At 51.5% G+C, this 130,775-nt stretch overlaps 3 protein-coding genes across 5 annotated transcripts; 2 read left to right on the top strand and 1 right to left on the bottom strand.

Moving 5' to 3' along the window:
* Window positions 1–24,427: 24,427 nt before the first annotated feature.
* RLIM (ring finger protein, LIM domain interacting) lies at window positions 24,428–39,146 on the top strand. Of its 2 annotated transcripts, XM_069867846.1 has the most exons (4): window positions 24,428–24,567; window positions 35,026–35,214; window positions 36,066–36,149; window positions 36,971–39,146. In XM_069867846.1, the coding sequence occupies exons 2-4, from the start codon at window positions 35,046–35,048 to the stop codon at window positions 38,503–38,505; spliced, it is 1,788 nt and encodes a 595-aa protein (XP_069723947.1). In that variant the 5' UTR covers window positions 24,428–24,567; window positions 35,026–35,045; the 3' UTR covers window positions 38,506–39,146. The 2 variants fall into 2 exon arrangements, with proteins under 2 accessions (XP_069723947.1, XP_069723948.1); XM_069867847.1 differs by lacking the exon at window positions 36,066–36,149.
* Window positions 39,147–54,715: 15,569 nt separating this feature from the next.
* On the bottom strand, window positions 54,716–106,158 carry SLC16A2 (solute carrier family 16 member 2). Its single transcript, XM_069868026.1, has 7 exons — window positions 105,967–106,158; window positions 94,014–94,374; window positions 62,493–62,637; window positions 57,959–58,421; window positions 57,401–57,544; window positions 56,365–56,593; window positions 54,716–55,358 (listed from the first exon to the last, which is right to left on the bottom strand). Exons 1-7 carry the CDS (start codon window positions 106,156–106,158, stop codon window positions 55,138–55,140), a joined length of 1,755 nt encoding a protein of 584 aa, XP_069724127.1. The 3' UTR covers window positions 54,716–55,137.
* Window positions 106,063–127,252, top strand: LOC138726261 (actin-binding protein WASF3-like). 2 transcript variants are annotated; one of them, XM_069867864.1, is made up of 9 exons: window positions 106,063–106,080; window positions 119,254–119,412; window positions 121,712–121,846; window positions 121,986–122,139; window positions 122,871–122,988; window positions 123,132–123,247; window positions 124,117–124,383; window positions 125,095–125,477; window positions 126,294–127,252. In XM_069867864.1, exons 2-9 carry the CDS (start codon window positions 119,280–119,282, stop codon window positions 126,449–126,451), a joined length of 1,464 nt encoding a protein of 487 aa, XP_069723965.1. In that variant the 5' UTR covers window positions 106,063–106,080; window positions 119,254–119,279; the 3' UTR covers window positions 126,452–127,252. The 2 variants fall into 2 exon arrangements, with proteins under 2 accessions (XP_069723965.1, XP_069723966.1); XM_069867865.1 differs by lacking the exon at window positions 106,063–106,080 and adding an exon at window positions 119,030–119,094.
* The last annotated feature ends 3,523 nt before the right edge of the window (window positions 127,253–130,775 follow it).

Genomic DNA, 130,775 nt, shown 5'->3' with positions numbered 1-130,775 from the left:
CAGATATCGTGGAGAGTGGCTTGGCAACCATGTTCCCTTAGGATTCTGGGATGCACTTCATCACGTCCCAAAGGCTTATGTGTGTTCAGGTTCCTCAGGTGGTCACAAACCTGATCTTCTCTTACAGTGGGAGGGACTTCGCTCCCACCTGTCCCTGCCTTGCAGTCCATCCACTCCAGAGGTTTGGGAAGAGAGGTTGCCAGGGAAGATTGATGCAAAAAACTTGTTGAGTACCTCAGCCTTCTCCTTGTCCGGGTTGCCAGTCACGTTCATAAGGGGGTTTTGCTTTCTCTGACCTCCTTTTTCTGGCTGACAGACCTGTAGAAACCCTTCATGTTATTCTTTGCATCCCTTGCCAAGTTCAACTGCAACTGCGCCTTGGCCTTCCAACTCCATCCCTACAAGACTGGGCAGCATCCCTATACTCTTCCCAGGATTTCTCTCCCTGCTTCCACTGCCTATGCAGTTCCCTTTGGTTTGACCAGCAGGTCTCATCACAGCCATGCTGATCTCTTACCTTCTTTGCCTGATCTCTTGTACCTGGGGATTGAGAGCTCTTGTTCTCTGTGGAAAGCATCCTTAAAGCTCTTCCAGCTTGCTTCTGCTCCCGTGTCCCCCAGGGCAGTTTCCCAGGGGTTCCTATCGAGTAACCCCTTGAAGAGCTGGAGGCTTGCTTTCCTAAAGCCCATCTCCACCTGCCTATCACTACCTCAAGGTTCTCACTTCCCACCTTTGCGTCATTCCTTGCCAGTCGAGCTCACTTTTTCCACTTGCCCTTCTTGTCAGTATTGATGAATGTTTGTTTTTCATGGTGCTGCTTCCAGCTGGGGGAGGAGACGTTGGTCCCATCCATCCATGCCCACCATCCACGCACCCTGGGGCTCCCCGCACCTCCCTGCGTTGGCTCCATCTTGGCTCATCTTCTTGCCCAGTCGCTGTGAACTTCCAGCCTCTTCTCACATCTTCTATTTGGGATCCTGGGGTGTGTAATCCAAGCCACAGGAAAGACATTTATTCTGCAGCATCCTTTAAAACGTCTTTTCTCCTTTATCTTTTTCAACTCCTACTCCAGCGGCATCCCCCCCCACGCCTTCTGAGGGGACCAGTGTTGGTGATGCTGCTTTCCTAAGTTGTCCCACGCTGCCGTTTGGGCAACTCACAATCAGCAGCCAAAAGCAGGAAAGCAGAAGCCAACTCCTTGTGAAGGAAGGTCATAAAATCCACCCAAGAGCAGACCAGCACGGGGCAGAGCAGGGCAGGGCAGCACTGCTGGTCTCCTGCGGCATGGAGGAAGATTTCATTTCCCTGCAGCAACTGTGCTGCGTGGAGGATGTCCTGCAGAAAGAAACCCTACAGAGACCTAGAAGGGGACAGCCCGCTCCCCGTGGCCACGGTTTGCTGGAGGTCCTTGCATACAGAGGTTTTGTAAATAGAAAAATATCAGTGATGGGGATCCAAGTAATCTTTTTTTTTAAAAAAAAAAAACCAACAAACAGGTTTACATCGCGCTTTTCTTTTTTTGAAGCGTAAGAGAGGTGGGGTGGGTTTTTTTGTAAAAATGGCTTGAGAATCATGACTTGCAGACCAGCTTTAGCCAGGTGTCTTGGGAGGAGGAGGTCAGCATTGGCGTGAGGGCTGTGCAGAGGGAAAAGCCAAGGCTGGAGTCAGCCTGCAGTGGTTGCTTTGCCAAGCTTTTTTAAACAGGATCGCTGTTGTTTTTTTCCAGCACTACGGCTCCAATGAGCCACAAACCAAAATCAAGATGTTTTAAGCATTTTCATCCCTTGCCTGTGGAACTCTTCTTTCCCTAAGACCCTGATCTAGCAAAGCACTTAGGTGGGGGCTCACTCGTGGGGCTCTGGCTGGCTGGGTGCTTTCCTAGGTGGCAGCGAGCCGCTGGCATTAGGGCAGGAGAAAAGTCCCTTGAAGTCAATGTAAGGGAGAAGGGCTTCAGGTGTGTGGACTTCAGTTGGTGCAGGATCAGGCCCTCGGTCTTACTTTCTCAACTCGGTGTGTTGTATTTTGCCTGTGCAGCTCCCAGGGGGTCAGGTGGAAGTTGCATGGTTCAAGCCGCTGACATCTGTTTGAGAATGTGCCTCTTTAGCTCTTCAGCACGTGAAATAATGCAAAAAAAAAAAAAAAAAGAAGAAAAAAAAAGAAAAATAATAAAAGAAAAGAAAAATATAAAATAATCAAAGTACGATGTCTGTGGTAGAAGCAAGGCTTTTCAAATCTGTTTCTCAGGTAAACAAGTGACACTAATGACAGTGGAGTAACAGCCATCTAAGGGATTGGGATGTAAGGCAGGAGGATGCCCTCCATCCCGCAGGATGCTTGGGTTGCCAGACACGTTTACTGAGCCTTTGAACACTCGGTGCAACAGGAAACAAGAAATGAGATTGGTATTCGCCACTACCCTCCACTAGGTAGACAAACGTCCAATTCAAAAGCACAAAGGGAAGACTTTAACGTAGACTGAACCCCACATGCAGACAGGTACCACTTAAACTCCTTTGGTCTCTTACTCCCAGTGGGAAGCAGGGTAGAAATCCAAGGAGCTGCTCTGTTCCGCTGCCCGCGGCGCCGGCCGGGGCGTTCCGACTGCTGCCTCCAGAGATGTGAATGTACTGCTCCTTGAGTTCCCTTCCATAGAACTAGAGGCACCTTGCTAGGAAGTTGCTCCTGTTTTATGGTGCTAAAGAAAACTTTTATCCCCCCTTGAGCATTGAAGAACTATGAAATGGCCCTTTTTATGAATGTAACATATCCATTTCTGTTCCACATTTTACACTGCGATTTTAACATGTTTGGAAATGATTTGCCTTTTTTCTTTTAGAATAAGCTTTATAAATATTCTGTAGAGTCAATTGAAGTATAATTCTTAAGGATCACTCTAAGACGCCTACAAAATCTTGTATATTTTTAAGTGTGCCAATTTGTAAAATATTTTGTAAGTGTATATTTTTCTTAGAAAAGTGCTGTGAAGTGTTTGTATGTGTGAGGTTTCCCTTTTTTTGCACCTCCGGGTGTTAATAAAAGGATGTATACTTAAAAGTTTCTGGTTTTAAAAACCAAAATACAAAGAAAAAAATTAAACTTTTGTTGGGAATTTTGTAATAAAAAGAAATGTTGTGAAAGAGTGTAGTGATATTGTGTAAAGGAACCTGGAAAATTTGTGAGCGCTTTGCTGTTTTATAGATCCTCTTGTAAATTATTCTTGTAATATTTTGGGTTTTGTTGTTCTTGTTGCAAAGGTTTTAAATATTTGTGACTGACTCTGTATGGTGAACACGTCATCTTGTTAACTTGCTGAGTTTTGTTATATTGTTTATGGAATAAATAAAAAAATTTAAAATCTCATTTTAAGATCATGTATGAAGAAGAAGAAATTAAAACTGCCATTTATTGAACAGTAGGAATCGTTTCTTTAAACAAATCACTGCTACAGGTGAGGCTCAGGCTGGTTAATGCCCTCCTAGCCCATTTTAATTGGGCTGATGCTCGTTTAATGGGGCTGATGCTCGTTCCCAGGAGGCGACTTTGGAGAGCAAGAAGCAATGGGATCCCTTCTGCTGCAACAAAGCGTGGGAGTTTGTAACTGGGAAATGGGGATTTCACCAAATGGGCAGAGGAGGAGTCACCAGGTGGCCCTGAGAAGGCGTGGAGATGGGGCTGAGCGGAGGTTCTGCTCATCCCAGGCTGGATGGGCCGTTGGCAGCCTGATCTAGTGGGATGTCCCTGCCCATGGCAGGGGTGGAACTGGATGGGCTTTAAGGTCCTTTCCAACCCAAACTATTCTGTGATCCATGTCCACATCCCAGCAGTGCTGGACAGGCTGGACCGCTGGGCTGAGTCAAATGGCATGAGGTTTAACAAGGCCAAATGCCGGGTCCTGCACTGGGGGCACAACAACCCTGTGCAGTGCTACAGACTAGGAGAAGTCTGTCTGGAAAGCTGCCTGGAGGGGAGGGACCTGGGGGTGTTGGTTGACAGCGACTGAACATGAGCCAGCAGGGGCCCAGGTGGCCAAGAAGGCCAATGGCATCTTGGCTTGGATCAGAAACGGCGTGACCAGCAGGTCCAGGGAGGTTCTTCTCCCTCTGTACTCGGCACTGGGGAGACCGCTCCTCGAATCCTGTGTTCTGTTCTGGGCCCCTCACCACAAGAAGGATGTTGAGGCTCTGGAGCGAGTCCAGAGAAGAGCAACAAAGCTGGTGAAGGGGCTGGAGAACAGGCCTTATGAGGAACGGCTGAGAGAGCTGGGGGTGTTTAGCCCGGAGAAGAGGAGCCTGAGGGGTGACCTCATTGCTCTCTCCAACTACCTGAAAGGAGGTTGTGGAGAGGAGGGTGCTGGGCTCTTCTCCCAAGTGACAGGGGACAGGACGAGAGGGAATGGCCTCAAGCTCCACCAGAGGAGATTTAGGCTGGACATTAGGAAAAAATTCTTTACAGAAAGGGTCATTGGGCACTGGAACAGGCTGCCCAGGGAGGTGGTTGAGTCACCTTCCCTGGAGGGGTTTAAGGCATGGGTGGATGAGGTGCTGAGGGACATGGTTTAGTGTTTGATAGGAATGGTTGGACTCGATGATCCGGTGGGTCTCTTCCAACCTGGTTATTCTGTGATTCTGTGATTCCAGCCCCCTCACCAGCTTCGTTGCTCTTCTCTGGACCGCAATGCCCCACGGTTCCAAGTGCTAGTATCTTCCTGTGGAAAACGCCTTGAATTTATTTTTAAAAGTACCGTTCCTTTCATTAGTGCCCATCTAGGGACTTCCCAGGTCAGTGGTTTCTTACCAGACTGAGCAGAGCCACAGATCTCCTCGTACATCCATGGAGCGAGCTGCCCCCAGCTGCTCCTGAGCAGCCAGGGGGGAAATTCTTCATCTTGGGTTTTTCAAACAAGCCCCAGCTCTGGGAGCTCATGCGCTGCTGTCCTGTAGGAAAGCACTACAGGAATCCTCCTCGTTTCCAATAAACTTCCAATTGTTTACAAAGGCTTGTGGTGATAGGATGAGGGGCAATGGGGATAAACTGGAGAGGGGCAGGTTCAGACTGGACGTGAGGAGGAATTTCTTCACAATGAGGGTGGGGAGGCCCAGCAATGGGAGATGCTGCAGCCTGAGCTCTGCTGAGTTTTTTTGTGTATATGCCATCCTGGTTGAATTCCTTACCGGCCATTTCTAAAAGAAAAGAGCCTGGGTGGGCACTGCAGCAACCGCTCCTTCTCCAGAACCTTTCCCTGAGTTGGTAACGTTGCATCTTGAGGACTCAAAACTCATTTTCCCCCAAGCCCGTGCCTGCGGGCTGGTGTTTGTCTCACTAATGAAGCCTCCCCCGCTGCACGGCCAGCCAGGCCACCAGCCTGGGGCACATGTGCTGCTGGCCCTCCTGGGTTCATTAGCTAAAGTGATTAGCACAAGGTGGGAATATTCTCATAAAATGGGCTTGTGCTGAGATGCCTGCAGGCCGGAGGCCTCTAGAGGGTGTCAAGTAATGAGTTTAAATTGCAGATGTATTTTTCTCTCTTTGTGCAAAAAAAAAGGAAACATAAAAACTGAGAAGTGCTTTGTGTCAGGGATTTGTAAGTGTTTCTCGTAAATATATTTCAAACTTGGAAGTGACAGTGTTCCTGGGAACAATGGATCAGGAGTCTGCCTGTTGTGGTGCAGGGAGGGTGCTGGGGCTTTGCAGCAGCTCTTCGATCAGCAGCACATGATGCAAACACAGCCACCCTTCCACCCCAGGACACGCCGGGAGAGTTGGGGTTCTTCAGCCTGGAGAAGAGGAGGCTCCGGTGAGACTTTAGAGCAGCTTCCAGTCCTGAAAGGGGCTCCAGGAAAGCTGGGGAGGGGCTCTGGATCAGGGAGCGTAGGGTTAGGATGAGGAGGGAATGGCTTTTAGCTGAAAGAGGGGAGATTGAGATGAGATCTCAGGAAGAAATGTTTTTCTGTGAGGGTGAGGAGGCCCTGGCCCAGGTTGCCCAGAGCAGGGGTGGCTGCCCCATCCCTGGAGGGGTTCAAGGCCAGGTTGGATGGAGTTTTGATCACCCTGATCCCGTGGGAGGTGTCCCTGCCCATGGCAAGGGGGGTGGAACAGTATGATCTTTAAGGTCCCTTCCAACCCAAACTATTCTACGATTCTATGATCTTTGGAGCTGGGTTTGGCTAGCAGGCAGTATATAAAGCTCCAAGCCACACACCAGCCACGAGGTTGCACCAAAACAGCAGAGAGCTGCTCACCCGCTGGGCAGCACCCGCTCTGGGCCCTGGATAGCGCTGGGCTCTGCGGCAGGAGCAGCTCATACCATGGTAATTGCAACTCATTATGTTCTTCTAACACCGTTTCTGGCAGGAATGAGGGATATTTGCAGAGTCTTGCTGGCATGTTTGACCACAGGCCAGTTCTAGCAGAGCCCAGTCTGCAGGGAAAGGACTTGGCTGTGGCCTGAGGACGTGTCTGGCTCCTCTTTGGCCCAGGACTGATCTTACCTGGGCTGCTGCTGTCTGCCTGGACGCCGGGTAGGTGCCAGGCCTGGCTGTGGACTGAGGACAGTCAGGGGGAGGAGATCTGGGGGATCCGACTCCTCTTTCCTTATTCGCTGAAAAACAAAACTACGTTTCCTGGAGAACTGGCTTTATGAGGAGCGGCTGAGAGAGCTGGGGGTGTTTAGCCTGGAGAAGAGGGGGCTGAGGGGAGACCTCATTGCTCTCTCCAACCACCTGAAAGGAGGTTGTGGAGAGGAGGGAGCTGGGCTCTTCTCCCAAGTGACAGGGGACAGGACGAGAGGGAATGGCCTTAAGCTCCGCCAGGGGAGGTTCAGGCTGAACATTAGGAAAAAATTCTTCATGGAAAGGGTCATTGGGCACTGGCAGAGGCTGCCCAGGGAGGGGGTTGAGTCACCTTCCCTGGAGGGGTTTAAGGGACGGGTAGACGAGGCGCTGAGGGACATGGTTTAGTGTTTGATGGGGATGGTTGGACTCGATGATCTGGTGGGTCTTTTCCAACCTGGTGATTCTATGATTCTATGATTCCTCCTTTCCTTTCCTGCTTCCAGCTGCTGCCTGGCACTGTGGGGCCAGGTGAAGAGCCAGGCCTCCCAGCCCATGTCCTGCCAGAGCTCTGACGGAGCCGTGGGGACAAATGTCAGATCTCCTTGGACCCCTCCTGGAGCAGATCCCAGCCACTGGCACAGGGGTTACTGGCAGCTTTTCTGGTGGGGAGGAGGTTCAGGTGTGCTCAGAGCATCAGGTCTCCTCCTGGCCCCGGTCATCAACCAAAGATACTCAACCTTAAGCTTATCAAAGCTCACTTTTAAACCCAACCTAACCTAATTTCAATAGCAGTGAGCTGGCAGACCCCTGCCCTGAAAAAAGAGCCATTTCATACTAAAATCAACCAGCACCTCCACCTTGCGAGCCTTTGCAGAAAAAGCAGGTCAACTCTTCAGCTCGTCCTGTTCAGAAACCCTTTCAGGGAGCCCAACCCTTCCGTCTCAGATCCAGAAGTCAGCCCTGAAAGTGTCTCCAAAGGCTGTCTCTTCTCCTGCCCCATAAATATCCCTTCCCACCGCAGTGTCCTGCTGTTCAGTGTAGTAGAGGAGCGCTTCTTTCTGCTTCCCACCCCTAAAGTCAACACAGAGACCAAACCCAGCCAGGACTCCAAGTTGGGACCATCCTTTCTCCAAACCATGGATGCTGCTGTTCACGCTGCCACGATCCCAGCACAGCTGGTTGTGTTCCCTTCACATCCAAATGATTTTTTTGACTCATCATGAAATCCCAGGTACGAACCCAATGGGCAATGTGTGGTTTATGTTGATAAACATACACAGGCTTCCTCCTGTGCTGGGGCTTGTGGGATGCGCCCAGAGCAGCTTTGGCTTCACAAATACACTTTCTGGTGCAGCAAAAGCACTGGTTCAATAAAGCACTTACTTAAACACATACTTTATCTTAAGCACATTGGAGATTATATCCCTCTTTAGCAAAGCATTTAAGTATGTGCTTAATTTAAGGATTTAATTAAGGATTTTAATTGTAGACTTCAGTGTGTGCTTACCTGTTTGGCTGAATATGGGTGAGATTACTGCATGCTGAAGATTCCTACATAAAGTAAATGACTAATTTGGTCTGACTGAAGATGCGATGTTATTCTGCACAATGCAGTTAAAATACAAATAGGAAGAAGGCAAGAGGCAGTTAACTCAATTCCTCTGGCTGAAAGTAGCAGCCACAACAAAATCTTGAGTTGATTAAAATCTAATATTATTAGTTATAACCTCAAAAGCTACATTAAAGATCAATAGAAAGGGGCACCTTAAAAATGAGCCTCCAGCTCATGAACTTTAATTATGAGCAAGGGAAGATTCAGACATCGTCTCTCTGCCACTGGAGACAGGGACCTTGAAATGGAAATAGCCACCAAATAATGGTCTGTGAGGCCATTTCTTTAGTTATTAGGGGTTTTAAGCCAATTTCCTATGGAAAGTGAGCTTCTGCAGTTGCATCATCAGCCTGTATTCTGGCACATGTCCATAAGTTTTGAACTCTGTTATTAATTTAAACTAATTGGGGAAAAGAAATTATTAAAGATACCAAGTTCCAAGAAGTTTAATACAAACAAGTGACTGGTTTTCTGTTTCTCCAGCAGCCTTTGCAGTCACTGGAGAGCTTCCTCCACCCCAGTCCTGCGACAGAGGCAGGACTGCTGCTGGCATTTGAAGCTGGGTGGTGTCCATCTCGCTGTGGGACTGACACTTGGCTCCTGTATTTTCTACCCTGCTGATACCTTGTGATGCTCTGAAGCTCAGAAGCAAGAGAAACTTATGGCATTTTAAAAGCAGAAATTGAAAAGATGCCTGCAGATGTGGTACCAAAGCCATGATGCCCGAGATCTTTCATATCTTATGCTGTGCAACACATTTGGATCATGAAAGCCTTTATTTGGATTGCAGGGCTCGATTGACATGCTCTTGTACCAATGTACTCCCAGTACAGACAGAAGAAAATCTCTTCCAGTTCTGAGCAGCAGAAGGTACATGACCTATAGATGAATTAACCTCATCATACCCTGTAGTGAGCGCTGGAACACCTGTACAATGAACAACACATTATCACATCCTTCGCGTGACGATCTCAATATAATGCAGTTAGTCCCCACAGCCTTCGGTACATCAGGCTATTTATTCTTTCATCCAGTGTATTTGGAGCAACTCGCTAGCAAGATGCAACCCTATTTATCCTTCTAAGGACAACAATAGCAGGAAGAAATGTTAAACTAAAGGAAAGCATGAAAAAAAAAATAGCAGCTCTATTTGTGCTATGCCAAAATGCATTTCTTGGCAGCCCCAGAGATTCAACAGTCTGGTATTTATCACGAGGAAATGCAGAAATGTCTGATGATTACACGAAGGAAAATAGACTGAGCATAAACTGCAGACTGAGAGATAAGGGTGCATTTTTATGGCAGGCAGCTGCTAAAGCGGCAGTATGTCAAGTCAGCCTGGAGCTGCAGCAGAGGACAATGCACAGGACAGGGCAGGGAGGGGGGCAGAGCTGATATCGATGATAAACAGGATGGTTTAATACCAAGAAGAATCAGGCAGCCTAATTAATCACATTCTTTAAGACTATGTAGATTATTTTTAAGGAATTCATCTCTCCTTTATCTCCCAGCAGATAATGCTGCGATGACTATTCAAGATCTTCCAGATTGAAGCGAGCCCTTGGCATGTTGTCCGGCCAAAGGGGTCAGCCCAACAGCACCCAGAGCCACATCAGACAGCTAGCATCAACCCGATATCTCAAGGGCACAGCCTGCCCCTGGTTACGACGTGGGTCCTGCCCTTGAGGCGCACGCTGGATTTGGCCCTGGCTCTGTTTGAAGGTGGGTGTTGGGTACGATCGGTCCACACTGGGCCCTGATGCCATGGGGGCAGGTTCAGCCCTTACAGACTCCCCTGCAGCTCCCTGAAAGGAGGTCGGAGCCAGGCGGTGTTTGGCTCTTCCAAGTAACAAGTGGTAGGGTGAGAGGAAATGGCCTCAAGTTGCACCAGGGGAGGTTTACCTTGGATAGTAGAAAAAATTTCTTCGTAGAAAGGGTTGTCAAGCATTGGCAGAGGCTGCCCAGGGACGTGGTAGAGTCCTCATTGCTGGAGGGATTTAAAAGCCGTGTGGCTGCGGTGCGTGGGGACATGGGTTAGTGGAAGTCTAAGGTTAAGAGTTGGACTTGATGGTCTTCAAGGTCTTTTCCAACCTAAATGATTCTGTGATTCTATGAATGGGCTTAACCTCCTCAGGGTTTTTTGGGGGCAGAGTGGAGGAGAGTTTCTTGGAGGGTGGGAAGCTTCCAGTCTCTGTGGGGATTATGATACCAGGATTACTGAAGCCAAGAGCTGAAGAGTAAGTTTTATTACTGAATCTGAAAGGCCCAAGGAGCTCAGGGAGCTCCTGGTCCAAGTGAGACCATCACTATACAGCTTTCATCAAGGTTGCTTGAAGTTTAATGGTTGGACTCAATGATCCAATGGGTCTTTTCCAACCTGGTGATTCTATGGTGATTCTAAGTTAGGGCTAGGATTTGAGAACAGAAAGTTACAAATCTCTCAGTTTCCAATCTCCAAGTCTGTAAAGTCTGCTGACCTACGGGAAACAGGAGATGGAGGTTCGTGTTGGTCACAGCAAATGCTGCTGTGTTTTTGAGCATGGAGTGATCAACAGCTTAACTTTAGGGCTATGGTTACAAACTGGATTAAGATTTCAGTTCAAAAAAATTTTTTTTCAGTTCAAAAAAAATTTTTTTCGGTTCAAAAAAAATTTCAGTTCAAAAAAGATTTCAGTTCAGTGCCATTGCCTGGGCTGTTCTGGACATCGCACAGGCCACATTCTTGGCTGAGGGATGAAGGATGATGATGAAATTCATTATTCTCTGCAGAGATGCTCCTGTTTTTTAACAGTTGCATCCCAGTGGTAGAAGTCCTCAATTTCCCTGACACAAGCACAGAGACTAAATAACCCATGAACCTTCTGTTTCGGCTTCATTTAAAACTTTTAGAGTACAGTATATTTGATGTAAGATTTAAGGGAACGATGAATTTCATGCGAGAGCTGGCATTTCCTAAGGACAATTCATAAAAACATCAGGACATGCTGCATATGATAAAGATCTTAAATTCTTTGTAGGGTTAACACAGGGAGTAGCACAAGTCTTTGCCTGGCAAATTCTTCTGGCAGATATTTTCCTCATCCTCTCTGCCCCAAATGAAACCACCAGCCTTTTAGGATCAATACTCTCCTCTCGTGAAGGTGAGGAGATCACTGAGTTACCCCGGCAGCCTCCTGTGCTGGAGTGCAGACCTGTCCCTCCCCATTGTCAAGGGCACCAGAAGCAAATAAAGAAAAATGAGAATTGATTTGAAGAATGTAATAATAATTCATCCAGCTAGGGAAAAAGGGGGATTTTATTATTGATGTACTAGAAAGAGTAACATTGACTCTCTGATAAGCACTATGGCACCCACAGAAGTAAGCCTGAAACCTCAAGGACTTGGATTGTAGATTATTTAATTCTAAAGAACAAGAAAACAATAACATTGCAAAACAACCCAAGAGGCTAAGAAGACTAGAAATGGGAGGAGAAGGGTTTTTTTGGCTCCAGCCTTGGCAATTATCTCCCTGGACCCCATGCTTTGCTTTCCAGAGTAATTTTGCTTCCCAGCTTATCACGCTCAGCTTGTTTTTGTAATCAGTCTGGTAGCTACTCTAGGAAACACATGGATGTTTACCCTTCATGGCTCTCACGCGTCCCGTCCTTTTGAGGTCGATGTGCTCGTCACAGGGTAAAATGGAGATGGTGAGCTCTGGATAAAGAGGACAGAAAACCAGAGAGGGACAAAGCAGGGTGGTTTGAAGGGAGAAACTGGAAACTGCCATAGCCTGGAAGCATCTCTGCCTGTGCTTTAGTGGCTGCCCTTGGACAGGCACTTGTGTTGCTCTGTGCTCAGCTCCTCGTTGCTCTAACAAGGGAAAAGGAGCTTCATTGATCTTTATAAAGCATTCAGTAAGTGCCACGTTTTCCTTTCATGTTCTGGATGTCCCCGCTACAGAACACATACATCAAACTCCACTCGTAAAGGCATAATTAAAGAGCAGTGCTGAAGGGATGCCATAGGATGGGACTGATTACAGCTCACCCAGAAACATCTTCCCATGTCCCAGCCCCTTTGACGTGATTCTCCCCCCACCTCTGAATTTCTTTCTGCATTAATTTCAGCAAATCCTGGGATTATTTGGAAAAGGGCCCTGGGGGGCTTGTTCAAAGACACTGCCACTACGGGTGACTTTGCTTCTTGAACTGAAGCATTTCACTCCTATCTGTCTGGACGTATGAACTGATCGCACTGCTTCATTAGGCGAGTTATTTTTAAATGCCCAGAAAGAGGAAAACATTGAGAGAGGAATTAGCATTTGCCGTTGAAACAGCTGCTAAAAAAAATTAAGAGAGAGAGCCCACTCCTGGCTGCCCCTGCGAGCACTGTGGGTAACCAGATGCAGGACCCAAAATCACCAACACACACTCAGGCTGCACGTGAGATGTTAGAAGATAAGGATTGGTGAGCAACCATCAGACTGTGGTTTGGATGTGAATAAAAAGGTGACCATCAACACTGAACATGAAAACGTCTTTGAAAGCTCTCTCCTCCCTTCTACCCCATCCCACGTTTCCCACTTTCTTCTTCCCCCATTCTTCTCTTAAGGACTTTGACACTTTAAACACCTTCATTCTGCTTTCTCAACATGAGTGAAATGTTAAAGCTTGCCCAGCATCCTCGCTTCCCCTAACCCATAACTAAAACCCAGTGGGCAGCCAATGCTTTCACAATGCCAATGACAGCAATAAAGCTGACATTATTCGGCAGTATTCTCACCTGGTAACATCTTTAAGTTTCCCAGTGGCTAAAACTGCTCTTCCAGCACAGTGTTAAAGCACAAGGCAAGGCAATAAAACTGTTAGAGGCACGTTTCGGTAGCTATGTCTCTCTGCAAATGCTGGTTGCCCTGTGGGTTGTGCCACTCAGGGCAGCCCTGGCTCACATTGATAACCTTCTGCAGGTGAAAAGAAAGTGTTGGGAAGCTGTAGCTGTTATGGATACAGCCTAAACCTGAAAAAAGGAGGAGAGAGGACTCCAAGGAGTAGTGCAGCTAAGTCAGCAAGCGACTGCTTGGCTGCTTGCATCACCACGTCCCTTCACCCCTGCGTGCAGTCACGCCACTTGTGCATTTATCCAGACGAAATCTAGCAGGAGCTGTTCTCATAACCTGCTCCCAATTCCAGCCTCATGAAGGCTGACAGAGTCCTCTGAATTAATTGTTGTTCAAAATTGAGTGTTTCCTTTGCGGGGGGGGGAAAAAAAAAGCCCATTAAGTCAGCTTTCCCCACTGCTAAGGCCATACAGCAACCTAAGTCCACCACCAAACACCACTTTACCAGATAAAGAACCCATTAGTGTTAAAACTGCCCTGTGCTTTCCTAGCAACTGCATTTAATGTGTCCCTTCTAACCTTTTATTTCTTAATCAGCTGTGTTCCTTGGGTGCTTCTCGTGAAGGTGTGTCCTCTAGCTCTCCACTCCTGGAGGAAGTCTTCCTGGCGCCCACAACAGAGGTAATAAACCCTCTCTCATCTTCCTTGGTGTCTCCCTTTTTGGTTCCATGGAAGCATTAGCTTGGCAGAGCGTCTCATTAGGAGCTCATGTTCAGCTGATTATTCCTCTCCCGAATCACTGTTTTCTATGACTCTGTCACCCACCCCGCAGTCCAGCTGCCGCTCTATTCTTAGGCTGACGATTTTGCATCTGGTGGCGCAGAAAAACATGTTGTTTACTTAAGCTGAGCTCATTAAGGGATCCACATCGGGTTTGGTACCATGCCCTGCCCCTACCCTCGTGCCCCTGTAGCTCACCAGTAATGACTTCACATTTTCTTGTAGGTCATCCCTCCCACGTTAAGCGTCGTGGGGTCAAGAACCGACAGCAGAGCCGTGCCTGTTTCAGGAACGCTTCTGCTTACAATTACACTTGGGACCTATCAGCTGGTTTTCACTCCAATTAGTATTTGCCAAATTGACTGACATTGCTCCTCTTTCTCAAACAAAATATCACTCAAGACAAGCTCAGATGTCTTACTGCAGGTTTATTCTATCAGCACTGCTACTTGAAACCATGACATTAAGAGAAGTGTCTGCCTAACTTGACAAAGCCTACTTTCCATAATGTTACAGTGTCTTCTTGAAATGATTTATTAGCGAGGCCTCTTACCTACATTATCCTGCATTATTTTGCTCGACATTGCTGTCAGCATAAGAGAGAAAGCCCATCTTTGCTCCATGCTTTCCCCCACGCTCATTTTTGAGGAGAGGCAAGGGAATAAGGTCTACAAGACCGCTGTAGAAAAATATGCATTGGAAAAAAACTGATGGAGAGCAACAAAGGAGGAGGGATTTGGGAGCCCAACTGCTCGGTTTTAGCTGCCAAAATTGTCCGGGTCAGGGCAAAACCATGACAATTTAAAGGAAAATCTCTATCTTGCAGGAGCTTTGACTAGGGTTTTTTTGCTGCTTTAGGTGAAACAGTCAGGAATGTATCAGACTCTGCTAGAGTACAGGTTAGTCAGCCCGTCCCAGCAGGGACACAAAGCGAATCACCAGGGCTCACCTGTGGGTGTGAGAAAGACTCAAGCATCGAGATTTGATACGGAAGAGGCGCTGAGGGGCATGGTTTTGTATTTGATAGGAATGGTTGGACTCGATGATCCAGTGCGTCTTTTCCAACCTGGTGATTCTGCAATTCTATATTTGTTTTTTTATTTTTTTAAAATAACGCAATGAGAAAAGACTCAAACAGTATTTTTTGCACGCTCTTAAAAGACATTTTTTGATTAATATTATAATCCTAAAAGTAAACTGTTTTAAAATAAAATACAGTCAACACTACGAAACCAAACCCTTGTAAGCATGGTCAGGAGTTTGTCAGGATGAAGTAACTTCCAGCCTGAGATTTAATTCTAGTTCTACACGTGGAACTCTTAATTGCCATTTTACTATTTTTTATGAGCTTTCTTGCCTCGGGGCTTTAATAAAATCCACTGACTCCAGTGCCTAGAACCTGGCAGAGCTGGCTGTTTCAGAGCAAAGCTGAGTTCCTCAATGAGGCCAAAGTTTTCTACAGTTCATACCTGCTGGGGGATGATTTTCCAGTGGGAAACGAGAGGATCAGCATTCTGTCACACCCCAGCATTCACACGGACACTCTCAGGTGGCCTAGGACAAGTTCTTCAACCAGGGGAAGAAAAAGAATCTCCCTTTTCCTCTCTTAGGTGCCAGTACCACTGTCATTGAGACTGCTGAAGAAATTTTTCACAGAAAGGGTCATTGGGCACTGGAACAGGCTGCCCAGGGAGGGGGTTGAGTCACCTTCCCTGGAGGGGTTTAAGGGACGGGTGGATGAGGTGTTGAGGGACATGGTTTAATGTTTGATGGGGATGGTTGGACTCGATGATCCAGTGGGTCTCTTCCAACCTGGTTATTCTATGATTCTATGATTCTGTGGGACATGGCATGGAACCAAGTGCCATCACCTCGCTCAGCCTGTTCTCCACACCGCACGGTGAGCCGAGAGGGGTGGCAGTGCAAGCACGGGCACGTTCAACGAGGAAGAGTTACATCAGTCCTGCGCTTCAGGCCATGGTGCAGAGCTGTTCCTCTGCAAACAGCAGCAGCAGCTTCGCTTTGCTAAGCATAGAGGGGGAGTCTGGTTCCTTTGTTTGTTTGTTTGTTTTCCTGGCTGAAATGTCAAACTGTGAGTGAACAGTGAGGTGTTTGGTGTGGGCAGAAAGGAAAAAGCCTGTTACACCTCATAGCAAAACTGCAAATGGTAAAGAATTTCTAAAAGCAGGAATCTGCCACGCTGCCGGGTACGCAAAATCATAGAATCATAGAATGGTTTGGGTTGAAAGTGACCTTTAAACCCATCCAATTCCAACCCCTCCACCATGGGCAGGGACACCTCCCACTGGATCAGGGTAATCAAAGCCCCATCCAACCTGGCCTTGAACACCTCCAGGGACAGGGCAGCCACAGCTTCCCTGGGCAACCTGTGGGGAGTGCGTGTGTGGTAAAGAAAAGCACAAATGAGAACCCCCAAAAAGCAATCCACTAAATTCAGGGAGTTGTTTCTCATAGACAGTCAGCTAAGGCAGGCATGTGAAGCAGAGATGGAAGAATAGAGCCTGACTTCCCTAGGGAATTCTGTTAATCATGATTCAGTGGATGGTGCTGCAATGCAGCTGCAGGGCTGCAGTCAGGATTGCCTTTGCCCCCTCTCAAAAGATGACGAATCAATCATCCAGGAATTCCCAGAGATCACCACCTTAACTACAGTTCATCCTGCTGCACCAACACACTTGAGACAGAAGTATTTTGGAACAGACTAACACTCTCGGAGCAAACAGATATGAATGCACATCGCAAGACAGTTTTTTCTATGTTTGATTATTGAGGACACGTTCAAAACTATTTGGCCAAGAGTAGAATTCTTCAGTTTGGCTTCGTTCTGGTCAGTCACTGCCTGAGCATCGAGCCAGGCACAGGAACCAAGCACTCAGTCCCTGCAGCGTCAAGCACTGCAATTCTGGGGCTGTATAAACTGCTACCCTCTCTGCTTTAACTTATTTATTCTTCTACAGCCTTCTGGGTGCTGCTGGATTTACAGCACTAAATTAGGGAGAGACACCATGAGAGAAATCCTTTGGGCCTGTTCCACAGTGCATCACACAGATCTGTCCTATGGGGTGCACCGGTGGAAGTGGAATGGATTTCTCCCGTGACAGAGCTACTTGCATGTTAAAAAACCTACCCACACCAGTTGAATACTTTCTCTCTTCTGTTCCCTGCAGCAGTGACTACAGTCAGCCTGAGAAATTCCTACTTTCCAGTGCATTTACTTAGCACATTCGACAGAACTTTACGCATCCTGCACTCACCACAGTCTTAGTTTGCAACTCTCCTTCAGAAATTAAGAGTGAAAAAGGTCAATTTAAAAAGTAAATGATGGCCCAGCTTTAAATCTGCAGGCAGTGTGGGTGCAGACACAACTACTGCTTTTACACTGCTCAGACCTCGAGCTAATGGCCTTTTCAAGGCCAGAAATACTGAGTGGAAAAGTTGTACTCTCCTTAGCAAGGCATCTGCAGTGACACTTGCAGCATCAGCTGCAATAACACACCAAGCAGGAAGACCAGCAGCAGCACTTTGAGGAACATAGAGTCTCCCCACAGGGATCTGACTGCTCATTTGCATGCCGCCTTGAAGAACACGGACACATCGTGTCTTCAGCAAATGCCTTGCTGATGCTGGATTCCTTGGCACCCACCTTCCACTCAGCTTTAATCACGGGATGCAGAGAAACCTGCTTGACAATTCCATGGCACAGGAACGCAGCACAAATAGGACAGATGCCAGGTGCAGCGTGAGGATATCTCCTCTAAGTGAGCAGAATAGAACAAAATGGAGCTCTTGCAACATATTGTAGAACAAACACAATTTTTACATTTGTTTCGTAGAACCATAGAATCATAGAACATCCAGAGTTGGAAGGGACCCACAAGGGTCATTGAGTCAGATGTGCCAAGATTGATCTGAAGTGGTTCTGAAGCTATCCAAGTGTTCCTACCTGGACAAGAGTAGTGACCAAGTGAGGCTGAGATTCTTTTAAGCAATGGGAAAAAAATCAGCTGTAACTGATGACATGAAAAACTACTGAACAAGACCAAATGCCCTGGAAACCTCTGGAGCTGTTTGTAAATCTAAGCTGGATAGCCAAGCTCTCATAAAGACACCTGGTTTCATAACAATTAGAAGACAAGAACTGATTTGATGTCTGAGCTAATGAACCGTAGTTCAGGTAGGCAGCAGGCAGAGATGCTGCCTGCAGGTCCTATCTGGAGCTCTGCTGCTGGGCAGAGGAACGACCTGGACAAATGAAGAGCTGTACACCCAACCAAAGCAGAAAGGATACAGGAACCTGCTCAGCAAACTCTGTCCATCCCCCACGGCTTCAGACACAGCTCAGCATTCCTGTCTTAGCAATTCACTTCAGCTGACAGAAGGTAACAGAGTCACCATATGCTCTCCCTGTTTCTGTACATGAGGAATTTTGAGTTTTAAAAGGCACAAACAGCACCTCTTGGTGCAAAATTCCTGCACGTTCTGTATCGTGTTTAGCTGCCAGCTTCCTCTCGAGGTCACCCTTCAAAACACACCTTCCCAGAAATGAGGTGATTCATTCCACTGCCACCCACCCTCACACACAGCTCAAGGTCCACCACAAGATTTACATGAGAAGTGCAGGTTTAGATTGAAGGGCCTGGAGCATGTTCAGAGAATGAGAACAGAGCTGGGAAAGGGTCTGGAGCACAGGAGCTGTGGGAGCAGTGGAGGGACCTGGGGCTGTTCAGCCTGGAGAAGAGGAACCTGAGGGCAGATGTCAGTGCTCTCTGCAGCTCCCAGAAAGGGGGTTGTAGCGAGGTGGGTAAGCAATAGGACAAGAGGAAATGGCCCCAAGTTGCGACAGGGGGAGGTTTAGATTGGGTATTGGGAAAAATTTCTTTGTGGAAAGAGTTTTCAAGGATTGGAATGGGCTGCCCAGGGCAGTGGTGCAGTCACCATCCCTAGAGGGATTGGAAAGCAGTGTCGATGTGGTGATTGGGGACAGCATTTAGTGGTGGACTTGGCAGTGAGACGTTTATGGTTGGGCTCAACCATAAAGTCCTTTCCAACCCACACGATTCTGTGATTCTATGACTCTGCCTGCTCCCCAAACAGGCTGGGAATTTACAAGCTTGGATGTGGAGTATGACATGTATGGGATGGTACCTGCATGTGGAAGTTCTCTCGAGAGCGCAGCACTGCCAGACAAACAAGACCGAGATCAGAATTTAGCAAACTACCGAACGGTACTAAAAATGCATCTGCAAGATACAAAATTCTCCAGCTCTTTAAAACTCTAGCAAGCCAGACCTGCTGATTTAAAAATAACCAGCTGGAATAACCTCCTGAGATGCTGTCTGAATGGAAAATACGTTGTATATGACATAAATATGGGCTTCTCCCCCCACCAGAAGAGAAGAGGCCCTCTGCCTGCCTGCCTATCAGAGGAGAGAGCCCATCACCAGCATGGACAGCAGTGCAGGCAGACTGCTGACACAGAGAAGAGAGCAAAGCTAGACTAGTAGGAATTGTTATAGCCTTCGGTTTCCTCTCAAGTTTGCTCAGGGCTGGTACACTCATGTAAATTGGATTCATTTGCCTGCTCAGTACCTGGCTCCTCTAACACTTCGAGTATATAAGGATTTGAGTTTGTTAGGGGTTTTGTTCTGCTTCAGGTTTAGAAGCTCCCAAGAGATTCTGATTTTTCTCACCTCGCTGCAGTTGGATTATCACTGATCTATATTGTGAATAAATTATTTTCATATCTTTTTAGAATAAAACCCACCAACATTTTTCTCATCTATTGCTGCATACCAACTAACCAGGTTTTAACACCCTGGGGGATTTAAAGCAAATTTATTTACCCTCATTGAAGAAAACGACATTAAGCTTACCATGGAAAAGTGTTGTAATTCTCGTTCGCTATACATACAGCAGCAAATTGAAAACACTTAAGCATGAATTACACCACACTTTTGCTACAGATTTTAGATTTTTTCTCTATGCAAATATATCCTCCCCTACAAGCTTTTAGAAATACACTGCTACACCTATCCTGATGTTTTCAAAGCCGTTAAGAAGATCGGTGTGCAGAAGCCATTAATTGTTATTAACATCAACTAGGTACTGAAATCCACTAAGTGGTGTGGAAAAAAACAGAGCTAATTCTACACCTGATCGACCCTATGAAGGCAGCTGCCAACCAAGTTCACCAGATCACACTGAGGGAGGAACTTTTTCTTGACTCCCCTGCACCTCAGCTACTATTTTTAACCCCTGAAGAGAGGTGTGAATTGGCAGAGCCCAGCGGGCATCTCTGTGCAGCGCTGGCTGCTCAGATCCCAGTAAACTGGCAAATATCCGCTGGAAGAGTCTGAACTCACCAGCAGAGGTAAAGAAAAACATCTTCTAAAGAATAAAACATCTTTTATCCCTCTGTTGCTTGCCATTTGATGATCTTCACGACTTTTGGTAAGATGTAAGTGAACCCCCACCTGGAGCCCTACGTTCAGTTCTGGAGTCCTCAGCACAGGAAGAACATGGAGCTGTTGGAGCAAGTCCAGAGAAGGGCATGGAGATGATCCAAGGACTGGAACCTCCTGTGCTGAAAGAGTTGAGTTTGAGTTTGTTCAGCCTGGAGAAGTCCCTGGGAAGACCTTAGAGCAACTTCCAGTACTGAAAGGGGCTCCAGGAAAGCTGGGGACGGGCACTGGATCAGGCAGGGCAGAGACAGGATGAGGGAAATGGTTTTCAGCTGCAAGAGGGGAGATTGAGATGAGATCTTAGGGAGAAATGTTTTTCAGTGAGAGTGCGGGAGGCCTTGGCCAAGGCTGCCCAGAGCAGTGGTGGCTGCCCCATCCCTGGAGGTGTTCAAGGCCAGGTTGGATGGGGCTTGGAGCCCCTGATCCAGTGGGAGGTGTCCCTGCCCATGGCAGGAGGTTGGAACGGGATGGGCTTTAAGGTCCCTTCCAACCCAAACCATTCCATGATTCTACGATTATTCACTTAAAAGTATTTTATTGAGGGGAAAAGAAAGAGACAAACAAACACAATTATTTGTCAAATGTCATAAAAACCTCAGAGGCTGTTCTGGGAGCACAAATTATCACCGTATCCTTCTGTTCAAAGAACAGAATATGCTCCACCTCCCATTTGCTCAATAATCCCTAACATTTTGCTGCTTAGGTTACTGGTGTAGAACGAAGCCACTTTTATCCTGCTCTGTCCTTGCCTGGTATTCAGTCAGGATTCACTTTCATGCATAAATCGTTCTGTCACAGTCACATCACCTCCTGTTACTTCAGCTCTTTGGGGTCTGCTGTTGGAGCACTCTGGTGGGTGTCCTGCTGATTTACTAATTGCCAATACTCACACTCGGTGGCTGTATTATCAATTGTCAGCACAAGGCTTTCCATGACAGAACGGATCAATCTGTCTCCTGATTTATCAACGTTTGACAGGAAAATTTATTTTCTGCCTGCTTCAAGTGTGCGAACACACTCAGCCACAGGGTCTCTCTCGTCGGTGGATGCAGCTTCTCCAACCACTGGAATCTGTCAGAGGTAGGAGCACTGTGTCATGGTTTAGCCACGGCCCAGCTAATTTCGGCAGCTAAAACCAAGCAGTTGGGCTCCCAAATCCCTTCTCCCCTGCCCCTGGGGAAAGGAGAAAGGAAAATGAGAGGAAAAAGACTTAGGGGTTGGAAACTAAACTACAGTTTTAATGAAACAATAATAATGATGATGAAAATAACAAGAAAGTAATAAAATATATACAAATATATGAAACCCCTCGATGACCATATGGCACCACAAATACTGTAGAGCAGACACAAGGGAATGAGTCCAAGGCTGGGAGAGAGGAACTGGATTCAGAAATGCACAAATCCAGGATCAGGAGGCGCCATACAGATGAGGCTCTCTGTGGACATTTGCCATCGCAGAAGAGGGGAGAAACCCTCGTTATCTCTCAGTTTATACCGAGTCTAACACGTATGGGATGGAATCCTCTGCTGGTCAGTCTGGGGTCACCTGCCCTGTCTGCCCCTCCCTGCAGGTGAAGCCTTTTTTTCACCAGCTCCAGGATGGCCTTGGTTACTGTAGGAGCAAGAATAAGCAGTGGCCTCTCTGCATACCAGTGTCCTGTGTTATCACTGCTAGGGAGAAGACTGTCTAAAAACCATGCTGTCCGCTTTCAGAAAATGAAGTTACTTAGAGGAAACTTAGCTGAAGTTAGAAACTGACTCTAATTTAGCTCAAACCACAACACGCTGTCAGGACACACACAGGACACAACGCACTGAGTCAGGAAGAAGGCAAGTTTTCCCAATGGCAAATATGTTGGTTCACTAAAGCCAAAAAAGTGCTTTATGACGTTAAATCTCACCTTCCCAATTTCTTACTGCTATTATAATAAACTGCCAAAAGGGGAAACAAAGATCTCTTGGGAGCTCCCTGAAGCCATACGAATTCTCAGAAACATGTTTTTATGTTCAGGTATCTAAATTTCTTGGAAGTCATCTCTATTTTACTTTCCTTAAAGTCCTTTTCAAGAGAGACTGTTCAGGCTCTACAATGGGATCTTTCCACACTGAGGCAATCCCTTCTGTTCTCTATGAAAGACAAGTCTGCAGAGCCTTAACCTTTCCCTCCCCTTAAACCAGCACTGACACTCCCTAAGGCAGTAGCCCCCTTGGGTTCAAAACCAAGATGAGTTTTTTCTCTCGTGGTTCTCTCCTAACTATTTCTTCCCAGCCACGGTTTTCTTCCCACTATGCCTTATCAATTCCCAATTACACTTCTCTGACAGGATGCCATGAGGGAGGACAGGCTGACCCAGGAGGTAACACAGCTCCAATTTATAGCTTCAATGAGAGGCTAAGAACTGCAGAAAAATCATAGAGTCATTTAGTTGGAAAAGACCTTTGAGATCATTGAGTCTAACCGTACCTGTCCACTACTAAACCAGATCCCTGAGCACCTCGTCTGCCCATCTTTTAAAGCCCTCCAGGGATGGGGACTCCACCATTGCCCTGGGCAATGGTTCCAGTGCTTGAGAACACTTTCAGCAAAGAATTTTTTCCTGATATCCAATCTAAACCTCCCCTGGTGCAACTTGAGGCCATTTCCTTTCATCCTATTATTTGTTACTTGGGAGAAGAGATCCGTTCCCACCTTGCTACGACCTCCTTTCTGGGAGTTGTAGACAATGATAAAGTTCCCCCTCAGCCTTCTTTTCTCTAGGCTAAACAACTACAGTTCCCTCAGCCACCTCTCACAACCCTTGTTCCCCAGACTCTTCCCCAGCTCTGTTTCCCTTCTCTGAACGTACTCCAGCCCCTCAATGTCTTTCTTGGAGCGAGGGGCCCAAAACTGAACCCAGGATTTGAGTTTCAGCATCACCAGCGATGAGTCCAGGGGGACGATCCCTTCCCTACTCCTGGCCACCCCATGGCTGATCCAAGCCAGGATGCTGTTGGCTTTCTTGGCCACCTAAGCCACTGCTGGTCAGATTCGGCCATTGTTGACCAACACCCCCAGGTCCTTGTTAGAGAATATGGGGAGTCTGGTGTTCAATTAATGCTTGCGTTGGAAAACAAGGAGCATCTCAGCAGCTGAGAATGCCCAGTGTGAGGTGAGGGGAAGCGCTGCCACAGCTAAAGGGTGGGGAGAGAGCATGTCTGTGCTGGCAAACACAGCTCCTCGATGGCCGTTTTCTTCTCAGCCTGTGGAAGTGTTGGCACTGCCAGCCCCAAGCTCTAGCTCCTCTGCCGAGAACTGGGTGCAATTTTGGGCGCCACAGGATAAAAAGGATCTAAAATTACTGGAGTGTGTCCAAAGGAGGGCATGGACTTGGGGAAAGATTTAGAGGGGAAGAGTGTGAGAAGTGGCTGATGGCACTTGGTCTGTTCAGCTGGGAGGAGATTGAAGGGGGATCTCTTCATGCTCTGTAGCTTCCTCACCAGGGGAGGAGAAGCAGGTGCTGAGCTTTTCTCTCTGGCCACCGATGACAGGACTCGGGGTACAGCAGGAAGATCCCAGGGGAGGGTGAGGTTGGACATTAGGAAAAGGTGTTTCATGCAGAGGGTAGTGGAGCCCTGGAACAGCTTCACAGGAAGAAGTCACAGCACTGAGTCTGACAGTGCTCCTCAATATACGGTGGCGGCCCCATCCCTGGAGGCGTTTAAAAGACACTCAGATGAGGTGCTCAAGGATCTAGTTTAGCAGTGGACAGGGACAGCTGCACTCGACGATCTCAAAGGTCTTTTCCAGCCGGTTCTACGATTTCAGCAGCATTTAGCCAAGGCCCTCAGCCCCACGGTGCGAAGGCTGGGTGTCCCGTGCAGGGACAGGAGTGATCCTTGCGAGTCCCTCCCAGCCCAGCTCGCTCTGTGGAACCGAAAGACAGGGACATGGGCCGGGGCGCCTCAGGGGGACGCAGGGGGAGCACGGAGAGCCTCAGAGGCTGTGGGAAGAGGACACGGAGGTACACGGGGAGCCCTAGGGGCTGGAACAGGGACACAGTCCCCCCGCTACACCTCAGCCTCCGCCCCGCACCAAAATGGCGACCCCGGCGCTGAAGGCGGGGGGGGGGGGGGCAAGGGGCGTGGCCTGCGCGGGGCGCGCGCACCTCACTTCCGGCTGCCGGCGGCCACTTCCGGCCCCGTTCCCTGGTAACAATGGAGCAGAAAATGGCCGCCTGAGCGGGGAGGCGGCGCGGCGCGGCGGCGGGCGGAGCGGGGCGAGCGGCACCGGGCCCCCCAGCAGCGGGCACAGCGGCGGAGAGGGAGCCGGGACGGCGGCGGGTGGTGAGTGCCGGGGCGGCGGCGCTCCCGGAAGGCGGGGGGAGGCCCCGTCCCGCGGCGGCGGCCCCGCCCGGGGTTGGTGGGGGGGGGCGGTGCGGCGGGGAGCCCGGGCCTGGGCGTGCGGCCTGATGGCTCCGCGGGGCCTCGGCCTCCCGGCCCCTCCGCCACGGGAGCACGGGGGGTGCTCGCTGCCCCCGAGGGGCCCTCCTCGCCTTGCGGGGCCCGGTAGGGCTGGGGGGAGTAGTCAGAACCAGCCCTTGGTGGTGGGGTGGGAGGAGTTGGAGCCGCCGCCTCGGGCCTTGCTTGCAGCCCAGGGGTTGATTGGAGCGGCGGGGGGAACCCTTCGTGCCTGCCGTGATCCGCCCGGGGCCCGTTTCGGCCGGTGATACTTGCTGTTTCTGCCCTATTAGTTTCTCTCCAGTTAATCACGTCATCTTTGCTCCGTCACCTTCGCTTCCTGTGCAAGTTCTTCCGTTCTTTTTCATAGCGTTTGTTGGCATTTAAGGTTTCTCTTTGCCGTGTTTCAAAACCTTTGGCCCATGCGGTTAGAATTGTGGGTTACTTTACTTTCTGAGAGCTGCCTTAATGGGGGGGCAATCACGTTGTATATAATTGTACATACGTATATGTTGTGGTTATTAAGGTTTGTAGTGTGCCTCAATTTTAGTGTGTGGCAGAAAGAGCCCTGACAAAAGGTTTCTCAGCCAAAAATACGGGTTCTTTTTTTTTTTTTTTTACACTAATCTTGTTTTTCTCACCGTTTTTCAGGAAGAGAGCGCCTTTTTAAGAGACTTTATAAACAAGAATGCACACTCGTTTGCACCCAATAGTCCAATCATACACCTGATTTATTTTCCCTGTCCACATTGGCGGCGCTGCTCAATTTCAAGTTGTAAGTTGTTAGCAAGTGCCAAAGAAGTTCCGACATAGACTTGTCCGTGAATTTTAATTGCAGTGAGTTGTCAAGTCTCTCCCCCCCCCCCCCCCAAGAAAAAAATAACAACCCAACAACCCCACATACTTGTCTGTTTGTTGTGAAGTTAATTATATTAATTGCAAGTCAGGTGCTTAGTTCTGTGGTAGTAGTCACCTAGCTCTTAATGAATTCCCTCTACAGGTTTCCCATTTTGCAATTAAACGAATGATAGCTTGGAATTATGTCTTGCCTTCTCCTGGCAAGAGGAGAATGCACCACACTATAAAACTAAGGGCTTCTGGTTCTGTTGGACAACTAAAGCCTAATGACTGCGGTGTTCTCTTCATCAGCAGTTCTGGCTACATACATGTTTGTCACTGAAATAACCACACCAGCATTTCTCAGGCACATAGTGGTTGTCGTCTGTAGCCTGTTTGTTTCCCGTGTTACTGAGTTCACGGGCGTGCCAGGATGTGCTGGAAAGCAGCGTTAGAGTGTGTGGGCTCCACAACCTGGTCTGTTTTTTTGTTGTGTGCTTTTATTTTACTGGTATGTTTGGGGAGTGGGGAGTGTAATCCCAAAATGGAAATATTTTTAATATACCTGCATATTAATACTGCTGCCTTGCTTGTTCCCTTATTCCTCTTCCCTATGGGAATATGTCAAAATAAATCCCTTGATCCTGGCAGAATGCTTCTCATCACAGTGGAGAGGTTGTGGGTTGTTTTACAGCTATAGTATAATGTTGCGACTTTGTGTACTTGAGCCTCAGGGTTGTCCTGAAGTGTGTTTAAATAGAGCTCAACATGTTACTAGATGGTTCTGAAGGTTTTTGTAGAGAATTCAGTTTCGATGTGTGGAAACGCCTGAATCCAAAAAGGTTATTCACTATTTGTCCCAAGTTTTTTGTGACTTAATATCAGGCTTGATGAAAGCTTATCAGCTCTTGAGCTTGCAGAAGTTTATCTTGAAGGGATAAAGCCAAACGTGAACACCTCTGTCCTCAAAGCATTTTGAGGGTCTTGTGTGTCTCAAACCCACTACTTTTGAGCAGTGTGAAAGTGTGGTGACTTGGAGTCAAGACCTTTGTGTGGTGAGCCGAGATGGCCAGGAGCATTGCAGAGATTCCAGTTTGCTCTGGCACAGGTCCCTGGCTACAGGTCAGGTCATGAGAAGCGCATGAGCTTGTGTCTCTTTCAAACTGTTCCAATTTTTATTAACAAAGTACTTGTAACATTGTGTTGATGTGCAGTGCTGGAGCTCAGCTTTTTACTCTATAGCCTTGCAGAGTTGTACCGTCTCTAAAACCATCTAACGATAATTGAATATGTAGGAAAAGTCAACACACATTTTCTCTTAGTTTAGTAACTGTAAAAAATTTTGCTTCGAGCACAGTTAACTTCAGTATGCGAGACGTATGTGTATGATATCTTATTAAAATGCTTGAGCTTTCCGGCTGTGGCACATAATCAGAAATGGAGTTCTTGTCTTACAGATATCTATTTAAATTCTAATCAGTTGTACTTCATTTTGTTTTCTACTTCTGTACGTGTTAGGCACCAGACATCAACAACAAACTGTGTGTGGGAATTCCTGTGGGGGTTGTGGTTGTGGAGATTGTCACTGGGTTATCGGCCTTCAGCAGTAGCTGTGTTGGCAGCAGTTCTGTGGAGATGAGGAGGTTCGGTTGTGAGTGTAAAGAAGTAGTTTTCTTTTTTTAATTGCTCTTTGGTGAGTTATGATTGGCTTAATGCTTTCAACGATGAGAAGTTCGGTTTCTTCTGAAATCACAGCAGTATGTGATGGTCATCCAAGCTTCCTTGAATGTCAGTCCTGTTCCATCCCACTATCTTTCAGTGTCAGCACTGGTTACTTGCATACAATGTTACTTCTTCCTTTGAGCTGCAGAGTGGGCCTTGGGCTCGCTGGCCTTGTGGGAAGCTGCATGACGAGGAGAAGAGCATCACTCCATGGGATTCCAGTGCTGGAAACTTCTTACACCTTATAGACACTAAGCTCTCTCTTCTGTTATATGATCTGAATTCGAGGGCAGAAGACATTACTGTCTTAATTGTATTTTTAACTTGTATGTGAAAAGTACAGGTGATAAACCACGGAGCCCTGCATTTTGGCAGTTCTTACTGCGTTTTATTTCCAGAACTCGGTCTTTGTTCCATGTGCTTTCAGGGCTCTAGAGTTGCTAAGCTCTGCCCTTTCCTGCCGAAGACAAGATTGGGAAACTTCAACAAGGTTTGTTTCTTTCCTGACTGTATCTATGCTTTGGGAATTGACACAGCCAGATCAGTTTTTCTGCCTTGGTGACTGTTGGAGACTGTGAGGGTTCTCTGCCCCAATTTCACTTCTCTGACTTGTCAATATTTTATAATACAGTGAAGAATGGTTCTCTTCTACATCCCAGCAGGTGGTTCTGTTGAAATGTTGTCTTGTCTTTTTTTTTTTTCTTTTATTCTGTGGAATTTTCTGCAGAAATGTCCATCTGCTTTGTTGTTTGAAACGTCTGTTCGGAATGACAGCTTGTTCTATGGCCTTTGGTTTGATACATACTGGGGCAGTGAAATAGCTGAATCGATGTTCAATGCTCCTTGTTAAGACTGCATTCAAATTTTATAGTACTTTACACAGAGTACTTCATAGAAGACAAAATTCCTTTCCAGCTTTCCAGCACATTCCATGATATTTTTGAGAGAAAGATGACATAGGGAGTTTGTGAGTGTTTGAAATTGTGGTAAGTTTAATACAAATCAAGTATGAGCCTAGATCTGTTGTTTGTCATTGTCACCAGAAAGCCAGGGGAAGAATACCAGGGGAAAAAAATTGTATCCAAAATTCATGATGCAACTTTTGAAACTAGAAAAGTCTGTTACTTGTTACTGTGTCTAAGATGTAGATGAGTGAATTTTACCTGTGCTATCAAAGCCTTTGGTGTGATTGCAAGAGGAAACCTGTGCACCAGCAGGAGAAGAAAACCCCAAACTTGGCATAATGAAGCTCCATGTATAACACAGATAGAGAGCTATTTCATCACACTGCTTTGTGGTATCTGTTTCCTTTAATGATGGGATGCGCTGACAGTCAGACTTTGCTCCTGCTTTTGAACTTGCAGACTTGAATGATGAAATATTTAAGGTGAAAATGTAGTTTATATTATGTCCTTTTTTGCTGTTAGTTTTGAGTGTTGAGAAGTTGGATCCTGACTGGCGTGGAAACTGTTTTTCAACTTTTGATTCTTCTAGGAAAATCCAGTAGTAGGGAGGCAGGGTGGATTGGATGAACCCTGCACATGAAGTTGGCTCTCTTTGTGCTTAAAGAACCCTGGGTAACAGGACTGCCTGTTCCAGCCACTGTTCCTGTCACTTGAGAAATGGAACTGGAACGGTGAGCCTGCCAAACAGGGGGTGTGTTTTGTAGCTGCTGAGGTCAGAGCTCTAAACGCTGAGCTTGGTTTACTTCCGCTCTGGAGCTAAACTGGCTTTGAGGTGTGTTCCGTGAAAGCAGGGAAGGAAAAAATGTATCTTCTGTAGCAACCCAGCACAGAAATCGGTATTTCTGGCTTCCTCTACTGATTCACCTCCTTTAGTCAAAGGGTTTGATAATCTCTGCAGGCTGGAAGAAAGCAAGGTGCTCTACCAGTTAAGGTACCTAACTAAGATGAGATTATGAGTCATAAATGAGAAACTAGTCTTCTGCTGAGCACATCTATGAAACACTTAGTCATATTTCTATCGTCTTTTTTTGTTTATACAATGTTATTAATTATATTGACGTGAGGCAATTCTGAAAACGTTCCTAACATCCAGAAGACTACACATTTTCTTGTAATGTTCCAATCCTGGTAACACCCAGGTGGGGGGAGTTTTAGAGAAAATTCTCTTTGCACTGCTACCCTGTGAACATCTGAGTTGTTTCTGCAGTTTCTCCAATTCCTTGCCTTTCTCCTGTTACAGTTTGAGAGTTGTCCCATAAATCTAATGAAGCTTATAGCTTTTTAGGGCGTTGCTTTTCCTTTGAACCCTGCAAATGAACGATTCCTGAATTTGTCAGACCTTCTCGGTTTTCCCTCATTAGTTTAATGAGAGTTCTGATGGTTTATGTGGTATTTTTTAAATATCAAAAATGAATTCAGGCAAAGATAGTGCCTTGGTATTCAGTACAGATACCTAATGTCAGGAGAGATGGCATGTTTCTGAAGAAGAGCTGTGTTTTTTTTTCTCTGTGCCTTACAGTCCATTAGTGCTTCTGGGAAGAATTCTGTGGTCAAGGGCTACACAATATGGAGATACAGTGTTATTGTTGCAAGCAGATAGACAAAGCAACTATTTTATCACTGCTTGCTCTTCAGCTAGGTTGCTTTTCAGCAGAAGTAAATTCCTGACTGATTGGATTTAGTTTACATAAAGGAAATAAAATATTTGTTGTACTGTAAGGATGATAACTGTACAGCTGAATGGCTGCTTAGTACTTGTGAGTTGTTCCTATGCAAAAGAGCATGATACTGCTTGCTCTTGCATAAAAGACTGTACCAAACAGTATCTCTTGTGGGTCTGCTGTTTTGCTCCTGCAGTCTCTGCAGCGGAGGAGAGACAGCCTGTCACTCCTGTTATGAGATCTCAGAGATGGCTGAAGCGTAACTGCAGGGAAGGTGCTTGCTGCCGTGTGGAAGGATGGGAATGCCAATTAAGAATTCACTGTGGTTAATGTGTCTGGATGTTCAGCTGCTGAAGAATTTCCCTTGATTTCTTTTTTTTTTTTTTTTTAAAGGAGCAGGTCATAGAATCATAGAATCACCAGGTTGGAAAAGACCCACCGGATCATCGAGTCCAACCATTCCTATCAATCACTAAACCATGCCCCTTAGCACCTCGTCCACCTGTGCCTTAAACCCCTCCAGGGAAGGTGACTCAACCCCCTCCCTGGGCAGCCTGTTCCAGTGGCCAATGACCCTTTCTGTGAAAAATTTTTTCCTAATGTCCAGCCTAAACCGCCCCTGTCGGAGCTTGAGGCCATTCCCTCTTGTCCCGTCCGCTGTCACTTGGGAGAAGAGCCCAGCACCCTCCTCTCCACAACCTCCTTTCAGGTAGTTGTGGAGAGCAATGAGGTCTCCCCTCAGCCTCCTCTTCTCCAGGCTAAACAACCCCAGCTCTCTCAGCCGCTCCTCGTAAGACCTGCTCTCCAGCCCCCTCACCAGCTTTGTTGCTCTTCTCTGGACTCGCTCTAGAGCCTCAACATCCTTCTTGTGGTGAGGGGCCCAGAACTGAACACAGGATTCGAGGAGCGGTCTCACCAGTGCCGAGTACAGAGGGAGAAGAACCTCCCTGGACCTGCTGGTCATGCCGTTTCTGATCCAAGCCAAGATGCCATTGGTCTTCTTGGCCACCTGGGCCACTGCTGGCTCATGTTCAGTCTCTGTCAACCAACACCCCCAGGTCCCTCTCCTCCAGGCAGCTTTCTAGACAGACTTCTCCTAGTCTGTAGCACTGCACAGGGTTGTTGTGCCCCAAGTGCAGGACCCGGCATTTGGCCTTGTTAAACCTCATGCCGTTGGACTCAAAGGTGGTTGATTCTCACTGTGATTCCATTGTGTTGTGCAACCTTTAGGTGGTTCTCACCCCCTTTTTCCCATGAGGAGATTTTCATTTCTGGATGTCCTGGCTAAACTTGGCAGTAATCAACAGATCTGAACTTCCTGCTCACCGATGTGACCTTCCCCACCCTTTGTCAACTCCATGCTGATGAGGGAGGACACTGAAGAAGGAAATTCTGAATCTGATAAGAACAAAGTGTCACTTTGAGTTGAAGTGGACCCCTGGAAGGAAGAGAAACAGAGCTGAAGTGGACCTGCTTATTAGATAACCAAATGTTGGTTATTTGTAACCTCGTGGTATACCTATCAGTTTTCCCTCATCAGGGTTCCCCGCGTTTCTGGAGTTAGCTTTCTTAATCCAGTCTTAATTGTCTGCGGTATAGGAGCTGAGAGCAGAGTCTTGACTGAGGGGCAGGCTTTAGAGTGACTTCTGCAGTGCTCTCCCATGCTGGAATGGGAGCGAGGTGAGGTAGTGACTGCCACTGTGGAAATCCTGCTGTACTGCCAGATGGGCCCTAGAAGTCATGCTGAGACAGGAGTCTGGAGAGTCCTAGTGAGCTCAGTCTGGTCAGGTCATGCTATGTAGGGAGGTGGTGCTTACGATGGACAATATGGACTGTGAGCTGGGTGGACAGGGGAGGGATTAAGACTAGCAGAAACTCTGGGGTAGAAATCCTGTTCTTCATTTCCTGGTTACCATATCAGAGCTGTAGTTTGAAGAGTATCATCCCATTTGCTGTCAGCAGTAAAGGAAGGGAGAATGTCTGTCTGGATGTGCATTTATGTATTTCTCTGCCATCTGTATTTCTGTCAATATAAACATCCTATGTAGATTTGTGGCTTCTCAAGGACATTGAAGCTAAAAAGTATGAAACTGGAGTGCAGTGGGCTAGTATAGTCTAGGAAAAGACAATGACTTTGTCACTAGCAGAAACAGTCCTGATGTAAATGAAATTCCTAGTTCAACATCCCATCTCTGAAGCTTTTTCTTTAGCCATAGCATCTTTTCACTCTTGACTGATGGCTGATTTTGTGGTTTAGGAAGGGAGATAGGAGATGATGGAGGAGAAAAGAGGAGGAAACCTGCAAATAAGCAAGACTGACTGACTTATTCTGAGTATTTCTGGAAGGACTGCTAATCAGTTTGTTGGTGAGCAAGAGATTGTTTTGTTTTGTCCCACTTCACTTGTTTTGACTTTCTCTTTTTCCCTGGCAAGGAACGGTGCTCCTTGATCTTCAGAAGTGGGATTGGCAAATCTGTTTGAATCAATCAGGTGTTGTATAGCCAAGGTGCCTGCCAGCCCTGGCATCTGCCCTTAAAAGGACAATTCCAAAGCATAAGCAGTAAACAAATGTTGTGCTATATATGCATGGTGTGGTTTTCTTTTTTAAAATCTTTTGTAGGGTTAGTCTAATGCTTACAAATTTGTTAATATTGCCATCTTTATGGAGACATTCTTGAAGTCTGTAAATACCAAGGTGGCTGTGATTTTGGGGCAAAGGACTTTACGAAGCCTTTTGCTGCTCCTGTCCTTCAGCACCTTACTACATCCCCTTATTTTCTTAATCTTTTAAGATTGTCAGCTTTTACTGTTGCCCTAAAAAGGGGTATGCTGGTTAGAGTTCTGATGTGTATCCCAGAGAACTAACGCATATTCCAAGGTTTTATTTTGGGTGCAAGTCGCTTGTTCTCTTGTTCTATCTGAGGCATTATTCGGATGTTTCTATTAAAAGCAGCTGTCTTTGTGTTCTGGTATCATCTCTAGAATGACTGTGTCTTTAAGCGAAGTTACTTGGAGTCACAACTCTGCTGCAGAAGGCTTGTAAAAAGTTGTCTCAAGCTATGTTTTCATTAGAAATACGTCTGAGGTTGGAAGGGCGTACGGATTTCATAGCTGAGCCTGGTCCAGGTGGAACAAACCTGCTGTAGGCATTGCACGGCTTTCACCATGAGCAGGCTTGTTAATTGGCATATTGGCAGTGCCACTGCAAGGCTTCAGGTGGCTTCAAATTAGAGTCATGGTTTCAGTTGGAAGGGACCTTAAAACTCATCCAGTTCCACCCCCTTGCCATGGGCAGGGACACCTTCCACTGGATCAGATTGCTTAAATCCCCATCCAGCCCGGCCTTGAACACCTCCAGGAATGGGGCAGCCACAGCTTCTCTGGGCAACCTGGGTAGGGCCTCACCATCCTCACAGGAAAACTTCCTGATACCTTCCTGATACCTTTTCTAAATCTCCCCTCTTTCAGCTTCAATTTGCAGTGTAGCGGTGCAGAGGAGGCTGGTTGGCCTCCATTTGCAGTGGTGGTAACTTTAGTGATGGCTGCTTGCTGAGGGAAGGGTGGGAAATAACCTTGATTTCTTTGGTAAAATGGCAGGGACTCCCAGAACCAAATACCAGATGCTACTGAGTGGCAACAAGTAATTTGTGCCTTAATACAACTAACATAAAACCAAGTCTACTGTGTCAGAATTCTAGACAAAGAGGGTTGGAGTCACTGTTTTATCTGCAAGTCTGTACCACTGGGGTGTCTCATCCTGTGCATTTTCTACTGGTACAGACTGAGGCTGTCGGTGCACTTTAGTTTTCACAGCAGCAGCTGAAATAAACTACCCCAGTGATGATGCAGTGCTGCTCTTCTGTGGAGAAGCACTAATGTAAACTGTGGGCAGTTGTGACTTGACAGCTGTGCTGACAAACCAGAAAAAGATGCTTTTTACACTCGACAGATGTCCAAGTGTTGGAAAATTTCCAGCGAGAAGCAGAAAAGCTTTATTCTTCCAGTATTTTCCTGTCACATGAAGTATGGTTTAAATGAAAGGAATGTTTTCTGATGGGGAATGTTATTGCAGAGCTTTTTAGCATGCGGAGGATTAGATTGCTAATCACCTCTCTGAGTAGATTCTACCAGTTGTACAGGAACATTCTTGGTGTTGTGAATAGTGAGGCGTAGTGATTAAGGAAACTGGTTATTTTTTTAACTTCATTTGATATCTTTGCATGGCGTGAGCAGGGCTCCATATGCATTGGTTTTGTTATAATATTTATCAAGTATAGGCAAGGCAGTCATTGTTAACTTTTTTTTGACACACTGTTGTCAGGGATCTCATCCATATGAAAAACAATATGAGGAGAAGATGATGTTGATAAATACCCAGTACAGAAGGCAGCTCTTCCTAGCAGAAGTTATACCTGGTGTACACTGTGGAGTTTGTCCAGGAAATCACAGCCTTCGACACTAGTAACTCAGTAAAGCTGAAACTTGCAAGCAAATTTCTTTTCATGACATAAAGCTGGTTTTACAAATCCCTTTCGTTTTTGAGGAAACTAATAGTCCAAGTTCTGTTTTTTTGCATGCGTGGCGTTCCATGGCATCTCCCATCTTCTCTATTTGAATCCTTCATCCAGTTAAAACTTGGATGTTAAAGAGGGTATTTCTCATAGCAGGCAGTAAGGTAGGTTGATTCCTGCTTCCCTCATGGTAGCACCAGGCAGGAGGAAGTGCTGGACACTGAATCCTGGGCCTGTTTAGAGTTAGCATGATCACAGATGGCTTGTGCCTTGTCCTGCACAGGTGGGTTGTGTTGAGATTTTGTGAGTTGGACAGTCATGGAAGGATGGTCAGTTGTGTAAGGAAGGACTGAGGGTTATGGCTGGTATAACATGTGTTCGTCTTTGCTGCTTTGAGTAGTTGATATTGATGGGCACAGATTTTGTTTGTACTTCATGCATGAGGTTCGTGCTTTGAGCATTATTTCATTGGGGGGCCCCTGTGGTTGTGCAGCTTATCTTAACTGAAGCCTCATATGAGCAAACTTCCTGCTCCCCAAATTTAAGGATAACAGTGACGGATGTAGTACAGGTTTGACACCCTTAAATTTTGTGCTGTGTTCACTTCACTGGATGAAGGTGTTTTGTTGGTTTTTCTTCCCTTTTTAGGTACTCTGCCACTCATCAAGATGGAAGGGTCAGATTCTAGTGATAAAGGAAGTATTGATCAATCAGAAGCACAACGCCAAAGCCAGCTAGATCGGTTAGATCGAGAAGAGGCTTTTTATCAGTTTGTGAACAACCTGAGTGAAGAGGACTACAGGCTTATGAGAGATAACAATTTGCTAGGAACCCCAGGTAGGTCATGCTTGTGTGTGTGCATCACTCTAGAATTGCTTGTAGGCAATGTGTGTCATCCTGTTCTCCTAAAGCGGTTTCACCTGCTTAGTTGTGTGCTGCAGTTGTGTTCCATGGAAGGAAGTATCTCCTTGCTGATTTGCACATACTCAAATCTGAGTGGTCCTCTGCCTGGCAGAGAGGCAGTTAGGATGATGTGGGTTCATCAGAGACAGGAGTCTGGTGTTTACGCAACTGGGTGGGGACACTGGCCCAGTTCCCGCTATGGACCCTGAGAGGGTTTTGATTGAAAACTCATCTCCCTTAAGCATCTGTGTAAAAATGCTATGCTGGTGAGGTTAAGAGTTTGTCATGAGGCTCGGCGGTCTGGGGTGAGACTCTGCACAGACTCTTCTTTCAGGTTTTAATTGAATTATTACTTCAAATTGACTTTTTACAGAATGATACTTAGTTCAAACCCGTTCTAATTTAAAACATGACTTAACTAATTTAAACCTTTTTTCTTGCTTGTGAAGGTGTTACCTTAAATATTTTACTCTGGACAGCCATTTAATTTGTACAGGATAACAAAAATTGCTGATAAATAGAGGTTCCAAAACAGGATGCACACATGATCTGTCTTGATTAGGTTGAAGCTGTTGGGTCTTTCAGTTTCAGCAAGACTCTCGTGGGACAATGGTGCTGAAATGTCAGAACTTTCCCTTAAGAAACTGTTCGGCAGTCTCATTATGGCAGGATTTTATTAGGAAAAAAGCTAAGCAGTGGCTCGTCCCTTCTTTAGAAGCGTTTGATGATGCTTGCCATACGTGTGATTTGGAAATATTTTTGGAAAATTTTGCTTATTTTCTAAGGTGAAATTACTGAAGAAGAGTTGCTGAGAAGGCTACACCAAGTTAAAGAAGGTCCGCCACAGCAAAACAGTGATGAGCATAGAGGTATATACAGTATTTGTGAAAACCCTTAACTTTAGTACCCCATACGGACCTTAACATGAGTGCAGGAGTGGAACAAGTTAAGCCTAGGCAGGTGCAAGGTGAGCTTTGTTTCAAAACTAAGTGCACATTGTGTCTGGTATCTGCTGCAGAGGTCAGTTTGGGACAGATTTCATGCATAATGCTCCTGTTATTTGCATCAAGAGAGATGAATTTAGTTGTTTGCATTTTTTTACTCAAGATTGCCTTCCTGTCTGCTCCTTTCAGGAATGGGTTTTGGCAATTCCTCTTTTTTATCCACCATTCTTCTCTTCTAAAGATGCTCTATTACTTCAGTTACCACCTCTCTATTGAGATTGGTGGAGGGCGCTTGGAGCTTACCACTGGAGTTCATTCTTTAGTGAGAGATTTGCTATAAAACTATTTGTCACGCAAAAGGTCAGGGCAAACTTATTTCTCTATTTAGCGGTCAATAGATCACTCAGTTGTTTGGAAAGGAAAACACAGATTATTGATGTGTTATGATACCTGAAATGTGACTTTCCATTTACTTAATGATAAACAATACACGTTACTATGATGACTTGTTTGCTACTTGATAGCTGCAGCCTCTCTCTATGTATTAGAAGCATCCACTCCTGCTCCCTTCCAAGAGCACTGGTAGATGAGAATCACGATGCTGTGTGTGAAACCACAATAGCACTTGATAGGATTAAGCACTTCTGAGTTGTCACTTGTTAAACTAAGCAATTATGTTCTTGGAAAAGATCACTCCAAAATTAGCTCAGTACTCTAATTTTGGTAGTTCCCTGTCTCTTTCGCAGGTGCAGAGTCCGCAGAAGATGTTTCAAATGGAGATTCTATAATAGACTGGCTTAATTCAGTCCGACAGACGGGAAATACAACACGAAGTGGGCAACGAGGAAACCAGTCTTGGAGAGCAGTGAGCCGGACTAATCCAAATAGCGGTGACTTCAGATTCAGTTTGGAAATAAATGTCAACCGTAATAATGGGAATGCAAATCCAGAAACTGAGAATGAGCCATCTGTAGAGCCTTCCAGTGGGGAGGATTTGGAAAACAGCCAAAGTGACTCTGAAATTCAAAGGTCTGAATCGCCATCTGTAAGGCAGCCTGGATCAGAAAGGAGCACTTCGGAGGAGCTGACAACTGAGGAAGCTTCCCCTCCTAGAGGGCAGAGGCGAGCAAGAAGTAGGAGTCCAGAACAGCGGAGAACACGGGCTAGAACTGATAGAAGTAGGTCACCTATTAACCCAGTGAGTGAGACTCCTCGCAGGTCTCGTCACAATACATCATCTCAAACACTTGACCCCTCCTCAGGGAATGAAGCTGAGGGAAGCTCTAGAACTAGGCAGCATGTGACCTTAAGACAGCACACAGTGGGGACTGAGATGCCGAGTGAAAATGCAGTTCTCTTTTCAACCCCTGAAACAAGACCTGTTCCTCAAGCAGCAGGCTCTTCAGAAACTAACAGCACCGGTGAGTCTGCAGCTCCTGGGCAGAGGCCTCCTACCATAGTGCTTGATCTTCAGGTGCGAAGAGTTCGTCCAGGAGAATACCGGCAAAGGGACAGCATAGCCAACAGGACTCGGTCCAGGTCCCAGACACCCAACAACACAGTCACTTATGAGAGCGAACGGGGAGGGTTTAGGCGCACATTTTCACGTTCAGAACGTGCTGGAGTGAGAACTTACGTCAGTACCATTAGGATTCCTATCCGTAGGATCTTAAACACAGGCTTGAGCGAGACTACATCAGTTGCTATTCAGACTATGCTAAGGCAGATCATGACAGGCTTTGGAGAGCTGAGTTACTTCATGTATAGTGATAGTGATGCGGATCCTAGTGGCCCAACTCCAAATCAGAACGTGGATGCTTCAGAGGCACAGAATGGCACTGGTGGTACTTCAAGCAATGAAAGCACAGATGTTAGCTCAGGGGAGGTGTATGAAGGCGGTAATGAAGGTGGTTCGACATCTGGTGCCAGGCGTGAAGGTCGGAATACAAGGGGATCGGTCACATTTGAAGAAAGCGGTTCTCTACCATTCCTTAGCCTAGCACAATTTTTCCTGCTAAACGAAGATGATGATGACCAACCCAGAGGACTCACCAAAGAACAAATTGACAACCTGGCCATGAGGAATTTTGGTGAGAGCGACGCTCTGAAAACCTGTAGTGTGTGTATTACTGAGTACACGGAAGGCAACAAGCTCCGTAAATTGCCTTGTTCGCACGAATATCATGTCCACTGTATCGATCGCTGGTTATCGGAAAATTCTACTTGTCCCATTTGTCGCAGAGCAGTCTTAGCTTCTGGTAACAGAGAGAGCATTGTCTAAACGAGATCTGCATCTATGGCCAAGCAGTGGGTGTGATAGTGATGGGCAAAGAAGTCACTTCCTTTATGGCCACTTTTTGAGTGGTACCTCAATGTATAGTAGTGACTTGGAGCGAATCTTCCCTCGTGAACGCATTTTCTCTGAATTCAAGCTTTTAAAATCAGAAAATTTCTTTAATTGGGGTTTTCAAGATTGAGTCAGTTTGGGTGTTAAATGCCACTCGTCCAAAGACATCTGCCCACTTGCAAGTATTTTTTATTTTTTTCCTTGAAGAGTGTTAAGTTTTTCTTCCCCACACAGCCCCTGCCATCCCAGTCCAATAAAATTTTGTCCTCAAGATTGTGCGTTTGAGGAGTTCTTTGAGGAGTCGGCCCAGCTAAACATACAGGAGTCGCAGAGGAGTTATTGCAAGAAACCCAACTATCAGAAAAGATCTGAACTTAATTGCACACTCGAACATACTTTTGATTTTCGTACTGGGTTCCTATTGGCCGTGTCTGTAAATAACACTAACGGTAGCCCTTTCCCCATCACTATGGCACGCTGTAGGAGGAGCTGGTAGCTTAATTGGGATATTTATCTTGTTGTGGAAATATAAGAATTGCCTATGCTTGTTTAAATAAAAGAAATCTGTTTTAAAATTGTAAAGCTTTTTTGTAGGAGCTCAGTACTTTTCCAAGGCGCTGTTGTACTAACGCAGTAAGAATTAAAATTGTACCGTGCTTAGAAATCAAGAATGCTTTTCATACAAACCCCACCAAAAAGAGAGCAAACTCGGTACGAGAGCCGCTTCTGTAACCGTGTACCTGTCGGGAGCAGTACATGCCTGTACTATTGATGTGAACAGCTGCTGTAACAGAACAACAGTTGCATCAGACATCTGAATTGCATTAAAAACTTGAAATTAGATGTTATAGTTGCAGTGTTTTGGCTCAGTAATGGCACCAAGAAAGATGATAAAAATTAGAACCTATTCTAATGGCTGGTTATTTCTTGGTGTGGTTGCTAGTGTGTAAGAACACAACCCGTGCTGCTTCCTTCAGTGAGGTTTATGCCCAGTTTTTTTCTAGCAACTTTTGCTTTCAATTTTTAAGGCAACTCTTCAGCAGCTGAGTGTCAACAGTTTTGTTTTTTTTTCCTTCCCCACCAGCTTCAACCAGGTTAGTAACCCCTGGATCTGTTGAGTGAACATACTGATCCATCCAGCACTGGCAGCCTATGACTCAGGTGCCACCAAAAATTAACTGAAGTATGAACTGGAAAACAGATTATTGGAGGGTTTGATTAGATTTGAAAACAATAATTGGTTATGGGAATCTGCTTCAATGTGTAGCCAATTATAAAAATGTTTAAAACTCCAACAAACTCTTCCTACTCCTCTTGAACAGATTGAAATGAGGGGAATTTACCTTTAAATTATGTATGTAATGTATTGAGCTTGAGCATGGGAGAATGTGCCTCAGCTCTCATCAGTGTTGGGGGAAACATCCCTCACTGATCCTCTCTTGTTTTATTCTCTAATGACTTCTGTCCTTGGCTTACACCTGTGGCAGGGAAGGCAATGTGTATTTCAGCTTCTGGGCAGTGATTATGAAGGGACATGAGCGGCTGTGGCAGGCTCTGTGGGAAATGTTGCATGTTCCTCAGCTTATGAAACCAAAGCTGTCTCTTTCCTAATTAAAACACGTAAGCGTAAGCTCTGTTCTCTGCTGTCAGCCATGTTAACATTCTGCAGCTGGTTAAGGACTCCTCAATATTCCAAAATTCCAGATTTTTTTTCCACGTGTGCTTTTTGTGGTGTTTGATTCAGTGGATAACCCAGTCTGGCTCTTGAGCTATGGTGAGACACCATTGTGGTGGAGAGGATACCGGATCTTTCTCAGTGGAAGAATCAATAAGCTCACATTGTTGAATTTCTCCCTCTCATGCAATCAGTGTGAAGTCAAAGTTCCTTGTTAATTCCAGATGCTGGACTCCATGCCTGAATTTCCTTTACAAAGTAACACTCCTGAATTTCTCCAGTAGGGTTCACGTAGCAAACACATGTGATCAGGTGTGGTTCCCAGTAGCTCTGTTGACTTCCTGGAATGTAGCGTTAGCAGGAAAAAGAACCCAAACCTCTCTCTGTGAATACTGTGTTAGATCTGGAAAGCCTGATGTGCGTCTCTGAGAGCTGGAGCTGGTGCCTAGAAAGAAAGGAGTTTCTCAGTGCTGATAAACGTGGAGCTCAGCTGTGCTACATGTCATTCAACGGCACTTATATTTTCCGTGTTCCGAGTTTCCAGTAACTGCTCGCCTTGGAAGAATCAACTTTGCAGCTCTGTTTTAGCTCAGTAGTGCTGTATCTTCACATTTTATCTTTCTGTAACAACAGCAACTAATAAAGCAGTGTAGGTTTCCCAAGTGGTACCAAGAATGAATAATTTGCGGAATGTTGACTGGAATGTTCTCAGTGTTGTAGGTGAGCGTGCTGATGGTGCCGGGGGTTCCTTGCCTGATGTCGGGTGGAGTTGGCAGGTATTAAAGCAGCAAAGAGGTCTTTACACAGCTGAGTCCTTTGTCAGCTTCTGGTAATTCCATTTCTGTGCTTTTGAAGTTAGAGTGGAGTTGGGAAAAGCCAATATTAACCCTTCAGTTGCTAACAGCGTGTGAAAAATGCTCTAAACAGAGCTCGCAGCCTGACGTACAGCTAGTGAATCATTTCGGTATTGAGGGCTTGCTCTCCTGCCACAGGGGGGGTGCAGCCGCTGTCCCTTGCAAGGCTGTTTGTCTTTCCCAACAAGGCTGTTTGTCTTTCCCAAGCCCTGTTGTTGCCAGCGTTGGCTCCATGTGCTGTCGGGGCCACAGTGCCACCTCGCGGGAGCCTCCACCGCCTGGGAGAATCCAGCTCCTCACTTGGAGCAGCAGGGATTCTTGCACTGGAGTGCGTTCTTTGCTTTGTTTTGGAAGGAGGTTCCCTGTCGCTGCCTGCCTCTAACTATCATGGGAATTGTTTCAGGCTGCAAACCACCCAGGCTCCTGTCGCGAGCATCTGTCTGGTGTGTGAGTTTAATTCCTTTCTGCCTGGACAGACCTGTGTCCTTGGGACTTCCACACGGAGCAGTCGAAGCAATCATAAGGGTGAAGTGGAGAAGAACACACCACATTTTTTATTGAAGAGTGCATTTGATAGTTTTAACTCGGATTGTGAACCAATGCAGAGCAGTGAGAGCTTGATTTCTTTTTAATTGGAGATTTTATCAATTAAAGGACTGAAGAGTTATTGCTGGGGTTTGTTTGGTTTCCCTTTCACGTGCACCGTTTAGTTTCTTTGAACAAGTTGGGTAACCTGCAGGCAGTTATTGACTTGTTTTGAAAATGATTTTATTAGTATAGGTGCTGCATGCATAGAAATTACTCATTAAAAGTGGAAAGCCTTTAGGAGGAGGTGTTGATGCGCAGGCACAGCAGCTGTAGGACATGATACCTACCAGTTCTGAAGGAGCCATAATTGTCCATTGTTTCAACTTGCAACTGAGTGGATTTCCCACCAAAGTTGGCACAATGGACCATAAAGACTGTCACTCCAGTGTTCTGTCGCTGGGTTATGCAAATGCAGAGAGCCCCGAGAACTGTGTCCCTGCTGTGTCTGCGGTCGCTGTTTATTTCAAAGGGGTTGCCTACACAAAGAGGAGGTTCCCAGTGGTCTCACAATAACGAGGGTCTGATGCGAAGATGAGAAATGCAGCTCAGACTGGTCATCGCTCTCTGATTTTAGCAGTGCAGTGAAGGGTTTCTGGATCTCCCAGTGGGATCTCCCGCATCACGCTGCAACACGGAGCTGCCTCCTCCCGGCTTAGCCACAGCCGTAGTTTGGGGTCCTTTTCATTGATGTGACTGTCCGATGTCTGGGTTTCCTCACCAGTCGCCCTTGCTCCTGCTGCAGGGGCTTGTGTTGCTTGAGCAAGGGGCCACCAGCAAGTGTGGAGCTGGTGGGATGTGCAGGGGTTACGGAATGTGCAGGGGTTATGGAATGTCTGCCTGCTCCGCTGCCTTCTCCCAGGAGGAGGCGCTTTGGGTGAGGCGCCTTGCAGCCGCGTTAACGGAATTTAATAACAAATTCACAAGTATTTCCAATCTTTACGCACACAAGGCTGCTTCTTTGTTTGCCCTTGACTGGGGCTGGAAGGAGGGTGAAGAGAGCATCAGTGGTGACTTACCCAAAACAAAGAGAAGTTTGCATCTGTTATACCAGGGTTTCCCAACCTCTTTTGAATATGAGGTTTCTCTTTTAATATTTTTTTTCTTCTTCTTCCATGGGGAAACATACATTGAATTTGTTTTGATTGTTCTATCTGTTTTTTTTCCCTTAAGCTAAAACACCTAAGCCCCTTTCCTGACTTTCGCTGTCTGCTAGCGAGTCTCTTGGTTGGGAAACCCTGAATTCAACTGAGAATGTAACAGTTTTCTCTTTTTTTGTACAGTGCTTTGCATCTGTTTATACTGGACTTGTTTAATACAAAATGGTACTCTGAGGTTGTCGGGCAACAGTTCGACCAGGTTTGATAGCTAACGTTTAGGAGGAGTTTGTTCCCTATGTAAGATGTCATAATGCAAATTAAATAGACTCAATAAAATGCATGAAGTGTTCATTTTGTGCTTGATCATCACTCCTTGGGTTTATTCTTCTTATGGTGGGAATGCACTGAAGTCAATGCTGGTGGATATGGAAAGGATTTATTTCTTCCATACATCTTTTCCCTTGATGCTGGGCAGAAAGGAAAAAGCCGGGATGGTATGGAGTTAACTTCTCAGAAGAATTTGTCACTCCTTAGTACATAAAACTGAAGTAATAAATCTCCCTATGTCCCCCACTTGTGTAAATCTGTCCGTGGATAACGTGGGGTACACACACAGTGTCTACAAGCTGTCTTTGAAGTGGTAGCTGGGATTTTAGGGGTCTCCATCGGTACCAGTGCCCAGTGGTCAGGGCGCACGGGCCTGAGTGTCCCTAGAAATACACTTTGCAGTGTTGAGTGGCTTTCATGAGAACTCTCACATATGGCTAAAAGCCTCATCCTAAAATTAGTAGCTGTGCAAATGCTTATTTGTAGTGGGAAAGAAACTTTTTAGGGCTTGGGAAGCTATCTATTGCTAGCGCTCCCCTCAGCTCAGCTCTGCTCCTAGAGTAGGAGGTGGGAGACATTCCCTGAGAGGAGGATGATGCATTGAAACAAAAGAGGGGGTAGGAAGGTGGTGGATAGCTTGAAACATGCGGTGTCCGATGGTTTGGGCGCCATGGCAGTGGGTAGCAGCATCCCACCTGGGCTGATGCTAGGCAGGGCTGTGAGCAATGCTCTTGTTCGGTAAGGAGGGCTTCTCCAGGGATGTGCTGAGTTGGGGTTCTGCTCCAGCTTCACTTTCCGTGGGAAGAGCTCTTGGCTAAGGGTTGGGTTTTTTTCCATTTCCACATGCTTTGTCTTTAGCTCCGTGGTTCATCTTGCTCTGCAAGTGCATAGTTCAACCTGAAGTTCAGTCTTTAACGCAGGCGTTAACTTTCATTTCGATGACTTAATTCACGGAGCAGTTCCCACGCTTTCTGTACCAGGAGCTCTTTGCCAAGCTGCTGACTCCTGCCCTGGAGAAAGTCCTTCGGTGTGGGTAGCCCAATATTTCTTCCTTAAAAACCTGATGATCAACTCCCAAATTGCTTAAGAGTCCAAACCGGCCTCGGAGCACGTGCATGGCTGACTTCACCCTTATGTTTGTTTTCTTTACTAGATTTGAGGTCTTTGTTTTGGCCTGTAAAACTTTGCATAACCTTGTTCCTCCCTCTTGGTGCTTGAACCCTGTAACCTTTTATGCTGTCCTACTCCTCCCTTCGGGGTCTCTTTCCACAGCAGATCCAGACTTTCACAGGGGAGTATGTTTGGCTGCTTTGCTCTCCCGCTTCTGAGTGGGAGGAGAAAGGTTGTGTTTGGGGAACCTGTCCATCCCAAGTGATGGGAGTGCAGGAAAAACCATGCACATGGGGCTTCTCACTTCCAAAGGGCTCTTCTGACTGCTCCTCAGTGGGACCGAGTGTTTGGAAATACAGAGGCAGGGAGAAAAGCAAAGGCTGCCCTGCTGCTCACTTGCCCTTCCCAGCTGTTTCAAGTGTAATTGAACTTGTTTCGGGGCTTTTAATACAATGAATCTCAGCTCTGCTGTGGCTCTCTAAACCCTTACAATGAAGTTATATAGGGAAAACTAAACCCACTTTTTGGTTTTAAACTGGAGGGGCATTGTCTCCGGCACTAATGAGATGCTGATGCTGCATGCTCCAACTGTTCCCCTGAATAAACCCCTGTTAAGCCGAGCATGTGAAAATCTGGGTGTCAAGCCTCCTCAACAATGACTACTTCATAAAACAGGAGGCATCCCATATTTGCTGAGGGTTTCTTGAGTTTTGACGCCCTGTGCCAACAGGGTCCTGGGTTCGCAAGGAAAAGGCTTGCGAGGCAGGATGTTTGTTGGCAGCGCTGTGGGAGTGGATCAGCAGGAGCTGGATGGGGGCTCTGCTGGGTCCCCACGTGCCGCCAGCTTCTGCAGCACTGGGAGAGAAGCCGGACGGGCTCCTGGTTGCCAGCAGAGATGATTTTGGTTTTGGGGTTTTTTTTGCACTGGTTTGATTTCTCCGGGTGGATTTGCAGAATGGGCTTTCTTAGGGCTGAAAGGTTGAGACCAGTGGTTTTTTTTTTACTCTGGAGCTGGATCGTTGATCGTTGTGATGGGATCTGTATGAAATGCCACAAAGCAAAAAGTGCCTGGCTTGGTTTCGTGGCTTTGATAGCTGCTCTGGTCTTTCACAGCTATGAAACATCCCCGACGACACCAGCCCAGACCAAAACTCAATGTTCTTCCCCACGTCTGCAGAGCCAGACTTTGCTCGCAGGCTGGCTGGTGGGTTTGCTGGTGCTGGAGGATGTGAAAGCTCTTGAGACAAAGATGTTTCAGGAATCTGCAGGATTCATCTGACCCCAGAGCACGGATCCATGCTGAGATATGAGCAGAGGTGGGACAGCTGCATCCCTGCCATGAGCATCGTTAGCTGTGGGCTGAGGGGAAGGCGGTGCTGGGCAGGTGAACGGCAGCAAAATACACAGTGGAAGAAATAGTTTAATCTCTGTAGGCACTGCTGACTTCTAAATAAACTAAATAAGTCCTAAATCAACTTGGAAATGACTCGGCCTTTGCTGCTGGTGCCTTCGGGATAATCTTGCTTTAATTTATAAAGATGGATCTAAATAAACTGAAATGCTTGTGGGAGGAGAGGGGCTGGGAAATGGCCTGAGAGCTGATAACTGGTGGCTGGGCAGTGGTGCTCGTCCGTCTTCCCTGCACACGTGGAGCGGCCAAAAGGGAAAGGCAGGGCACGAGAAATGATGGGAAGGGGTGAAGAGATGAAGGACAGAAGAGGGGAGGGGGAAAGCAGTGAATTAAACTGAAAAAACTGAGGAAGGGTAAAAGAAGAAAAGGCTTTTGAACTGTGCTCATCTGAGTGGGACTTGTGAAAACATCAACACAGGTGGAAAAAGAATATGTTTGGGAGCAAAACAATGGGGATCCTTGAGCTGTGAGGACCAGGAGAGACCTGGGGACTGTGGTCGGGGCTCTCTGGGGCCAAGCAGGAGGGCGGTGGGCGCTGCTGGGAGTGATGGGGCAGTGGCCGCGTGCGTAGGGCTGGTCCGGCCCAAACAATGCTCCGGATGAGATGATGACAGATTTCTAACCATCAAATCCCAGTCCAGGGTGGAAGCGATGCATGCCAGCCCGATAGCTGAAGCCTGTGCAGGGGGGACAGAGCCAGGACCCCACTCGCCCCACAGCTGCGGGAGAGGCTGTTTACACCACCCCACTGAGAAAGCCCCATAACGCAGTGTTTGTTTCCAGTGTGGGATGGAGCGGGGCTGCAGGTGATGGGGAGAGACTGGTTTAGTACAGCTTTTGTGCCAAACACAGAAGATTAAGGAAGGATCCCCTGAAGCCTTGGCCAGGATAAAGCACGTGCACGCCAGCAGGTCCAAAGCTTCTTGCAGCCCAGCGGGTTCGTCTGCTCCTGCTTTGGAGGGGAAGGTGGGAGCTCAGCATCAGCTGCAGTGTGAGGGTCTCCCTGCCGCCAGGAGCATGGGAAGCTGGGCTCTCCCCTACCTCCCAGTCACACACGCTTCCCTGCTCTCTTTTTTCCCTCTCCTCCTCCTTCTTTCCCCTCCCCTGAGCTGTGTTTGCCTTAGATCTAAGCGTCCACATGCATTTTCCTCCCTTGCTTTGCCCTGCTGCCAGTATGAAGCGGTTTCCCATATTGCACTTTAAAAAGTCCCTACAACCTAACCCAAAGGAAAGCAAGCGTGTCCCGAGCTCACCCCAGTGCTCACCTCCCATGTTCTCATTGAGATTGGAAAAGGCCTCTCAGCTCATCCAGTCCAACCGCCAACCCAACCTCGTTGTGCCTGCTAAACCTTGTCCTGAAGAGCCACAGCAGCTGCAACCCCTCCAGGGTTGGGGTCTGCCCTGGGCAGCCTCTGCCAGGGCTTCACCACTTTTATGGGGAAGAAGTTTTCCCTAATATTCAATCTAAACCTTCTCTAGAACAACTTGAGGCCATTCTCTCTCATTTTATTCCTTGTTACTTGGGAGAAGAGCCCAGCACCCACCTCACCACAACCTCCTTTCAGGAGCTGCAAAGAGTGAGGAGGTCTCCCCTCAGGCTCTTCTTCTCCAGGCTAAACAGCCCCAGGTTCCTCAGCTTCTCCCGCTGCCCCTGTTCTCCAGCCCCTTCCCCAGCTCTGTTCCCTTCTCCAGACACGTTTCAGCCCCTCAATGTCTTTCTTGTGCTGAGGGGTCATCAGTGCATCCTTCCAGTCCTTCAAAGCCACTGGCAGATAGGGTGCTTTTTTCCTTCAGTATTAATTTTTTTTAGGATTATAATATTTAAGTCCTGCAAAAAGCAAAAGGAAGGAGAAGAGGACAATGAAAGAAAACAAGTAGGGTTCACCTCCTACTTGATCTGGCTGCTCCAAGCCCCATCCAGCCTGGCCTCGAACCCCTCCAGGGATGGGAACTGCTCTGGGCAACCTGGGCCAGGGTCTCCCCACCCTCACAGCAAAACCACTGAGATCTCGTCTCAATCTCCCCTCTTCCAGCTGAAAACCATTCCTGCCTTGTCCTCTCCCTGCACTCCCCAGTCCAGAGCCCCTCCCCAGCTTTCCTGGAGCCTCTTTCAGGACTGGAAGCTGTTCTGAGGTCTCTGTGTTCACACAGCGCTTTCTCCTCCTGGGAATGGGAGGCGGCATTACCTCTCCTCACTCTGTCCCTGTGTGCAACGCACAAAGTCCTCTAGAGGAGCAAGTTGTACTCTCATTCCTTTTGAATGTCTATTTATCACCTCTTACCTCGTGGTGTTTTTTCCGAAACACTGTTTGCAGTAAAACTCTTCAGCTTGAAGAAGGGCATTAAAAACAAGAAAGCCTGAGATATATAAAGCTAATGTGTATATCAGCTTTCATCTAATGAAGGCCAACTGTGTCCTGGGCTGCACCAAAAGCAGCGTGGCCAGCCGAGCGAGGGAGACGATTCTGCCCCTCTATTCCTCTATTGGGAGACCTCATCTGGAGTACTGTGTCCAGTTCTGGATTCCTCAACATCAGGAGGAGGCTACAAGGGTGACTGGAGGGCTGGAGCACCTCCCGTATGAGGACAGGCTGAGAGAGTTGGGCTTGTTCAGCCTGGAGAAGAGAAGGCTCCGAGGAGAACTTATAATGACCTTCCAGTACCTGAAGCGGCTACAAGAAAGCTGGGGAGGGACTGTTTACAAAAGTTTGTAGTGATAGGATGAGGGGCAATGGGGATAAACTGGAGAGGGGCAGATTTAGACTAGATGTAAGGAGGAATTTCATCACAATGAGGGTGGGGAGGCCCTGGCCCAGGTTGCCCAGAGCAGTGGTGGCTGCCCCATCCCTGGAGGTGTTCAAGGCCAGGTTGGATGGGGCTTTGAACACCCTGATCCAGTGGGAGGTGTCCCTGCCCATGGCAGGGGAGGTGGGATTAGATGATCTTTAAGTTCCCTTTCAACCCAAATGATTCTATGATTCCATGCTGGCGGCAGCCGGCAAAGCTGCTGGGGACCAGCTCCTGCCCCTGGCCACGGGGAGAGGAGACCCAGGGAGACCCAGCCACAAACACCCTTTTCTTTTTAAACAGGTTTTATTCTACACAATTTTTTTTAAACAACATTTGTAAAACATTAATTACAAAAAATGCGGTAATAAGGGGGTGGGTGGGGGCTTTATATACCAACAATCAGAAATTCACATTTTGAAAGGACAGCTATACTTTTTAGGACACACATTCAAATACTTTACCTCGAGATACAAAATTTGAAGGGAATATAAATCTCTTACAAGGAGCAGATGTCCACAAAAAAAAAAAAAGGAATAATTTTAGACTTCAGGGTCTGTCTGCCACAGTGAAGTGAGAGGCTGCTCGCAGGCTGCTGGCTCTGCTGCTCTGCTCAGGGTGCCCAGCCACCTCGCAGGACCAACTTGGAGCCTCGTACGGCTCCTGCTGAGCCAAAGCCGGGAACACAGTGGAAAAAAAATGTGATTGTGAAGCTCCTGATAGTGCTTGCAGCCTTTCTAGTGGGCACAGACACCATGAGGATGAGCGTTACCAGCACATTGTCAGGGCAAAGCAATGCAGCCCGCCCCAAAAAACCCCATGGCAAGGTTTGTTCTCTCTGCGGTGGAGCTAACGCTGACCAGGACAGCCCCAGGCTCCAGCAACGCTGGAGAAAGGCATCAGGATCCACTGACTGGGGATGGAGGCAGCAGGCTTGGAGGTCCTGAGGTGAAAACAAGTCAGCTCACGAGTGATCTGAAATGGCCAGAATTCACAATTCAGCCCCCGCGCTCTTACGTGGAGTTGGCTCCAAAATCCACTCATCCGAGAGCAAATATTTGGCTTCGTCCTTGCTGGATTTTAGGGCAGGGGAGGGTAAGCGCCTAATTGCCCTCACCCTCCGCAAAACAGTCCTGTCTCCAGCTTCGGCATGTTCCAATGGCTGAAACGGGATATGCTGGGAAAGTTCAAGCCTCGAGAAGTCATGTTCTTTCCTGGAATGATTTGATTGAACGCACTCGGCAGCCAAAAGACCCAGTTCAGGCAGCCTGGTCATCACCGACCAGAAGCAGAATGTCAGTGCTACGAAAACCTGCTCCAGTAAACAACTCATCTTACACGCCACAGTTAAGAATGTACAAAAAGGGGGAAAAAAATCTTCATTCCTTAGTAAAACAGACACTAAGCCTGACCTCTAATGCTAGGGCTAAGGAGGTGGATCCAGGGTGAGTGTTGGGAAGTATGTTACACAAAGAGGAACAGCTTTGGAGGGATGAAACCTCCATCCAAAGCCTTGGTTTGCAGAAATAGGAGGGATTGTGGGTCTTTCCTCTCCTGCCTCGCCTCTGCTGGGAGCTGGGACACGAGGTCTGCTATCGGCAATGCTGGTGGGAAGAGGAGCCGCGGGGGCATTCGCAGCGTTCGTCCTTGGTGGGAGCCCCGAAGGCATTGCAATGTTTGCAAAAACCCAACAACAAAGCACCCCTGAAATAGGGTTACGTACGCCAAAGCCCCCGATAACCTCACTGTCACCAGGACTAAAGTCCATGGAGCCGCTGTGCCAAGCTGACAAAGCACCTGGAAACACGTCCAACTCACGTCCCAGGGAGGGTCCCCCCTGCCATCACCCCCAGGGCTCAGCGGCAAAGCCCACTTCGAGCTGCATGGGGATGGCAGCTCCATCCATAGCAGCTCCATCCATCTCCATGTCTGCTTTCCATCCGAGGCCTCTCAAAAACAAGGGAAACAGCTTTATTTCAGTTTGTTCCTTGCCAGTGGAGCCCCACTACAGTGCCAGGCTGATCCGTTAAGCAGAGGACATTGCAGGAGGATTTAAGGAGCACTTGCAACCACATCCTTCACCCCAGAGATTACAAGGGTGGTTGACATTCCAACAAAAGCACCCAAAGAGTTTTCTGTTTTCTGGGGCAGGAGGGGGCTGCCCAACCTGCCTTGGCAAAGGAACCGCGGCTCTCAGAAGTGTTCCAGTCATCTACTGGTTAGGAATTCTGCTAGTGTGAAAAGCATGGAAGCTAAAATAAACAAGAAAACCCTCAAACAAAACTTGGCTACAGAGGGATGTGAAAGCTGGGTTTGCAGTGAAGGATGGAGCAAATGCCAAGGTCTCAGCTGGATTTGCCCGCCTCCGTGTCCAGAGGATTTGGTCCAAGTTCACCCTTTTGCAGGTTGTTCCTCTGAGGACCATATGGCCACGGATGTCAGCCAGGCTGAAAATCCATCCTAAGCCTCCCGAGATGCTGAACCAGAGGGATCTGAGCAAGCAGAGGTGAGACCCTCAGCACCAAATCAGACTGCCCAGAGCAAATTGCTCTTAGCACCAATGTACCGATGCCTGAAGAGACTCTTTATTGCTGTGCAACATGCTCCTGTGGCACCATCGTGCACAGAAGGGCAGGAATGTCCTTGTCCAGCTGCAGGCGTCCTCCCTCTCCTGGCTCCTCCACCCCAGGCTGCTCAGCCCGGAGCGTTATGAAACTTCTCGACCACCAGCGTAGCCTAACTGGCAGCCCCAAATGACCACGGTGGTGGGAGGCAGAGCCAAAACATCTTGAAATTGGGGGTGCCCAAACCCCACGGTACCACAGCAGACCCACCAAAACCCTCAGGCTTTGATTGCAATTAGAATGTGGCCTTCCCACAGCTCCCACAGCAAGGAAATGTGAGGAGACCTCAACCCCAGCCAATGAGTACTCAGAATCTGTTAAATTTAAGCTCTGTGACTTAGAAATGTGTATTGCCCTGGTCGCAGGGCCTCAGGGCAGGATACGATGCAATGAAGCAGCTCCTGCAGATGCTTCCAGCTTTGTTTCACAAATGGAAAAGGCTCTGAGCCATGAATCATGGTCCTTCCCAGGCAGCTCTTGCAGCTGCTGCCCCAGAGGCTGGAACACAACTACCTCCCCAGCCCTTCCAGCTTAGCTGCCCTGCTCCATCCCTCAGCCAGAGCAAGAGGAGTTAAACCCCATAGCACACAAAACAAAACACAAAAAAAAAAAAAAGAAAAGAAAAGACAACAACTTAGTTTTGAACACCCTCAAGCTAAAGATTTAGAAAGGCAGCCCCAGCCAAGCCCCGGCGCTGCTGGGACATGTCCCATGCTTGCTGTACACTTACGTAAAGCTTTGCACATGCCTGCAGCTCTCCAAACACCCTGGGCACGGAGCAAAGCTGGAGCTGGTCCCTCCCTGATCCCTTCCACCTCCTTCCCGCTCGAGGAACTCGACTGGCTCTCGTGCCCTCCCTGGCTCTCAAAAATGGCCAAGCCCAGAGTGCTGGGTTCCACCTTCCCCTGCCAGAACAAGGGAGCAAGGCAGGAATCACAGTCCAGCACTCACAGGGGAGGGTGAAGTTTGGAGGGTATCAACTAGAGAACCAAGTAAAAGAGAGTTTTCACCACGAATGCTGACTCCTGTTCAGCCTTCACCCACCCAAAGGACATGGATGTGCCAAGCTAGGATAAGCAGATCCTGAGGGGAAGAAACAGGAGGAGGTCTTGGATGAAGCTTTGTGCAACGGGTAGGGACCTATTTGGCATCACACCACAAGGCTAAAACTGACTAAAAGGATGTTTTGGAGACCAACGTGATTTCTCCCTGTGGCTCAGGTTCCCACAATCCCACCTCTCACATGCCAGGAGCCAACACAATTTCTTGCAAGCTGATGGGTAGTCAAGGGACAAACCAGATGTACTAAGCAGCAGCATTTAGCTGACGAACAGATCCCCAAATACCACCCCCCTCTTTATGTTGACAGACTACACCAACCTTTGCCCTCCCCGTTCCCATCTCTGATTGCAGACAAGGCGAACCTTTCATCGCTCTTGCTCAAATACGCCTTCCCCGCTGCAGAATTTGCCCTTGTCTTGACCAAGGGCAGGATTTCGATCAAAGACGAGGCTGGTACCAGCCATTGGTCAGGGATAGGAGGAAGGGTGGATTCCTTTAACCAAACTCAGCTGGCCCCTGAGCGCAACCTCATCACTCAGAGCTTCTAGAGGGTTAATAATGAGCTGTGAGCAGGGACACTTTCTATGGATCAGGGGCTCCAAGCCCCATCCAACCTGACCTTGAACACCTCCTGGGATGGGGCAGTGACAGCTTCTCAGGGCAACCTGGGCCAGGCCCTCGCACCTCCTCATTTATGGCTCATAAATCACCCTACAAGCCAGAGAGTTTTTAGCACCACGAAGTCTCATGCAAAGCTGGGTGCAGCCAACAGTGTGCTCTGCTGGGCAGCCACTCACTCAAGCCAGATGTGGGTTTGAGGCAGCTCTGCTTGTCCTCTTCCTCGTCCGAAGAAGCTAATTCTTGAGTGTCAATCCCTCACAAGCTCTCCTTCAGGGGGCACTAAGGTAAAAAATATGATTTTAAAAAAACTTAATCAAACTCCGATGTGAATAAAAGCCCCAAAACTCACAAAAGGAGTTGTGATGCAACTTATTTCATTTGTTCCACTTCAGACAGCTTTGAAGATGCTCCACTGCCAATGCTTGCCTAAAAATCATCACTTTAATGGCTAAGCCTGGCAGATCCCACTGGAGCTGGAGCTCCTATTCTTGCATGGTGTATGCAGGCTCTGCCTCCTGATGCTGCCTCCTGTGGGCTCCAACACCAAGGGATGGGTCAGCGGAGCCACAGCAGATCACAGAATCACTGAATCGCTAGGTTGGAAAAGACCCACAGGATCATCGAGTCCAACCACATGGGCAAAGAAGGGTTAACAACAGTCACAGAAAAACGTATTGAAGAAAGAGACAGCCGGGCGTCTCATTTTATAGTCATAAACGGACACGTCACAACACACCAGTTAATTTTCCAGGGACGAAAGGGCCACAACACCTTATAATGCATTAATCAACAAAGACCTTATAATGCATTAATCAACATGGATTAAAAACAGGGCCAGAGAGGCATGTAGGCTCCTGAGCCCACATACAGAGCTCCCGTCGCTGCCCGTCGAGGGGTCCTCCACTGAAACTGAGTTTCCACAGCAAATATTTGCCTTGGTGTTACAAATCCTCACCTAGGACCGAGGGATGATTCCCACAGTGCACATCCCTCTTTAGGCTTCTCATTTTTTAACGGCAGATGAATAAAAGGAAAAAATGAATGAAGGATGGTTTTGCAGCCAGGATAAAGGCGAGCTTTGTTTCTTGCTCTCTCCTGAGTTATTATTCTCAGGAAGAGGGTACCCTGGTCCCAGCCAGCATCTCGCTCATGGGAGGACCCACTGGGGAGGAAGGATTTCCCTTGTTCTGTGCCACGCTCATCGTTAGTGCCTGGAGGTGATGAGTTTCTACACCAGGCTGAGCTCTGCCTTCGCCCTGTATGCTGGGTACCCAGGGGCTGTGCTATTTGCTTGAGCTCTCATCCTGGGGCCAACACTGACCCTGCACCCGCTCTGCACGGCAACACACGGGCTAGGAGCTAAACAAATTTGGGGCTTTAAAATCCTTTGGGAACACCGGGCTTCTCCTGCCAATACTGACTCGTGGTTATCGCAGCATAATACACGACTCTGCCCCACGCCAGCTGCATCCCCGCGTCCCTGGGGGCAGGGAAGCCACCGCTCGGCACAGAGCAGAGCAGTGACACTTGGGGCTCTGTCCCACCTCTGCATGTCTTGACGCCTCCCAAGCGCCCTTCTCAGCAGCTCGCTCACGGTTTTCCCTTTGCAGAGCTGGCACTGTGGGCTGCACTGGGAGTTGCCCCTCTCTTTCGCTCCTCAAAAGCCAAATGATTAGTTGCTGGGTGAGAAAATGGGAGGTGGAAAGCGGCTGAGGGAGCTGCTGGTCTCGTCCACATGTTTTTAAGGCATATTTTGCAGGAAGGAGGTGCTCCTGTGTGGCTCTGTTTGATGAAGGTGGCAGGACTGGAGCCAGCCAAGCTCTGCATCAGTCCAGCTGCAGCTCCCCAGGGCTGCGGAAGAGCACCCGAAAAGGCGGAGAGAAGATTAAAGTGGGACTCGCTGACCATTTATTTGGTTTGTGCATCAGACTAAAGCAGCGTTTCCTCCTTCAGATGTGCTGGCTCCAAACCAGCCTCTGGCGCTGGACGGGAAGGGGGCTGTCTCGCTTGGACATGACACCCAAGTGGGACCAGAGGAGAAGGCTGGACAGCTGCAAGGTTCAACAAGCTCCCTCTGTGGCCTGCTTTAAGAAGGCATTTATTAGCTGTAAACCTCTGTCGTGACATGTAGAAAACCTGGGAGCACAGTGGGAGATCGATCAAGTTTGAATCCCGGTGAGACTTCTCCTTAGAAAAAATGGTTAGAGGAAAAAAAAAAAGGCGGCTTCAAAATCAAAACTGAGCATTTCTGCTAGTTAATAGCCTTTAACTAGAAGAACTTTTTGTGGTTTTTTTTTCTGTACGCACATAGTGCATGGGCGATCATTGAGAATTACGGTCCGTCCGTGTAGAAAAGGGCCTGTGCTTGGGCTGCGGAGAGGCTGCTGGTGGTGACAGCGAGTGTGAGGCCTTACACGTTTGCTTCGGAGGCCGGGCAGCCCGGCAGCAGCTCCCCGTTCACCACGGCCTCCGAGGACAGCATCTTGTCTTTGCCAGAATCCAGGCGCTGCTTCTTCAGCATCCTCTGATGGATCAGCGGGACGACGGAGAGCACCAAGCCGCCGATGATGGGGGGGACTCCGGCAAAATAAAAGGCTGCGTCGTAATTCCCAAAATAATCATTGAGGTATCCTGAAAGAGAACAACAACAGCCACATCAGTCTAATGACGGACCCGTCTCCTCCCTCGAGTGAGAGCCGCAGCCTGCTGCAACCACCAGATTTGGGGAGATTTGGGTTTTTAAAAGAATCTTTTTTTTCCACTGCATTCCTTGGAGTTTTTAGCCCTGGATTAAAGGATGTGTGCAGCCAACATTGGGTAGTAAGGAAGCCAAGAAGGAAAGCCGCAGCCACCCCTCTTATTTAACAAGAGACACAATCAGACGCAACCCAAATACAAGCTGAGACGGTGTTAAACAACCAAAAGTTTCAGGTGGCTCTTCCCAGCACCCTGCGGGCCAGGAGGCAACAGGAAAAGTGGGTAAGGGGCTGTTCCCCTGCAGATTCATAGAATCATGGAATCACAGAATGGTTTGGGTTGGAAAGGACTTCAAAGCCCATCAATATCCAACCCCAACATGGGCAGGGACACCTCCCACTGGATCAGGGGCTCCAAGCCCCATCCAACCTGGCCTTGAACGCCTCCAGGGATGGGGCAGCCACCACTGCTCTGGGCAACCTGTCCCAGTGCCTCACCACTTTCATCGTGAAGAAATTTCTCCTTATGTCTAGTCTAAATCTGCCCCTCTCCAGTTTATACCCACTGCCTCTCGTCCTGTCTCTACAAGCCTTTTTAAACAGTCCTTCCCCAGCTTTCCTGTAGGCCTCCTTCAGTCCCCAGATATCTAAAATGACTTCTAGAAAAGTAATATCCACCAGATTTTAGCTCAGCTTCAAACAGGAATCAGTTAATGTGAACTTGAGTTGCCCTCACTCTTGCCCCACTGGTCACTGTACCTCAGCCCAGAGAAAGGCCCTGAGATGGAGTGATGCTACACCCATGCTTCAGCCCCCATGGGACACGACAAGCCAGAAAATTCAAAACTCTACATCTGGTATCATGCCAAAACATCACCACAAGTGAAAATTGCTACAAGCATTCCCTTCCTCCCAGCAGCCGGGTCTGTGGCACTACCAACCTGCTATTGGCGTGCCTGCAGTCATGGGCAAGGCCATCAGCCCCATGAGGTACCCGATGGCCTGGGACGCCTGCATGGGGCCCACCAGCTCGAAGGCGATGGGGGCCATGATGGTGGTGAAGAAGCCGTCGCAAAGGCCAAGGAAGAGGCAGATGACAATGACGCCTTCGAACCCTCGGCACTGGGGGATCATCATGCACAGGATGCCCAACAGCATGAAGGATGCAACCTGGGGAGACAAAAGCGGGTGGCAAGTCACTGGGGTGAAGGCTGAGTAGGGGTGGGTAGCAGGAAATGTTGTAAGATCATAGAGTCACAGAATGGTTTGGGTTGAAAGGGACCTTAAACATCGCCCAGTTCCTAGCCCTGGCCATGGGCAGGGACACCTTCCTTTAGGTCAGGTTACTCCAAGCCCTGTCCAACCTGGCCTTGAACACCTCCAGGGTTGGGGCAGCCACCGCTTCTCTGGGCCAGCGTCTCACCACCCGCACAGGAAAACATTTCTTCCTGAGATCTAATATGTGCTGAAAGGTCAGGGACAAGAATATCTGGATGGACATGAAGGCGATGAGTATGTAGATGATAATGAAGAGGTCAATGACATCACCCTCTCCTCTAGAACCAGCAATGCCATCCATCCTCGGCTCTCGTCTTGGAGAGGCCCTTAACAATAACCTTTTAAGAAGCTTTAGGCAGGATTATCTGATGGATTAGCTGTTAGATTTCAGCAGTTCGGTTTTGAAAATAACACAATAAGGTGAGAAGGTGTCCAGCAGCTTGGGAAGAGTTGGGACCACAGAGACTAATAGTTGAAAGGACACTGAGATGTCAGGTCAAATGTGTAACTTTTCTGTACACATTTCTATAATACATTTTCTTCCCTAACAGGATACAAGGGTGTCAGATAATAATGAGTAGGGATCTGGGAGTTGTGGTTGACAGTTACTAAGCAGAGTGTCCATGCTGATGTAGAGATGCTGTCCCCTGACTTGCAGCGGTGAGCCAGCAGCTACGTAGTGGGTCAAAGACAACATACCTGTAGGTAAATCTTCTTCAGCCCAGGTATGCAGTCACCAATGCGGCCTGAAACCAAGCGCCCCAGCCCTGACATGGCTCCGAGGCAAACCAGGAGGATCCAGTCCTTCTTGGTTTCTTGAAATCGCTTCTCCACATATTTTACCTGCGATGGTGGGAGGGACGCAAGGGCATGAATCTTCAGTAAGTTAATCCCTCTCGTATCCCTCAAAGCGACAAGACTTCCTGCTGAGGACTTGTGACTTTGGGGGCAGTTGTGTGACCCTCATGTCAACACCACTGGCACACATAACCTCTGCACACTCCAAACCCAACAGTTCCCTCCCCTCCTGCTACTGATGCTTGTTCCCAGGAGCCATGGGAAGTGACCTGGCACAGAGGACACATAGGAGCATCAAAAAGCTGTCTCCTTCCATCATTGTTCCTGTTGAAGCTTTTGGTGGCTCTGTCCCTTCTACTCATCTTCACCTTCCCACCTCCTCTTTGCTTGCACAGAGGAGCCTTTTCATTCTCAGCAAACAGACCTCCCTCCCCACCCTGTCGCAGCCAAGGCTCTTACCAGGTTCATGTAAGGTACAAGATATCCCAGGACAGCAGTAGCAATTCCAAAGGCCCAAATACGATAGGTCTTTCTCCGGAAAACCCTCAAGTTGAAATACTTGCGTGTCTGGGCCCAGCACTGCTGCCGCACGCTCCGGCTGCCCAGCTTGTCCTGCCCATCGTGCTGAGAGTCACAAGAAGGTGGCAAGATGGGCCGATAGGTCAGAGACAAGAATATCTGGATGAACATTAAGGCACTGAGTACTTGGAAAGTATGAGCCAGCCCGATGGCCTTCCCGACCATCTTGAGGAAGAAGGGGAGTGGCACAGAGATGAGGCAGCTGCCACCGGCCACGATGCCGTTGGCCAAGCCAAGGCGGCGCTTGAAGTAGTGACCAAGGATGACCAGTGAGGGTTGGAAGGCAAAGGAGCTGCCGCAGCCAAAGAGAATCCCATACGTGAAATAACGAACTTCCAGAGACCTAGTGGGGAAAAAAATAAAACACATTGAAGTGGTGCTGTTAGGCAGAGGTAAGGAAGTCTTCTTCCCCTGGGTCCTGCAAAAAAACCTGGAGTCAAGACCCAGGTCTCACATACCACAGGTTCTACACAGACTGTCTGACCTCTAAGAGCTTATTCCCTACCCAAAGTAAGGATTATCCTCATTTCACAGCTGGCATGTTAAATCTTTGGGATTTAACATTTTGGGAAAATGAGAAGCCCATTTTGCAAGAGAAGGCAGCAGCCAACCTGCCCTCATTGGGAAGTCTACTTAAACTGAATATTTTTTAAATTACAGCAAGCAAGATTTTCTAAGGTGGACAGGGTGGGTTATTTTTAGCTAGAAATCCATTGTTTTTTCCACTGAAAGGACTAATTCAAAACATTCTGCACCCAGTGTTTGAAAGCAGAAGGCACCAACCGTGCTGGTTATTAGGCACTTAGGAAAGGAACATTGTGTTTCTGCCCTGGCTCCAGTCTGGCTAATTAAGTTCTTCTTTAAGCTCCTCTGGGACCTTCAATTAGACAGCTAACACACCTCATATTTATACCTTATATTGGTAGCTGCACTTGAGGAAGGAGCAAAGCGGCTGCTCTGCAAAACAGGTGGAAAGTCCTGAGAGCCCTTGGAAGAAGCCACTTCCCAAGTGCCAGCCCAGTTTTCCCAACAGAAGCGGCTGAGAAAGGAGCCTGAAGTTATGCGGTGCAAATAATCCATTGTGTTTCTATCCAGAAAAAGGATTTTTTTCTTCATCCCCATGAAATGAGTTCAGCTGCAAAAGTCTGCCATGAAATCCTGCGCGGGGGGAAGTGTGATGGAAACCAGGCAAGCGATCCCACACAAATGGGGTCTTTACTCCAAAACTCAGCAACTCATGAAATACTGAGTGCTGCTCATGAAGCAAGCAAGAAGACAGCAGCCCAGACCTAACAGAGAGGTTTGAAGTTGAAAAAAAACATTTACAAGCACATAATTTCTTCCATTACATGCTCATCTCTTTAGCCAGCCAAGCAGAAAGCAGAACATGCTTGCTGTGCCCAGTGGCTCAAAGACAAATGACTGTCATGAAAGGCAATTTCCAGCTTCTCCAGAACAAAGCCACATCAGATATCCCCACTGCAGGAGTCAGGCAAGCAGCTGGGCTGTGCAGTCCGTCTCCAACCTCCCACACACCAGCACTGGCCGTCTCAGCTGGGTCACACCAGCTTTGGTTCTGCTATTAAGCTGATGTGTTGGATAAGTGGAGACAAATGTCATGGTTCCCATCTGTTCCCCATTGATGCTAAAGACACCCCTTCATGAGTGCAGCAAAGCAGGGGCTTCTTTCAGCCTTGCTTCTTAGCCAGGATTTCCTGCCCTGCATGCTGGGAATCAGCCAGCTGCTCGTCGGTGGGAAGGGCGGCATCATCTCCCTTGGATAACGAGATCTACCATGGACAATAACATCTCCTGAGACAAGAAGGCCTCGCTCTCACGGCTGCCTCCTACTTTCATCTCACAAGAAGAACAGCCTTGGTTCAGTCCACTGGTGCAGAACTTGTGGAGGGGAAGGAGAGACAGATAAAAAGGGACTCAAACCCCACCACAAAACAACAGTGCAGAAAAGGAGGGCTGGGGCAGCACCGGAGGGCATATGAATACAGCCCTGCTGAATTCATCATTTCTCAGGCTAAAACATCCACCTTAAAACTAGAGGGAAGGTGAAGCCTTAACACAACCAAGATTTCTCTCTTCTTGAAGCCATGTAAGAACTGTGGTGGCTCAGGCTGAAGAGGGGTGCAGGAGATGCCCCAGTGCAAAGTGAAGAAAAGTCCCACCTCGACCTCATCCAGAAAACTTCAGCCTTTCCCAGAGATCTGCTTTTCAGAATATTTTGTTTATGTAACGGTTTTCATACCAAATTCCCAATATTTTAGGAGCAGGAGGCAGTGAGCATGAGTTGTGGTCCTGCCATGGGGGCTCTGGGGCTGAGCGTGGTTTAAGATCATCCTAGTGCAGTGCCAGGAACCACTGCTCCTCTGTTTGGACAAAGCAAATGCATTTTAGAGAAATCAGGAGGTAAAGGGTTGATCAGCCTTGAACAAGCCCTGCCTGAGCTGACCAACCCCAGGCTGTGCCTCCCCTTACAGGTGCACCGAGCCCAGCCGGTGCAGTGTGGGTCATCTCCAGCTGTAGCTGTGGGGAGCTGGCAATGGGGGATAAAGAAAAAAAAATGCTTCTCCATTGTTCTGGATGAACAGGAGCTGCTAGCTCCGAATTTTGGGACTGGCCAGATGGAGCACTGCCAAATCCCACAGTCTTGCTGCTCTGCCTCCAGCTCTACCGTCCAGCTGCAAAGGGGCTCCTTTCTGCCTTAAAAGGCAGCCAAAGGAATGTGAACCAAGAGCAAGAAAGCAGGAAATGGGGATTTCAGCTCCGGAGCTCTCCTGAAAATAATATTCTTCTCTGCCTGTACTCTTTGATTTGTTTTTAAAGTGCAGCACAACAAGCCACTGGCAGCAATAAGCTCCCAAGAGCTCTTTTTCTTTGCATGAGCATTTTACAATGGTGATGGTGAGTCCAGACTTTGTTGATTGGAAGGAAAGCAAGAGTACATGGGAAACGCCTGTGATCCGCACTGCCAGGAGCCCGGGCACACCTTCCCTCAGGACCAACTGCACTTTCTCAAATTACTTTATCCTCTGAAATACAAAGCGGTGGCATCTGTGGAGGAAGCTGCAGAGGGTGGTTCCTTCCACACCGCTGCCTGTGCTCCTGCGCAAGATGGTTTTAGCATCCCAAGTCCCCTGGCTGCGATCGGGTCCAGCCCCCCAGGCTTTGCCAGGAGGCTCAGAAGCTGCTCCTGGAGATCATCCAGAGGAGGCCACGGAGTTGGTGAAGGGTTTAGAAGGGAAGATGCATGAGGAGTGGCTGAAGTTACTCGATCTGTTCAGCCTGGAGAAGAGGAGACCGAATGGAAACCTCATCGCACCCTGCAGCTTCCTCACCAGGGGAGGAGGAGCAGGCACTGAGCTTTTCTCTCTGGCCACCAATGACAGGACCCAAGGGATTGGCAGGAAGATGCCAGGGGATGGTTGGGTTGGACATGAGGAAAAGGTTCCATTGTGATGTGGGGGGTCCCACAGATGGGGACATGGGGAACCATCACAGCACATCTCCAAGGGGAGTCAGGATTGGGTCTCATTGACCAGAGCAAAAGGGAGCTGGTGTGGGCAGGGAGGAGCCCCGCACAGGCAAGTTGCCTTGTGGGAAACCAGTGGGTATTTGCTTTTACAAACAACTGCTTCTTGAAGCATTTTAATTAAAACAATATTGATTTTAACTGAAATCCAACCCAAAGCAATGTTTTTATTCAGAAAAACTGGGACAAATGACACTTTGGTGGGTGTCTCCATGGTGCCTTTGAGACTCCTTTTAACAAGTGCCACATAAAGGACACCAGATGTGGCCTCTTTTTTTTTCCCTCCCACAAAGACGCCAATATCTTGAGTTGGAAAGATTCTCACATGCAGTCAGGTACACTTGCCATCCAAATGCACATGGGCAAGCACCTGCCAGCAGAAATTCATGGCATGGGATCAGCTACAGAAAACGAGGAGCATCAATCACCTCGCACTGCTGCAAACGTCCGAGCTGGCACAGGAACAGCACAAACTGCTCCAAACCCCATCTGTCCTACATTGAAACTCCCTCTTGCCAGGTGTAACCCACCAAATATTATTTTAAGCATTAATTTACTTGCAGTACCAAATGTGAAACTGGTTGCAAAGGAGAACGGTTTGTCCATGAGCGCCTCTTTGGAGCCGTCTGCAAGAGGCATGGAAACTTCTTGCTGCCTGTTTTAAAGGTCAAATGAAGGACTTGAGGGCTGAAATCCTATAAAATAAAGTCCCTCGCTTAGATAAACTTCACTGCCTTGTTATGTAAGAACAAAAGCGCAACTTGGTTCAGTTTTGAGAGAAAAAGGCTGAGCACATGTGGTCACCATGCGTGGGGAACAGTGAGGAAGAAAGGCTTGCGGAGGAGCTGGACAGCCCCTCTGCATCCTTACTTGGTGAAGGAGCTGGAGAGGAGTCCAATGAAAGCGATGGTAGCTCCTGAAGCTGCCGTGGTCCTGCAGCCAAGCCGGTCAGTGAAGATGCTGACGATGGGAGAGCAGAAAAAAATCATGCCCATGGCCAAGGAGCCGACCCATGCTAGAGAGAGAGAAGAGAAAGGTGATGGTCAGGGTGGGGCATCAAACAGGTGCCAGAAGGAGACCAGCCAGGGACTGACTCCAGCTTTGAAGGCAGTCTCAGCAGGGACACAGCCCATCACACTGTTAATTAACAGAACAGCTCATAAATAATATGGTTATCGCCTGCACTGCTCGCTGGCATCATGGCCGGGGTGCAATCTGCAGCATCTTGCTGTTCACCTGTGGGATGAAGGCACGGCCAAATTTTCTTTTTATTCCCCTCTGCTGGGTCCATCTGTGTCCCAGGGAAGGCACTGAGCTTCCAACACTTTCATCTAACGGTCCTTGCTATGTGTGTAATGATGCTTTCACTGATGCTGCTTCCACAGGGGATTTCTCCACAGCCAAAAGCCCCCCGAGCTTCTCACACCCCTCTGCTCCCTGGCTTTGGCTATGCTGAATTTTATATCTTGAGTTATAGCTCTGCGTTTCCAGGTACCACACTCATCCATCACTCCTGCCCACTCCCCAGAGCCGGGTCTGCCCCACCTCCCCCACACCCCACGTTCAGCAAGGGCTTCTCATTGCTGATGGGAATCGCACACATGTTGCTCCAGGTGAGATTAAATCCCTGCCCAGCCAGGATTGTGATCATACACCTTTTTCTGATCCACCTCTGAAGAAAACCACTGTATCTGTCATTTTTCAGAAACTTTTATTAGTCACAGATTATGTCCTCTTCTCCCTGCCCTCCACCCTCTCTCTTTAATGGCTCCTGTGACTACTTTGGGGAGGAAAAGCCTTCAAGAAAAGCAACACAGTCAGGAAAATAAATTCAGGCTACCATCTCCAAGGAGAAGCAAGAGGTCTCCTCGGCAGGGGATGGATGGATAGATGGATGGACAGACAAAGGGCCACCAGCCCTACATGGCACCCAAGCGAGGGGACCTCCCGGAGCATCTCCCAGCTTCAGGCACTGGATCTCAGCATGACCTGCTCTGTGCAGCCCCCAGGACAATGTGCTCCTTGCTTTCTAAAATCCTTTTCTAGGCTGTTGTTTTGCACCCAAAGCGAGCACTCTGCAAACCCTTTTAGCCCCGCACAAGAGCTGTGAGACAAACCCTCAAGAGCTGTGAGACTTTCAGAAAATAGCCAGGTCCCTATTAAAAGCAAGTCCCAGCTCTGGAACAGCCTCTCCAACGTCTGCCTTTCAACAAGGACCACACAAAGAAGCCCTCACTAGCCTGGGAAGAACTGACCCTTCCAAATTAATTATAAGTTTGCAAGGATCCAATTCACTCTGAAGTCTGCCTTAATAAATGCAGAGAGGAGCGATAAAAAGGAAAGCAGAGGCTGCGGGGGAACCGCATGGGATTCGCCAGGCTCTTGTCTCAACAACAAGCAAAATAAAAAAGGGTGAGGGAGAGGGAAAGGACCCCCCTCTCCAGTTGATTTTCTTGGTTACAAACACAAGGCACAGTGTAATGAAAGTCCTTCTAATAGGATTAGGTGGCAGGGCTCCAAAGAGCCGTCCAAAACAACTCCGAGAGGGGGTGAGGGATGGGAGCGAAGCCAAGATAGGAAAGGCTCGTTAAATTGGATAATATACTTCCAGAAATGTTCCTTCTACTCCAGCCAAGGCAGAAAAAACGTTAGATGGCCCCGTCATGTTTGAAGGTTGTTATTTTTGGAAATTACTTTAAGAAACGCGGAAATAAAAGCATAAAGCAAAGTATTAAACTTAAAGGGCCAGATTCTGATCTTAATAACCCAGAGATTTACATGCAAATAAGCAGGATCAATCTCTGGCCCCAAAAAAGCACACTCACCTGCAGAGATCAAAGCAAACTCCGTGAGAGGCTCAGCAACGGGTGCTTAAAAGCACCTCCAGCTCCGAGTTTGTAAAAAGGAGATATCGCTCAATTAAAATTGGTAAACACAGCAAAAAAAGAGACCCATGGCAAATTGCTCTACCTGAGAGAAAGGGCTGACCGCAAGCAATGAATAAAAATAGGCTTGGGAAGAACATCAAGTTAAAATTAGTAAGAACAATAGCCTTGCTTCCAGAGCAGAGTTTTGTCTTCCCAACGCTTCCCAGCGAAGCCCCGGGAAGCCAGGAGGGCTGGGCGAGCTCCAGCACTGGAAGGAAACCTTGGTAAAATCTGGGGCCAGGAGAAAGATGCTTCAGCCGTGGCTCCAGACTCAGTGGGATTCACACTGAACCAGCCCCTGGAGAGTGGGGCTACACAATCTACCCCCTTGTTCTATCCCCAGCGTGACAGCGGTGAGCTCCTTCCACCTGGGTCAAGGCAAGGTTGGAGAAAAGCGATGGGAGAAAACCAGAGAGTAGGAAATAAAAGGGGTTCAGGGGAAGTGCAGCCCCAAACTTGTCCTCGAGACACGGAGCTGGAGTTCCTGAATGAGGGGTTTCTTCCTGGCAATCTGTGCAACATGGTATTGAAGTTTCTCCTAGACACGAAGCAAAGAGGCTGCCCTTCCTCCGGTGGAAACCACTCAGGGCTTCATCAGCCTGAGTCGGGGCTTTGCTTCAGCAGCTCCTCAGATGCTGGAGAAGTTACAGCTTGATTTAAAGCCCACAGGAAAAGAAAAAAAAAAAGGGGAATATTTGCTCCTGATTTCCATGGGATTTGGATGAGATGTTTAATTCCTAGCCTGGCCACACCTTGCAGCCCTCTTGCTGATAACCTAGGTGAGCTATGGAAACACACCAAGACAAGCTGCCACAAGAGGCACGGAGCCTTATCAGCCATGCGGTGCGATCAAGCAGATGGACTGAATCCAGCTGAATGGACTGAATCCAGCTGAGGATGGGGCTGGAAGGAGCTGTGCAGAACGTGGACAGGAGTCGCGGTAAGACCTCATCAGGTCTCGAGGTGCCATAAGTCCAACCACCTCCTGGAAGTGCCAGATGAAGGGGCTGCTTTAGGAACTGCTGTGGCAGGACCTGGCTGGCAACGGCCGGGAAACCACCTCTCCAAGGGATGACTTTACAGAAACACCAAAGACTACAGAAGCCACCTTCTTAGTTTACAAAGGGCATTTGAAATAGTTTCCTAGTTATGAGGAGCGGCAGAGAGAGCTGGGGGTGTTTAGCCTGGAGAAGAGGAGGCTGAGGGGAGACCTCATTGCTCTCTCCAACTACCTGAAAGGAGGTTGTGGAGAGGAGGGAGCTGGGCTCTTCTCCCAAGGGACAGGGGACAGGACGAGAGGGAATGGCCTCAAGCTCCACCAGGGGAGGTTTAGGCTGGACATTAGGAAAAAAATTTTCACAGAAAGGGTCATTGGGCACTAGCAGAGGCTGCCCAGGGAGGGGGTTGAGTCACCTTCCCTGGAGGGGTTTAAGGGACGGGTGGATGAGGTGCTGAGGGACATGGTTTAGTGTTTGATAGGAATGGTTGGACTCAATGACCCAGTGTGTCTCTTCCAACCTGGTTATTCTATGATTCTTTTGCAAGCGCGGTGTGAAAATAACTTCTGATTTAGGGGCTGGCAATATTAGAGGCGGCTCAGCATGCGCTGTTCCTCCTTGAATGCCACCTCTCTGCTAACCCTGCTTGGCACAGCAAGTTACGCTGAGACCAAGCATGTCCATGACACCCTGCTTCCACCTGCAGCCCCTCCTGAAGGCAATAAAACAGCAGCTAGAGAGCAGTGACTCCCCTGGGTGCATGCACCCCACTCTTCGTTGCTTGCTCCAGCAGAGAAGGCAGCAGCCCAAGCTACCACCCAAGTCCAGTCCACCTGCAGCCCCAGATTCCTTCTGAGCTGACGGGATGTTCCTGGAAGTCCTGAGGATATTCTGGGGTATGGGAAGAGCCCAGCATGGGGCTGGTGCTCTTCTGCTGGAGCAGAAAGGTTGACCAAGGACAGCATCACACCAGCACAGAATGATCGCACAGGGAGTAAAGCTCCAGCTGAAGTTCCCCAAATTGCCCCTTCCCACCTTGACTTAAAGACAGCCAAACAGTTGGCCCATGGCAAGTCCTAAGCACAGACAGGTCAAGTCAGGAGCTGAAGATCTCCAAGGGGAGCAGATGCAATGGTGTAGGAGATGTGGACAACATAGCCAAACCGGGTTGTCTTTCCTGGCACCACTCACCCTGGGCTCAAGATGGAGTAAAAGCTGGTGAGGTGACCCATTTGCCCACCAGCCCTGCACCACCAAGCTGTGCTCCCGATGAAGGAGCTCTGGTGCGTCTCAGCCACCACGTCCTCCTGGCACCACTGCTGGGGACCCTGTGGCAGAGAATGGCTGGCACGGGGTCATCACAGAATCATAGAATCACCAGGTTGGAAAAGACCCACTGGATCATCAAGTCCAACCATTCCTATCACATACTAAACCATGTCCCTCAGCACCTCATCCACCCGTCCCTTAAACACCTCCAGGGAAGGTGATCAGGACCTGCAATGGGGCTGGCAATGCTGAGGACTACAAGCACCACACCTGTGTGCTCATGGCAGCAAGAGGTGGACAAGGCTCTCGGGGGCAGTCCAGGTGGGTCCCACGTGCCAGATACCAGAGCAGCTTTCTTTCCAGTAAGACCATCCCCAAAGAATGAAAAACTCTTTCCTTGCTGGTATTTTCTAGAGCAGAAAAAGGTCCCTGGGCACGGTGGAGTAGAGCAAAGTGGTTCAGGAAGGCAAGAAACAACAGGGGAAAATGTCACCGCTCAGACGCAGACCCAAACCCCCCTGGTCTTCATCTCATTGTTCCAAAAACCATTATTAAAAAGTCAGACTGCACAGTACTTGCGGCTGAGCCTATTTGTTCCTTTAAAAATGAGTCTCCAGGGAGAGAGAAGGAAGGGACATTGCTCTCAGCTGTGCTTCCCCGCTGACCCAAATACCCTGGGCTGGAGGGATCAAGGGCCAGGAGGTGACCTCAGATCCGCCGCTGGAGGAAGTGTCTTCCCTTGCTTCCCGCGGCTTCTCCCGCTTGCGCTGTGCGGCTGGGCCAGGGCGCTTGCCAGAGGGGACAGGGACGTACCCTGGAGGGCCACCTTCCCCAGGAGAAGAGAGGAGGTAGCTGAAGGCAATTCACCTCCATCTCCCCATCTCTACCACTCCTCCAGGAGATAATTAATTCCTTGGTTCTGCTTTCTCAGGAGAGGGAAGCTCTGCTGGCACAACTAACCTCATCACACATCTCCAAAGCCCTTCCCAGCTCTACCCAACTCTCTTTTCAGGTGGCCTGCAAACCCAAGCAACCTGGTGACTCTGCCCACAGATACTGTGGGGAAGGGGGCGGCTACAACCCCTCATGCGAGCCACCTGCAGCCCATCTGCACTGAAAATGAAGCAGCTGTTTTATCTTGTGCCCTTAAAAAGCAATTTGCGTCATCCCCTTGCTCATTCAAAGTAAAGCCTCAACTGCTCCCGGCAGCTAAGCCCCATGTGCTCAACACCCCCTGCGGACCAAGCACATCCCGGGGAGGGCTGGGCAAGGCTTAAATAAAGGCAGATGCAAAGACACATCTGAGGAGGCCACCACAATGCACAGCAGGAAGGCAAACTGAGCTAAAGAGCAGCAAAGCGAAGCTGAGGAGCAGCTGGGCTCCTCTGGACAGGAGGTGGTGGTGCAGTGGCAGCCACCATGCATCACGTGCAGCTAAAAGCCAGATAAACTCATTAATTGTATAGCAAGCCCTGCTTGGTACCATACTCTAAATCTTCAGAACAAAGTCCTCCTTTATCAGGTTTGGCTGACTTCTACCCCCTCCCTTCTTTCAAAAACAATTCCATAACAGCCTGAAAATTGGAATAAATGGAATTATTCAGAGGAACTATTCAAGGCTAAAGAGCCTTTCAGTGTCCCATTCATGGCAGTATCAGGACAGAGTAAGGAAATCATAGGAGAAGTGACAGCTACCATCATTGTGGCACGGTCCCATGACCATGGATAATGCAACAGCTTCCCAGAGATCAGACCCAGCAAATGTCCATCCAGTCGTTGCCACCGGGAGACTTTTAAAAAATCAGTTTTGCAACCAGTTCAGGAACATGGGGCAGTGGAGCAGAGCAGGCTGGGAACGTACTTTGCTTTAAAAAACTCACAACATCTCTCCTGATCGGGCTTCTCTGCCTCCCCTTGCTCTCAGGGTCGCACGGGACTTTTAAGAGATGATGCCCAAGCCACCTCCTGTAACCACTAAGTGACAGATATCACCTTATGTAAGAGAAAGGTCCCAATATTAGCTTCCCTGTGGCCATGTTAAGTAGAAACGGAGACAAATCTGTGGTTCCTCTTGGCCAGCAGCAGACGTGAAGTGTTTGCCTGAGGTTCACGAGCTGAATGTCTTGGAGAAACGCAGCCCCAGCCATGTTTTGCATCATTTCATCCCAAAACCATAAAATTCAACCCTAGTTAGAGCAAAATGACATTTGAGCTCATGTCTGAGCTGTGTCACACCCTCCCCATCCGCAGCCCAGCTCCTGCTCAGCCTTAGGGGTTCCAGAGCCGGTCCAGAAATGAAAATTCTTGTGAAATCCATCCAAAAGCAACAAGGCAGCATGTGCTGTGCAGCTGGAACCCACCATGTGCCCAGGCTGGATTTTTCTCCACAGCACTTCCCTCAGCAGGCCAGGGAGGTTTTTCTTCTCTGTGTTGCCTTCTGGCTTACAATTTTGAGAGATGATTCACCTACCACACTGCTAAAGCTACCCAAGAAATAGGAGCTACCGTCTCACAAACTTCATCTCAACATGAGTCCCCATCCACCACATCCTATCCAGACATCTTTCCACAACCTACACCCTCAAGGAGGCTGGGAATCTTCTTATTCCAGTCTTTCTAGATGCTGGGTGACTCCAAGTTTGCCCATGTCCCATCTCTCTGAGTGAAGACCAGGGCTGCATGCCTGGAGGGCAACTCCTGGGGTTCTACTGCTTTTGGGGACCCCTCACACAGCCCCTGCCTGTCACCCAGCTCCTGCCTGAATGAACTGGCAGAGCTTCTTTAGTATCGGAGGGAATAAAACCCCTCATGTCCCAGAGGTGAGGTGAGCATCCCCTCCGTCAACAACGCAAACACCTCACCAGACCCTGGCTGTGTTTTTATCCAGCAATTTTATGAAAAACAGAAAAGTTCATTTTAATTGGTGAAAATTCCCTCCTCCCACCTGCAGAGCACCAATCTGTAATTAGCCTTTCATGTAAAACGATGTTTATTCCTGATGGAGTTTATCTTGGCACAGGCACGCGCTCTGAAATGTGCACACATTTGAAGACTCAAACCCTGCATTTAATTCTCTATCTGCTTCTTAATCCTCATTGTTCCCAAGCCCCTTTTCAAAACACACCCACAGGGAGAAGAAAGTAGTTTTTTATATATATATATAAAAACCTCCTTCCAGTGTCAGGAACACCAGCAGCGAGCGTGGCACCAGCCTGGGGTTCGGCTGCCTCACAGCTCCTGGCGCCCACCCCAACACACCCTGCCAAACCCAGGATGCTTCCTCCTGATTTTTTTTCCATCTTTCTTTTAAATATACTTTTTCTCCCTAGATGTGATGCCCCCCACATGTCATAGCATCACAGAATCACAGAACGGTTTGGGTTGGAAGGCTCAAATCCCATTGAGTTCCACTCCCTGCCATGGGCAGGGACACCTCCCACTGGATCAGGGGCTCCAAGCCCCATCCAACCTGGCCTTGAACCCCTCCAGGGATGGGGAAGCCACCACTGCTCTGGGCAACCTGGGAGCTGCTCCAAGGTCTCCTTGGAGCCTTCTCTTCTCCAGGCTGAACAACCCCAACTCTCAGCTTGTCCTCGTACAGGAGGTGCTCCAGCCCTCGGACACCTTCGTGTCCCCCCTGTAACGCAGCATCCCTGCCTGAAGGACACGAACCCTTGTGTTTCTTTGGCTCAGGTCAAGGGTCTGGGTCAAGGTCAGGGTTGGGATGTGGGTTAGGGTCACAGTTTACATCAGGGTGACAATCCAGGTTAGGGTTAGGGTATGGATCAGGGTCAGGATTTGGGTTAGGGTCAAGGTTTGGGTCAGGGTCAGGGTCTGGGGTTGGGTCAGGGTCCCAGTTGAGGTTAGAGTTAAGGTCTGATCAGGGTCAGGGTTTAAGTTAGGCTCTGAGTCAGGGTTAGGACTTTGCTTACAGCCAGTGTTAGGGCCAGGGTCAGGATTTGGGTTAGGGTTACAGGTCCTAGCTCTCCCCAGCCCGATGCACCACGTCAGGCTGGGGTTTCCTCCAGGCCCCCACGCCCCGTGGTTTTGGGGACATGGTTCCTATCGCTGAAACTCGGCAGGTCCCAGAGTCGATGGCAATGATTAACTCCAGTGGGACAGTGTGGATCAGTCGTGGCCTGGATATTGGCTGCTGAACATCTGAAATTTTAAGTGTTTGGAAAAGCCATGACCCGATCAAACTTCACTGGGCTTTGACGATGATTAACCTCCTCAGTCATTTGTACAAGCACGTGAAGCCCTCGCTTGGGACCAGCTCAGCACTCCTACCCTGTCTCAGCCATCCTCCCACTCCCAGCAGGTCAGTGCTGACACCTTTCCCCTTCCCCCAGCCCAAAACCATCACCTTTTCTCCAAGTCCCAACCATGTCTGGTCCTTGTAACTGGCAGACTCATACTGGTAACCAGTTCCCACAGCACACAGACAACTGGGAGGACAGTGCAGCTGGGCGATGGGGGTGGGAGAACTTCAGCAATTCACCCCATCACTTTATCTCCCTTTGGAGACCATCAGCAGCAAGAGATTGTTCTGCAAGACGTGGTCACCCACCCAAAGCAAAACCATCACATTTGCAAACAGGGGAGGGAAGATGCGAAGAGCTGGGTGCCTACAGGGACACGAGTCTGGAACCCAGATGAGCACTGCCGCTCCTGGGGGGACACCTAAAACCCCAAGGAACAGGAGGGTGACTCTGGAGGCCCCCTCACGCACGTGGCTCTTGTGTCATTGCCCCAGTTCGGAGCAGCTCGGCTGGCTTTGTGATACGGGGGGATGCAGAGGTCATGGCTCGCAGCCAGTGAGCATCAGAGCAAATGACAAAGCCGCGCTGTAGCTCGCAGGCCGGGCTGAGGGGGCAATGCCAAAGAGACCAAGGTTAGTGGTTCATCTCTTGGCCAGGCACAGCATCCATGAGCATCCCTGTGGGTGCTTATGCTCAGTGAAAACCCGTTGCTGCAGCTGGCATCACGTCTCCACCTCCAAGGCAATATTATACATGAGACACCGCTGCAGGACCCTAAAAACCCCGCAATGTTCCTGCGTGGTGAAAGCACTAGGAGCATCCAAGTGACAGGGGACAGGACGAGAGGGAATGGCCTCAAGCTCCACCAGGGGAGGTTTAGGCTGAACATTAGGAAAACATTTTTCATGAAAAGGGTCATTGGGCACTGGCAGAGGCTGCCCAGGGAGGGGGTTGAGTCACCTTCCCTGGAGGGGTTTAAGGGACAGGTGGATGAGGTGCTGAGGGACGTGGTTTAGTGATTGATGGGAATGGTTGGACTCGATGATCCGGTGGGTCTTTTCCAGCCTGCTGATTCTATGATTCTGTGATTCTATGATCCTGACTCCTTGATGCTTTGGGGAGAAGCCAGGTGGGCTCACGATCCCTGACAAGAGACAGGTTGGGTGCTCCTCCGGAAACACTGCTGGTGGCCCAAAACTGCTCCATCCCTTGTGAAATCACCAGGCAGTTTCTGTCTCTTCTCCCACCCCCCGGTAAACCCCGCCTGGGCTGCGTTTGGGAACCCTCTGCCTTCTGCGGGGAGGCTGGGCTGAGAAAGGATGCTTTTTTCCAAGCTGGAAGAGACAGAAAAGTCTCCCTCTTTGCCAGATTTCTCCCAAGCCATCTTCTGTTTCCCATTAACGGTGAGAAGCAACCCTCCAGGCCAGGTCAGCTCTCCTCCCACTGCAAATCCCATGGGCATTTGTCACCATCCCAAGCCAAAAAAGGAGAATTAAACCCACCCAGCCTGGCTGGCTGTGACGCAGGGACCCACAGAGTGAGGACCAGCGGGTGGAAAACAACCCCCTGCTCTGCTCTTACATCTTCCCCACGGAAACTTTTCAACTCCAGTTGCTGGCAGGAGCGGAGCTGATCCCAACTGAATTCCTTCCACTTACCAGCAAATAAATAGCAGTTGAAAGGAAGCAAAGAGAAAAACATCTTTCTTTTTCAAAGGGAAAACAAAGAGTCTGGGAAGAATAGATGAAGGCAAAAGTTTGGGCTGGTCACAGACTCATGAAGATCTTTTTTTGCTCCCAGTTGGGTACTTGACAGCGTTCCCTCTCAGCTAATTAAGGGACACTCAGAAAAAAAAAATCCTTCCATCCTTTTGCAAGCCCTGAATGTGAAGGGGAGAGCTGCAGCATGCTTGAGACCAAGCCCAGGAGCCCTGGCCACAGCTCCTCCACTTTGCCCAGATGCCTAAACCTACATTTTTTAGAATATTCGGTGCTCTTGCAGGACATTTACAGTCTCCTCCAGCCTTGGCAGCCTTCTGCCAGGCCTTTTCTCCAGACCCTCCAGTGATGGGTATCAACAGCCTCCAGAAAGGAAGAACTGGCTCTTCCTGCACTCCAAGTACTTCTCCCAACCAACGCTGCAAAATTTCAAAGCATCACCTTGCAACCTGGCCCTCAATGGACAGAGAGAAGAGCTTATTAGCTCTTTTAGCAACCTTTCAGGGAGCTGAAGGCAGTGATGACCTTCCTCTAGCAGGAACAACCCCAGCCTGGGCTTTGGTACCGCACATCCCTCCCTTGTCCTCTCCTCCGCATCTCCCACCTGGCCCCATCCTTTCCCAGAGGCACCTTCCTACATTCCTCCTGGGACTGACTAACAATTAATTGTCCGTTGTCCCTCCACCCCAGCACATTGCGGTGCTTGGCTCTTGTCACATCCCAGCCCAACAGTCTGTAAAGGCACCTTCCCAAAACACCCCCCACCTCATGGAAACCCTGCAGATCGGGACGGCTCCTGCCTCTGCCAATGGCTTTGTCACCCTGACCGCTGTGCTGGGCTACCCCGGCCATGGCCTGTAGCCACATGCTGTCTTTTGAAACCTGTTTGGTGCTTTGGTAGAACACAAGGGAGCTCAGCTGTACCCTGGCTAGGAGCTTGTGCTGTGAGGAGCAGGGTGGGGAGCAGGGCAGGGACCCGCCAGCAGCCTTCCTCCAGCACAGTGGGGATGGGGATGGTGGGGGAAGAGCCAAATCATAGAATCATAGAATGGTTTGGAAGGGACCTTAAAGATCATCCAGTTCCACCGGGTGAACACCTCCCACTGGATCAGGGGCTCCAAGCCCCATCCAACCTGGCCTTGAACCCCTCCAGGGATGGGGCAGCCACCACTGCTCTGGGCAACCTGGGCCAGGGCCTCCCCACCCTCACACCAAAACATTTCTTGCTTGGATCCCATCTCAATCTCCGCTCTTTCAGCTAAAAACCATTCCCCCTCGCCCTGTCCCTGCGTTCCCTGATCCAGAGCCCCTCCCCAGCTTTCCTGGAGCCCCTTTCAGGACTGGAAGCTGCTGTAAGTTCTTCCAGGAGCCTAAATCTCCCAAGTGTCCACTGACCGTGGTTGGGCATGAGTGAGATTGGAAGACAACATCCCCCACGTTCCTCTCAGGGACATCCACATGCATTGCTGGTGCATCACAGCAATGACCCCACCAGCCTGTGATCGTCCCCCTAGAAACCCCCAAACTCCAAGGGGGAAGAATGCCGCGGCAATCCCAGCCTGATCCCCCTGGGGGCAAGGGCCCTGAACGGGAGAGCGCTGGGTGGGAGCGATGCCTCCCCCACAGCACCCAAGCACAGCCACCCGCCCAAATATTATCAAAATATTTCAGTTATGTTACTTATTTGCTTACACCCAACAAGGCCCCAGTTTCCCCGAAGACAAAGTCCGCCCAGTACCAGCCTATACAGGGGGATAGAAATATGAAAGGGAAAATCTAGGTGGTGGCAGCAGCTGTTGCAGGCGCTTTCCAAAGGGAGGTCCCTGTCGCTTTTTAAGTTATTTTGCCCCCGAGCTTTGTTCACAAAGGAGATAACACCTCCCTGCACTGGCCTCTTCCATCTGGGCTCTCCCGGCACTCCTCCTGGTGCTCATCCCCAACCCAAAGCCAGCTGTGGCACGGGGGACGGCACAAGGTGACAACTGACCATAGCGGGGAGTCTATTCCATTGGGTGAATATCTTTAGCCATCAAAATAAATGAAGAAAAGCTGTTTGCAAGCAGATTGAGCAGAGCCTTCAAATGAGCACACAGCATCCTGGGCTGCCCCAGCCACGTCCATGCAGCAAAACCGCTCCATGGTGGAAGATCTGAGCTCCTTCCCTGATGGCCATTGGGAAATTATTTCCTCCTCTGCTGCTGGATTGTTTCCCCTGGGTCTCCAGCACAGAGACACTAATGCCTCTGGATAGTGCTCCTAAAGCCTACTGTGGGGAAAAGAATCCATGAACGACACAAGATTTGCAAATCGTCATTAAACCAAACACCCAGAAGAGAGGCAGAACATCCAGGTGATTTTAATCTCTTGGAGTTTCCTTATATTAAAGTGTGCATTTGAAAACACCTGGGTATCTCAGAAAAATAGACCGTGCTGTAATTAAGCAAATCCGATAGCTAAAGGAAACTGAAGAACAGCAATATTTGACATTATTTATTTTCCCCGACAAGAAAGAGGTTACACCCCTTTGCCAATGGGCTGTCACTTTTGGCTGACCTGCTCTCATTTGAAAGTTTTCCAGACGCCGGGTGGCTTCGGCAGCCGCCCTGCAGTGCGGGGAAGGACCAGCCCTGCCCTTTGATGCTCCAGGCGGGTGGAGAAAAGGCACAGCCAAGACACATCCTGCGTGGGATGGTACCCAGCCCTGCATTTCCCATTAGTATCTCAGGAACCCATCCCCGAGCCCTCCAGCTCCTGCCCGTGCATCTTGAATGGGGATCCACAATTCATACATCTCTGTGCATACGTATGCCCGTGGGCATCAATGTATACACACACATATACATATATATTAAAAAAGCAACCCTCCTGCGGGCTGTAGCCCACACGACGCCTGCAGGCAGAGCTGCACCGTGGCTTTCCAGGAGCTGCACGATGTTTAAGAGCATGGAGGGGAACTGGGGACAGCCCGTACCGGCTAAAGTGCCTCGGCAGCAAAGCGCTTCGAAGCCCGGTGAAACATTAATGCACTCCCCTGGAGAAATGCCTTCGCTTTTTGCTGCATCAAGGGCTTTGAAATCGGGACAAATAACAGGTCAGGTTAATGAAGGTTTCTCTCAGTTACTGGGTAAGTTTTGGTCCCCATGTGATTCAGGTTTCAAAGCCGTGCACCCTGCGTCCATGGCCAAGGAACCTCCTCTTCCTCCCCACGGAAACAGAACATTTTGGGGTAGGGGCAGGAATCAAAATTAGAATCATATAATAGAATCACCAGGTTGGAAAAGACCCACCAGATCATCGAGTCCAACCATTCCTATAAAACACTAAACCATGTCCCTCAGCACCTCATCCACCCGTCCCTTAAACCCCTCCAGGGAAGGTGACTCAAACCCCTCCCTGGGCAGCCTCTGCCAGTGCCCAATGAGCCTTGCCGTGAAAAATGTTTTCCTAATGTTCAGCCTGAACCTCCCCTGGTGGAGCTTGAGGCCATTCCCTCTCGTCCTGTCCCCTGTCACTTGGGAGAAGAGGCCAGCACCCTCCTCTCTACAACCTCCTTTCAGGTAGTTGTAGAGAGCAATGAGGTCTCCCCTCAGCCTCCTCTTCTCCAGGCTAAACACCCCCAGCTCTCTCAGCCGTTCCTCATTAGGTTTGTTCTCCAGCCCCAGGTTCCAGGGGTGGGATTGCTGTAGGTAACCGATGCCACGGTCCCCAGGCTTATTTTCGAATGCCTAATCTCCAGTTTCTCCCGTGAAGCCCATCCACGCCAAGGGGCAAAGAGTAGAGCAGGGGCCAAGCAGCTTCAGCAGTGCAGAGCTGAAGCCTCCTGGGATTCTTGGGTAAGAAGGGAGGCAGGAGGTCACAGGCAGCTCTGGGATGCAAAGCCACAAGTGCAGGGTGGATCTAACCCTGCCACTCACCCCAGCACCTGACCGTGGAGATCTGCTGGAGGCCACCAGCCCACCAGCCGCTCCAGGACTGCGCTGGGGATGGTCTCTTCATTGAAAGATCATGAGATTGCCCAGAAAGGGCTCAGCCTCTGCAATGACCCCAACACAAAGCTCTCCCTTCCCAAGCCTGTTCCAAGTGCCAAATGCTGCTGTGAGGTCAAGTGTCTGCTGTGCACCAGCACCAAAGAACAGAGAGAGAAGGGTAAATCTGCACCGGGGGATCTGCAGCCACGAGGCCAAGTGGAGGCAGCCCCGTGTACACCTTCCTAAGGTCCCTGCCCCAAGCAGGAAGGACTCCCAAATCACAGAATCATAGAATGGTTTGTGTTGGAAGGGACCTTAAAGCCCACCCAGTCCCAACACTGCCATGGGCAGGGACACCTCCCACTGGATCAGGGGCTCCAAGCCCCATCCAACCTGGCCTTGAACCCCTCCAGGGATGGGGCAGCCACTACTGCTCTGGGCAACCTGGGCCATAGCACCCTCACAGGAAACCATTTCTTCCTAAGATCTCATCCCTATCTCCCCTCTTTCACCCAAAACCATTTCCCTCTCATCCTGTCCCTGCCCTCCCTGATCCAGAGCCCCTCCCCAGCTTTTCTGGAGCCCCTTTCAGCACTGGAAGCTGCTCTAAGTTCTCCCAGGAGCCTTCTCTTCTCCAGGCTGAACAACCCCAACTCTCCCAGCTCTCTGTGGTCTCCTCTGGACCCGTTCCAACAGCTCCATGTCTTTCCTGTGCTGAGGACTCCAGAGCTGGAAGCAGAGCTCCAGGTAAGCAAAATCCCGACTGCTACAGCTGATGCCCAGCAAAATGTCAATGTCAAGCCTTTTCTTCTGGCCAAGGAGAAACTCTGAACTTGGGTTTCCTCAGGACTGGAGCAGCAAACACAGGCAAACTGAAGTTAAAATACCCCCCCTCCTCCAAAAAATAAAACCTGTGCTGTGGCTCCGATGGAGGATAAATGCACTAGGACAGCAGAGAGCATGAGATGCAGATCCCTGTTTGCACCTGCCACTTGGTTTAACCCAGCCACGAGCCTCCAGTGTGTTGAGGAACTGGGAGGAACAGGGAGGTGTGAGGGAATGGGGTGATGGAGAAGCCAGATATTCCACCAGCCAGGGCTGGGGGGCTCCTTCCCTGCTGCCAGGCACCGAGACAGCAGCTGTGGGCCTGCTGGGGATCACGAGGAGTTTGCAGAGCCAGGGAGAGGTTTGCTCCTGTCTCGACTGCTAATGAAACTAACACCAGCTGCTTCTTGCTTAACCAGTCTGACCATTAGGCTGAGCCAAAACTGATTCATTCATAACAAAATAGAAAAGGAGATCGACTCGTCACCAGCCCTGACTAATGAGAAAACCAGCCAACAACCTGCTGCTTGCATACCGGCCCCGGCATCCTGCTTTTTCAGCTCCTTGTCATCTTCCCACATCCAAATGCTTCAGTGAAGCCTCAGCTTTGTCCCGGCATAGCTGGGTGATAAAGGAAAAGGCTACCTGCTGCAAAAAGTGCCAGGGGTGGCCAGGGGGGCAGCATCACCTAGCAAAGCCTGACATTTTGCAAGAGCTAATTCCTGCTTGAGAGGCAGAGGAAACATTAAAACCCTTAAGATGTCGCTTTTCATGCTGTTCTACCAGGCATCATCTTCCCAACAGTTTCTGGAGCTTTTTTTCCTCCTTCCCTCTTCTTCTAAGGAACTGCCTCCATTGCCTGGTGGAGAATGACCTGGGGGTGCTGGTTGACAGTGGCTGAATATGACCAGCAGTGGCCCAGGTGGCCAATAAGGCCAAGAGCATCCTGGCTTGGCTCAGCCATGGGGTGGCCAGCAGGAGCAGGGAAGGGATCGTCCCCACGGACTCGGCGCTGGTGAGGCTGCACCTCGAATCCTGGGTTCAGTTTAGGGCCCCTCACTCCAAGAAAGACATTGAGGGGCTGGAGTGTGTCCGGAGATGGGAACGGAGCTGGGGAAGGGTCTGGAGAACAGGGGTTCTGGGAGCGGCTGAGGGACCTGGAGGTGTTTATCCTGGAGAAGAGGAGGCTGAGGGGAGACCTCATCGCTCTCTGCAGCTCCTGGAAAGGAAGCTTGAGTGAGGTGGATCCTGGCCTCTTCTCCAAAGTAACAAGCAAGAGGACAAGAAGAAATGGCCTCAAGTTGTGCCGGGGCAGGTTCAGATTGGATATTAGGAACTATTTCTTCACTGAATGGGTTCTCAGGCACTGGCAGAGGTTGACCAGGGCAGTGGTGGAGTCCCCGTCCCTGGAGGGGTTTAAAAGACGGGTAGACAAGGTGCTCAGGGATCTGGTTTAGTAGTGGACAGGTATGGGTGGACTTGATGATCTCAAAGGTCTTTTCCAACCAAACAATTCTATGATTCATTGCGCAGAAAACCTCTCCGTTACCGTGCTGGAAAAACTGCTTTCTGCTTTTTCAGCAGCGTGTTCTGTTTTCTGAGGCCAGTGGGGCACAACCCGTGATGGGGGGAGGCTGCAGATGGGGCGATTAGGAAACCTGCAGGCAGGCAGATGTTGTCCCAAGAGAGGAAAACAAGCTCCCAAATCCAGATTGGGGCTAATCTTATCTCTGGGTAGAGTTTAAGGATGGGCCAGTGAGGGTTAACAGCCAGTCACAGAGGTCACACCAGGACCTGAAGCACCTCCACTCCCAGGCTGTTGGGTTCAAGCTTTGGTTGATGAACTGAAGCAGGGCAGAGTTTAAGAGCTTAAAAAAAAAAATCTGCCATGATTTTTTAGCTTTAGGCAACAGATTTGTTTTTATTTGAATCTACCTTCATAAAGGCTTTCTCCCAAAATGCAAATCCCAAGGGCCAGGCTGAAAGCCTCTCCCAGCTGAAAGCCTCCAATTCCAACCCTCATCTCCAGATACCCTGAGTTTTTATCACCCTACCCTGCAGATGTCCGGACACACACGGCAAAACTTCAGTTCTTGGTGAGAAATCTGCCTTGCACGAATATGGGTCCTAAAAATCCTGACTTTTAAGACAGAAAATCCCCAGCCAGGGAAGGGAAATGTCCCAAATCCTGAGAGCTGGAGCACATAGCAACCTTAATGGCCACAGGGTTGCATGGGGACAGCAGAAAACCTGGACCCAGTGGGTCAGAGATGAGCAGAGCTCCAGATATCGGGGCTGATGCCTCACACCCTTCTCCCCCCACCAGGCTGGGAAGGAGATGCAAAATATGAGATTTTCCTTTGTCCATCTCGGTGCAGAGGCGCCAGTCAAGCATTTCACAGGTGACACCCAGAGTGGAAAAGCCTCACGCAAGGGCTTCAGGCGGCGTGCCCGGCTCTCCCTCAGGGCATCCAGCTACCCAGCAACAGCCCGATGCTCACGTGCAGCGGCGAGCGTGCATCCTGCAACCTCACGAGTGGGACAGGAAAAACCTGCAAGGGATGGAAAGCACATTCCCAAGGTGCAAGGGAGATGCTGACCAGAAAGCGGTTGACAACATCTCCGTTGGTTCTCACCCTTTCCCCTCCCAGGACGGTTTCTCACTGCCTGTTGGTGAGCTTTCCTGGCAATGGGGCAGTCTGCATGGCTTTTGTTTGTTGCTGGATTTCCCCATGGCAGGGGGTGCAGTGGGGTACAGGGAGGAGGAGCCCCACGAGGACCTCACACCTCCGGCAGCACCGAGACCCAGCCAGGTATATTTTGAAAAAAGCAAAAAACACCCCAAAACCCCAACATCACCAATATTCACCCCTCAGCCATGTCCTATCTCAGCAAAACCCTGCTATCATTACTCTCTGCAATTAAGCAATAAAGCTATAATTGCCTTATCTGATGGAGCCGGGCACGGCAGCAAGACAGGAACTGGCCTTTGCATCCCTGTCCTGCTGGCAGGGAGGGGCAGGTTGAGTTTACAAGGCAGACAGCATCACGCTGGACATTTTCAAGTCACCCTGTCCAAAAACACCCTCCTGCTTAGCAGACAGACGGACAGACAGTACCCCGCGGTAGAAATGGATGCTGGACGTACCAAAGTGCAAAACCACATCACCAGCTTCTCCCCAGCTATCCCCGCAACCTGGGGAGCAACCTGTGGCCGGGGCACCTCGAGAGCAGCCCTTCGGTACAGGATTTGGCATGCTCAGCTCCACCAGATGGATCAGGGCACTCGTTTTGGAGGAGACAAACCTAGTCCCCCAGCCTGATGTCTCAGAGTGCCAAGCGAAGCCGCACCCAGCAGCTCTCAGGCCATAGGAAGTGTAGCCTGGTATTTTCATCCATACGTACATTATTGCCTCTGAAATAGCTCTGATGGGCTATGGCATCCTCTCCAACAAGATCAGCCCTGATTCAATTTGTTGAGGGTTTTTTTTTTTAAGTTTGGTGCCCCCTGAATCCTGATTCTTGCCATTTTTTCAAGCCTTTCAGAGTTTGACCTCAGCGCCGCTGCTGACCCCGCCAGCTTTCGGCAGAGCAGTATTCACCAGCCTTAGGAAAGAAAAATAAAGCCCTCCAAAATCCCACCCACGTGACTGTTTCCCAAATACGCCCCAATCTTCCTAGCCAGCAAAGCTACCGGCTCCCTGCCCTCCAACCCCAGCCCAGAGGCCATGGTGAGGGGCACCGGGGCAGTGCTGGGCTTGCATCCCCCTCCCAGGGCAAGTGGGCTCCTGCTGGGGGCAGCCACAAGAAAGGGCGATGCAAATCGCATCGTTAGCATTCTTTCCGTTTTAATAATCCAAGGTGTTACCAGCAACAGTGTTACTGATTTTTATCTCCACAGCGCCTTGTAAGAGCTCCAATTTGTTTTTCTTGGAGATCTCATTTTGTTTTATTAAAGCTGACACTGGAGCGGGAAAGGAGACATTCTGGGCCCAGAAAAAAATATCCTGTTTAAATACCCCATATTATTTTCTTGGAAATGCTTCTCTTTTGCCTTTAATTAAGCTCTCCCCAGGCTTGCAAGCTTGGCGTGCCTGGCTTGCAGGCGAGTTTAATCCCAGCCCAAATCTCCCCACCCCTAGTGCTCCCCACTTCCATCGCTTATACAAACCTTAAGAAATAAATGGGGTTTTGCTAAAATCCATGAGTTAACAGCTAGCTCACCATCAAGAACATCTTGATGTTGCCTCTTTGCCACTGGCCAGCCACAGAGTGAGTGTGCAGCCCTGGCCTCCTCACTTCACCAGTAGACCCCAAAACTAGCTTTTCTCTGTTATTTTTTTATTCCTTTCTGTTGCAATGCTGGGTGTAGAATGATAGAATCATAGGATGGTTTGGGTTGGAAGGGACCTTATAGATCATCCAGTTCCACCCCCTGCCATGGGCAGGGACACCTCCCACTGGATGAGGCTGCTTGAGGACCCATCCAACCTGGCCTTGAACACCTCCAGGGATGGGGCAGCCACCACTGGTCTGGGCAACCTGGGCCAGGGCCTCCCCACCCTCATCGTGAAGAAATTCTTCCTTATGTCTAGTCTAAACCTGCCCCTCTCCAGTTTGTACCCATTCCCTCTCGTCCTATCGCTTCAAGCCTTCGTCAACAGTCCCTCCCCAGGTTTCTTGTAGCCCCTTCAGGTACTGGAAGGTCGCTCTAAGGTCTCCTCAGAGCCTTCTCTTCTCCAGGCTGAACAACCCCAAGTCTCTCAGTCCGGAACGCAGAGGGGAGCTCCACCTCTAGCACCCAGCGGTGCCCCGGCACTGCTCAGCTATCACAAGGCAGCTCACCCACCCACCCGGCCCCAGCGCCGCTGCTGAGCCTTTTGCAATCGCGCCAGGTGCTGCTGTAATATCAATAATTACCCCCCCGTCTTATAAGCACTTCAGGATGATTGCAAAGTTAAGCACTATGAAAGTTGGGAAATCCCAGGAGGGAGCTTGTCTGGGCATCATCTGGTGCGTACCCATTATGTAATTACTGCCGATCTTTAATCACAGATGACTCTTTTCCATCGGATCCGATTCAGGAGGTGCACAGGAGGCACAGCCCTCACTCAAGGAGTTGCCATTCGGTTTGATTTCCACCTTGGCAGGCTCTGCTGATCCTAAGTGAGATCCTGCTGCTTCACACGGGGCTTGTACAAACCCTCCGGCTGAAACCCCTGGTCCTTGGCAAGGACCAACACAGCCACTCACGCAACAGCCCCCCGAGAGGGAAGGATTTCATCTCCTTTTTACGCACAGGATCTGCAGGCACACGGATTAAGGCCAAGAGGCTGAAACAAACGCTTTGTTTTGGTGCCCAGTGTGAGATGGCCAAGCAAGGGGCTCCTGGGGATGCTGCTGGGAAGGGGAAACTGTGTGCTCTACGGGTCCCCATCCCAGCTGGTCAATGGGATGGGACGATGGACGGGTGCTCAGAGCAGGTTCCTCCACTGCAGGCACTGCAGGAGGGTTTTCTCTCCTCCCCAATGAGGGCCCCACGTTCGCCTGGGGCGAACCCCGACAAGTCAGTCCATGCAGTGAGCACACACGCTGCTCCAGCAGCATGTGGGGCTTCCCAGCCCCGCGAAGGGCAGCTGCAGCCCTGCTCTCAGCTCTGCGTCAGGGAAAGCAAGATAAAAACTATCACCGAGCCCCTAAATCCAAACCCCAAAGATAGGAAGAAACAGGATCTGGTGAGCTCACCCTCCTCCACCCAAGAGTTCTGGAGCTCCCAAAGCCATGCTGCTAGCAGCTCTGACCCCAAAATACTGTCTGCATCTCACAGTGAGGTGCCTGCTCTGGGATACAGTGCCGGGAGCTTATATTACAGTGCAATGCTCCTCTGCCCGTGCCCTGAGGGATGCAGGGATGCAGGTGTGGGATATTTCCAGGCTGGAGCTCCCCTGGGGCGTGCAAAGCAAAGGTGCATAGGGTGATGGGGCTGAGCTGCCAGCACACCACAGGCATCCTCTCGCCAGTCCCACGTGAGCCCAGGAGGTTGCTCGGAGCACCCTGAGCTGCTCCTCGCGCAGAGGGCAGTGGGTGGCACGGTGTGGCTGCCAGGCATGCCCCAGATGATTCCTAGGGAAACAAACCACCACAGGCACAGAGCTGTGACGTGGGACCCTTCCCCAGGGCTTCCCACCACGCTTCATCCCGCTCCGACTGTCAAGGGATGTGCTAAGGGCAGTGGAAGGGGAGTGCTTGCATTCGGGATTTTTTTTAGGGATCTATAAATAAAAGGGACAAAAAAGGCTGGCAAAACAGGATGTCATCCAGAGGGACCTGGACAGGCTGGAGAAGTGGGTCTGTGTGAACCTCAAGAGGTTCAACAAGGCCAAGTGCAAGGTCCTACACCTGGGTGGAGGCAATCCACTGTTTCAATACAGGATGGGGGATGATGCGATTGAGAGCTGCCCTGAGGAGAAGGACTTCGGGTGCTGGATGAGGAGAAACTCAACACAAGCCAGCAACGTGCGCTCGCAACCCAGAAACCAACCGTGTCTTGGGCTGCCTCAGAAGAAGCATGGCCGGCAGAGAGAGGGAGGGGATTCTGCCCCTCTGTTCCTCTCTTGGGAGACCTCATCTGGAGTGTTGTGTCCAGTTCTGGAATCCTCAACATAAGAAGGAGATGGAGCTGTTGGAACGGGTCCAGAGGAGGCTACAAGGATGATCCGAGGGCTGGAGCATCTCCCATACAATGACAGGCTGAGAGAGTTGGGGTTGTTCAGCCTGGAGAAGAGAAGGCTCCGAGGAGACCTTATAGCGACCTTCCAGTACCTGAAGGGGCTGCAGGAAAGCTGGAGAGGGACTGTTCACAAAAGCTTGTGGTGACAGGATGAGGGGCAATGGGTACAAACAGGAGAGGGGCAGATTTAGGCTAGACATGAGGAGGAATTTCTTCACGATGAGGGTGGGGAGGCCCTGACCCAGGCTGCCCAGAGCAGTGGTGGCTGCCCCATCCCTGGAGCGGTTCAAGGCCAGGTTGGATGGGGCTTGGAGCCCCTGATCCAGTGGGAGGTGTCCCTGCCCGTGGCCGGGGGTGGGACTGGATGGGCTTTAAGGTCCCTTCCAATCCAAACGATTCTATGATTCTATGAAAATATGCTAATGGACCCCAGGGCTATCTCACCCTCAGGGCTGCACCCATACCCTGCAGGGTGTGCTTGATGGAAGATGAAGCAGAGGCAGGAGCTTTGCTGCGCGCAGCCTGTGACGCGGGCAGGCAGGGTGCAGGCAGGGCGCTGCGGGCAGCCGGCAAGACCTGTTGTACGAGGTGCCTGGGAGAGATTGGAACAGCTCGCTCCTGCGAGCGTGTTGCAGCAATTCCCAGCACACGTCATGTGGGTTTTGCAACCGCCACTACTGTCTTGGGGTGGATGAACCAAAAGAGCCCAGAGTGAACCCAGGTCCCCAGTGCCCGTAGCAGGTACGGGTACCGCCCCGGTGCAAGAGCTGGGCAGGGATCCTGGGAGATGCCTAGCCTGGCACACGCTCCTCCACGGGGCCTTTTACCACAGGGATGAATGCCAAAAGGCAGCATCTCCTTCCCTTCCAATAATCAATCCTTTGAGGAAGACGAAGGGAAAACTCAATGAATCCTTGCTGTAATGGGTGCAGCAGCATTTTCACACTTGTGTTACATTGGCATATGGGGAGTGCCCAGTCCTCCTGCCCCCCTGGCCAGGGCAGGTATGGTTATGCCATGGACATCCAGGCTCGTGATTGCGGAAAGCCGGGAAAAAGTGATTCCCAAGGCAAAACACTGGCTGCAAGAGGTGGGCGCATCGTCACTGTCCCGGGAGGGAAATGCTGGCATCCTCCTCCATGCCCTGCCTGGCTTGCAGGAAACACCTCAGGGGTCCTCATAGAATCATAGAATCACCAGGTTGGAAAAGACCCATAGGATCATCAAGTCCAACCATTCCTATCAATTGTGTCCCTCAGCACCTCATCCACCTGTCCCTTAAACGTCTCTGGGGAAGGTGACTCAACCCCCTCCCTGGGCAGCCAAAAAAAGCGAGCAGGAGAGCCCAAGGTATTTGGTGATGGTCCAGAAAATTTCCTACAGCACCCAGAGCCAGCCCAAAGTGGGCAGAACCCCAGTTACTGGGACGGGGCGAAGCCTCAGCTGTTTCCAGTGAGGTGGGCACTGCTTTGGGAGCGCCCGTGGTGGGCAGCGGGCGAGAACAAATGCATGGGGCACCGACCCAAACGCCGCTGAGATCCCTGTCAGCCCATGCATCACTTGGCCCAGCCGCACTGTCCTCCAGCGCTGGCACGCACGCTGTGCTGCCTTGGCAGAGCTCCCAAGGAGTCACTGGGACAGAACAGCTAAAGGTTACCCAGGTCCTATGTCGAGTCGCTGCCGACTGATCCAAATCCCCCCAGGGCACTGCGGGTACTGGTGCCACCGTCCCATCAGGATCAGCTCCCTGCTAGTGTGGCAGGAGCAGAACTTGCTTACGGCCACCCATGCCCCCAGCAGGAATTTCTCCCCGCGTACTGCAGGTCACAAAACCAGGCTGCACCCACCCCGCGCTGGGACCTCCCAAAGCAGCCTGACCCCACAGTGCTCAACCCTGCCGGTGGGCTCACCACCTTGGAATGGTGGAAACCCAAATCATCCTGGCTGGAAAGCTGCCTGGAGGAGAAGCACCTGGGGGTGTTGGTTGACAGCGACTAAACATGAGCCAGCAGTGGCCCAGGTGCCAAGAAGGCCAATGGCATCTTGGCTTGGATCAGAAACAGCGTGACCAGCAGGTCCAGGGAGGTGCTTCTGCCCTTGGACTCGGCACTGGTGAGACCACCCCTCGAATCCTGTGTTCAGTTCTGGGCCCCTCACCACAAGAAGGATGTTGAGGCTCTGGAGTGAGTCCAGAGAAGAGCAACGAAGCTGGTGAGGGGGCTGGAGAACAAGAGGAGCGGCTGAGAGAGCTGGGGGTGTTTAGCCTGGAGAAGAGGAGGCTAAGGGGAGACCTCATTGCTCTCTACAACTACCTGAAAGGAGGTTGTGGAGAGGAGGGTGCTGGCCTCTTCTCCCAAGTGACAGGGGACAGGACGAGAGGGAATGGCCTCAAGCTCCACCAGGGGAGGTTCAGGCTGGACATTCAGAAAAAATTTTTCACAGAAAGGGTCATTGGGCACTGGAACAGGCTGGAACCCAGTGAGGTGGTTGAGTCACCTTCCCTGGAGCTGTTTAAGCGACAGGTGGATGAGGTGCTGAGGGACATGGTTTAGTGTTTGATAGGAATGGTTGGACTCAATGATCTGGTGGGTCTTTTCCAATCTGGTGATTCTATGATTCTATGACAGAAGGCAGGTGACAACACCCATGTGGCACCTTCTGGCTATAGAGCTTCACCCAGCCTGATGGGTTGGTGCTGGACAACAACAGCCTTGGCTGGTAGTCAGCTTCCAGCTGCTGAGAGGTTTTAATGGGATGAAAGGGTGACTTGTCCAAGTCTTGGAAAGGAGAAACGGAACTGAACCTTTGTTGCTGCCCTCCCAGCCTTGCAGCTGTGCCCCATCTCACCTCACGTCCCCACATCCCCCCCTTTGCCATCCAACCCCTCCTCTTCCCAGCCCAAACTCAGCAATGGAGCCAAAACCTGACACCTTCAAGCTTTAATTTACAAGCAAATCCCAGCAAGGTGGGGTTGTTAGTGTTTTTGTAACTGAAAGGAATGAAAAAACCCAGACCCCCTCTAAATCAGTTGTACAACCCTATGCACCACTTCTTCATACACCGCAGCGAGGTCACAGGAGGTGCCACCACTCAAGGACTGGGAAATAAACCGAGACTGGAGCCACCCCCTTGGCCAGCTGGTGGAGGGCTCTTGATATTGAATTAAAACCCACTAAAATGGCAAGTGTGCTGGCTGAGAGGGCCCCTGCAGGCTTTAAAAACAAGAACCTCCCTTAGAAACAGCGCTTTGGCCTCCTAATAACCTTAATCCCTCCCGACAGCTCCAAGAACCAGGTGTAATGATATGACTGTGGTTTGTTTGCTTTTCAGGCTGCTTTATCTCAGGCGGCACCTTGCACTCAGCTCAAGCAGCAAAAACCCAGTTCCTCCAAAATTCACCCCCATTTCCCCTATGATAAAAAAGGGGGATTAAAATGGAGCTGGGGACAAGCCTGGGGCTGGCACAGTGGCTTCCCACTGTTGGAAAAACCCAGTAAAGCTGGGAAAGGTCCGCAGAGGCTTTTCCACTCCTCAGCTAGCAGGGCTGGGTCATAAAAGGCTGGGTTTGGGCTAGTTTTGCTGAATATACAATCCCTCTCTGGGCTATGCAAATATTGTTCATGACAGCACATCCCTCCACAGGGTCAAGAAATGTGGAGGAGGGCTGGAAATCCAGGTGGATGTGGGGAAGAACCCAGGAACACCAAGTTCCACGGTGCCCTTGGCCAAAGCATCTGTGAAACAGGGCGACTGCAGCTTGCTGGCAATTAATAAAAGCACCAGATCCTGCAGATTTGTGTAAGAAAGTGACAACCACAGTGTCCCCTTCAGGAGACAGGAGCCTCCTGGGCGCCAGCACTGGGCGATGACACCCCTCATGGGTCTCAGATGTATTGCTGGTTGAAAATTTGTATTTAAGAGAGTTGGCAAGAGTGCCGTCACGCTTCCCAAAGCCCAGACCTGACACCTGAGGCAGAGGTCTGCTATTGCAGCAGGCTAAAAGTGTAGTTTCAAGGCAGACACCCCTAACTGGTCTCACCTGGAGCATGGAGCATTGCTGACACTCAGTTGGGACCATTTCTAAGAATCACCTCTTGTGATTTGATCATAGGGAGTGTAGGGATAGGACAAGGCGGAAACGCTTTCAGCTGAAAGAGGGGAGACTGAGATGAGCTCCAAGCAAGAAATGCTTTCCTGTGAGGGTGGGGAGGCCCAGGTTGCCCAGAGCAGTGGTGGCTGCCCCATCCCTGGAGGGGTTCAAGGCCAGGTTGGATGGGGCTTGGAGCCCCTGATCCAGTGGGAGGTGTCCCTGCCCATCACCGGGTGGTTGGAACTAGATGGGCTTTAAGGTCCATTCCAACCCAAACTATTCTGTGATTCTATGATTTATGCTCTCCTTGGGGTTTCCCTTCTCTCAGCTCCTGTGCTCCAGCCACACTCAACTGCCCTGGGACTCTTCTTCAGCCCAGAGATTTGCCCACAGCTTCTCCTCCTGATCTTCCCCTGTGACTGTTGGTACTGAAACACTTCATTTTCGCCAAGAAACCAACTCACTCTCTCTTACCAAGCCTCCAGCAGGATGTTGGAGGAAAATTGCCTTTTCCAGGTAAGTTCAGCTGTCTTAAGGATGTGAAATCAGTGCTTACCAAGAAATTTCCCACCAGAAGAGATGAGAATTCAGGTATAAAGATGACACCAGCTATACCTTGGCCTCATGGCACGATAAGCCCAGGGCTACGGGCCATACACCAGTCTCCGCTTTCCAGCTGCGGCTGGATTAAAGGGGGCAGCTGCTTCCCAAGTTCCCACACTCAGATTGGAGGATGCTGCTGGACAAACACAGAGGAGGTGCAGCCAAACCAGATCAGCTCCTCAGGCCATCTCTCTGAGAGCAGACTCCATTTCCAGAAACATCAAACATTAAGCAAAGAGAGTTAATCTGTACCTGAGACATTGACACAAAGAGAGGAGGGCAGAAGAAAAATATAAACATCTTCCAAAAAATCCCTCTTCCGGCTGTCCCACCAGCGCTTGGAGACCTCCAATCACGGCACCAAGAATGTGTTTGGAGGAACAAGATGCACTGAGAGTGGCTGCCCTCTCGGCCCTCCCCAGGGAGCCCGAGCACCCCACTGGGACCCCTGGGTGGTTTGGGCGCAAGCAGAATCTCCTCAGCTGAGAGCAGAACCCTGGCTCGGGGCAGGCTCACCTTGCGCTCCCCTCTCCTGGGGCTGGGAGAGCATCCAGGCAGCGGCAGAGCGGACATCGATTTAAGAGGGTCAACACTCAGTTAATACTTAACAGGACTGCTCTGCCACACAGACTGGAGCTGGGGAAGATGAGCACGCCGCGGTGGCTCCTCTCTCACGGGCCAGGTCCAAACTAGCTGTGCCCTGCAGATCCCTCGGCACCAAAATGAGCTTTTTACTGAAGGGAAACACCACCGTTCACCTCCCAGTAAACGCTTTCAAGCATCAGCCAACCCCTCTCCAGCGGAGGAGAGCAGTATTTTGGTCCTGGCTGAGCGCTTCCCACATATATTATGTTTTTTCATTCCAGTCCCAGCGATCTTCCCCAGTCCTCTGCACCCCCCGAAAGAAAACAAACCCAAAAGCACAGAGTGTGCTCTGCAAAAGTCCCAGCTCTGGCTCCCCGCCGGGAAGGGGCACGCGGTGGTCCCAGCAGCCAGCCCAGCGCTGCTTGTTGACATAGGCGACACAGTATATTTCTACGATTCTATGATTCTAAACAAAGAAGCCTATGCATCCAATGCATTGTTGGGAGAGGGTTTGTTTTCAAAGCCTGACTCCAAATCTGAACTTCATGGATCCTGCGTTTCTCAAGATCAAACGCGAGAAAAACGTGACCAATGCAAACAAGAAATAAACCTTGATAATTATAGCCGAGTGCTGGGGCGGCTATTGTTTAGTGCAGCCTAGTACCTGCTTTAGCATAAACAGAACCCTATTTTTAAAGGGATGCCTGACCAGTTTACACCATTACTCCTCATTTTGACTCTTTGATACAAATCCACCTTCCTGAGAACGGAGACGAGGAGATTTAAGAGCAGACCCGAAACCCAACGTGATGCACCCATGGCTGTGCCGAATGCCAGGGTTGGAGCAGGTCCTCGTCCCCCCCGACTTGCTCCAGGCTGGTGGGGGGACAAGGGGCACCCTGGGGTCAGGCTGTTGCTTGCAGCCGGCAGGAGCAGCCTGACGTCGCAGGACAAACAGACAGCATCGTTTTATTTTTTTTTTTTCAGGAAGGCTCTATCACTTAGCGCTTGGAAAGGAGCTACAATATTTTCCTGATTATGTTTGCACGCAAACGAGCGCCGCGGGGAAATTATGCAACCCTGAGCGGGGAGGGCTGGTTGGAGGAAGGTTGGAGAAGGGGGGAGGCAAAGCTGCTCCCCGCTGCTCTTGGCCCCAGAAGGACCACGGTCCCCACGGCAGATGGGCTCCATCACCACCACCTCTGCCACCGCAGCCTCCGAACGCAAAGGCAGCACTCAGCCGGCGTGTTGCACGGCACAGGGGTTATTAAGCCTCTTCATTAAGCACCCGGACCAAAATGCATATATTCGCCACCCAGGCAATTGAATTACCGAGCCCGAGTTCACCCCACACACCCACACGCCTCTCTTTTTCGAGGCCTCCGTGCGGTCATAGCCATAAATAAATAGATCGCAGGAGCAAAAGGCAGATGGTAACTCCTACAACCTCTGTCTCAGGCATGGAGCCTTTAAACCACCAGAACGCGCAGTATTTAATTTCTTTTGTTACCGCTTCTACCTTTAGAGCTCTGCCCTAGGCTTTCTAGATACGATCACAGGGAGCAGGAAGCAGAGAGCTACACGATGATTTTCCTGGGGATCGCACACACATGCACTCATAGAGTCCATCAATCACCCTAATTACAACCGGCCACACGTCTGCAGCTCTCTGTGGTGCTCCGTTACTGCCCATAATTACACCATCACATTGTTTCTCCAGTTACTGTATTGCACAGCCAATTCATGATCCGTAGAACCAGCGTATCTCGTAACACATTTCATCCTGGCTGGCTCAGTGCTGGGATCACCCACCACTCACGCGTCAGCTGAGCAGAGGGAACGCGAGCGACACTGGTCCCCACAATGAGACATCGAGGTCCTGATGTGCACCCCCACCCAGCACAGTCCCGCTTCAGTTTTTGACCGCTGCCCACGTCCCACCCAGCTCCAGGACAACACCACAAGCAGGTTCCCTTGATGCCAAGTGCTTAGAATCATAGAATCACTAGGTTGGGAAGGACCCATCAGATCATCAAGTCCAACCATTCCTATCAATCATGTCCCTCAGCACCTCATCCACTCGTCCTTTAAACCCCTCCAGGGAAAGTGACTCAACCCCCTCCCTGGGCAGCCTCTGCCAGTGCCCAATGACCCTTTCTGTGAATTTTTTTTTCCTGATGTCCAGCCTAAACATCCCCTGGTGCAGGTTGAGACCATTCCCTCTCATCCTGTCCCCTGTCACTTGGGAGAAAAGCCCAGCTCCCTCCTCTCCACAACCTCCTTTCAGGTAGTTGGAGAGAGCAATGAGGTCTCCCCTCAGCCTCCTCTTCTCCAGGCTAAACACCCCCAGCGCTCTCAGCCGTTCCTCATAAGGCCTGTTCTCCAGCCCCTTCACCAGCTTCGTTGCTCTTCTCTGGACTCGCTCCAGAGCCTCAACATCCTTCTTGTGGTGAGTCTCTACCTGGCCAGGTAAAAGCAAGGTGGGCCATGGGTGTCCATGGCGGCGATGGATACGATCTTGGGGAAGATACCATGACCTGGGACAAGGCTGGGCTACACCACACCAGTGTCTGTCTCAGATCTGCTCCGATCACCACCCCACCAGGCTGGTGTCCCTCTGCCAGCTCTGCTTAGAGAGATCTTTGCAGCCAGAAACATCCCTTCTCTCTGCGTGAGGGCTACCCAGGGTTACAGCAACACCAAACGGATCCCGGCTGGGTTCTACCAAAACACAAAGCCAGGTGCAGCTCATGGGTCCTGTTATTAAGGGACATTAACAACCTCTCGAGACCCTCAGTGCGATGGTGCCAGACCTGCCCTAGGCAGCTTTCCCACCGCACGCATCCACCTTGGAAGAAGCGTGTAGGTGAGGCAGATGCTCTCCTGCAGACACCCCCGAGAGATAAGGCAGACAGACACACAGCTTGAAAAACCATAACAAAATAACAGTAACAGTAAAAAATAAAGCCCCCCCCCCCCAGCTGATTCACTCCTACTAAAACACACCAGGCAGGGCAGGCTAAGGGCACGCTTTTGGGATGAATTACTTTTAACTGAGCACAAAGGAGCTTAGAAACACACGATGCTCTCGGAGACAAATATAGCCACGGCTACAAGGATGGGGGGGGCAGCGATGCACGGTTCAGCCCATCAGAGGAGCAGCTTCCATCCAGCCCCGCTGCCTCCCAGTGCACCCCCAAACCAGCCTCGCAGCAGCCCCGCATCCCAGCCCCACATCCCCGTGCTGCACTGGCCTCACATCCCAGCACTGCACCCCAGCCCCACATCCCAACTGCACACCAGCCGTGCATCCCAGCCCCCCATCCTCACGCCACACCGGCCCCATATCCCAGCCCCACATCCCAACGCTGCATCCCAGCCCCACACTGGCCCCGCATCCCTGTGCCATGTCCCAGCCTCACATCCAAGCCCCACATCCCAATGCTGCATCCCAGCCCCACACTGACCCTGATCCCTAGCCCCACATCCCAGCACCACACCCCAGCCCCACACCAGCCCTGCACCCCAGCCCCTCAGCCCAGCCCCACACTCCAACGCCGTATCCCAGCCCCACACCGGCCCCGCATACCAGTGCCACGTCCCAGCCTCATACTGGTCCTTCTCCCTAGCTCTGCATCCCAGCCCCGCATCTCAAGGCTTCATCCCAGCCCCACACCTCAGCCCCACACTGACTCTGCATCCCAGCTCCGCATCCCAAGGCTGCGTCCCAGCCCCACACTGACCCCTCATCCCAGCCCTGTATCCCAACACTACACTGACCCTGCTCCCTAGCCCTGCATCCCAGCCCCACATCCCAACGCCACATCCCAGCCCCACGCTGACACCGCTCCCTAGCCCCACATCCCAGCCCCACGCCGTCCCCACACCCCAATGCCGCATCTCAGCCCTGCACCGGCCCCACATCCCAGCCCCACACTGACCCTGCATAACAGCCCTGCACCCCAGCCCCACACCATCCCCATATCCCAGCCTTGCATTCCAGCCCCACATCCCAGCCCCACACTGATTCCACATCCCAGCCCTGCATCCCAGCCCCACACTGACTCTGCATAACAGCCCCGCACCCCAGCCCCACACCATCCCCATATCCCAGCCCCACATCCCAGCCCCACACTAACTCCGCATCCCAGCCCTGCACCCCAGCCCTGCATCTCAGCCCCGCACCCCAGCCCCACACTAACTCCGCATCCCAGCCCCACACCCCAGCGCCGCATCCCAGCCCCACAGCGGCCACTCATCCCAGCCCCGCATCCCAACGCCGCATCCCAGCCCCACATCCCAGCCCCACACCGTCCCCGCACCCCAACGCCGCATCCCATCCCCGCACGGTCCCCGCCGCCCCCCCGCCCCCCGCCCCGTGGGGCAGCAGCTCCGGGGGTCCCGGGGGGCCCGTACCTGTCTTGAACTCGAGCGCGGGGTCGGCCGAGCCCTCGCCCAGGTCGCTCTGCAGCATCATGTAGAGGATGCCGAAGGAGTTGTGGATGCCGAAGATGGAGCCGTTGCACCAGGCGGCGGCGAAGACCACCACCCAGCCGAAGCCGCCCTCGGGGGGCTGGAAGGCGGCGGCGGGAGCCCCCGGGTCCCCCTCGCCCTCGCCCGCCGGCCCCTTCTCGCCGCGCTTCGCCATCGCGCTCCGCCGCCCCCCGGCCCCGCCCCGACCGCCTCCCCTCGGGCCTCCTCCGCGCCCGCCCCGCGCACCGACCGGCCCCCGGCTCCCGGGGCGGCCCCCGCCGCGGGGGGACGCGCGGCCACCGGCCTAGAAAGGGTGCCCCGCACCCCCCAGGGCTCACGGGCAGCCCCGCACCCCCCGGGGTTCAAAGGATGCCCCGCATCTCCCGCACCCCCCGAGGTTTAAGGGATGCTCCGCGTCCCCTGCGCCCCCTCAAGGTTCACAGGATGCCCCGCATCTCCCTGGGTTCACAGGGTGCCCCACGTCTCCCGCACCCCCCGAGGTTTAAGGGATGCTCCGCGTCCCCTGCATCCCCCGGGGTTCACAGGCTTCCCCGCATCTCCCGCACCCCCCGAGGTTTAAAGGATGCTCCGCATACCCCACGCCCCCAAGGTTCACAGGATGCCCCGCACGCCCCAAGGTTCACAGGCAGCCCCGCATCCCCCGAGGTTCACAGGATGCCCCGCATCCCCCGGGGTTCACAGGCTTCCCCGCATCTCCCGCACCCCCCGAGGTTTAAAGGATGCTCTGCATCCCCCCACGCCCCCAAGGTTCACAGGATGCCCCGCACGCCCCAAGGTTCACAGGCAGCCCCGCATCCCCCGAGGTTCACAGGATCCCTCGCATCCCCCCGCACCCCCGAGGTTCAAAGGATGCCCCGCACCTCCCATGCCCCCCAAGGTTCACAGAATGCCCGCATCCCCCGGGGTTCAAAGGATGCCCCACACCCCTCGAGGATCAAAGGATGCCCTGCATGCCCCCGCACCCTGCTCGCACCCCTCAAGGATCACAGGCGGCCCTGCACCCTGCCTGCACCCCTCGAGGATCACCTGCGGTCCCGCATCCCCTCGCACGCTTCCCGCATCCCCCATACGTACCCCTCGAGGATCATGGGCAGCCCCGCACCACTCTGCATCCCCCACATCCTCTCACACCCCTCTCATCCTGTGGGGATCACAGACGGTCCCACATCCCCTGCACGCTCCCCACATCCCCCGTACTCTCCCTGCACCCCGCAGGGATGGGAGGCAGACCTGCACCCCACGGGGATGACAGGTGGCCGGCCCCGCAACCCTCAAAGTTCACATGCCACTTGCTGGCATAACCTCACCCCAAAAAGCTTTGAGAGTGTTTTTGTAACACCAGCCCAGAGTCCCGACAGCAGGATGCTCCCTGGGGCCATGGGTCACCCCACAACTCAATCTCAGCAGCAGGATGCTCCCCGGGGCCGTGGGTCACCCCATAACTCAATCTCAGCAGCAGGATGCTCCCTGGGGCCGTGGGTCACCCCATAACTCAATCTCAGCAGCAGGATGCCCCCTGGGGCTGTGGGTCACCCCACAACTCAATTCCAGCAGCAGGATGCTCCCCAGGGCCATGGGTCACCCTGTGTTTACTTGGCTCTGGGGTTCACCTAGCAGGGTGGCAACACAAACTGAGCGAGGAGTTGCTCTCTCTCCCCTGTCTTGTTTTGCAATAAGCTCTGCCTTTTCTCTTCTTTTAATAAATAATTACAAACCCACCAATATATTAAAGCCTGTCTTTTCACACGCTGAAGGTATTTACGCTCTAATATATGCCAAGTCGAAGTTATTATTCTTTCTTTCCCCTAATGGCTGTGTCAGTGTCAGATTCCTATCAGAGAAAATAACACATCCCAACCTCGCTCCGCTCTTTCTTTACCTCCAGGGATATTAATTAGCAGCGCCTGGCGAGGCGGCAGGGCAGGGAGGCGGCGGCAGGGCCGCAATGCCAGCGCCAGCTCCTGCTTCTCGCGGGTTGCAGCCAGGAGCAGGCGAGCTGCAGGCTGCCAATCCCCTCGGCCACATGGCTACGGCCACATTGACCTCTCCTCGCCCCGCTCGCACGCTCCCGGCCGCAATCCGCTGCCCGCTGCCTCGCCACCCGCTGCCTCCCACCCAAGGGATGAATCTTAGAATCACTAGGTTGGAAAAGACCCACTGGATCATCGAGTCCAACCATTCCTCTCAACCACTAAACCATGGTTCTCCTCGTCTGCGTTGGCGAGACCCAAGCTGGAGGCGGTGGGAGATGCACCTCCTGCCCTCGCCTTCCCGCTCGGCATCCGCGCCCGTCGACAGACCTGAATCCCCATGCCCAGCGAGTGGGAATGCCAGGCTGGGTCAGCCTCCCTGCTGCAGGAACTGCATTTTTTTATTTCCTTTCCTCTCTGGTGGAGTCTCCTCCCCGGATCCCCATCGCCGCAGCACAACCAGGGAGGTTTGGGAGCATCTTCCACTGCCCTCTGCCGACGCGAGGAGCCACAGAGCTGCATTTTAATAATCATTTTGCCATAAGGCCGGCTGAGGTTGCTGGCTTGCGGATTATATTCGGTTAAACACCAGCAATCTGAAAGGGAAGGGGGTTTGGGGCACCCTGAGCCGTGCGCAGGGGAGATGCGCCCCCGAAATGCTAATTCCCTGCAGCAGCAGAGCTGGGGCTGGATTAAGAACGGGAGAGAGAGGGGTGAGAGAGCACTTCGCTGTAGCACATAGCATCTCTCAGAGAATTCGCCCCCCGAGAGCTGCAGGAGGCTCCGGTGCAGTGGGAAACAGGGGTTAATATTATTGTGGACCTTAAATCGGACACAAAATCCACCGAGCAGCATCTCTCCTGAATGTTGGCTGCACGGCACCTCGATGGGGCATTTTCTGGTGCTGCCTGTGCCAGGTGTCACTGCAGCTTTCTGGGCTGGGCTGGACCACACCAGTGGGACAGAGGGGTAAAAATCATGGTGGGGAGGGCGAATGAAGAGAGGATTAAAGGGCTGGGCTGGCTGAGCTGGTGGAGGCTTCAACCAGGAGAGAGCTGCAGCCTGGAAAGCTCTGGCAGTGTCAGGCAGAAGCATCTCTTTATTTAGGTTGGAGCATCACACCCGGAGGGTTCGCAGCTCTGCAACCACAAGCTGAACAGAACGCTGAGAGAAAAAAAAAAAAAAAGGAAAAAAAAAAACCAAAACAGACAAAGCTGCTCCTCCCTGGTCACACTCAATGATAAAATTCCCTTCTGTGTATGCAGCATGGTTTTCCTGAAAGCCCTGCAGGTCACTAAGGGACGTGGTGGAGAGATGCAGCCAAGTCAAGCTCTCCGGGACCTGCACCCAACATCCCTGGAGAGCTGGCAGGCAGCACCTCGTGCCACGGCTGACGGGCCTCCCGTTGCCCAGGCAAAGTGTTGCTGTCAGCAGCTTGTTGCTTTTCTCCGAAATGTGGTGCCAGAGCCTTTGCCAAAGGGATTGGCAGCTCTAAAGCTTGTGTGTGTTTGGTTCTGCAGAAGGGGAGGGGTGACTGCATGGAAATATCTGATGCAAACACCTTGGGAAGCGTCGCAGTGGGTCGTGGCCTCGGAGAATATAAATTCCCAAGAGGTTTGTGACCTGGCGCTGTGTCAGCGGGTGTTGCACAGGGGTGCGGGGACACGTCGGGCTGTCCTGAGGGCAAAACATCACTGACAACGTCTGCTGCTTGGCCGAAAGCACTGGGAAAACAACTCCAGTAGCAAGAAGCTCCCAGCAGAGATGTTCTCATGCTGGACACAATCCTTCGGGCCATTAGCAATGCTCTTTGCTTAGGGTTCAGCCATCGTTAAGCCAGCCCTTACATCTGGCCTGGCAAAGACATCAAATACATTATCCCAGAGGAATAAACAACTCGGGGGCAGCCTGGAGGGACGCAGCCGTGGTCACCCGCTGGCAGGGATGCTAGGACACAGGGTCCAGTGTCCAAGTCTTGTCACGATGAGAAGGCAGTGAGAGTACCAGGGCTTGCAGAGCTGCTGGCGCTGCTTTCAAAGGAAAATAACCCCAACGCAGGCAGCCAGGCCACGGGCAGCCCCGCAGGGCTGCTGCCTGTTGTACCTGGCCAAGGCAAAACCCGTGCCGTAGCACCCTTCCTCTGCCTCACCTTCCCAATGTTCCGGGTCAAAATATTAAAGGCAGCATTTTCTCACTTGTTAGCAAGATTGAAGTCAATTCCACTTAGTTTGGCTGAAAAATGAGGCAACGTAAAAGCACTGGTGTGAGCAGCAGGTTTTTCAGGACATGGGGTGCCTACCAGGCTCTGCATTTGGCTTCATTTTGATGGTGGAAATTGCAGCAGTGTGTTCGCTCCAGTGGCTGCAGGATGGAGTGGGGAATGTGGTCCAGCTCAGCCACAGCTGCTGCCCCACCCGATTTACCATGCGGTAGAGCAAAAACATTATTTCTGGCTCAAATGGAGTAATAAGATGGATCTACATCACACTAAAGGGCTTCTGGAGTGGTTTACCTGTCCCCTTGCCTTCATCATCCAGGCGAAGCAGGGTGAAGGCTGCTTCTGGGAGCTCTTCACTGGTTTTGTGTCTTTCTTTTGAAACAGAAGCTACAAGGGCATGTTCCTGCAGAGAAGTGGAAGCTCCTGGCTGGAGCCACCAAACCCAACCGCCAGCAGCCTCCCAGTTCTGCTCTGTAACCCTGCAGAACCTCAGCCAGAGGTGCCAGAGATGCTCTGCTGACGGGAAGAGCTCAAGTCGGTACACAAAGGAGGCAAGGATCCAGATGTAAATTAATATTTTATAGAACACCAAGAAAAATCAGAGAGGCTAATTACGGTGATAATCATCGTGGCCTGGAGGCATTTCCATGGAAGTCAGGAATTACCCAGGATTACCTCACCCCTTGCAGCAGCCTGCGCGGGAGGCAGCGCACGGGGCGGTGGTGGCATGGCACCCAACACCGCCTCCTGCACTGGCTGGGGGTCTGCAACCCAAACTGAAGAGCAGTTTTGTCAGCTTCCTGGTTTCCAACTCCAGATGCACCATGCTTGGTTTGCTGAGTCGAGTCTGATGGAAGGTTGGACTCATGGGGGTTTGGGCTGGGGGCTTATCCTGGTGCCCCCGTGCCAGCGCATCCCTGTTTGTCCCCAGTGCCACGGATGCAGGAGCTATTGTTGACTCCAAGGAAGTTAAAACCTCGAGGTGTTCAGGGCATTGCTAGCAGAGAAATTCTTGGATGTGCCCCCAGGATAAGTGTTTCCCACGATTCGTTAATTAGCAGTAGTAACTGGTAATTGCATAGTTTATCCATGGACAGTGTGAATTCCTCACCAGCTCCTCGGTTTGGAGGCTGGGGGACACATCCCAGCTCCTCGGTTTGGAGGCTGGGGGACACATCCCAGCTCCTCGGTTTGGAGGCTGGGGGACACATCCCAACTCCTCGGTTTGGAGGCTGGGGGACACTTCCCCACTCCAGCATGGCACAAGGTTGGCCCCATGCTGTTTGTGACAAGCCTGGAGCTTCCATGAGCTTCATGAAGGCTGCCTCCTTCTGCTCCAGGGCCCCAAGCAAAGCCAGCACAAAAATATTCAGGGCGAACAGCTCCGGGAGCAGAGGAGCATCAGTGCAGCTTGTTCATGCAGCTGACCTCAAGCAGGAGAGCGCTGCCAGTCTAAGACCTGCAAGTGGGAAAGGAATAAAGTTTGGGTAAACCCCCCATGCCTGCTTTGCTGAGCTGGGAAGAGCCTAGAAAGAGGCTGGCCCCGGGATGAGTGCGCTCCTGCCCAAACCACACAGCAGCACCCCTGGCACTGGTGGAGACACCAGGCACAAAGCTTCCTCCCCCACAGCTTCGGAATAGACGTGGAAAGAGAGGTCTCTCATCTGCAGAGTTGATAAGGAGGCAGAGGAGAGCTGCAAGGACCTCCCGTCGACAGACCGTGTGCCAGAGTGTCCCCTAGCATGTGGCTTGGCCATCACCCGCGGGTGTGGTGAGACAGCAAAGGTCCCCTGCGCACAGGAGTGGAGCTGATGCTCCCTGGCTCCCCACCTATCCACCCACAGCAGCAGCGAGCTGCCTTTCCCTGCCCATCCCCGCAGGGTGTAGACCAGCTGGCCAAGCTGCATGGGACACCCCAGGCGTGCTGCCTGCTAGCTGTCTGCACCCTCTGAGCACGAGTGTGTGCGGGGGCTGCGAGCAAACCCAGCCAGGGGGTATGGGAGGTGGTCCAGGAGCTCCTGGGCTGAGGCTCAAGGCACCTGTGACACTCATCAGGTTTGCTCCTGGGAGTTTGTGGGTTCAGGATGTGCTGATCAGCTCTTGCGAGCCCTGACAGCATGAAATCATAGAATCGTAGAACCACCAGGTTGGAAAAGACCCACTGGATCATCGAGTCCAACCATAATTTATAGAAAGATTTTTTGTTATCTTTCACAGACTTTGCCAATCTGATTTCTAGTTGGGCCTTAGCCCTCCTGATTTTTTCCCTGCACGATCTCACTTTCCTCTTGTAGTCCACCCAAGACACGTGTCCCTTCTTCCAAAGCTCATAGACATTTATCTTCTTTCTGACATGTCTCAAGATCTCCCTACTCAACCAAGCTGTTTTTTTTTCTCCGCTGGCTCTTTTTCCCTGAAATGCCCCTGAGCTGCCCCAGGCAAGGGCTGGATGTAGCGACAGCTGCAGGCTCGGACACAACAGGCCACGGGAGAAGGGCTGCTCACACCTCCTGGTTGCAGGTGACCCAATCTCTGTCCCTGTGATGAAGCGATGGCGATGCGGGCTGTGCTGGTCCTGGGAAGAACATCAGCCTGTCTCACCCTCACCTCTGCGCTTCTTGCCCTGTTAGGGTCAGGGAAAAATTGTATGTCATTTTTTTTTGAGATGAAAACACTCGTGGTAGCATCTCCGGGCACGTCAAAGCCCCTACATCTCTGCCTGCAAAAGAGAAGGGTGCAGCCTTGTGCCAGACCCCCTGGTCCAGTCTAGTGAGTCAGCAAGAGATAGAAAGCTTTGGGTTGGAAGGGACTATTACAGGTCACCCAGGTCCAATCCCCCTGCAGAAGCAGGGACACCTTTAACTGGATTAGGTTGCTCAGAGCCCCATCCAGCCTGACCTTGAATGTTTCCAAGGATGGGACCTCCGTTACTTCTCTGGGCAACCTGTGCCTGTGTTACATTACCCTCATTGTTCAAAATTTCTTCCTTATATCCAGTCTAAATCTCCCTTCCCTTAGTTTAAAACCATTACTCCTTGTCCTGTTACAACAGGCCTTGCTAAAAAGCTGTCCCCACCTTTCCTATTGGTCCCCTTTCTGCACTGGGAGCTGCTCTAAGGTCTCCTCGGAGCTTTCTCTTCTCCAGGCTGAACAACCCCAACTCTCTCATCCTGCCCTCGCATGGGAGGTGCTCCAGCCTTCAGAGCATCTTCGTGGCCTCCTCTGGACTCTCTCCAACAGCTCCATGTTGTCTCTCTGCCTGTATTGTTGATGAAAATATTAAACAGCAGCTGTCCCTGTTGGGCTGCCCTCACCACGCGTTCATCCTTGTTTTCTGTTCCTGAGGAGGACCAGCAGCAGCAAGGGCTGGGGGTGCAGCAGCCAGGGAACGTGCCAGGGAACCAGGACCTTGGCCCAGCGCCTCCACGATGCTCATTGCGGTGCCTTCCTTACGATCACGGCTTAATCCAGCCCTGGAGTGCTCCGTAAAAAGAACCAAAGAGTGAGTCATCCCACTCCAAACCTCAAACCATGTCAGAGATCATCTGCCACTCTGCTGAAGTCCTCCCTCTTCCCCCCCACTACGCCTCAGTGGAAGCAAACACAGTTTCCCACATCCCAGCTTCTCACACAGCTAAAAAAACCTGTCTTGCCTGGCTCATTCTGCCCTCTAGTAGCGGCTGGATTTACAGCACTGAGCTATTTCTGTGCCAAGCCTCGCTCTGCTGCACCGGCAGCCTCCAGCCTGGAGCTGCCCCTGGGGTTGAGGAGGGGACAGAGGGCTCCGGAGCATCCCTGGAGCTGAGGAGGGGACAGAGGGCTCCAGAGCATCCCTGGAGTTGAGGAGGGGACAGAGGGCTCCAGAGCATCCCTGGAGTTGAGGAGGGGACAGAGGGCTCCAGAGCATCCCTGGAGTTGAGGAGGGGACAGAGGGCTCCAGAGCATCCCTGGGGTTGAGGAAGGGGCAGAGGGCTCCAGAGCATCCCTGGGGTTGATGAGGGGACAGAGGGCTCCAGAGCATCCCTGGGGTTGAGGAAGGGGCAGAGGGCTCCAGAGCATCCCTGGGGTTGATGAGGGGACAGAGGGCTCCAGAGCATCCCTGGAGTTGAGGAGGAGACAGAGGGCTCCAGAGCATCCCTGGGGTTGAGGAAGGGGCAGAGGGCTCCAGAGCATCCCTGGGGTTGATGAGGGGACAGAGGGCTCCAGAGCATCCCTGGAGTTGAGGAGGGGACAGAGGGCTCCAGAGCATCCCTGGGGTTGATGAGGGGACAGAGGGGCTCCAGAGCATCCCTGGACCCACAGACATCCCTGGAGAGGACGTGCAGCTGGCGTGGACAAAGCCATGTGGTGTCCCCACAGTCCCAGCGAGTCCTTCGTTTCCCTCCTTGGCCAGCCTGGAAAATCCCCATCAGAAACCGGGGCTGGAGTGTGGGCAGAGCCAAGGCAAGGAGTTTGGGTGGGCTAGGGTGGCCCAAGAAGAGCAGAGCCCTGAGGTGGGGTTGTTTCTAGACACCCAAGCTTGGTTTCCCGTTAGCTCCTGCTGAAGGGTACCATCTGTACTGGTCTGCTTCTAAATGGTACCCATGGGTTATGGAAAGATGTGAGCTCATTTGGAGGTAGCATCGCGCCTCCAGCTGCACTGCCAGAGCCCCCCAAATGATGAGACATAGTCCTTGCAAGGGATTGCACCAAATGGCATCTTAGCAAGAGCAAGTCCAGTGCTGGCTTTGGGGCACGGCTAGAGAGAGGAATGAAAATCATGGAATCATAGAATGGTTTTAGGTTGGAGGGGACCTTAAGGACAACCTAGTTTCATGGGCAGGAACGCCTACCGCTACACCAGGCTGCTCTAAAAATCCTCACGCTGTGGCAGCTGGTGGTGAGCTGGGGAGGATGCAGGTTTGCTTGATCCAAGGGGGTTCAGCTACCAGTCAGCTCATCAGCCTTGAGGGGCCCTGGGTACCACAGGGAGACCCAAGGGCATCCCAGGGCGCAGGGGAAGTGTGAAAGAGGTGCTGGAGATGCCAAAACCAGAGAAGACGATGCACAAACAGCTCCCTTTGGCACTGGAGCCCTCCTTCAGCTCTTAATCATAGAATCATAGAATCATAGAATGGTCTGGATTGGAAGGGACTTTAAAGATCATCTAATTCCACTTCCCCTGCCATGGGCAGGGACACCTCCCACTGGATCAGGGCACTCAAAACTCCATCCAGTCTGGCCTTGAGCACCTCCAGGGATGGGGCAGCCACCACTGCTCTGGGCAACCTGTTCCAGGGCCTCACCATTCTCATGGTGAAGAAATTCCTCCTCGTGTCCACTTTAAACCTGCCCCTCTCCAGTTTATCCCCATTGCCCCTCATCCTATCTTTACAAATCTTTGTAAACAGCCCCTTCCCAGCTTTCTTGTAGCCCCTTCAGGTACTGGAAGGTCACTCTAAGGTCTCCTCGGAGCTTTCTCTTCTCCAGGCTGAACAACCCCAACTCTCTCAGCCTGTCCTTGTATGGGAGGCGCTCCAGCCCTTGGATCATCTCCATGGCCTCCTCTGGACCAGTTCCAACAGCTCCATCTCCTTCTTATGCTGAGGATTCCAGAACTGGACACAATACTCCAGATGAGGTCTCCCAAGAGAGGAATCGAGGGGCAGAATCACCTCCCTCGCCCTGATAGCCGCGCTGCTTTTGGTGCAGGATAAATCAGACCTTGGCAAGTAAAGAACACGCATAAGATTGCTGGGAGGACCTGTGCGTGAGTGGGAAATCCACCGTGACCCAGGTGCTGGCTGCACGGGATCGATGGGGATCGCTCCCTCGCGCCGCCCAGGCCTGATGAAGGATGCTCTCTTCCCCAGACTCCAACCTGAGCCCTGGAGGGGGTTCTCTCCGTGCCCTTTGGGGGAGGTGGGTGTCACTCGGTGCCCGGGGGGTTCTCTCAATGCCTGGTGTTCTCTTGGTGCCCAGGGGTGTCTTGGTGCCCAGCAGTGTCTCTGTGCCTGGAAGAGGGGTTCTCTTGATGCCCTGGGGTTCCCTCGATGCCCTGGGGTCTCTCAGTGCCCTGTGGGGGGGTTCTTTGTGCCCACGGGGGGGCTCTAAGGGAGTGGGGGGAGGTGGTTCGCTCAGTGCCCAGGGAGTCTCTTGGTGCCTGGGAGGGGGGTGTCCCTGTTCCCGGGGATCTCTTGGTTCCCGGGGGGTGTCTCTGTGCCCAGGAGTGTCCCTGTGCCCGGGCGTGGGTCTCGGTGCCTGGGGGTGTCCCTGTTCCCAGGGGGGTGCCCGGGAGGGTCTCATGGTTCTCTGTGTGCCTCTGGGTGCCCAGGGATGTCCCTGTTCCTAGAGGGGTGTCCCTGTTCCCAGGGGTGGCTGGGGGGTGTGGCGTGTCTCTTGGTTCCCTGGGGGTCTCTGGGTGCCTGGGGGGTGTCTCGGTTCTCTGGGGGGGGTCCCTCTGTTCCCTGCATGTCTCTTGATGCCCGGGGGATCTCTCGTTTCCTGGGGGAGGGGGGGGTCCCTTGGTTCCCTGAGAGTCTCTGGATGCCGGGGGGTGCCCCTGTTCCTGGGGGGGTGTCTCTCTGTTCCCGGGGGTCCTTGGGTGCCCAGGGGGTTCTCTTTGTTCCCTGGGGGGTCTCTCATTTCCCGGGGTGTCTCTGGATGCCCAGGGGGGTCTCTCTGTTCCCTGGGTGTCTCTGGATGCCCAGGGGTGCCCCTGATCCCTGAGGGTCTCTCTGTTCCCACGGGGTCCCTGGGTGTCGGGGGGGGTCTCTCAGTTCCCAAGGTGTCTCTGGATGCCGTGGGGTGCCCCTGTTCCTGGGTGTGTGTGGGGGTGTCTCTCGGTTCCCTGGGGGTGTCTCTGTTCCCTAGGAGTCTCTGGATGCCCGGGGGGGGGGGGGGGGTGTCTCTCTGTTCCCGGAGGGTCCCTGTTCCCTGGGGGTCCCTGTGTTCCTGGGGGGGGTCCCTGTGTTTCCTAGGGGTCTCTCTGTTCCCGAGGGTCCCTGTGTTCCCTGGGGGTCCCTGTGTTCTTGGGGGGGGTCCCTCTGTTTTCTAGGGGTCTCTCTGTACCCGGGGGGGTCTCTGTGTTCCTGAAGGGTCCCTGTGTTCCCTGGGGGTCCCTGTGTTCCTGGGGGGGTCCCTCTGTTTCCTAGGGGTCTCTCTGTTCCAGGAGGGTCCCTGTGTTCCCTGAGGGTCCCTGTATTCCCGGTGGAGGTCTCTCTGTTTCTGGGGGCTCCCTGTGTTCCCTGGGGGGGGGTCCCTGTGTTCCTGGGGGTGTCCCTCTGTTTCCTAGGGGTCTCTCTGTTCCCGGGGGGGTCCCTGTGTTCCCTGGGGGTGTCTCTGTTCCTGGAGGGTCCCTGTATTCCCGGGGGGCGTCCCTCTGTTTCCTAGGGGTCCCTGTATTCCCGGGGGGGTCCCTCTGTTTCCTAGGGGGTCCCTGTGTTCCTGGGGGGGGTCCCTCTGTTTCCTAGGGGTCTCTCTGTTCCTGGGGGCTCCCTGCGTTCCCTGGGGCTCCCTGTGTTCCCGGGGGGTCCCTGTGTTCCCGGGGGGTCTCTCTGTTCCCGGGGGCTCCCCTGCGTTCCCGGTGGCTCCCTGTGTTCCCGGGGGGTCCCTGTGTTCCGGGGGGGTCCCTGTGTCCCGGGGGTGCCCCTGTCCCCGCGGTGCGGGCGCGGGGCGGAGCCGGGGGGCACATGCGCCGTGCGCGCACTGCGGAGCGCGGGGGGAGCGGCAGCGCCGCAGCCCCGCACCGCCCCGCGGGGCCCCCCCCGACACCCCGACCCCCCCCCCCCGACACGCCGACATCACCCGCCGACCGGCCCAGGTGAGCGGGGAAGGGATGCGGGGGGGACACGCCGCGGGGGAGCGGGGTCCGGAGCTTGCCGGGGGGGGGACACCCCATCGCCGGGCATCGGGGAGCCTCCCCGGGGCTTGGCACGCTTCTTATTGCCCCCCAACCCCTGCCTGGAAGGGATCCCCCCACCTCTCTGCATCCCCGCGCCGAGGAGGGGTCTGAGCTGCTTTACATCCTTGCACGGGGAGAGCTGTCTCCGCTGCTTTGCATCCCTCATTGCGGGGTGTCCTTATAGCTTTGCATCCCTCATTGTGGGGGTGTCCCTGTAGATTTGCATCCCTCATTGAAGGGCTGAACCCCATAGCTTTGCATCCCTCATTGTGGGGGTGTCCCTACAGCTTTGCGTCCCACATTGTAGGGCTGAACCCCTGGCTTTGCATCCCTCATTGCAGAGCTGACCCTATAGCTTTGCATCCCTCATTGTGGGGGTGTCCCTGTAGCTTTGCATCCCTCATTGTGGGGGTGTCCCTGTAGCTTTGCATCCCTCATTGCAGGGCTGACCCTATAGCTTTGCATCCCTCATTGTGGGGGTGTCCCTGTAGCTTTGCATCCCTCATTGTGGGGGTGTCCCTGTAGCTTTGCATCCCTCATTGCAGGGCTGAACCCCTGGCTTTGCATCCCTCATTGCAGGGCTGACCCCCTGGCTTTGCATCCCTCATTACAGAGCTGACCCTATAGCTTTGCATCCCTCATTGTGGGGGTGTCCCTGCTGGCTTCACAGGGGTCTCCCCATAGCTTTGCATCCCTCATTGCAGGACTGACCCTATAGCTTTGCATCCCTCATTGTGGGGGTGTCCCTGCTGGCTTCACGGGGGTGTCCCTATAGCTCTGCATCCCTCATTGAAGGGCTGACCCCATAGCTTTGCATGCCTCATTGTGGGGGTGTCCCTGTAGCTTTACATCCCTCATTGCAGGGCTGAACCCCTGGCTTTGCATCCCTCGTTGCAGAGCTGACCCTATAGCTTTGCATCTCTCATTGTGGAGGTGTCCCCGCTGGCTTCACAGGGGTCTCCCCATAGCTTTGCATCCCTCATTGCAGGACTGACCCTATAGCTTTGCATCCCTCATTGTGGGGGTGTCCCTGTAGATTTGCATCCCTCATTGTGGGGGTGTCCCTGTAGATTTGCATCTCTCATTGTGGGGGTGTCCGTGTAGCTTTACATCCCTCATTGCAGGGCTGAACCCCTGGCTTTGCATCCCTCATTGCAGAGCTGACCCTATAGCTTTGCATCCCTCAATGTGGGGGTGTCCCTGCTGGCTTCACAGGGGTGTCCCATAGCTTTCCATCCCTCATTGAAGGGCTGGCCCCCTGGCTTTGCATCCCTCATGGTGGGGGTGTCCCCATAGCTTTTTGGGGACGACGGCAGCGCGTCGCTTTGCATCCTTGCATCGGGAGGCATTTGTCGGAGCTGGTTCACATCCTTCTCACTTCGCACCGATTGATTGCTGGGGGGGGGGGGGTGGGATGCTCCCCCGTTGCATGGGGTGGAGGGAGTCAGGCTGCTTTACACCTTTTCATTGAGGGGGAGACCCCCGAACCACTTAGCATCACAGTGCTCTGAGCTGCTGCATCCTTGCATGGCTGGGGTGGGGGCATTGCTCTGCTTCTTGTAGGTGAAAAGGTGAAAATCCTAGCAGCTTTACAACCTTGTAAGGGACGGGGGGAAGAGGCGTCTTTGCCCCCTTGCATGGTGGGGATGGGGGAGCATGGTGGGGATGGGTGGGAAGTGCTGTCACTTTGCATTCCTGCATGGAGAGGGGGGGTACCTGGCTGCTTTGCACCCTTGCATTGGCAGTGGGATGGGGGGGAAGCAGCGCTTTACATCCCTGCATCTTGGGGAGGGAAGATCCACCCAATGCTTTTCATTTTGACATCGTCGTGGAGGGTCAGCTGGGCCCTTGGGGCCCTCCTGGGGGTTTGGAGCCCCTCTGCCCCCCAAAAACGGGGGACATCCCTCATTGTGGGGGTGTCCCCGTTGCTTTGCAGGGCCTGGGCCTCCGGGCTCAGTGATTCAGCTACTTGCAGGGAGCTTTAACCGTATCGCTTAAAACTGGAGTTCTTGCTGCCTCGTGGTGGTGTCGGCATGGTAAAATACCTCTGGATTAAGATGCTTTTTAGCGTAGTTCGTGGCTGCTTTGTCTGCAGCTGCCTGGCACACAGCAGCCGGCTGCTGGATACGCTGCCGGACACAGGCAGCCAAGGACCTGGATGGATGGGCAGGTCGGCAATGGCAGAATTAATAATTCATCTTCAAAACTTCAGCGTGCCAAGGCACACCCCTCACTGCATCCCACTGCCTGGGTTTTAGAGATGCTGCTAGATTAATTTGAAAAAAAAAGAAATAAAAGAACAAGAAAGGCATTTTGATGGCGTCTCTGTATCTCAGCAGCATCCCCTGACAGGTTGAGCAGCTCAGCGATTAGGGGAGGTTGAAGAGAGCAGCAGCCCAGCAAAACTTCATCTGGCAGCTAGAAGGTTAACCTGCAGCATCCTCTTCTGTCGCAAACGCAGGGCACACTCAGGGCTCTTACATATAATGCCTGTGATGCAACCCAGACCCCAAATATCTGTTCCTTCCCCCAGGGGGTGAAGCCCCCAGAGAAAACTCAAGCTTAAGCATATTTTGCTTTGAGCTGTCATCTCCCTTGGCCCAGTTCTGAACCAAAGATGCTCGTCCTCCATTTTATGGTGGATGACAAATCAGCTGCGGATGCCAAGATCTTGACAAGTTACTAACAACAGCCCTCAAGCCAAAAGTGTTAAAATAAATATAAAAAAAAAAAAGAAAAAAATGAAGAAGATAAACAGGAATGTTTTTTGCAGAGCTGCTCATCCCAAAGCCACCCTCGGAGCTGCACCCTGTGGGCGAGATCCACAGCGTGTTGTGGGTCTCTGAGCAGAGGGGATGCGAGCGGCTCCGAGGCAGGAGCTGGCCTCACTCCCCCGGGTTCCAGTGGGATTTTTGCAGGGTTGTACAGCATCATCAGCCTGGGAAGCACCGGCCCTGCCCGGGCACACAGCGCAGCCCTGGCAGGGAAAGGCTGGGAGCTCTCGGAGGCTGGAGATGCTGTTGGCGCGGTGGTTGCCGAAGGCAGGGAGCGCTGGGTTTCCAGAAGGGCCCTTGCTGCTCACTGAGGGTTTATCAAAGCTCCTTCTATATTGGGGAGAATAAGGCGGGTTTGTTCAGCAGCATCTCGCTCGCGCAAACCGCCAGCTAGCGGGAGAGATCCTCCTGTTAATGAGCTGAGCACAAGAGGGGAAACAAATGTCATTGAAGATTTTCCTTTGGTGATAAGGATTCGTTACAAACAACTCAGGTTTCTGGGCCAGCGGGGATCTTTTCCAGCCAAAACAGAGCTGGGATCTGTGCTGCCATCCCCTGACTCCTCCTCAGAAGATGAAGGCTGACATCGCTGCTCCCAGGTGGTCCCAGCACAGGAGCAGCTGAAGGATGACAGAGGAGGATCACGTGTATTTTCATCTGCACCTTTTTACCACCCCTTTCTCTCTTTGGCATTAGAGTATCACGGGGTTGTGTTTGCATGGATTTGGTGTCATAGAATCATAGAATAACCAGGTTGGAAGAGACCCACCGGATCATCGAGTCCAACCATTCCCATCAATCACTAAACCATGTCCCTCAGCACCTCGTCCACCCATCCCTTAAACCCTTCCAGGGAAGGTGACTCAACCCCCTCCCTGGGCAGCCTCTGCCAGTGCCCAATGACCCTTGCCATGAAAAATTTTTTCCTTATGTCCAGCCTAAACCTCCCCTGGTGGAGCTTGAGGCCATTCCCTCTCGTCTTGTCCCCTGTCACTTGGGAGAAGAGCCCAGCTCCCTCCTCTCCACAACCTCCTTTCAGGTAGTTGCAGAGAGCAATGAGGTCTCCCCTCAGCCTTGGTTTGTATCCAAAGCAGAGACAGAACCAAAGGGGGGTGGTGGTGCCGGGTCTGTCCAGGGGCTGGCAGCAGCTTCTGTGGGATAGGAGGGACCTGATGAAATGGCCCTCGACACCCTGGCCAGCAGCGGGGCGCAGTGAGGGCTCCTAGTTTCTGAAAAATCAAACAACAGAACCCAAACCCCACATCAACTAAAACCCAAGGGAAACAACTTGTTTGTTTTTCGGGTAGTCCCAAGCACAACTACGGGCTGGGCAGAGAATGGATTGAGGGCAGCCCTGAGAAGGACTTGGGGGGCTGGGGGATGATAAGCTTAGCATGAGCTGGCAACGTGTGCTCGCAGCCCAGAAACCAACCGGGTCCTGGGCTGCATCCCAAGCAGTGGGAACAACAGGCGAGGGAGGGGATTCTGCCCCTCTGCTCCACTCTTTGAGACCAAACCTGGAGCCCTGCCTCCAGTTCTGGAGTCCTCAGCGCAGGCAGGACTTGGAGCTGTTGGAGCGAGTCCAGAGGAGGCCACGGAGATGATCTGGGGACTGGAGAACCTGTACGAGGACAGGCTGAGAGAGTTGGGGTTGTTCAGCCTGGAGAAGAGAAGGCTGTGGGGAGACCTTAGAGCAGCTTCCAGTGCTGAAAAGGGCTTCGGGAATGCTGGGGAGGGGCTCTCAATCAGGGAAGGCACAGGGTGAGGGGGAATTGAGATGGTTTTGCCATGAGGGTGGGGAGGCCCTGGCCCAGGTTTCCCAGAGCAGTGGTGGCTGCCCCATCCCTGGAGTTGTTCAGGCCAGGCTGGATGGGGCTTGGAGCCCCTGATCCAGTGGGAGGTGTCCCTGCCCATGGCAGGGGGTGGGACTGGATGGGCTTTGAGATCCCTTCCAACCCAAACCATTCCACGATTCTATGAACTACCTGAAAACCCTCTTGCTAATTTAGTGTTTGCTGGTTGCGTACCTGTAAAGAAACATCATGTAGATTAAAATCATCAGGGAGCCTGTTTTAAACCAGCCATGCAGCAGGGCAAGCTTTTATTCTAACCCTGAGGTAGCGAGGCAGTTGCATTTATGGCATCCTCCTAAGCAGGCTTTTAGGCGAAGATTGGTGTTGCGCAGCCCAGCCTCCGGAGGCGTTTGTGATTTACAGGCAATTTAGTCAAGTGCTGTTCCTAGAGCTGAAACATTTTGCAGTAGAAGGGGGGGAAAAAAATACTGTGGCATTTACTAATAAAACTCTTGAGGAATATTTTTAGCTGTGATTTAGCGTTATGTTACACTTCGCTGTGATGCGTTTGTTCGCTGAAGCCTCCTGGCAGTTGTCAGCCGTGGTGGAGCTGCCTTCGGCTGAGTGAGAAGAGGAGGAGAGCTGCAGATGGACCGGAGGAGAGGTGCGGGCAGTGCTCCCAGCCGGGGCGGGTGATGTGCCTTCCTGGTGGGACACAGGTCACCGATTCAGCCCCAACCCAGGGAGCGATGCAGCTCTGCCCCAGGGCCAGAAAAACATCCAGCTCCCTCCTCCCTTTGGCTGGAGGATCTGACCCTTTCCCTGCAGTTGCAGCTCAACCCCAGTCTGTCCTTGGCTAATAGCAAATATTCCTCTGTGCCACCCAGGAGCGGGGCTGAGACCTCTCAACTCGTTTCACACGTGCTGCAGGAGCAGCAAGTCCACAGCCCTGGCTTCCAGCTCCCCAAAAAACCTGCAGATGGGGGCACTGCAAACAGCATCCCCTCTTCTGGGGATTTCTCAGTCCTCAAGGCATTTTGCCACCTGATGCTTTGCCATGAGATGTGCTAACCCTTGTCGTTCAGGTTGGGGCTGGGATGCTTTAAGTGGCCCCAGAACATTTGGAAAGCCAGACTCCTTTTGGATGTTGTGCTCTCAAGGAGAGGGCAGTAGTGTTGCTTCTCCCACTCCCATCAGCCTTAGTGCAATCATGAGAATTTACTGTCACTGAAGATCTTCCTCTGGTTTATTATAAGCAAGGAAAATGCTTGAGTTCTAGCCGGTTTTAATGTAGTTAATTAACCTTTGGACAATAGCTCCGAGGTGATTATCAGCTTCACACAAAACAGTGACACTTGTCATGCTGGTAATATTCACAGTCAGTGGGGTTAGCAACAAATTCAAAAGCAGTTGCAGATGCATTTCGTAAATTAGAGCAACGGGTCTTTGTGGTGCAGGGTGTGCTCCATTTTGTGTGTGGTACATTAGCAGATCTGGTCCAGGTTTCTCTGTGTTGCAAAGAGCCGTCTGTGGTTTGTGCTGGTTGATTTTTTTCTGAGACACCAGAGCTTCAGCCTCCATAGTCTATAGGCTCTCCCTCCCAGGTCTGTTCGTGGTTGAGAAGCAGGAGTTTAGAGCCACCTGAGCCAGAGGGGGACCCTCAGCCATTAGGGAGCTGCTGGTGGCCCTGTCTGTCCTCCACAGATTTGTTCTGTTGCCTCTTGAACCCTCCTGCCCCTATTTCCAGCACCCGCTGTGACTGAGCTCCACAAATCAATGTCTCCAGTGCTTATTTCTGGCTTCTCAGAAACACTGCACACCCCAGGGACGCTTCCCAGGACTCTCCTGTACCAGCACTGTCCTGCTGAACTCCACAGGCCAAGCTCCTTCAGGCACCTATGAGTCCAGTGAGCACCATCTCCACCTCTTGACCTTTTCCTCACTCTAGAGTTGGCTTTTTTTTGCGTCCTTTCAATATTTCAGGGCTGCCTTGTGTCTCCTTCCCTTTCCTGCCCCGACAGCTCTTCCCTACTTCATCATTCCTGGGGTGCTCACACCAAAGCGCAGGTTGCTGTCCCGAACAGGTGTTACGAGATCAAGCGCTTCTGATACTTTTGATACTCATTTGTAAACTCGTTTTTATCTTTTGTTCAGGGATCATCAATTTTCAATATCCCACTCTGTTTTTTCACACTACTTTGGCTCCCGGCATCCCACCAAAGCTTTTGCTCCCTTGCAGAGGCCTCTGGTTCCTGGCAGTGTCTGGTCCTCAGGGCTCTGCAGCACCCTTTGGAGCTTGGATTGCAAGGGCTGAACAGACAGAGTGCTCCCAAAGCTCAGCCCTGAGCTGAGCTTAGCTGCAGGGCCTGACCAAACTCCTGGTCTCCAGGCATTTGGTGTTGCTGTTCTCACTCCACTTATCCACATTCTCCCCAGAGCAGGCTCAGGGTTTTCTTAGCCGTCTGACAAACATCGAATTAGATTTTCCTTGGTCACCTTGTACAAGCTCAGCTGCTGCTCCACGTGTCATCTAGCCGGTTGGGTGCTGTGTTTCAATACCATCACACAAGGTGTTGAAGATACCTCTGTGGCTGATTATTTGGTTTTTGCATACCGGTGGTGGCAACCTGCATGTCCTTCCTAGCTCAGCTCTGCTCAGCTCTGCCATGGCTCCTTTCCCAATGCCTGGTTTTCCTGCAGGGAGCACCCAGCCGTAGAAAGCAAAGCCCAAAATCGCCTCCTGTACCACCTTGGCTCAGTGAAGGAGCACAGCAGCAGGGGGACTTCTCTCCCATGCAATGAGAAGCAGGTCACTGGGGCTGAGACTGCAGGTATCAGGCACTAACCAAACCAGTATCTGTCATGAGCATTAGCCAGGACCTGAGAAACGTGTTGTCACCCAGCTTGTCCCTCCTTGCAGGGCCATCCAGAGCATGTGTGATCCTTCAGGCCACTTTGGACCCCGCCACAGGAATCCAGCTTGGCTTTGCAAGTCACAGCTCAATCCCCTGCTCAGTGGGAGAGGGTGTGTGGGTTTGGAGGTGCAGTGGAAGTGAGGGGACAGTTATGTGCATGAAAAGCTATTGTAGAGAATATAAGGAGCAATGGCTGGACCCAAAACTCCATTTCTGGGGCTCTCTTACAAAACAAGAGCTGCAGAAGAGCTCCTGAGGGCCGCAGGGACTTAAAGCTGCCAGATGCGATGGCTGCTGAGATGAGGGATGACATCTGGAAGGAGCACGCTGTAGGGGTCACCTGTGAGCCAGCATCTGCAAATCACACTGCTCGTCTGGTCAGGGGAGACTGGAGCTGGCAGCCCTGGGCTGGGACAGAGCTTTTCTCCAGCCCTCCTGCACTCTCCTGCATGGGCTGGGAAAGCAGGGGCTGCTCTTCAATAGCATCAGCAGCTCTGGCGTTTGGGGAGCTGTGGTCCATTTGCTGATTGTTCTTTGGAAGAAATCAGCTTCTTACAGCAGACGATAGAGCTTATTTCTGATCTCATCACCTTCCCTGCTTGGGCATCTCAGCTGATCTTTGCTCGGGCAGCAGTGAGCTGGACATGGTTCCCTTCCAAGCTCCTTTGCTTGGGTTGGAAAGGAGGTGGGAGGCTGCGTCTCTGCGAGCTGTTGCCCGGCTTGGGTGGGATACAGCAGACATCGAGCTGGGTTTGTGGCCGTGGGGAACACCGAGGCTCATCGTGGGCTGAAGAGGTCAAAGCAGTGGTGGGGAACTGGGCTGAGCAGCCTGATGCATCTCCCAGAGCACAGGCAGCTCAGCGCCACTGCCCCAGCAGGATGCCAAGGAGGTGTGACAGATGTATTATGGAAATTGCAGCGTGCTACCTGGGGAAGCAGCTACGCACTGTAGAAATGCAGACGCTTTCCAGTTACCAGCAGCAGCAGCAAGTCTCTCCTTGGCCTGACAGCTGAGGCTGCCACCACTGCGTTTCACCTACATTTCCCAGTACAGCAAGATTTAGAGTTATTGACTATTTCAGCAGTCGAGGAGAGAAGATGAGTCATGGGAGAGCCCGTGCGGTGTGCCTGTACCACGGCAGCAGCTCTGAGGGCTTCCTGGGCTGGTCCTACTCCTGTCTTCCATCTCCTTCCTGCTGAGTTTGTGGCTCCCATTTTCCTTCTGCAGCCTGACACCAGTGATGCCCCACCGGGGACTGTCTGTCAGGACACAACAAAACCTTATGGATTTTAGTCCATGTAAGTGGTACCAGGGTCTGGCTGGTGTTCTCAGCCCCAGCAGAAGAGATGCTCACCTTACAACAACACCCTGTAGGGAAACGGGAAGACTTAGGTCACCACAGAAGGTTTGGCTGGTTGAGGTTGTGCCTTTGAGTCCCACACCCGTGGAGCGGCCAGCACCTAAAGAACCTGGGACCATGGGATGAGAAATAAATGAGAAGCAAATCTTGCTGAGGGTGATTGGAAGAGCCTGTATAATCACCTAAACCTGAGTGGGATGTGGAAGACAAAGCAGCACTGTTATCCCAAAGCTGCCGCAGGGTGGGATCAGAGGGGCCATGGTGATCCGGGGTGCGGCTGAGGTCTCCCTGCAGCCTTGGAGCCATCGGCTCCATCTCTTAAGGTGCTCTCAGCTAGAGAGGAAAAGAAAGACCTGGACCCAAGGCTGGCATATTTCCTGAGCCACAGTTGGAGAGGAGAGCAGGAGCAGGGCACAAGAGGAAGAGCTCATCCCCACCTTGCCAGCAAGGATAGACACGTGTATCCCAAGGGATGACTTCAGGAATTCCTTTTTGAACCCTCTGTGCCAGAGGATGTGTTTCAGAGCAGAGCCCAGCCCAGGGCTGCCTGGGCATGGTCAGACACCTTCCACCAAACCTGGTGCAGCCCAGCAAGGTGGAAAACCCTTCCTGATGTCCAGCCTGAGCATGGACACCAAGTCTGGACGTCCTACTCGCCTTGGATCAAGTCTTTTTTTCCCCAGCAGTGCTGGTGGAACCCTGCTCGCACCTGGGCTGGGCTCTTGCAGCAAGAGGACAAGGTCAGTACTGGTCTCCAGCCCTGCTCCTGGCCACACGCCGCTGAATCTCACCCCTGCAAGCAGCTCCTGCCCCAGGTGTGGGTCTCCCTGGCTGGATGCTGGCACCCAAGGGAAGTTCTGGCACAGTCTTCAGGGCTGGCATTCAGCCTGTGTCACATCCTTGCCTGTGTCCCTGTCCCCTTTGGCTCCTGCTTGAACTGGGGCAACATAGAATCACCAGGTTGGAAAAGACCCACCAGATCATCGAGTCCAACCATTCCCATCAATCACTAAACCATGTCCCTCAGCACCTCATCCACCCGTCCCTTAAACCCCTCCAGGGAAGGTGACTCAACCCCCTCCCTGGGCAGCCTCTGCCAGTGCCCATTGACCCTTTCTGTGAAATATTTTTTCCTAATGTCCATCCTGAACCTCCCCTGGCGGAGCTTGAGGCCATTCCCTCTCGTCCTGTCCCCTGTCCCTTGGGAGAAGAGCCCAGCTCCCTCCTCTCCACAACCTCCTTTCAGGGAGTTGTAGAGAGCAATGAGGTCTCCCCTCAGCCTCCTCTTCTCCAGGCTCCCTACAAGAAGGACACTGAGTTCCTGGAGCACGTCCAGAGAAGGGAATGGAGCTGGGGAAGGGGCTGGAGAACAGGTTGTGCGAGGGGTGGCTGAGGGACCTGAGGTGGTCGAGGAGTGGCTGAGGGACCTGGGGTGGTTTAGCCTGGAGAAAAGGAGGCTGAGGGGAAACCTTATCACCGTTGACAACCGCCTGAGAGGAGGTTGTAGTGAGGTGGGTGCTGGTCTCTTCTACCAAGTGACAGGCAATAGGAGAAGAGGAAATGGCCTCAAGTTGCACCAGGGGAGGTTGGCTTTAGACATCAGGAAAAATTTCTTCACTGAAAGGGTCCACAGGCCCTGGGAGAGGCTGCCAGGGAGGTGGTGGAGTCCCCATCCCTGGAGGGGTTTAAAAGATGGGCAGATGTGGTGCTCAGGGATCCGTTTTAATAGTGGACAGGGATGGTTGGGCTTGCTGATCTCTAAGGTCTTTTCCAACTTAGTGATTCTATGATTCTCTGAGTCAGGACAGGCCTCAAGAGTGCAGGTTTTGGCCAGAAGTTGCGTTTTTACCCCAGAAGGCAGAGATTTGGTGCTGCTGGAGCGTGAGGGATGCTGTTAGAGCAGGTTGAGATGGCACTTGCCATGGAAACGGACGGCTGGGGTTTCTGACCTCTCTGTTCCTGTTAGCAGGCATTAATTGAAGAGGTTAAAAAGCAGCTTCTCCCTTGGCTCAGCAAAAGCTACCTGTCTCGGCTGCCGTAGCCTAAATGTGTGTGCGTAACTCCTCCTTGGGTTCTTCTGCAGCAAGCTCTGAGTCTTGCTAGGGCTTTTGGGGGTGAGGGTGGAAATCAAAGACATCTTTTTTCTCCAGGTGTGCTCTTCCCATGGTGTGATCTCAAATGCTGTTATCAGGCCACAAACGCACCTTCTGCATGTCTGTTTCAGACCTCAAATCCTTTTTTTTTTTTTTTCTTCATCCCCCTCTGAGGTCCCCATGGGGACGGAGGCGCGGGTGGCCCTGATTCCTCCTGGGCCCAGAGCGTGGGGACAAAAAGCCTTGGGTGCCCATGGCTGCGTCCCAGGCGGATGCTGAGAAAGGCTCTTTGTTCCCTGTTTCTAATTACTAGGCCCAAGAGCTCGTTAACTGCTCTGCCCCTCGCTCTCTCCCGCCCCGCAGCCACCGCTCGGGGAGAAACTCCTTGCGGATGTGCCAGTGCTCAGCCTTGGGGTGCAGATTCTGGGGTCACGCACAAGACCAGCTCAAAGCTGGCTTGGGGTGAAGCTGCTGGTGTTGCTCATCTCTTTCCACAGCCTGGGAGGTGCCCAGAGCACGGGGTTGTATGTGGCCGGAGCAGATGTCCATCAGCAGGGATCCTGAGCCTCCCCCTGCGAACTCCGTCACAGATTTCTCAGCTGAATAAGAACCAGCTGGCAGAAGCCTCTTGGTTTCTTTGTGAACCAGGCACAGAACCAACCCCACCATCCACGTGCAGTGGCTTTAGGAAGCACCAGCAGACATGTGGGTTTTGCTCTGAGCCCGAAGCATCCCGTGACCCTAAAGGAGGGTTCAGGCTGGGGTCCTTCTCACAGCAGAGCAGAGCCCGGCCGTTCACCCTGATACAGATCTGGGAGCACAATCAGCCCTTTGGGAAGCCCGATATGAATGATTTAGGCACAATTTTGGGGCTCTTTCATGGAGGGAGTTTGCATTTGCATTTGAAATCTGTGGAGGAGCTGGCGATGCTGATGACAGGAGCGCTGGCTGGTGCTATCAATGGGAAACTGTTCTGTCTAATGCTGCCGGGGCCAAAAAATGTGAACTCTGCAGATTTCTGGCTCCATTCATGGTCAGAATCGCTGGCTCTGTTGTTAGTGCCCGGCTGCTTCCAGCTATTAAAGGCTCAGAAGCTGGTTTTCCTTCATTGCCAAAGCAGAGGAGCATTTTGTGAAAGACGAGGTGGATGGGGAGAGGGGGCTGGGATGTGAAATGAGGGGATTCAGCTCGCTGCATTCAGGAGCTGGGAAGGCTGTTTATGTTCTCCAGTCCTTCTGGAATCCAGTCTGTGGATTTTTAATGCTAAAGCCATCAGTTTGCCTTTGCCTTGGGAGTGGAGCTGAGGCCCGATGAACTCATGTCACCTAAGCCCGCCCTGTGCAAGCCTGTGGGTCATCACCTGCTTTGTGCCTGTCCCAGTCCCAGGCTGCAGCACCCCAGGATAAACCACTGTGATTAATAAATGCTCCTTTTCTTTTTCCTCCTTTCTCAGCCTGTTTTACACCCCTCGCCCTTTCCACCAGCAGAGTAACCTGGCCCCAGCACCTCCCCTTCATACCCCACTGTGCCCCTATCTCATCCTTCCTTGCCAGCTCCCATGGATGCTCTCACTGGAGATGGGGCTGCTGAGTGCAGGTGTTTCTCTGCATTTTCTTGACCCCTGTAGAAGACAAACCCTCCTGGTTCCAACAGGGGTGGTGGTGGAGCTGTGGGGCTGCGGAGAGCAGGGCTGAGCTGGCCGTGGCAGCTTGCCTCGTAGTGCGTGCACAAATAAAACCCTGGAGAGCTTTGCACTGAGCTGGAAATAATGGCATTACAAGCGCTTGCTCGCTTCTGGTCGCTGTTTGGGTTGGATGAGGTGGTTTGGGGCCGGCTGAGAGGCTGCAGCGTTGCGGGGGCTGCTCCTGCTTTGGGAAGGTAGGTGGGAAAGGCTCCAGTGGCACGGTGGCTTGGCAGCAGAGCCCAAGGGTGGGCACAGGGCTCTGGCGTGGTTCTTGCCTCTGTCCTGGCATCTGTGGACTCGCCAGCATCTGGAGGTTTGCACCCGTGGAGCATCCCCTGCCTGGAAAACCCGCTGGGGCAGCATCTTCTGCATCCCGGTGTCCCCTAGGCAGAGAGAACAGGAAGAAAAAACAAGCAAATGGCAAAATCTGTGTATTTTTTTTCTTTATTTTTTTTCTTTCTCCTTTGCCCAGGAGCGGTGTGAGGGCTCGTCGGCATCATGCCACTGGTGAAGAGGAATATCGAGCCTCGGCACCTGTGCCGGGGGGCTCTTCCCGAGGGGGTGACAAGTGAGCTGGAATGTGTCACCAACAGCACGCTGGCTGCCATCATCAAGCAGCTGGGCAGCCTCAGTAAGTCACCAACAGCGACGGTGCTGTGGGACGGGGCAGCGGGATGCTGGTGGGATGCTTATGGGATGCTAGTGGGTTGCTGCTGGGATGCTGCTGGGATGCTGCTGGGATGCCGTGGTCACTTGCCCCAGCTCCAGTCACAGAGATACGAGGGTTACACAAGAACCATGCAGGCTGCAGCCACCCCTAATTCAATGACAATTACCAACTAGCAAAAATAAAAGTGGATGCTCAACGTGGGGACTTGGTGGCATTTTTAGGACCTGTTTTCCTCCTGTAGCTGGTCTGTGCGGCTGTGGATGGGAAAGCCTTTGTGAGCCCCTTGCTTCTCAGCTTGGCCAGAAATAGGAAGGTCAAGTGAAGGTTAAAAAACCCCAACCTATTCTTTTTAATCTTAGAGCTTTATGTGAAAGGGAGATCTATAGAAAAGGTTGAGATCCTTGGTTTTCATCCTGCCCAGGGACTGATTTCAGCAGAAAAGGGGAGGACGAGAGCACTGCACGTGCCGATGTGAGGATTTAATAGGGGCAGCCTGTTACACTGCCGAGGATCGTCTTAAAATAGAAAGAGAAGCACAGGGTCTTCAGAGAGCTTCCTCTTCCTACTCCACCCCCTGAACTGGATTCTTCTCTAAAATACTCCTAGAAAAATAAACTCTATATTTAGGGAGCTGCTGGAGGCGTGGTGGCTGACATGAGCAGCACCCATGGGTGCTCAGGCCGTTGGCTGCTTCATCCACAGAAAGGAAATCGAACACAAATGGCCAAGCTGGGTGACAGGCTGAGCGGATACAGAAAGCAGCTTGGCCGTGGGAGCTGTTTGATATGTGGGGTTTGAGGAAACTCTGAGGAGCTGAGGGGATGGGATGGGATGGGATGGGATGGGATGGGATGGGATGGGATGGGATGGGTGCTTGGATAGGATGAGGGCTGGGATGGGTGCTGAGATGGGTGCTGGGATGGATGCTGGGATGGGATGGGTGCTGGGATGGGTGCTGGAACAGGATGGATGCTGGAATGGGAGAGAGGCTGGGATGAGTGTTGGGATGGGTGCACGGATAGAAGAGGTGCTAGGATGGAGTGGGAGCTTGGCTCAGCTGGGTGCTGAGATGGGTGCTGGGATCGATGCTGGGATGGATGCTGGGATGGGATGGGTGCTGGGATGGGATGGGTGCTGGGATGGGATGGGTGCTGGGGTGGGTGCTGGGATGGGATGGGTGCTGAGATGGGTGCTGGGATCGATGCTGGGATGGATGCTGGGGTGGGTGCTGGGATGGGATGGGTGCTGAGATGGGATGGGTGCTGAGATGGGATGGGTGCTGGGATGGATGCTGGGGTGGGTGCTGGGATGGGATGGGTGGTGAGATGGGATGGGTGCTGGGGTGGGTGCTGGGGTGGGATGGGTGCTGGAATAACATGGGTGCTGGGAATGGAGAGAGGCTGGGATAGGTGCTGGAATGGGTGCAGGGATGGAACAGGTGCTGGGCTGGGCTGTGTGCTGAGATGGGCACTTGGATGGGTGCCGGGATGGGTGCTGGAATGGGTACGGGGATAGATGCTGGAGTGGGATGGGTGCTGGGATGGGTGCTGGGATGGAATAAGTACTGGGATGGGCTGGGGGCTGGGCTGGGCTGGGTGCTGAGATGGCTGCTGGAATAGGATGGGTGCTGAGATGGGATGGAGGCTGGGGTGGGTGCTGGGGTGGAACAGGTGCTAGGATGGGCTGTGTGCTGGGATGGAACAGGTGCTGTAGCCTGCAGGTGTCAGCAATGCCCTGCTAGGCACCCTGCTCAGACCTGGGAGAACCATAGCCCTAACAAAGAGCTATTGTAGCAGTGCACCGAGTCCTGCAGGAAAATAGCTGCCAAAGTGGGCCAAAAAGCAGCTCCTCCGTGCTGTAGCTCTCCCCACTGCTCTGCTCTCTGTTTTCCACCTTCAGGACTGAGTTTCACAGGTCATGGTGTGTGATGATAGTTTTTTGGCTGCATCAATCCTGGTAGATCGAAAGGCTTTTTGGGGCACACACCACTGTGGTTCAGTGCCTCCTGTGGGTAGCACACTCCCTGCAAAGGATGCTTGTGCATACAGGACGGGGCAGAAGGAAGAGTGGGTGGTGTGTGCTCCCCTCCCTCAGTGCGGCATGTTGCCAGGTTCGGGGGAGGGTAAAGCTCATCTCCCCCCAAAAATAAGGCTGGGGAGAGAGCCTCACGGAGCTGGCAGGAGGCATGTGGGGCAGGGGCTGAGTGGTGGCTACCTGCTGCCGCCGTTGCCCATCACGGGCGCACGTTGCCTTCTGCCAGGCAGGCATGCGGAGGACATCTTTGGCGAGCTCTTCAACGAAGCCAACAGTTTCTACATGCGGATGAACTCGCTGCAGGAGAGGGTGGACCTGCTGGTGATCAAGGTGACGCAACTGGACTCCACTGTGGAGGAAGGTGAGGGGCTGGGGCTGTTTTGGGGTGATGGCCAGGTACAAGCGGGTGGGGGAAATGCACCTGGGGCTGGATGATCCACCATGCCCAGTTTGGAGGTCTGGGGTCAGCCCTACATCCCATTTTCTTCCTGTGTCTCCAGTTTCGCTGCAGGACATCAACATGCGGAAAGCCTTCAAGAGCTCCACGGTGCAGAACCAGCAGGTCGTGTCTCGCAACTCCATCCCCAACCCGGTGATGGAGATGTACCAGCGCTGCGACAAGCCCCCGCCACTCAACATCCTCACGCCCTACAGGTAGGGCAGCCAGCGCAGCTCTCTCTGGGTGGCCCTGAAGGGCGCTTTCCAGGAGAGGCATAGAGGGGTCCACTCTGCTGCTTGGTGAGGTCTGAGAGGCTGATTTCTCTGGTTTCTATGCCACCATCCTGGTTGCATGGGGCACTTGGGACTAGCAGCCCCGCGCAGTGTTACTGCTGGTCGTGACTGCTGTGTTGGACATGTTCGTGGTGGGCCAACAGCTTATTGCTCTGATCATAGAAGGGTTTGAGTTGCAAGGGACTTTAAAGATCATCTAATTCCACCCCCCACTGCGATGGGTAGGGACACCTGCCACTGGATCAGGCTGCTTAAGGACCCATCCAACCTGGCTTTGAACACTTCCAGGGATGGGGCAGCCACAGCTTCCCTGGGCAACCTGTTCTAGTGCCTCCCCACCCTCATTGTGAAGAAATTCCTCCTTATGTCTAGTCTAAATCTGCCCCTCTCTAATTTATAGCAATTCCCCCATATCCTATCATTCCATGCCTCCGTAAAGAGTTCCTCCCCAGATTTCTTGTAGCCCCTTTCAGCTACTGGAAGGTCGCTATAAGGTCTCCTTGGAGCCTTCTCTTCTCCGGGCTGAACAACCCCAACTCTCTCAGCCTGTCTTCATGTGGGAGGTGCTCATACCAAACCCTGCTGTGCAGGGGAAGAGGGGGGGTTGTCTTCTGTGGCTGATAACCACTTCTCCTCTCTCCCCAACCCCCCAGGGACGACAAAAAGGACGGCCTCAAGTTCTACACCGACCCCTCCTACTTCTTCAACTTATGGAAAGAGAAAATGTTACAGGCAACAGAAGATAAGAGAAAGGAGAAGCGCAGGCAGAAGGTAACGGGCAAGTGGGGAACACTGGGTGCTCCCCCCCCATTGCAATGGGTGTATCTCGTGGGCTGGGCGATGCTCCCTGGGTACAGCTCCCCGCGCAGAGGAGCTGGGCTGGAGATGGAGCTGCAGCTTGTGTGTATCCCCAGGAGCAGCGGCTGGTGGAGGACTCCACCCGGGAGGTGAAGAAAGTGAGGAAAGCCCGCAACCGGCGCCTGGAGTGGAACATGATGGCGTATGATAAAGAGTTTCGACCCGATAACAGGTTCTCACCATCCCCCTATCACATGGCGTCATCGGAAGGATCACTGTCCCCAGATAATAGGCAGGTTTTACCTACTATGTGTTTAGCTCTCCGGCTCTCCTTTGCTTTTCTCTTCTTCTCCATCTTTGAGGGATGTGCTGCCTGCGCCCTGTCAGGGTGTTACGCTGTAAACCCATGGGAGCTTCATAGACAGCTGGTGCCCCTAGGGTCATATCCTGGAGTTGGTGTTGGGATAAAGCTGTAGCACTTTCCATTTAACATAGAATCATAGAATCTTCAGGTTGGAAAAGACCCACCAGATCATTGAGTCCAACCATTCCTATCAAACACTAAACCATGTCCCTCAGCACCTCGTCCACCTGTCCCTTAAACCCCTCCAGGGAAGGTGACTCAACCCCCTCCCTGGGCAGCCTCTGCCAGTGCCCAATGACCCTTGCCATGAAAAATTTTTTCCTGATGTCCAGCCTAAACATCCCCTGGCAGAGCTTGAGGCCATTCCCTCTCGTCCTGTCCCCTGTCACCTGGGAGAAGAGCCCAGCTCCCTCCTCTCCGCAACCTCCTTTCAGGGAGTTGGAGAGAGCAATGAGGTCTCCCCTCAGCCTCCTCTTCTCCAGGCTAAACACCCCCAGCTCTCTCAGCCGCTCCTCGTAAGGCCTGATTAGCAGCTAAGAAAAGAGACTGTTCAGCTGTGTTGATGTCCTCCTCCCCTCTGCTATCTCTCTGCTTTCTTGTACATCTGTTTATTTTTTGGCCATTCTTGGTTTTGTTGCCTCAACCCCAAAATATCCCCAAACCCACATACCCCTGACCCCCACATCAGGCTAACCTCCCTCCCAGGAGTACGACCGTTGGGTTTTCCTGTGCCGTAGATCTTATGCGTCAGACGCAGCCGACCACTCATACCCAGCGAGCCCAAACCACCCTGCGCAGCTGCTGGCCCCAGCATCCCACCTGGCCCCGGCGGAGCACAAGGAGGGGGTCGTGGTGGCTGCTTCCCCCCAGGAGCACGTCTACCGCCCAGCACCGACAGCCGGCAGCCGGCAGAACAGCCTCAACCGCCTCCAGCAGCCCCACGTGCCACAGCCGCCCGAGGCTATCCTCAATGGGCCAAGACCTCACTTAGTCAAGGATTATGGGTAGGGCTTCAGCTTGCCTCTTCCCTGGCAGAGGGTTGTCCAGGGCAAGGGGGGTGTGGTGTGGGGCCGATGGGTGAAGGCTTCTGCTGATGGGAAGGAGCTGTGGATGGGAGCCAAGGCCAAATGAGTCAGGAGCACTTTTCATAGAATCATACAATCATCAGGTTGGAAAAGACCCATTGGATCATCGAGTCCAGCCATTCCTGTCAATCACTAAACCATGTCCCTCAGGACCTCATCCACCCGTCCCTTAAACCCCTCCAGGGAAGGTGACTCAACCACCTCCCTGGGCAGCCTGTTTCCATGAAAAACTTTTGCCTAATGTCCAGCCTAAACCTCCCCTGGTGGAGCTTGAGGCCATTCCCTCTCATCCTGTCCCCTGTCACTTGGGAGAAGAGACCAGCACCCTCCTCTCCACAATCTCCTTTCCTTGGCGTAACCTCATCCCAGATAAGGGGGCAAGGTGGATGGAGGGGACCATTTTCCCCTGGGATGTCGGCTGCCTTCCCACTACTGCCTTCCCCGTAAGCCATCTCTCCAGTAGAGCTCCCCCACCTCTGTGACGCTGGGATAGAGTTTACATGGGGCTTGAGAGCAAACCAAGCCACAGCTCGGCTGGTCGTTGCCTAGGATGAGCGATGGGTGTCCCCAGCGGGCGGTGGGTGCTGTTGTTCCTCATGCTGCTGACACGGCTTTGCCCTCCCGTCGCAGCCCACAGCCGGTGCCGATGGCAGAATACTTCGTGCCGCCTGCCCCGCCGCCTCCGCCGCCCGTCATCCCCTCTGCGCAGACCGCCTTCGACAGCCCCATCTCAGCTCCTCCTGCGCTGGCCCCTGGCTCAGCTGGACCCCCCTCCTATGCGCCCTCACCGCCTCCGGCACCCCCTGGCCCCTACTCCGCTTCCCCACCGCAGGCTGGCCCCATGGGACCCCCGGTGGCACCCCCGCCGCCGCCGCCGGGCCCCCCTGCCGTCTCCGCCTCGCCGGCGCACTCGGCGTCGCCGCCAGCCCCCACCATGGAGCCCCGCAAGCCACAGATCCCGCTGATGCCCATGAGCGACGCCCGGAGCGACCTCCTGGCAGCCATCCGCAGGGGTGAGCGGTGGGAGGGGTGGCAGCAGGAGCTGGGGAGATGGGTCCCCGGCACTGCCACCGCGGTGGCAAAATACCTCGTGGCGTAGAGTTGGGTGGCGTTGGCTTCACTGAGTGCAAGGTGAGCCCTGGGTGGCTGGGGGATGCGTGAAGATGGTGGCACCCAGGGGGATGTTGGAGGGAGATGGGAGAAACCCATTGCTGGAGATGGGACAGAGCCCCACAGGGATGAGCAGCAGCTCTCATAGAATCATAGAATCACCAGGTTGGAAAAGACCCACCGGATCATCAGGTCCAACCTTTCCCATCAATCACTAAACCATGTCCCTCAGCACCTCATCCACCCGTCCCTTAAACCCCTCCAGGGAAGGTGACTCAACCACCTCCCTGAGCAGCCTGTTCCAGTGCCCAATCATGCACGTGGCCTCCTTCCAGGCTGTAGCAGGTGATGTGCTCCAAGGCTTCTCCCCTTGAGGTGCCCCCGTCGCAATGGGAGGGAGAACCCAGTGTCCCCCACTTACCTCTTACCTTCTGCCGGCGCTTCTCCTTTCTCCCAGCAAATCTTCAGGTTGAACGGCAGATTTAACCTTTAAGAAGGTTCAACCTCTTAAACGCTAAGTGGAAGCAGAGGAGGAACTTTATTCTATTCTATAGCTTTATAATCACGTGCATTGCATTATTATCTCATATAGCTTTATGATTGTGTGCCTCTTTCTGCAAGGAGGCCATGGCCGTCTCGTTTCAGCTGTTACTTTTAACTGGGGGGATACTACGCATCCGTGGCTGATGAGCATGTTTCCCCCTCTTTCCCTACTGCAGGAATCCAGCTCCGGAAAGTCCAGGAACAATGGGAGCAAGAGGCCAAAAAAGAGCCTGTGGGCAATGACGTGGCGACGATCCTGTCCCGCCGGATCGCGGTTGAGTACAGCGAGTCCGACGATGACTCCGAGCTGGACGATAACGAGTGGTCAGACTGAGGGGCCCCGGGGCTGGGCTGGCGCTGAGCTTCCCGGCTCCGTACCAGGTGTGTATAGGCGCCTTCCCCAACGTCAGTGCCAACGAGCGCGGGCAGCCCCGCTCATTCAGGAGCTTTGCTTTTACACCATGTTGAAAACCCTTCAGGCAACAGCAGCACTGGTAGGATACACCTCAGAGGCAGTGAGACCACAAATTAGCAGCACCTTCACGTTTAACGACTTCAAAAATGCTCCAAAGGCAGGTTGATAGGATTACTCCAGATTTACACCTGGGCCAAGGCCAGGGACTGGCCCTGAGTGTGCTCTGCTAGAGAAGGGAAACCCAGAGGCGTAAGTGCTTTTTCAGCTAGATGTTGGATGTCTTAATGAGAAGCTCCTGGAGAAGAAGCCAGTTTGTACAAGGAGTGCGACCACGGGTGTGCAGGGATGGCTGTGTGCTGGGCTTGGGGATGCTCTGCTACCTTTATTTTGTAGGATTGGGCAGCTCCGAGGGCTCCTTCCCCATAGAGCAACGCACTGTGTTTTGCGGCAGTTCCGTAGGGATGGTCACCGTTGTGCTGTCACTCCTTGGAGAAAAACAACGTGTGGTGACCAGGGCCTGTTTCCATCCTTAGTTTTCTGGGAGAAAGGCTTGTGCAGCTGGTAGGGAGGCAGAATTTGCATGGGCTTTGAAAGGTACAACGTGTGCTGTCCTGTAGCAGAAAGAGGCTGCCAGCTTGGGAGCAGAGGGGTCCAGGGAGCTTCCCCTGGCCCAGCTCTCCTTGGCCTTGGCACTACACCATTTCAGTGCCATTTGAAAAAAAAAAATGTAAACCCAAGCCACAGAAACAAAAGGAGAGAGAGGTACTTTGCAGCCCACAAACTACACCCGTATGATTGAGATCAGCTCGGACCCAGGCACTGATCCTGCCCTGCTGGATCCTGCCCTGGGGGAGCCTGGGCAGCAGGGCCACCCCCCAATGCGCTGAAAATACCCCATCCAAGCATTGCATGATTCTTCAGAGGCTTTTTATGCAGCCACAGCAGTAAGAGGCCTAGGAAGGCAGAGGGAAGGGGTGGTGAATACTGAAAATATCCCAGTCACGAGTCAGAGCCTGCAGAAAGCTGGGAGAGTTTCTCTACCAGCAGCAAATGGGTCAGGACCAGCCACAGACTTGCCTGACATGCTATCCCAAGGTCTTCTTTTGTGTTCCCATTTACTATGAGTCCCTGGACAGGGGAAAACTGAGTCCCCACATTGCATTTCTTCTGGGGAGAAGCTGTGCTCTGAGCCCACCTCCGCTGCTCTCCCAGTAGCCATATATGTGATGGCTACAAAAAGTAGTATTTTGACTATCTAGGAGGGGACCATGTCTGTAAAGGAAGTGGGACGATATGACTGGGACCCAAAAGGCTCCAAGGCTGGTGTTTAAATTCACCCTGAGAGTTGCTGATGGCGAATGATGCCCCAGGTGTCTGCTTGTTTTCACCTTCATGGTAAGATGCCACGAACCCTCTGCCCAGCTGCTGAGAAACACTCCCAGGAGCTCTCCCTTCTCTTGACCTTCACAAAACAGCCTGTGTCCCTTGGACATGATGCCTCCCTCCAAGATGCAGAGAACTGGCTGTAAAAGCTTTCAGCTAAAGCTTGGCATCTCCGCCCGGGCAGAGAGCCCCTGCGGGGCTCCCGATGCTTTCCTTGGCAAGGCAGATGGGGTCTGACCTGGAGCAGGTGCAGAAGAAAGGCTTGAAAATATTCAGAGTAACATTGAAGAGTTACCTGGTAGTATTCATTATAGTGTTATTAATACATATGCAATTGTGATGCTGTTCGTATGTGAAGAGAAATTGGGTTTACGTGAATAGTTTAGAGAAAGTGAGGACTCTTTCTGGGAGAAAGAAGAGCAGAGGGCTGTCGGAGCTGCTGTTACGTGTTACGGTGGTCGAAGGGCTTCAGAGGTGACTGCGAGGACCCAAATGGTGCCTAGGCAGAGCTGGGGAGTCTCACCAGCACCTGAAAGGGCTCTGGGACATGCAGCACTGGCTTGTCCCTTGGGTCTGTGACTGCCCTGATTCTAGGAAGCTAAGCTGATCCTGGTGGAAACTGGAGAGGAGCCCAGTGCCCCCAAGAGACTGGATCCCTTCTTTTCGTGCACTACTTGCATTGTGTGTCACATCAAACTGTGGTAATTCTGGTAGGACTCCATTGGCATGTGGTGGGTCAAGAATGTCCCTATGGCTCCCGCTTCCCTGTCACCTCCCAGCAACTTTGCTATGCTTGGGGTTGGCAACAGTCACTCAACCTGTGCTACTACCAGGGTCGATGCCGTTACGTGGCAAAGCGCTTGACAATCATGTAATTCAAGCCTTGTCTGCTCTGTGCAAGGGCCGCATCTGCAGAGCAGATGCACAGCCAGGAGCCACGGGCATGCAAGGAGCAAGGCTCACCCCCATTTCTTCACATCTTTATGTTCTTATACCGTCTTCTCTTTGGATGTGCCAGCTCATCCTCACCAATTACAGTGTGCTTAAGGAAGTTTCCAGCCCCTGGTAACACAAGTCCATTTCACGTGCTCAACTCCAAAGCAAGTCAGGAGGACCATAACCTCCTGGCATTGTCCATTTCTTCAAGACATCATGATCCAGCTCTTCCAAGGATATGAAATGCATCAGCTGCACTGAAGCTGTCTTGATACCAGAGGCGGGGCTGATCCACAGGTAGCCTCTCCCCAGTGAGATGTCTACGTTGCTCAGGTTTCCTATGTACCCGGTGGAGAAGTAACTTTATAGTCAGTGTGGACTGTAGACACCCACTTCTGGTCTGGTCTTGGTGCACCTTACTCTTCCCAGCTCTTTCCTGGCAGCACCACAAGGAAGGCAACACATGATGGCACCGAGGCCCCCAGTCTCATGGTGAGGCCATTCTTTTAAGGCTAGGCCAACGTCCTCCGTGCCTTTGCTTGAGGGACTCAGCCACGTTTGACAATGACAGTCTTCAGTTTAGGTGCGTTCATCTTTTTTTTGCCCAGGTGACCTGTGAAATCCAACACAAGTGACACCGGCTCCTTGGCCGGGCTGGATTAGCTCTGCTGGAATTGGTTGAGCCGTACTAATTAACGCTGGCTGGCTGACCCATATGCTGCGTACTCAATATTTTGTACATATGTGCCTATTTCCGTATACTCTTCCAGAAGTAGGCCATGCTGTATTACACAACCTGGTGTGCTCAAATCCCCACGTAGGCTGATATAAATGTGAATATTTAAATATTTTATCTAGCTTGGCAGCCATTAAATCTACAATTCAGGTCACAGATGATTGAATTTCCTCTCTCTCAAGTGTACCAGAAGTGGGCTGAGGAGATTCTCCTCTACATTAAGGTATCACATTCCATGTTTTAACTTTGCAGTGGCATTTCATTGCCGACAGATAATCACAGAGTGCCAAACATTTAATGTGCCCAACCGATCTCCTGAGAGTTCCTCCTTCCATTTTATCTGCTTTCTCCTACTCGCCAATTTATGGGCATGGATTAAAAATAATAAATACGGCTGCCAACAGGCAGAAGGATGTTCTGTGTGCGTGCAAATTGGGCTGGAGACAGCAGAAGAGTAATTTAGCCAGTTTGGTTCTGGTTAAAGGTATTAACTGGAGGCTGTAGCCCTTGAGGTCCATTAGGAACCTCTTGGACATTTCTGATTTGTCTTAAAAGGGACATGATGGGGACCACCGTGCCCATGGTGGTCCATGGGCACTCGTTGCCTGGGAAGGCTACATCAGGTGTGAAGTCTTGTCTTGCTCAAGTTTCATGAAGGTTGGGGGAAATCTAGCAGTGTTCGCATCGCATTGTTGCACCCACAGCATCAGTCCGGTTGCAAGTGAGCGTTGGAGCTGGCTGTTGGCACTGGTGGCTCTTCATGGATCAGTGTCCTGAAGGAAGAAGGGATTAGGTAGCTTCTAACTTCCCACCCTAGGCAGAGAGTAAGCATTACATCTTATGAGAGCTCCTGCTTTTGCAGCTATTTTATCCCAGGATGGCTTTATTCTGCTGAAAAGCATGTCTGAATGTAGCTTCTCCAGAGAGCTGCCTTCACAGAAGAGCCCTCAAATTTCCTCCCAGCAGCTTTTACACCTCTGTCTCCCTTTCAAGACTCCCAACAGTCTGAACAGAAGCTCTACAGACTCTGTTGGGAACAGAGCCTGAGTTAACACCTCGGCTTTAACGATAAATGGAAGTTCGACTTGGAGGGAGGCAAGTTGTAGCACTGGAAGTGGTATTTTTACAGGATGCTTTCCAGAAGTGCATAGCTGGCAGGAGCACCATGCTGTTCACTTGTGGACCGTG

The sequence above is a fragment of the Phaenicophaeus curvirostris genome, chromosome 13, assembly GCF_032191515.1.
Source record: "Phaenicophaeus curvirostris isolate KB17595 chromosome 13, BPBGC_Pcur_1.0, whole genome shotgun sequence".
NCBI classification, from domain to species: domain Eukaryota; kingdom Metazoa; phylum Chordata; class Aves; order Cuculiformes; family Cuculidae; genus Phaenicophaeus; species Phaenicophaeus curvirostris.
Note: the sequence above shows the minus strand (reverse complement) of the source record. Positions and strands in the feature narration are given on the sequence as shown.

Bases quoted from the DNA above. Each gene is read 5' to 3' on its own strand.
- LOC138726261 (XM_069867864.1), top strand. From the start codon at position 119,280: ATGCCACTGGTGAAGAGGAATATCGAGCCTCGGCACCTGTGCCGGGGG. The intron at 122,989-123,131 runs GTAACGGGCAAG...GTGTATCCCCAG, and splicing joins AGGAGAAGCGCAGGCAGAAG to GAGCAGCGGCTGGTGGAGGA. The intron at 124,384-125,094 runs GTAGGGCTTCAG...CTCCCGTCGCAG, and splicing joins CACTTAGTCAAGGATTATGG to CCCACAGCCGGTGCCGATGG.
- RLIM (XM_069867846.1), top strand. From the start codon at position 35,046: ATGGAAGGGTCAGATTCTAGTGATAAAGGAAGTATTGATCAATCAGAA. The intron at 35,215-36,065 runs GTAGGTCATGCT...TTATTTTCTAAG, and splicing joins CAATTTGCTAGGAACCCCAG to GTGAAATTACTGAAGAAGAG. The intron at 36,150-36,970 runs GTATATACAGTA...TCTCTTTCGCAG, and splicing joins AAACAGTGATGAGCATAGAG to GTGCAGAGTCCGCAGAAGAT.
- SLC16A2 (XM_069868026.1), bottom strand. From the start codon at position 106,158: ATGGGGTGTCCCCCCCCCGGCAAGCTCCGGACCCCGCTCCCCCGCGGC. The intron at 94,375-105,966 runs GTGCGCGCACGG...CACCCTTTCTAG, and splicing joins CGCTCCCCCCGCGCTCCGCA to GCCGGTGGCCGCGCGTCCCC. The intron at 55,359-56,364 runs GTTGGTAGTGCC...GTTCTCTTTCAG, and splicing joins TGCAGGCACGCCAATAGCAG to GATACCTCAATGATTATTTT.